Here is a 144,179-nt window from a genome sequence, read left to right as displayed (position 1 = left end):
TTTTGTCTGCAACAGAAAAAACTTAAAGTGCATCAATTTGTCTTGAAATAAAAAATGTGTATCCATATTAAAACTATTAAAAAAAATTCACCGACTTCAACCATATTATACTGAAAAATAAAATTAAATAGATAACACATTCAAATTGATCGGCAACATTTTAAAAAAAAAAGTAACAATTTGTGCTGTTTTTTATAATCAAAATGAGGAAGTCAGGATTGATGGCTACAATTAGCACATTTTGAAGTACACACACACACACAAACACACTATTTGAGAAGAACTAGTATAGACTGTTTTATTTATAAAATTATATTGGATGTTGTTTAATCATTGCTGTTGGTTTGTTTGACTGTAAGTTATCAAAATAACTAAAATAATTATTGATGGATGTTTATATAAGTTTCAGGAAATGTAGGGAATGGGATAAGAAACAACTGATTTGGCCTGATCTCGATCATTTCTACCATATTACCTTATGTTTTCTGTGTGTTTACTTGCGGCTGCGCCTCCACCCACAGAGACAAAGATAGTGGATGACTGACAAGGTTTCTTTCATTTCGCTAAATTTAGCTTAAAAAGTTATGGGCATATTTTTATCTACCTTTCAGAAAATATCAGAAATCACCATCTGGATTCAGGACAAGGTCTGGTGGAGGTCGACGCTGTGAATTTCTAGTTAATGTTAGTTTTTACTAATGGTGATTTGCAGCTTTTTTTCTTATATTTTGGTAATCTTATATGAATGAATGAATGATGAATGAATTATCTTTATTGTCATTGTGCATGTACAGGTACAGGTCCAACGAAATGTAGGTTGCTTCCCTAAGGTGCTTTGCATTTAAAAAAGAAGAAGAAACCACACAATATACAAAAACAACACAATATACACAAATGCAATATGGCCTAAGACCACTCTAAGAGGCAATGTAGAAAAAACGAGACAGTAAAAAGTATAAAGTGACTAGTGAACTGACTAGAGAGGAGTAATGCTGGTTCCCAGTGTGCTGAGGGGGTGGGAGTCAGCATTTCCTACCTCCTATGCTGTGCAGGCATTTTATTTTGGATTAAATATGTAAATAAATATGATAACTATTGTCCAGTTGGCGTGTTATCGCTGATTGCACAGTCCCGGATCGTGATTGACCGGTGGCTTCCTCATGTTGCACATGAGGGAGTTTTTATTTTTTAATTTTTTATTTGTTACATTCCAGCTGCGTTTAGTGCAGTTATGGCCCGGGGGTAGAAACTGTTCTTGAGTATTTGTGCGGGTTCGCATGGTTCTGAAACGTCTGCCGGAAGGCAGCCGATCGAAGTGGCTGTTGCCGGGGTGGGATGGGTCCTTGAGTATGTTGGCTGCCTTCTTCAGGCAGCGGGAGTTGTACAGTTCTTCCAGGGAGGGGAGGGGGCACCCGATGATTTTTTGGGCCGAGTTGACGACCCTCTGGAGAGCTTTCCTCTCTGCTGCTGTGCAGCTGCAGAACCATACGCAGATGCAGTATGTGAGGATGCTCTCCACAGAACAGCGGTAGAAGGACACCAGTAGATCCTGTCTCAGGTGGAGATTCCTGAGTACTCTCAAGAAGTAGAGCCTCTGCTGTGCCCTCTTGACGATAGCCGTGGTGTTGGTCCTCCAGGACAGGTCCTCCTCCAGGTGAACTCCCAGGAAGCGTAGGGATGAGACTCTTTCCACACATCTCCCGTCGATGTACAGGGGCTGTATGGTAGTTTTTCTCCTCCTGCTGTCCAAGATCACTTCCTGGGTCTTGAGCTGGTTCAGCTTCAGGTTGTTCACCCTGCTCAACACTCATATATTTTACACAATAGATAAAAAGTGGTTTTATGATGCTGCAAACTCGTACAATACAGTAGTTTGTGTTGATATTTATATTGACACGATGCTATGCTTTAAGGACAACACATTAAAACAATCTGCAGGCTGTGGCAGCAGTTTGCTTTTTTTTTAAAAAGTCTGAACTGTCTCGTGTTCTGCATTTTTGGAATAATGAGATGTTTGTAAACCCTCATTCTGTGTGAAACATTTACACTATCCCAATTTTCACAACAAATACATGATTTTAAAAGTAGATAACATGGGAAATGTGTCCCCTTACACTTTCTTGCCTCTTTAGCTGTACTGGTGCATCCAAGCAAGACACCTACTAATGACAGCAATTCTGACATTTTCCAATCATATAAAGGACATGTTAATTTTCTGATTATCAACTAAATACAACCACAGAGTGACCAGGTTTGTACCTGTGGAGAATTTTTAATAAAGCATGCACGCAGTTGTAAAGACTCAGTCAGGAGTGTAGGTCACACTCTCGGTTACACAGCATGTTGCGGTGTGGTGGGGGCTGTTGCTATGGCAACTTTAGTGGTTCAACCTGCAGTTCTGTTGTGCCAATATCATTTGAAGGTAGGGACATCTGAACGGTGCTGTCGTTTGGTGGATTGCTGCCCATCCAATACCTGCCAAGAAAAAGCACAATCACAGGCACAAAATTGATGCGCCGTTAAAATTGAAATGTACTATTTGCGCCCCGTGGAAATAAAATAGATAAATGCACGATGTAATAATTTTTACAATTAGGGAACATGTCCTGCACATTGATCTAATTAAATATGTAATAAATACAATTAAAACACTTTATTTTAACTACTTTGAACACTGGAAATGTGATGCCTGTCCCCAATTTAAGTTAGACTTCATCATGTAAAATATTTATACATGTAAATAATATATTCGAAAACATTTTTTTTTTTTTTTTTTTTACAAATTTGTGTTGCACCTTATCTCAACTATACTTTAAGTACATTTTCTGACAAAAAAAACTATTTATTTAAAATTTGCACCCAAGTCTTGTCCCTGGGTTTTCACATCAGCCATCAGAAAATGTGAAATATTAAAAAAAGTCTCATGGTCCACAGCAAGTTGCATCATTCAACAGTAAGGCCAAAAGTAATTGGTTGACTCATTTATTTTTCTGTATATTCGATGATATTTCAACCATGAAATAAAAAATATCAACACAGTCTGTGATGTTGTTGATGCATTTATTTTGGGCTACGGTATGTGTCAATATGCCATCAACATAAGGCCAGTATGTCATGTGCTGATTCTACGCAACTACAGAAAACCCCCAATAACATTCCTGTTTGTTCAGTCTGGTTACTCAAATGAGTCATCTTTAGCTCAGGAACCTTGGCAAGAAAACAAATGAAGTTGCCTGTGATACTGATACAACAATACACATTTTGAGTAATCAAGGATTTTTGGATCCAAAAAACGTTATACCAGCGCACAAAGTACATGAGATGGCACAAAATGTAGTGTATATATCTAATGGGTGGAATGGCCCTGATACTGAAATACAATACAAGCAAAAATTGTATCTGTAAAGGTAATTGCCTCCCTGCTTGGCACTCAGCATCAAGGTTTGAAATTGGGGGTTAAATCACTAAAATGATTCCCGGGCGTGGCCACCGCTGCTGCTCACTGCTCTTCTCACCTCCCAGGGGGTGGAACAAGGGGATGGATCAAAGGCAGAGGGTAATTTCACCACACCTAGTGTGTTTGTGACTATCAGTGGTACTTTAACTTTTAATACAGCTGAATTTTGATGTAACTGCAGTTTCATGGCAGGAATTTGGCCAGGCTAATAGGGTAACTAAAATATTTGAAACACTTCTCAGTACAATGCAGCACAACTTGTTTGATAATGCTGTTGTACTGGATTCATTAAAACACAAGTCTCCAACAGGTCACCTTATTATGTTTTAGCTCACCAAAGGGTCAAATTGTATTTTTTTTTAAAAATACTGGGCCTGATCTACTAAACGTTTGCGTTTGTTAAACTTGATAGCAGGGTGCACCTTTTAGTGCGCAAAACAAGTGTGTTTCAATGCAGATACACTGCAAGATTACCTCTAAAATGCCCATAAAAAGTGGTACATATCTGCTGCATGTTTCAAAACACAGCAAAACGCTCCAGGTAGCAGCATGATACCATGGATGTGCAGTAAATGGTAAGTAGGGCGGTCTGCATCAGTTGTTAATTGTACACAATGTCTCAGTAGATCACATGCAACAATTAAATATTAAATATGCATTAGCACAGAACCGTACTTCTCAAACTCTTTTCACCAAGTACCACCTCAGAAAACACTTGGCTCTCCAAGTACCACCATAATGACCAACATTAAAATACAGTAGCGTAGTAGGCCTAAGTATTCAGTTAAAACAAGGCAGCGGTTTTATTTAACAAGTATATTTAATAGTTTTGGACACTAACATTACACACAGTTTGAAGAGTAACACTGTGTTTGAATATTTAATTGATTCTTTGACGTACCACTATATGGAGCCACCGTTTGAGAACCCCTGACATAGAACAAAGAGAGCAGAGTCTACCAGGTCAAATTCATTGCATGTTAAACATACTTGTCCAATAAAGCTGATTTGATTGCTTAGAGCAGGGATTTTTAAACTGGTGTACATGTACCACTAGTGGTACACCAAATAATCACTTAAGTGTTTAGTATCTTGTTTTCCTATATTCAAACACAGTGTTACTGTTCAAACTATGTGTAATGTTACAGTGGCCAAAAATATTAAATATACTTGTTAAATGAAACTTCTTGTTTTTAATGAAAACTTAGGCCAAATACGCTGCTGTATTTTAATGTTGGTCCATATGGTGGTACTTGGAAAGCAAAGTGTCTTCTGAGGTGGTACTATGTGGAAAAAAAAGTTTGCGAAACCACCGGATTAGAGTGTTTAGGTGTACCTAATGTTGTGGTCATGTACAAGGACTGGTGAAAGGATTTCCTTCATCCACGTGATCTCACGCTTAACGTTTGTTCAACCGTTGTTAACAGGATTTCCTCCACTCAGCCCATTTGCCTCACTAGTAGCACACTCATTTTCTTAAATGTCCACACTTTTCAACTTTAAGTATGAATGCAACTTAAACACATCTTGCAAACATTTTATTCAAGGACCCATCAAGGTTTATCACGCATGTGCGAATTTAGATCAAAGATTGGTGGTATTTATGACACAGAGCATTCCAGTTATACAGAATGTACGGTCACCGATGACTTGTCCGAACATGCCGGGTCAAACCCAAGCAAGGTTCTTGATTTGTTGATAAAAAGTCTCGCCTTCAGAGGCAGTCCAGTCATGCTCAGTCAGGTCATTGCTGCATGTTAGAGTGAGACACAGCATCGAGAAGGAAAAGTCAACAAGCAACATCCATCCATTCATCCATTTTCTACCGTTTGTCCCTTTCGGGGTCGCGGGGGGTGCTGGAGCCCATTAGAAAGTCTAAATTGTGTGAATGTAAGTGTAAACAGTTGTTTGTCCATATACGCCCTGTGATTGGCTAGCGACTAGTCAGCCAATCACAGGGCGTATATGGACAATATGATTGTTCACAATCATTATGAAAGACATGACGACTGATGGATTTTTTAAAAATGCATTCTAACTTGTAAACAAAAGTCCATTTACAGCGGAGCCAATAGGAGCTCCTCTATTTCGCCCATAAAATCCAATAAATAACCATTCAAAAACATCCGACAATACTCCATTTACATTTCGTGACTTGAATGTTAACCAAGTGTTAGTGATATTGTTATTATAAGTGCTAACGCAGACAAACTATTTTTAGCGGTGCCGTGATCACTACCGTGAGTCCCTATGTTTACATCATAGAGTTGTCTGCTGCTTCCTCGCTTCCCTGCTCCTTGGAAGTTTATTGTAGGTCATAAATCATGCCTTTCACCTCGACAGAAAAAGTCTGAGTAGGTATTCCGACAAGTTGGGACAGTTTGACAGCTATGTAGGACCTGGAACTGGTGAGGACCGCCCCCCACCCCGTTTCTTCATGAGGATTATGAGGCATTTTTCATCTAAACGAGATTATATGAACATCCCAGCATTCGGCATCCTAATGACAGCAGACGTTGCACAGTAAGTGATGTTTTATTATGTTTGTTGGCTCTCAAAGTCTGCAGTAAGTAATAATCAGTGATGTTGTTAAAAAGGCAAACTGTCAGGGACTCGCATGGAGACAGGAAGACGACGTGCAGGTAAGAGTATTTTAATTATATTTAACACAAGAGGTGCAGCAGGGACGTGCACGAAAACATTGCAGCCTACAGCAAACTGAGTAAGTAACATTTCAGAAAGAAACACTCCTAGAGCCATGACTGGAGGGCGAGGCAGGCATAAATAGCAGCCTGATTGGCAACTGCAACCAGGTGTGCCAGACTGCCAATCAGGTACATGTGAGGTAACAAGCGCTCAGGGAGACATGCAGGAAGTGGAACTACAATAAGAGCGCTGACAGGAAATTACTAAAAAAACATAACCAGATGTGAAGTGACAGATCGTCACACAAACATTGTGATGCTTTATCTTAATTAATGTGTATGCTTAAAATGATCAAAATACATAAATATTAAATGTTATAAAAAATTAGCCTGCTACTACATTGCATATACAATATACTTACATCATGTACTGTATATAAAACCTCAATGGAGGTAGTTGGATGTGTTTTTTAAGGGCAAGTTTGTAAGCAAACTTTTGATCGCATTTAATATTTAGAATGCAAAAAAAATAACATCCATCGTCATGTCTTTCATAATTATTGTGAACGATAGGCAACATTCCAAAATAAAGTGCAGTTTCCCTTTAAATACACCCCCAGAAATGAATACTCCTCAAGAAAAGGCAACCTACAGTATGAAGGGGATTCATACGGCCCCATTCGTCGCGGTTTACCTGACACGTGAAACGTGACGAATTGGGTTGGTGCACTTTTCACTTTAATGTTGAATATCTTAAAATGTGGGTTTTTTTTGGCAATTCCAACTTTGACCACTGCGTCAGTTGCTATGTGGAATGGCACTTTCCATCATTTTCAGCAGACTGCATTACAAAATGATTAACCCCCCCCACCGTCCTCTCACGTGAGATCCACCCAGGAATGGGGCGATATGAATCCCTTTCCTTCTGTACAGTATGTATCATGATTTACTGGGATCTTCACATGGGTCAGAATTTTCTCCAGGATCCTATTCTTTTCAAACACTTACCCACTCAAGCATGCAATGACTTGTGTACAGGTGGATACAAAGGTTGATTTTGTACTTTCTGTAATTGCTCTGCCTGTCACTACATGGTATATCCTTCAAAACACAAGTAAAATGTATTGTGGCCCAAAACTGATATTGTGACTTTCTCTGTAAGTATAGAGCAGGGGTCGGCAACCCAAAACGTTGAAGGAGCCATATTTGACCAAAAATACAAAAAACAAATCTGTCAGGAACCGCAAAAAATGTAAAATCTTATAATGAAGGCAACACATCATATAAGTGTCTATATTAGCTATAATAGCCTACTATCAACATTTTGACTATGTGCCGCAGGCTGAAGCAAATCTTTGTTGACAGAAATGTTGAAATGTAATATTTGTTCTACACATTTTTACAACATTAGAAACCATTAGTAAATCAGAGGCTACTCAGAAGGTGAGATAACTCCTGGAAATGACTGGCTTTTAATGATCAAAGATATAGAAGCGTGTGTCCAAGTTAAGGCTGTCTTCTTTTATTAGATTTATTACAATCTTTTGCAAGCCAGGTAATGTTTGCTGTGGTCTGGAACAACATGGCACACAAACAAAATGAAATGCAGCCAATATTACATACAGATAATGTGTCATGAGACATGCAAAACTAAATTATATACAAAGAGGATAAAAGTAAAGGATATTAAATGAGCTCAAATATACCTACAAATGAGGCATAATGATGCAATATGTACATACAGCTAGGCTAAATAGCATGTTAGCATTGATTAGCTTGTGCATTCACGCACAGCATGAACCTTTTGGTGGACAAAATGAGACAAAGAAGGAGTGGCAGATTTTGCATGTAAACAAACTGTTGCGTCACAGGCCACACTATGGTGAGTTCAAGAACCGCCGAAATTAGTAGGACAAAACGATGTTCACCAAATACTCTCATCAGTGAAGCATACACACAAACATACTAAACAGTGGGCTTTCGGACAATTGGTAAGGTTTGTGTCATGTGTGTCCTCAAACAAAAAATTACGAAAACAAAAAAATTATTTTTCCACCATATTTTTCCATTTTTAATCCTTTTTAAAAAAAAATGCTCCAGGAAGCCACTATAATGGCACTAAATAGCCACATGCAGGCTGGAAAGCCGCGGGTTGCTGACCCCCGGTATAGAGCCTGCACACAGAGCACACACTGCACAAGCTACATACATATAGACCTTGACAAGCATGGCCAAGGCCTGTACGTGGATAGCGTTACTTCTTGCACAAGCTCCAGGAATACTTTAGAATAGAATAGAACATCGGTACTTTGGCTTATGTCTATAATCGCTTCTGTGATGGAGCTTGTAACCTAAAATACTCTTATCTCACAACAACGTTCCCCAATAAAATGAACTGAAATTCCATTATTCCCTTTTTGGGGCCCAAAAAAACTCCACTATTTCAACATGTAACCTGCTTTTTAATAAGAAAAACAAACATCTAGATAAGGAATATTGCATCAAAAACAACGACAGTACTTTTATGAAGTAATGTCATAATAGTTTACAGCATTCACCTTAAAGGCCTACTGAAATGAAATTTTCTTATTTAAACAGGGATAGCAGATCCATTCTATGTGTCATAATTGATCATTTTGCGATATTGTCATATTTTTGCTGAAAGGATTTAGTAGAGAACATCGACGATAAAGTTCGCAACTTTTGGTCGCTGATAAAAAAGCCTTACCTGTACCGGAAGTAGCGTGACGTCACAGGTTGTGGAGCTCCTCACATCTGCACATTGTTTACAATCATGGACACCAGCAGCGAGAGCGATTCGGACCGAGAAAGCGACGATTACCCCATTAATTTGAGCGAGGATGAAAGATTTGTGGATGAGGAAAGTGAGAGTGAATGACTAGAGGGCAGTGGAAGCGATTCAGATAGGGAAGATGCTGTGAGAGGCGGGTGGGATCTGATATTCAGCTGGGAATGACTAAAACAGTAAATAAACACAAGACATATATATACTCTATTAGCCACAAGACAACCAGGCTTATATTTAATATGCCACAAATTAATCCGCATAACAAACACCTCCCCCCTTCCGTCCATATAACCTGCCAATACAACTCAAACACCCGCACAACACACTCAATCCCACAGCCCAAAGTACCGTTCACCTCCGCAAAGTTCATACAGCACATATATTTCCCCAAAGTTACGTATGTGACATGCACATAGCGGCACGCACGTACGGGCAAGCGATCAAATGTTTGGAAGCCACAGCTGCGTACTCACGGTAGCGCGTATCCAACTCAAAGTCCTCCTGGTTGTGTTGCTGCAGCCGGCTGCTAATACACCGCTTCCCACCTACAGCTTTCTTCTTTGCTGTCTTCATTGTTCATTAAACAAATTGCAAAAGATTCACCAACACAGATGTCCAGAATACTGTGGAATTTTGCGATGAAAACAGACGACTTAATAGCTGGCCACAATGGTGTCCCAAAATGTCCGCTACAATCCGTGACGTCACGCGCAAACGTCATCATACCAAGACGTTTTCAGCAGGATATTTTGCGGGAAATTTAAAATTGCACTTTACTAATCTAACCTGGCCGTATTGGCATGTGTTGCAATGTTAAGATTTCATCATTGATGTAAAAACTATCAGACTGTGTGGTCGGTAGTAGTGGGTTTCAGTAGGCCTTTAAATATAATCTGCACTTCTCTTGGAATTTTGCCCAATATCCACAATCCTTAAGTGCGAAAAGAACACATGTCTTTCCATTTCCTGTGCATTGCAAATATTGAAACACTGCTGTTAAGAGGCTATTAACAGAGCAGGGGATTTCCTATAAATCCCTCTAAAACTGTTCAAAAACCTCTAATTAATCCAACTTGTATCTCCTTCAAACTGCCCCTACTCATCACAAAAAAGTTACTCCATATATTCATGGATAAATGTCTGTCGTTTAGAAAATATTTTAATGTTCGAATCCTGGAAGTAGATTATTTGTGGTAGCCCCTTGGTCCTCTTCCTTCAACAAATCCAAAAAGATATTGTAGCATTTCCTTGCTGGCAAGAAGACTCATTGTGTTAAATCGTAAAGCAACGGAATTAGAGATATTCTTTATTTCCTCCTATTGTAGAAGATCAGGCTGACATTGGATGGTTGTTCTACAACATTTAAAGAATTATGGGGTGCTTTCTTCAAATATGTTAAAGGGACTGATCTCCAATTCAACCTGAACTAGAATGTCATGTTGACTGTTGTCTGCAGCTTTATGCTAAAAGATTTACGTGGCCTTATTTGACTGATGCATTTTTTAAAAATCTAATTATTTAATTCTTTTTTTGTGTGTCTTGTTTGGCAGTTAAAAATAAATAAACATTTGATATGTGACCAGGTGTGACATTTGCAACACTAAATAGTGGTTGGAAGGCTCGTAACCCAAATTTTGGCTCACAACCTAAACTACGGTGCAAACTTAATCTATAAAATTTAATTGGTTCTTGAAAAAAGTACACAATTTAGTAAAAGCTTGTACACTTTGAACACAGTATAAAGCTCAATACAAGTTTGTACAAAACCCAAAACCAGTGAAGTTGGCACGTTGTGTAATTCGTAAATACAAACAGAATACAATGATTTGCAAATCCTTTTCAACCTATATTCAATTAAAATAGACTGCAAAGACAAGATATTTAATGTTCGAACTGAGAAACAACTTTTTTTTTTTGCTAATAATTATTAACTTAGAATTTAATGGCAGCAACACATGGCAAAAAAGTTGGCAACGGGGCATTTTTACCACTGTGTTACATGGCATTTCCTTTTAACAACACTCAGTAAACGTTTGGGAACTGAGGAGACACATTTTGGAATCTTTTCTGGTGGAATTATTTCCCATTCTTGCTTGATGTACAGCTTAAGTTGTTTAACAGTCCGGGGGTCTCCGTTGTGGTATTTTAGGTATTTTGCGCCGCACATTTTCAATGGGAGACAGGTCTGGACTACAGGCAGGCCAGTCTAGTACCTGCACTCTTTCACTATGAAGCCACGCTGTTGGCTTGGCATTGTCTTGCTGAAATAAGCAGGGGCGTCCATGATATCGTTGCTTGGATGGCAACATATGTTGCTCCAAAACCTGTATGTACCTTTCAACATTAATGGCGCCTTCACAGATGTGTAAGTTGCCCATGTCTTGGGCACTAATACACCCCCATACCATCACATATGTTGGCTTTTCAACTTTGCGTCAATCCGGATGGTTCTTTTCCTCTTTGTTCCGGACACGACGTCCGCAGTTTCCAAAAACAATTTGAAATGTGGACTCGTCAGACCACAGAACCACTTTGCATCAGTCCATCTTAGATGAGTTCGGGCCTAGCGAAGCCGGCGGCGTTTCTGGATGTTATTGATAAATGGCTTTTGTTTTGGATAGTGGAGTTTTAACTTGCACTTACAGATGTAGCGACAAACTGTAGTTACTAACAGTGGTTTTCTGAAGTGTTCCAGAGCCCATGTGGTGATATCCTTTACACACTGATGTCGCTATTTAATGCAGTACCGCCTGAGGCATCGAAAGTCTGTAATCTCATCGCTTACGTGCAGTGATTTCTCCAGATTCTCTGAACCTTTTGATGATATTACGGACTGTAGATGGTGAAATCCCTAAATTCCTTGCAATAGCTCGTTGAGAAATGTTGTTCTTAAACTGTTGGACAATTTTCTCAAGCATTTGTTCACAAAGTGGTGACCCTCACCCTATCCTTGTTTGTGAATGACTGAGCATTTCATGGAAGCTGCTTTTATACCCAATCATGGCACCCACCTGTTCCCAATTCGCCTGTTCACCTGTGGGATGTTCAAAATAAGTGTTTGATGAGCATTCCTAAACTTTCTCAGTCTTTTTTGCCACTTGTGCTAGCTTTTTTGAAACATGTTGCAGGCATCAAATTCCAAATGAGCTAATATTTGCAAAAAATAACAACGTTTTCCAGTTCGAACGTTAAGTATCTTGACTTTGCAGTCTATTCAATTGAATGTAGGTTGAAAAGGATTTGCAAATCATTGTATTTTGTTTTAATTTACCATTTACACAACGTGCCAAATTCGCTGGTTTTGGGGTTTGTATATCAAACAAACATACTGTAAGAAAGGGTTCAATTTTATATCTAAAGACAAAGCCAAAACAACAGATAAACTGTCCTTCTCATTTGCAGTCGTTCTGCTGACGCACACACATTGTAACTAGCCCTGCGGTGCACTCACAGTTTGTGATCACATCACTCCTTAACTTAAAAAGCCAGATCGCTACAAAAAATGACGTGTGAAGCCTCGCTTCCACATGACTGCTTCGGGACGCGGTTCAGATTTTGCCGGGAGATGCGACAACACAAACCATCAAAGCTCCATTGAAAATGTTGGCTTTTGAGAGACGTGGTCAGTTCGAAATCTGACTAGTGAATAAAAATATTGTTTTTAAATGCCAATAGAATCAAAGAATAATGGTGCATCATATTAAATTGGACTTTTTCCAGACTGTGTACTCCTCTGTCAGCAATCCTTGGAGCATAATGGTTTGCGTTTACGCCTTTTAATGCCACATGACGTGGGTTGAATTCTCGGCAATGTCAGGTACCGAATGTGTTAAGCACTGTAAACATTACATTTATTAAGGTAACACATTCTGTATTTCTTTTTTAAACAGCCACCAGAAATAAATAGCAGGATGATTAACCCTTGTGTGGTGTTCATATTGTTGTTACTCAGCCAGTGTTTGTGGGTCTGATGGACCCGTTGCATTTTGTGGCTTTTAATGCCTCACAATCAAACACTTTTATGTTAAAATACTGACTTATCCCAAAAAACATCTGTAATGAAGTGCTTTGAGAGGCTGGTAAAGGAATACATTGTCTCCAGACTTCCCCCCACATTCGACCCATACCAGTTTGCTTATCGCCCTAACCGCTCCACAGAGGACGCCATCTCCTCTGCACTCCACCTGAGCTTAGCACATCTGGAAGGAAAGGACACACGTGTGGATGTTGTTTCTGGACTTCAACTCGGCATTCAACACCATCATCCCGCAGCACTTGGTGAGCAAACTGGCCCCACTTGGATTCAGAACCCCCCTATGCAACTGGCTGCTTGACTTCCTCACAGACAGACCCCAGTCTGTGAGAGTGGGCAACAACACCTCCAGTGCCATCTCCCTGAGCACCGGCTCCCCCCAGGGCTGCGTCCTGAGTCCGCTGCTGTTCAGGTTGATGACCCATGACTGCTGCGCCAGGTCCACTACCAACCACATTGTGAAGAACACAACAGTGGTGGGCCTCATCCGTGACAACAACGACATGGACTACAGGGAGGAGGTGAAACATCTGGTTGACTGGTGCAGAACCAACAACCTGGTCCTGAACGTCGACAAGACCAAGGAGATCATCGTCGACTTCAGAAGTCACCAGTCCAGCCACGCTCCACTCTTCATCAACGGCACAGCGGTGGAGATGGTAAGCAGCACCAAGTTCCTGGAGGTGCAGATAACTGACAATATGACCTGGTCCCTACACACCGGAGCTCTTGTAAAAAGAGCTCAGCAGCGCATGCACTTTTAGCGTGGGATGAAAAGAGCACAGCTCCCTCCCCCCGTTCTCACCACATTCTACAGAGGCACTATAGAGAGCCTACTGACCAACAGCATCTCTGTCTGGACTGGAGCCTGCAGTGCCTCAGACTGGAAGTCTCTGCAGAGAGTGGTGAGGACGGCGGAAAAGATCATCAGGACTCCTCTTCCTCCTATCCAGGAGATTGCAAAAAGCCGCTGCCTGACCAGGGCTCAGAAAATCTGCAGAGACTCCTCCCACCCCCACCAAGGACTGTTTTCACTGCTGGACTCTAGAAAGAAGTCTGCAGCCTCCGTAGCAGAACCTCCAGGTTCTGTAACAGCTTCTTCCCTCAGGCCATAAGACTCTTGAACGCATCATAATAATCCCCTCAACTCCCCCCAAAAATGGATGAACTCGCTGGAATATAAAGACAATATAACCTACATCCATAAATGTAGATGCATATGCAAAAGTGCAATATATTTATCTTTACAGTAATCGATTTATTTATATCTGCACCTTATTGCTTTTTTATCCTGCACTGCCAACCAGCTAATGCAACGAAATGTCGTTCCTATCTGTACTGTAAAGTTCAAATTTGAACGACAATAAAAAGTAAGTCTAAGTCTAAGTCTAAGACCCACAAACACTGGCTGAGCAACAACAACTCGAACGTTGCATGGAAATGTCTCTGCCAGTTTCTGCATCCCACAGAGATTCTTCTTTTGTGTTTCTGCACCTGCGCTTCCCACACAAGGTTGCAACATTGTTTGTCAACACTGTCTGCGCTCATTTTGTCGCACATTTGACCCTCTGATGTTCTGTGTACCTACACTCTGTCCTCCTCCTGTCTAGGCCTGTTGTGTGTGTGTGTGTGTGTGTGTGTGTGTGTGTGTGTGTGTGTGTGTGTGTGTGTGTGTGTGTGTGTGTGTGTGTGTGTGTGTGTGTGTGTGTGTGTGTGTGTGTGTGTGTGTGTGTGTGTGTGTGTGTGTGGTACACAGAACATACATTTCCACACTTCTATTAGCCCCGGGTCCAGTGGACCCCGGACATCTTACATGTAATAGAAATGTGTAGGGGGGGTGTATGGTGTGTGTTCATTAAAAATGTATGCTGATATATGTTCTTCACAGAAAATGAGCCAAAGCCAGTGAGTCTCAGTTTGAAAAATGTATTAATTGTATCATTTTTCTTTTAATAAAAATCGAAAACGGGTCCCACAGACCCAAACACCACACAAGGGTTAAGAGGATTCGTCCAAAAAAAAAATAACATCACTAAATATCTCCTGTTCTGTACATTATTGTCTAAGTTACATTGTATTGTAAACTTCCTCTTCAAGCCAAAATGACATTTACTAGGGGTGTGGGAAAAAATCGATTCGAATTTGAATCGTGATTCTCACGTTGTGCGATTCCGAATCGATTATTATTTTTTTTAAATCGATTTAAAATTTATTTTTAATTTAAGTTTTTTTTTTTTTTTAATTAATCAATCCAACAAAACAATACACAGCAATACCATAACAATGCAATCCAATTCCAAAACCAAACCCGACCCAGCAACACTCAGAACTGCAATAAACAGAGCAATTGAGAGGAGACACAAACACGACACAGAACAAACCAAAAGTAGTGAAACAAAAATGAATATTATCAACAACAGTATCAGTATTAGTTACAATTTAAACATAGCAGTGATTAAAAATCCCTCATTGACATTAACATTAGACATTTATAAAAATAAAAAAAGAACAATAGTGTCACAGTGGCTTAAACTTGCATCGCATCTCATAAGCTTGACAACACACTGTGTCCAATATTTTCATAAAGATAAAATAAGTCATATTTTTGGTTCATTTAATAGTTACAACAAATTTAAATTATTGCAATCAGTTGATAAAACATTCTCCTTTACAATTATAAAAGCTTTTTGCAAAAATCTACTACTCTGCTTGCATGTCAGCAGACTGGGGTAGATCCTGCTGAAATCCTATGTATTGAATGAATAGAGAATCCTTTTGAATCGGGAAAATATCGTTTTTGAATCGAGAATCGTGTTGAATTGAAAAAATAATCAATTTTGAATCGAATCGTGACCCCAAGAATCGATATTGAATCGAATCATGGGACACCCAAAGATTGACAGCCCTAACATTTACCCAAAACATTATACAACCTGCCATCTCATATAATACTACCATGTTGGTAAAATACAAACACGCATTACCGTATTTTACGGACTATAAGGCACACTTAAAATCATGTTTTTTTCTCAAAACTCAGTGAGCCTTATAGTCCGGTGTGCCTAATGTAAAGAATATATTTGGTTGAGCTCACCTACCTCGAAGCTATTTTATTTGGTACATGGTGTAATGATAAGTGTGACCAGTAGATGGGAGTCAAACATAAGAGATAAGTGTAGGCTGCACTATGATGGGTCTCAAGCAAACAACACCAACATTTTAAATGTTCCATTGAAAATATAGAACATTACACACGGCGCTCAAAAATCTATCAAAATGTTTTAGTACGACTTTGGTAAGCTATGAAGCCACACCGCTTGAAGGATTGTCAGCACATTAAACATACAAGTACTGTTATGGTGTGTGTATAGGGTAAGACATATTATCTTCCGTTTTGTTTCGCAATATTATGCAATAGCAACTTTTCTTACCTTCTGGTACCTGCTGATCTGTATTTGAGATCTGCATACATCGTGAAAATTTGTGAACGTCCGCGCCGACGCCGTAGTCGATAAGCTTCTTCTTTTCGTCTTATCTTCTTGTTATGGGACATTCATCCTCCGCTGTTGCCATTTCTAATATAAAGTAGTGTAAAGTTCTTACTAATATCTGTCAGTAAACTCACCATGAAAGCGCTAAAACATACCGGTGTAGTGAGTTGACATTATTCACCCAAGGAACTTTAGTTATTAGAGAGTTCCCGTCTGACGGTTTTTCACCGGACACATTTCCATGAGGAGATGCTGCTGCGTTATTGATATAAGTAATGTCATTAAAACAGTTGACTCCATCTTTTGACACTTCTACCACTCCCGTCCTTGCACGCTACACCGCTACAACAAAGATGACGGGGAGAAGACGCTGCCGAAGGTGAGCCACGTAAATAAGATCGTAGGTAAAAATGGCGCATCCGGAAGCGACTGTCAGAAAGCGGCTTGAATATGATCTGTAAAACATAATATATGCAACATTTTGACCGAAGAACCACCATTACATGTTATGTAGACCACAAGGATGTGTTTTCAATTTAGAAAAAAATAATAATATATGACTCTTTTAATGCGCCCTATAATCCGGTGTGCCTAATATATGAAAAAAGATCAAAAATAGACCATTCGTCGGCAGTGCGCCTTATAATCCGGTTCGCCCTATGGTCCGGAAAATACGGTACATTAAAAACATAGTTTATTATACATATGTGTTCATTTATGTTGCGAAACCATTTTGGTCATAAATTTATTGGAATTCATAGTCATTTCCAAGCGCCACAAAGGATGCAAAAATTAAATGCATCAAACATTGTGTGTTTAAGATACAGCTGTGTGAAATGATACATTTGGCCAGCATTTGGCCAAAGCATGCATGAAGCTTTGAGAAATTCTCTAACCAATGGCTTAGGTGGTTCAAAAGCCTCATCCGGGGTTCATCTGAACATCACTACAGAAAACGCACTCAAAAGAAGTGGACAAACAACAGCATATAAAAGCCACTGGATTAGGTAAATGTCTGCAGTGGCCAGGTGATCAAGGGTGATGGGTCAAATGCAGAGAATAATATCGCCACACCTAGTGTGTGTGTGACAATCATTGGTACTTTAACTTTAAACTTTTTAGAGGCCAAAAGGAGAGATGATCACAGGGAGCAGCCAAGTGCGTGGAAACATCTTTGGTTAAGAGTGAACTATCAAACAATCGACCGGCAAAGACTGTGACTGGTGGCACGGTTTAGGATCGAAGACCAAATTGCTAATTGGCTGCAGTTGTGAGTGAGTGGCTCTGCCCCGGAACCCCAAAACCAGGTACTGCAAAAGAAAGCAGATAGGCGAATGCAGAGCAGAAAAACACCACCGTTTTTTGTTACCACAGATGAAATCATGTTCAACTCTGTGTAATGTTAAGGATACATAATCTGGAATAATGGTTTGGTTACCCTGCTCCACAGCCACTGTGGTTATGGACATAAAATATGACCTGTGCTTGTCACATTGTGCACATTTAGTTCACCGGAGGGAAAAAGGCACGTTTTATGAAAGGAATGCTGAGGAGGTACCATTTCTTGGCCATTGAACAGACTCCCGACCACGAGGACGTCTGAAGGGAGACTGTGTGTGTCCTCACTGACTAGCTGTCATGGAAATTTTTCTTTGCTGTATTGTCAGTGTCAGCAGTCTCGTTTTTAATTTAGAGCTCAGTCTTTGCCGATATACAAATGGTTAGTAAGATAAAGTCGGAAAACACACCTAGAAATTATGCTGATGTTAGTTCAAAGTGTTAAGTAAACACATCAAAAAGTTAATTTGCAAAGAAGTTAAACATGATTTTTTAAGTTCAGCTCATCATAAATGTGTCTGCTTTGCCTAAAAAGAACAGTGATCAAATATTATGGACATTCCACGACACACAGGTGATGTCTAAATAGGTTCTTCCATGGTGACCTCTTTTAAAAGTGATTCATCAATCTCCTCCAATGTTACATATTGACTTTCTGTTCATCTTTTAGTTTGTGTCAATGATCTTCCAGATACAGAAACTAGGGAAGACATTGTTTTGGCAGGGAAGCCAACTTAGCCCGGTGAATCATTAGTTTTTAGCACCAGAAAAAAAAGTTTATTTTATTGACAAATAATGTAAAATTTAATTTACAAGAAATAATGACAACAATGACGGTGCAAGCATCTTTGTTTTGGTGTTTGTGTCTAACCAGGTTCATATCGTAACTGTTGCTAAGGAAATGGCTGTCATGGTTTCAGTTTAATCTCCTGCATAAAACAGAAGTAAATATTGTATGAATGAAGTCAGAAGGAAATGTGAGTTTTTTTGTAATGCAATCAGAATTTCACGTAGTAAATCTAACCAGATATGTTTAAATCCATTATTCTCTTGTGGATATTAGTCAAGGTTAAAGGAAGTTGGGAGGTCAGGGAGTTGGAACCATATTGTTCTCAGTGTCTTTCTTTCCCCAGCATGTTAACTTATAGCTGATAAGAACATGACCAATAGCTACAGTTCTTTTGGGGTATTTTCTGTCATTCGTCACACTTCCTGTGTTTCACTGGAAGGTGTGCCATTTATAGTCATTATGCACATGTTCAAACATGTCAAAATGTATAAAAGCTTTAAAGCTGTTCATAGTTACAAGTCGGCACTGCTCATAGACTATAATTATTGTGGTCTCATATTTTGAAAATCTATGAGTAAAACTGGTTGAACTGTGTGGCTGATAAAGAAACGAAAATAACTTAATCTAAACTAAAAGGCACATAATATTCCTGAGAGTTTGACGATTCTTGTGACTTTTTAAATTATGACAAGTAAGAACCATACAGAGATAAGAAATTGATACAAGGTCCCAAATGCTTCGGGCAAACTTTGGATCAGACTAAAATTAACTTGTCACACATTCCAGTTGCCCTTTGTACCACAGGGTATATAATATCATGTTTATAATAATACATATTTACAGTATTTCCAATATATTTATTTGGTACCACATTATAATGCATCTGGTCTGCCAGAGAATAAGAAGACAGAGCAGGAGCAAACTAGGGTTTTTGTTGCTTTATTCATAGTAATCAAACCTCTCTAGATATTATTTTTTCCAAAGAGTGACAAGCAACAAATATAATGAAGAGATGTTGCAAGAAATTTAAGTATAATCATAGATCAACTTTCAAACTTCATCCATTGAAATGAATTGAATAGAATTTCAAAATACCACCATTTTAACACGTCACATGCCTTGTAGAAATAATATCCAACTTTTGGATTAAAAAAAACAAGAAAGCTTAGAAGGGAGTTGTGTTTATTGCTGCAGTGATAGGAAACAATGACTGACTAGAAGCTCTTCTTAGAGGGTCATGGCACAGAACACCAATCTAACTAAACATCATTACAAAATGTACATACACTCAAAGAGGGACTATTACTAAATGGGGAAGACATACAAAAGGCAACTTGGCACAACAAATACAAACAGCTGAGCGGTCAACTAACAATTACAATATATAATGCACAGTGAAGCATGATGCGAACAGGGAAGTGCTCCCCGGCAAAGCTACATATTGTATCAAAAACAATACAACAGAATGTACTTTTTGTAAGTGAAAATTACAAATTTTGTTTATAAAGTGTTTTTTGCAGATAAAATCCCAAAGCGCTGTACAAAACATAGGTAAAGTAAAACAAGAATTCAGCTAAAACAACAGGGGCAACACCATAAAAAGGATACAAAGTGGATTAGAAATTATAGTTAAAGGTGCTTTAACTAAAAGCTTTACTAAAAAGAGAAGTCTTCAAATGTTTCTTGAAAGTGTCAACACAGTCAAGATCACAGAGGGACTGGTGCAAGTTGTTCCAGAGTCTGGGAGCTGTAGTCTGGAATGCCAGGTCTCCACGTGTTTTAAAATGTTTTTTTGGGGATCTTTAGGAGACCCTGGTCTGAAGACCGGAGGATGCGCCCTGAACTGTAGGGGCATAACAAATCAGTGATGTACTGAGGAGCCCCACCTTGCAACGCATGGAAAGGCAGGACTACATTCTTAGACTTTCTGTGGAATTTGACTGGAAGCCAATAAAGATTGGATAAAATGGAGGTAATGTGGGCTGTTCTGGGTGCTCCGGTCAAAAGTCTGGCAGTCACATTTTGTACCGTCTGAAGTCTCTTAAGTGTTGAAAAGAGTGAAAAGAGAATTGCAATAGTCAATACGAGACGAAATTAACACGTGAATGATCATGTCGAGATCCAATTCTGACAGCAAATTTCTCACTATAGAAATATTTCTGAGGTGATAAAAACAGTTTTTGGTCAGTTGACGACAGTGACCCTCCAAAGACATTCACTGATCGATCACAACCCAAAGGTTTCTGAGGCTGCTTTTAACAGATGCACCCAGAGCACCAAGGGAGTTCTTGACCAGAGGGATCTTTTTATCGGGAGCAATTATCAGAGTTTTACGTTTTGTTAGAATCTATCTGGAGTAAATGTGAGGACAACCAGTTTTTGATACAGGATACACATTCCAAGAACTCAGATACAAAGTATCTGAATCATTGAAGGAGCATAACAGTTGAATATTATCTGCATAGAAATGATAAGAAACATTTTTAAAACTACCGATCAACCTACCAAGCGGCATCTGATACAACAAAAATAAAAGAGGCCCATAACAGAACCCTTGGCCACACCACATGACAGGTTGGCCACATTGGACATTACGTTATTAAAAGCAACATTAACAGTTCTTCCATTTATATAATAAGTAAACCACTGGAAAACAGCACCAGAAAACCCCATCCCGGATTTGAGTCGATCTATCAGTATACTGTGATCCACAGGATCAAAGGCACATGTCAAATCGAGTAAAATCAAAACTGTGTAGCGACCAGAGTCAGCGGCCATCATCACGTCACTGGAAACTTTCAAAAGAGCAGTTTCAGTGGAGTTAAATGACCTAAAGCCAGAATGGTATTTATCATCAAAATCATACTGTTCCAAAAATTAGGTCAGCTGCTTAGCTGCCATTTGTTCCATGATTTTTGACATAAAGGGAAGTTTTGATATGGGCCGGATCAAAACTAGCTTTTATAAAGAATGGGATTCATGTTCAAAAAAGCTGACAATTTTTGTTTCATCTGACCACAGAACTTCCTCCAGAAGGTCTTATCTTTGTCCACGTGATGTCAAATGAAACAAAAATGTAGCTGTTTGGCCACAATACCCAGCAATATGTTTGGAGGAGAAAAGGTGAGGCCTTTAATCCCAGGAGCACAATTCCTACCGTCAAGCAGGGTGGTGGTAGTACAAACGTATTATGCTCTGGGCCTGTTTTTCTGCCAATGGAACTGGTGCTTTACAGAGAGTAAATGGGACAATGAAAAAGGAGGATTACCTCCAAATTCTTCGGGACAACCTAAAATCATCAGCCCGGAGGTTGGGTCTTGGGTGCAGTTGGGTGTTCCAACAGGACAATGAACCCAAACACATGTCAAAAGGGTTAAAGGAATGGCTAAATCGGGCTAGAATTAAGGTTTTAGAATGGCCTTCCCAAAGTCATGACTTAAACTTGTGGACAATGCTGAAGAAACAAGTCCATGTCAGAAAACCAACAAATTTAGTTGAACTGCACCAATTTTGTCGAGAGGAGTGGTCAAAAATTCAAGCAGAAGCTTGCCAGAAGCTTGTGGATGGCTACCAAAAGCGCCTTATTGCAGTGAAACTTGCCAAGGGACATGTAACCAAATATTAACATTGCTGTATGTATACTTTTGACCCAGCAGATTTGGTCACATTTTCAGTAGACCCATAATAAATTCATAAAATAACCAAACTTCATGAAGTTTTTTGTGACAAACAAGTATGTGCTCCAATCCCTCGATCACAAAAAAATACGAACTGTAGAAATGATTGGAAACTCAAGACAGCCGTGACATTATGTTCTTTACAAGTGTATGTCAACTTTTGATCGCGACTGTATATTGCGATTTAGATTTTAGGCCCCGTTGCCATTTCCCAAAATGTTGCCACAAAGTAAGGCGCATAGAATAGTCCAAAGTGTCTTAGTCTGGTAATATGCAGAATTAAGGCTCCTATCGACAATCCTGCTACCGGATTGATTGTATAATAAATGTCCCGATACTCTTGTCCATCGGTAGTCCTAACATCTCCTGAAAGAAGAGTGTGTCTGTGAAATGGATGTGACCCGCTCCCATTGGTGCCACCAGGCTCACACTGAAGACGTGCTACAGTAGGCAAGAAAATGGGATGAATTCAAAATGAAGTGAGGAGCGAACAAAAGACCAGCTGGGCACACTCAAACAGTCGCCGTCTGAAAAGAGGAAGGAGGGAGCGATCACCTTCATTTATTCCAAACGGTGCCGGCAGAGAGAGGTGGAGCGAATGTGGGAGAGGCAAGAGGGGTGTGTGCTCTCAGGAAGCGCTCTTCCTCTTCTTGCGTGGGTGACGACAGCTGCTGTGCATTCTAGACCAAATAGAAAAGTTTGCAAAGTCTGAGTTCTCTGCAGCTGCCAACACACACTCGCACACACACACACTCACACACACATCAGTTTCCTTTCACACAAGAAGCTCTCTCATGGCTGAAGAAAGGAGGGATCAGACACACCTTAACCTTCCATCCATCTCCAGACAAGGTTTACCCAAGATGTGGACTCTTCTCTTGGGGGTCACCTTAGGACTCCTGGCCTCCTGCAGGTCAGAGCAACTTCAAGGTGAGGAGACCATGCCTTCGTCCGGCGCCCTTTGTTTGAGATCATGTGTCCATTTTGCCAGCACACAGCTAAATCTTTAGTCAAAATGAAAGTCTGCTGAATGAATGAATGAATGAATGAATGAATGAATGAAAGGATGCCGGCGAGCACAAGCGTGTGTGTGTGTGTGTGTGTGTGTGTGTGGGCTACAAACCGGTACAGACAGCCTCATGTCTGGCAGTCTCCCGACAGACACAAAGAAAATGCTTTTTTGCTGAGTCTGCGTCTAACACGCCCATGTGCCAGGCAGCAAAATTGTTCAATTCACCATAGATGTCAAATGTAGCTTTCATATAAGCTTTGTTATCCTCATGCAGAAATATTTGGGGGGTTTTTTTGTGTTTTTTTTCAAGCATTACTCCCACCCGCCAATGTCACTCTACTTCTCTATGACATGTGCTCTTGCACTGAGGTTTTGACTGCATTGGTTGCCCCGAGCGATACGTGTCTGTAGGCAAAGTTGCTGCGGAATCAAACAGGCTGGGTCCCGGAGGAGGTGGTTGTCAAGCACAGACGCCACAGCGCTGAGCAGCGAACTCTCCAAGGAGCACTTATTTGAAGGAAAATGAGAGGTTGCTCCTAGACAGTTTGCTTTAACGAGACTTGCAAGCTTTTGTGTCTCATCTCCACCCAGGGACACGGTCTTTTGAACATCATGGCTGTGGGCACAAGTACTGTATATCATGATGGTCAGGAGCAAGGATGCTGTTGTCAAGTAATCTCCAAATTCATAAAAACTAGCAATGTCTGTAGATCCACTGATGTTTAGCAGCATCATTTCATGTGCTTTTTCATGGATCTAATGCATTATATTAGGGATGTGCCGATCGATCGGTATCGGATCATTTTCTTGAAAAAGTGTGTGGTATCACCATTACAGATTACTGTATTTTTCGGACTATAAGGCGCTTTTAAAATCCTTTCATTTTCTCAAAACTCGACAGTGCGCCTTATAACCCGGTGTGCCAAATGTACGGAATAATTTTGGTTGTGCTTACCGACCTCAAAGCTATTTTATGAATGATAAGTGTGACCAGTAGATGGCAGTCACACATAAGAGATATGTGTACAATGCCATATGATGGCAGTCACACATAAGAGATACGTGTAGACTGCAATATGACTCAAGTAAACAACACCAAAATTGTATATGTTCCATTGAAAATATAGAACATTACACACGGCGCTCAAAAATCCATCAAAATGTTTTAGTACGACTTTGGTAAGCTATGAAGCAGCACCGCTTGATGGATTGTACTGTGCTTCAACATAAGAGTGTTATTATGGTGTGTATAAGGTAAAACATATTATTTGGCGTTTTGTTTCGCAATATTATGCAAAAGCAACTTTTCTTACCTTCTAGTACCTGTTGATGTGTAGTTGGGATCTGCATAAGTCCTGAAAATTTGCGCGCGTCCGCCTTTGTAGTCCGTGGAGACCGCATTGGTCGATAAGCTTCTTCTTTTCCGTCTGTCTTCTTGTTATGAGACATTCATCCTCCGCTGTTGCCATTTCTTATATAAAGTAGTGTAAAGTTCTTACTTTAATCTGTCAGTAAACTCGCCATGAAAGCACTAAAACATACCGGTATAGTGAGTTTACATTATTCACCCAAGGAACTTTAGTTATTAGAGAGTTTTAGTATTAGAGACGTTTTTTCACTGAACACATTTCCGGTGTTGTTATTGCTTATTGATTTAAGTAAAGTCTGAATGTCATTAAAACAGTTAGCTCCATCTTTTGACACTTCTTCCACTCCCGTCCTTGCACGCTACACCGCTACAACAAAGATGATGAAGAAAAGACGCTGTCGAAGGTGAGCCACGTAAATAAGACCGCCCACAAAACGGCGCATCCTGAAGCGACGGTCAGAAAGCGACTTGAAGATGATCTGTGAAACATAATCTATGCAACATTTTGACCAAAGAACCACCATTACATGTTATGTAGACCACAAGGAAGTGTTTTAAATTTAGAAAATAAATAAATAAATATGACCCCTTTAATGCACTTTATAATCCGGTGCGGTGCACGTTTTGTATGAAAATAAACCTGACTAGACGCGCTCATCGGCAGTGCGCCTTATAATCCGGTGCGCCCTATGGTCCGGAAAAAACGGTACTGCCTCTCAATACCGATCAAAAACCAGCTATCTCCTCTGGCTAATTTATTTGTAGTCACCTGGCTGACAGGCTAGTAGATAGGGATGCAACAATAAACGCTAATAATAACTGCTATAAAACTCCCAACGGTTAGTATTACCGTTTTAAGTAAAAATTCTTGAAAAACTGTGAATGATAACTGTACTTTGATAAACTCACGAACCGGCTGGTGCCAGCTAGCTATCTTAAATACCAACTTGAAAACAAGAGACATTAACGTCTTCCTCTATTTAAAATGTAATACCCCAATCCATGAGCAAATAAACCATTCAATTGTGCACACTGAACCTACAAGCTGTGCTCTTTTAGAACAGAGTGATCGTTCTTTACTCTAAGAAATACAAGACGGAGGTGTTTTTACTGTGCGTTCAAGGACTGGACACCACAGTGCCGACCAGGAATAATTATTAATAGTAATAGATTCTATTTGGTTAGCACCTTTGATTTAAATAAATCTTAAACTTGGAGACATTCTCTTTGTATGTTTTACACTCGAAAGATGTGTTGCTAAATGTGTATACACTACATTACCCAGAAGGCCTAGCGCTTTAGACAGAAACAGGAAGTAGGGCTAAAATATGCGGTGGACAAGAATTGTGGCGTTTGATAAAAAAGGTGTTGGTCCCGCTTCGCCAATGCAATACAATTATTATTATTTTGATTAAACAGTTTGTGAATATGCGTGAATTGTTGCAAGTGAGACATTGTGAAGTCCTGGGCGGACTGATTATATAAGAATAATTGTGAAGGGAGAAGTCCGACCCCCCACACTGCAAAAAGTCAGTGTTCAAAACCAAGAAAAAAAAAAAAAAAAATTAGGGGTATTTTATTTGAACTAAGCAAAATTATCTGCCAATAGAACAAGAAAATTTGGCTTGTCAAGACTTTCCAAAACAAGTAAAATTATCTAACCTCAATGAACCCAAAAATACCTTAAAATAAGTATATTCTCACTAATAACAGGTGCACTTTTCTTGGTAGAAAAAAAAGAGACCTTTTTGTTCAATATGTTGAAAAGTATTCTTAAATTAAGTAAATGCTAGTGCCATTATCTTGACATAATGATATGCGCTCGGCATCATGATTTTCTTTTCATGCTTGAAGTAAGAAATTATTACTTTAAAAAAGTAGTTTTATACTTGTGAGTGTTGATGACACAGCTTTGCATCAGTTAATATTCTAGTTTCAAGCATGTTTTACTCAATATAGGTCATAAAATCTCAGCTACAAGCTGTAATATCTTACTGAGATAATTTAGGACCAAAACACTTAAAACAAGTAAAACACTCTAACATAAAATGTGCTTAGTGAGAATAATTATCTTATCAGACAGAAAATAAGCAAATTTCACCCTTATTTGAGATATTTAATCTTACTTAGATTTCAGTTTTTGCAGTGCAGTATCAAATCAAATCAAATCAACTTTATTTATAAAGCACATTTAAAATTTACCACAGGGGTAGCCAAAGTGCTGTACAATGGGCAGGTTAAACGATAACACAGGAGAAACAAGCAAGCACAACACAACACAAACAGAGCACGATAATAAATAAATAAATAAATAAATAAAACATAAAAACAGGTTGACAGCAGGTGCATTGTGGGATTTAAAAACAAGAAGAGAGGAGGCCTGTCTAACACTCAAACACTCAGTACTTAGCTTTCTAGAAATGTGGCTCCAAGAACAATTTAGTTAAAAAGCCCTGTCCTGGTTAGTTTTTGATTTTTTTTTCTCCAGAGTTAGCTTGTTGATGAATTTGGTGACTTCCAAACACATTTTCACAATAGCAAGACATTTCAAGCTGATAAATGCAAGTTTTGGGGTATAAAAGGAGGGCACTTCAGGCACAGTCCATGCAATTAAACATGCAAATATATCATATAATGTTTAATATGTGCGACAAGCTTAGACTCGCATGGAGAAGCAGATGGCAAGAACTAGACTTTGTCCAATGTTGGATTCTGAGCTAACAGGTTTAGGGCCGTGCTGTTTACTCACAACAACCTCTGGTGCACCTGCGTCCACATGTGTACTATTTCAAGTAATACATATTTAAGAGTGTTGATGTATAGATTATGATACAGCAATTGTATTGGATCATATTCATTCTTGCAAGTTTTGTCCACCGCATTGTGTGTAGGGCTGCAACAATATATACATCATATCAATTCATTTGTTTAGAAAAAAAGCTTAGAATTATATGTTGTTGCTTTGATTAACCATTTGAATGTAACAAATAAAAATAGATAAAATCCGGACCGCATGGATTGCCCGCAACATAGTTTCCACATGGCCACTGCAATAGTGGTGGTGTGTCACTGAATAGTGGAGATTTTACTGACAGATTTGGAGATTTTTTTTATTGATGCACACTAGGGTTGTACAGTATATTGGTATTAGTATAGTACCGCGATACTAATGAATCATATTCAGTACCGTACCGCCTCTGAAAAGTGCTGGTCGTCATGTCTTGTCATTGCTGGTTTATGAGCAGATGAGCATGTTCGGTAGTGCACAATCACGGAGTACTTACAAGCAGTGTGTAGACAGAAAAGGGAGAACAGACGAATTTTGGCTTAAAACTGACGATAAAGGTGAAGTTATAACACTGGAACGCCCACCGGAAGAGATGTTTAAGACATGGCTAGCTAGCTAGAGGCTAACGTCCTGCCCCAGTCGGCAGTGTTTTAGCTACTTCTAAATCACTAATCCTCGCCTCCATGGCGATATATAAAGTAAGTTTCTTACAAGTATCATCCCTGCAGGGCGAGGAATAGCTAAATATGTTTCACTACACACCGTAGCTCACCGGCGTCAAAATGTAAACAAAAGCCATTGGTGGATCTACTGTACACCTAACATCCACTGTAATGATACCAAGTACAGGAACGTATCTAGTCGACACTACTATGATTATGATATTTTTTGGCATCACAACATCTTCTTTTGTTTTTTTTTAATGTATATTATGTTTATAAACTCAGGAAATATGTTCCTGGACACATGAGGACTTTGAATATGACCAATGTATGATCCTGTAACAACTTGGTATCGGATTGATACCCAAATTTGTGGTATCATCCAAAACTAATGTAAATCATCCAAACAACAGAAGAATAAGTGATTATTACATTTTAACAGAAGTGTAGATAGAACATGTTAAAAGAGAAAGTAAGCAGTTATTAACAGTAAATGAACAAGTAGATTAATAATTCATTTCATACCACTTTTCCTTAATAACTTTGACAAAATAATAGAATGAAACATGACATAATATGTTACTGCATATGTCAGCAGCTAAATTAGGAGTCTTTGTTTGTTTACTTTCTACTAAAAGACAAGTTGTCTAGTATGTTCACTATTTTATTTAAGGACTAAATTGCAATAAGAAACATATGTTTAATGAACCCTAAGATGTGTTGTTAAAATAAAGCCAACAATGCAATTTTTTGTGGTCTCCTTTATTTAGAAAAGTATCGAAAAGTACCGAAAAGTATCTAAATAATGTTGGTACTGTTGTGATCAGATGTTATTACAGGTATGACCGCTAAGGGGCAGTACTGGTTAGTATGCTGCGTACCACATAAAGTGGTAGAACAAGAATGCATAAAAGACACATGTATGTTGTTGAGAACATGGAGCATTAAAAGTTAAGTCACTTGCTATCAACAGCCTCATCCTTCAAACACGAACATGACAGGTACCGGTACCAAAATATTGGTATCGTGACAACACTAATGCACACATTAAAAGTGCAATTCCAATGTTGATGATGTGCATATATTAGAAGAATAAATGAAGGGTATGGCAAGCGGAATTTATTCTTCCTACAATATGCAAAGAGGCTACAGAATGTGTTTTATCAAATTACTCAATGAATCGGACAAACTAATTGGTAGATTGCTCACTTACTAAAATAATCGATAGATGCAGCCCTTAATTTTCAAACTGAATTCAAAATGTCTCCAAAAGTCTAATTAAATTCTATGAATATGACTTTGAATTGGATTTGAATTGAAGTTGCAAAAAGGAAGTATACAATCCATTTGAATTTAAGGAAGTAGAAATGCAATCCCAGAATCATGCTTCAAAGTAAGTAGCCTATATTCCAACTGACTTTCACAGATTTATAAATGTAATTACATTAAATGTTCTTTATTGAAATGCTCATTCATTGACTCGGTCCGTGTCTCATCAAACACTACTTATGATACTATCACTCCAATTTCATGATGTGTCCTTGTGTAGACTGTAACTACCGGTATTTATCATTAACACATTATATGTGTATGAAATAGGTGGAAATACCAGTCCTTCTTGTGACCTTCAGTGGATGCTGTGTGTGTGTGTGTGTGTTTGTGTGTGTGTGTGTGTGTGTGTGTGTGTGCAGCAAACGTATTTGCACACAGATCTCACATTTCACCTCTTTGTTGTGAGTGGCAGGACATGGCTGCTGACAGAGCGGTTTCACCGAGGTGTGATGATGAGAGATAGTGGAGCGCTGTTGGAGTGACGCTAACGTCACAAGGTCTGGTTCTTTACCATAGAAAACCGATGTTGGCGTGAACAAGAATGTGTCTGTTTGAGCATGACATTCCTCCTCAGACTCTAATTCGGATGTTATCGATAGAATGCGAGCTAAAAAGAGAATACTCGTGTTGTTCAGATAAAAACAACAATGTGTTGTGTTAATCTCAACATGTAGGTACTTGGCATACCGGTTGTCTCCAGAACTGAGATAATCACACCATGTTTGTGTTTCTCTGTTCGTTATCGTTAGTGTTTGTGACTTTGTATGCGTGGGCTAATTTGTTTGCAGAAAATCACTGAAAGAGTGCAGACCTCTCCCAATATTAAAGAATCCTTCTAAGAAATCCTGAATCGAGACGGATCACTTGTTTTATCCTCTTTTACACATTTCCTTAAAGGAGAACTGCACTTTTTTGGGGAATTTTCCCCATGTTTCACAATCATTATGAGCAACTTTCCGTCTAAGGTGCGCGCCTGTGCAATTGCACACTACTCAAGCGTCCTCTGCGCACGGCAAATCTATGCCACGCACAAAATCAAATAAAAAAATAAGCGCATAACAATTTTCGACACACGGACACGACAGAGAAAACAGTTTTCGTCATCATTGTTCAAATATTGTAACATCTGTCGAGACGCTTTGAGGACATGAATTCCATCCATCACTTTACTGAGCAAAACTCTTTATTGTCGGCCATAAACACATCACCAAAACATTAGTAAAAAAAATTATATCTAGCAAAAGTTCTCATTTTCTGCAGTACAAACCAGACCAAAAGCAACTTCGTTATATCAACAGCAGCCGCTCGCTCTTTCTCACTTGCGCCAACACATGCACATATGGCACTTAGCCAGTGATGCGTTTACAGCCACACAAAAAGTCGGACAACTCCAACACCACACATAAAGTGTCATTCCAGGTCGTTACACTATGATTTACCAATCAAATGTGTGCTTATTCTAGTGTCATTTATTAGGAATCTTAATTTATAAATATTAATCATGAAATGCTGTTAGTATATTAAATAAATACCAATAAAAATATATTTTTTTACAAACAGGAAGTTGCAGAAATGTACACATGATCCCCTGCTTACATCTCATTGTGCAACATGTGAATGTTTTAATGGGAACTAAATGCAATGTCTGAAAGGGGTACAAATTATTTCCAAAGCAGGACCTCCACCCAGACAAACAATACAAGTACACAGTTCATGAAAAACAATATTTTTTGTTATTGTCATTGTAAGTGGGCCTAAACACTTACATTAGAAATGGAAATGACTGCTGTCATTTGATTATAATAATAAGAGAATGTTGTCTGTCTATCTGTGTTGGCCCTGCGATGAGGTGTACCCCGCCTTCTGCCCGAATGCAGCTGAGATAGGCTCCAGCACACCCCGCGACCCCGAAAGGGACAAGCGGTAGAAAATGGATGGATGAATGGAGATTGAACTTGTTATTTAGTCAGGTTTGGGACAGATGTGCTGCTGGTGTAGCCATAGTGTGCACGTCTGATGTTGCTCACATGGGCTCCAATGAATGCTCAGGGAGTTTTTGCGTTTGCTCACACACATGAAAAATTAGAGGGAACATTGATTATGAGAGACAAGAACACACACGTCTTATTTTTTTACGATTATAAAGATGATTAAAGAAAGCTTTCAAAATCCGGCTTATGGGAGTCACCGTTGTAGCCTTCAAGCCCTCTAGAACAACTTCAAAACCCTACAACGTTGTATATACACACTGCAAGACTTCATATAATGTAGTGACAGACAAGTTCATAACAATATGTAATATGTACAATATTTACCGTATTTTGGTCATTTTATGCATGACCAGAATTCTTTCCTCAGTGCATTTATTTAATAATAATAATTAGCTTTATTGTCTCAGAGGAGAATTTTGTCTTGGACATCAAGACACAGCCTTTTACATACACTACCGTTCAAAAGTTTGGGGTCAGCCAAACAATTTTGTGGAATAGCCTTCATTTCTAAGAACAAGAATAGACTGTCGAGTTTCAGATGAAAGTTCTCTTTTTCTGGCCATTTTGAGCGTTTAATTGACCCCACAAATGTGATGCTCCAGAAACTCAATCTGCTCAAAGGAAGGTCAGTTTTGTAGCTTCTGTAACGAGCTAAACTGTTTTCAGATGTGTGAACATGATTGCACAAGGGTTTTCTAATCATCAATTAGCCTTCTGAGCCAATGAGCAAACACATTGTACCATTAGAACACTGGAGTGATAGTAGCTGGAAATGGGCCTCTATACACCTATGTAGATATTGCACCAAAAACCAGACATTTGCAGCTAGAATAGTCATTTACCACATTAGCAATGTATAGAGTGTATTTCTTTAAAGTTAAGACTAGTTTAAAGTTATCTTCATTGAAAAGTACAGTGCTTTTCCTTAAAAAATAAGGACATTTCAATGTGACCCCAAACTTTTGAACGGTAGTGTACATACATACATACATACAGTTCATCCGACAATACAGTGACAACAGTGCGCAGGTATATCAGTTAGTTATGAGATCACACATTACACTCCCCCCGTATTGCACACCTCCGGTATTGCACTATCCCAATATTGCACTCCTTACTATTGCATCCGGTTATTACAGTAGTTTTCTCTTGTTAAGTGCTTTGATTGCCAGTGGGACAAAGGAAAATCTATACCTGTTGAGTTTGTATGTTGCTGTTCTGTACCATTTGGCATCAACACAATTTCACTATGAAGTATATGGTGTGTGTCACGGGTGATTTTAAGACCCTGCTCCCTCACGGTCTTTGCGTTTCCATAGCAGCGCACTTCCGACTTCTGGCAACAAATGTGTGTTCCTACTTCCAGAAACAAACGCGAGTGTGTTGTAATCATGGCAGACTTAGTAACAGACAACAAAGACGACTATTTTCGGACAAATTAGGAATCACAACCATATATTTTTGAAGCTGAATATACTGAGGATTAACTGCTACTTTTTGAAGCGAATACGAAGAGAGGGTGAAACGATGGAGCAGACGGAAGACGAGAGAGTGAGGTCGGCGTGACTTGGCAGTGTTAATGTGGAACTAAATGGCAAAATGTATGCTTACCCAAAATCAACTGGAAAAAACTTCCCCCGGCCAGCTGGACCAAACAGACAAGTATCCATCGAAGGAGTCACTATAATATTGATCATGATACATGCATCAAGTCATGTTTGTTATTACAACTACAGTACATATGCTGTCTGGCTAGCTGTGTACAAACAAAACGTGAAATGTGGGCAAATACTTTATAGATACTGTAATATGATTGATTATGTTATTCGGTCAGTACAGATTGAAGTTTTATCGCATTTTGTTGTGCATTACAAACTCAAAAGTCATTCAGCTGCTGATGCAAAAGTTAGCTTACCTCGTGCCGTAGCTAGCTTACGGCTAATACCATAGCATGCCGTCGCAAGACAATGTGTTACTACGCTAGAAAAAGAGCTCCTCAGTGTTCGCTCTTCAATAACAATGTCGCTACAGCTTGGTTATTTTACAGGTTACAGAACCTAAATTAAGTTTTGTTGGCGGTTTTTGGATGTATTTTTAAAGTGATTTATTGTCAGAATGCACTGCTCCCATTAGCTGCATTGCCAGTGACCAATAACGAGACAATTTTTACAAGTTAGAATCCAAAAACCACCAAAACTTTTTGTCTACTTGTCTTTCATTAGAATAGTGAACAATAGGTCAAATTCAAAACAAAGTGCTCCTCTCCTTTAAAGTTGAATCAAAATCAGCCTATAACTTTGTGAGCTAGCAGATAGAAAATAAACAGAGTGAACCCTCTTGCCAGTCATCCACTCTCTTTGTCTCTGTGAGTGGAGGCGTGGCCCTTAGAGAAGTTGAGTCTCATAACGCAAACTTAAGGTAATGTCGATACTATTTGCATCACCTGAGAATCTAATCACTTGTTCCTTATTTAACCTGCTCAGTGGCCTTGTGGTTAGAGTGTCCGCCCTGGGATCGGTAGGTCGTGAGTTCAAACCCCGGCCAAGTCATACCAAAGACTATAAGGGGCGGTATAGCTCGGTTGGTAGAGTGGCCGTGCCAGCAACTTGAGGGTTCCAGGTTCGATCCCCGCTTCTGCCATCCTAATCACTGCCGTTGTGTCCTTGGGCAAGACACTTTACCCACCTGCTCCCAGTGCCACCCACACTGGTTTAAAAATGTAACTTAGATATTGGGTTTCACAATGTAAAGTGCTTTGAGTCACTAGAGCAGGGGTGGGCAATTAATTTTTACCGGGGGCCGCATGAGCAACCCGAGCACTGCTGGAGGGCCACATCGACAATATTTCAATTAAATTTTGCTCAATATTATTTTTGATATATACCGTAAGATAAATAATAATAATAATTAATAATAATAGTAATACTTCAACATAGTGTATGTAACAGCATTCCATGACTAATATAAATAAATTAACATTAATAATAAATGACAGTAAAATAAGCACACGTATGACTGAGGAGTCATAGTGTAACTTTGTGTGATGTTTGAGTTGTCCGACTTTTTGTGTGGCCATAAACGCACCAGTGGTTTAGTGCTATGCGTGTTGGTGACAGATGACAAGTTGGTTTTGGCCTGGTTTGTACGGCAGAAAATGACTAGTTTTTCCAGATAGAAGTGTTTTACTTATGTTTTTGGTGTGGTTATGGCCGAATATAAACAGTTTTGCTCAATAAAGTGATCGATATAATTCCTGGCCTCGAAGCATCTCGATAGACGTTACAATAATTGAACGGTGTTCAATTGAACGGTGTTAACGAACACCGTTAGGGCCGCTTGTTGTCACTGTCACTCAAAGTTGCATTGCAAAATTACATAGAATAAATATGTTTATTTTGTTTAGAATTCAGATGGGATTTGATTTGGTGCGCGGCATATATTTGCTGCGCGCAGCAGACGCTTGAGCAGTGCGCAATTGCGCAGGCACGCACCTTAGAGGGAACGTTGCTTGGCAGTCCATGTCTTGTTGGAAACACGCCATTCTTCATCAACTTTTCTCTTTTTAGCGTCTCGGGTGTAAACCGTGCATCACTCGTCGCTGCATGTGCACCTTCACTCACAGGTTACACACTGACACACGCCCATAAATAATAATTTTCAAAATAAAAGCAGCACAGTTGTATTGCGCGCACGACATAGATGTTTTTTCAACTTTATTTTGTAATTAATGATTGCAGCTGTTCACATTCACTCATAATCACGCACACGCATACGTCCACACGGAAGTAATACAAATAACGATTTTCAAAACAAAAGCAGCACCGTTGTATTGCACACTCGACATAGATACTTTTTAAAATGTATTTTGTAATTTATAATTGGCCTCACGCGGGCCGGACAGGGACGCACAAAGGGCCGGATGCGGCCCGCGGGCCGCAGAATGCCCAGGTCTGCACTAGAGAAAGGCGTTATATAAATATAATTAATTAATTCACTATAAAAATGGAACCCATTACCTCTCTGCTTGGCACTCAGCATCAAGGGTCGGAATTGGGGGTTAAATCACCAAATTGATTCCCGAGCGCGGCCACCGCTGCTGCTCACTGCTCCCCTCACCTCCCAGGGGGTGGAACAAGGGGACGGGTCAAAGGCAGAGGGTAATTTCACCACACCTAGTGTGTGTGTGACTATCAGTGGTACTTTAACTTTTATGCCATTTCTGACATAACTTTTGAGCTATGTTGTTCACAAACAAATCCCGGCAAACACCATAATAATAGGAACAGTTAGGGAGAAAGTGAAGTAAAAGTTCAGTTTTATTCCTGTTAAAGATGTCTTTCTTTTAGGCTGTAGACATCCATAATTTGCAGTCTCCTTGGTTCCATCTCCATGAGGCGACACTAAAAGCTTTGGAGCAGTCACTGCCTCAAGATGTTAGGCTTTGGGGCTCCACAAAGACCCCGGTGACTTCCCCCTCCGCATACAAATGCATCCCCTTTTTTGCCGTTTTTTTTGCACTCTTTGAACCTCCTGGCGAGTTTTGCAAGGCCCGCAGATACCGTGTTGTGTTTTTTCGCTCGCACTTTTGGGGGAAACCGCGCCATGTGGCACCATGTGTTAAGGTCCTGTCAGGTGTGATTGTGGGTGGATGTGTGAAAGGGCTACAGAAACTGCCACACGTCGCAGAAACACTCTTGGCATTAGCGCTTGTGGCCCAACTTCCCCTAACCGCAGCGGCCTCAACCGCTGCTTCCACTGCAGTGAGGCAATTTACTCAATAGGTGACAGATTAACTGGCAAGTAAATCTTATACAATGAATATATATAAACATTACTAATTACAATTATACAATTGTCCTAATCATGAAGTTGTTTGCTTTCACAGTTTTTCCATGTTATTTTTTTTATATGCATACATGTTGAAATACGAGAAACAAATTTATGACACAACCAGTAGAATGTGTACAGTTAGTTCCTCAACAACGTACTTCCTTTTTAACCCTGAAGCGGTAGAACAACTGGTCTTTTGTTTCATAGCATGTGACTTTATGTGAGCACATGGAGCAGAATGACCAGCAATGAATGAATGAATACACGATACAACATCCTTCAAACATACAGTAACATTTTGTTTTTTTTCTCTATAGGCCAGAGTATTTCTCCTCAGAACCTCAAATATAAGAGTGACATACAGTGAAGTGGGCCTTCCTTGGGGACTTAATCCACCTCTTTATACCACGAAATATAACAAGGCGTGGCATTTTGCAAATTGGGATGAAAAGCATTATCAGTAAAGCAAAATAAAGATAATTAATCCATCGTCGCTGATAGGGTTGGAATTGGGGGTTAAATCACCAAAAATAATTCCCGGGCGCGGCCACTGCTGCTGCTCACTGCTCCCCTCACCTCTCAGGGGGTGATCAAGGGTGATGGGTCAAATGCAGAGGATCATTTCACCACACCTAGTGTGTGTGTGGCCATCATTGGTACTTTATAAACCTGTGTTACACTCCTGCAAGTGTGAACGCTTCTTGTAGATTTGGTGCTCGTACTCCCCAAAAACCTGATTATCATCCTCTCCAAATCGATGCAGACTATTTGTGGAACAGTTTTGCGCTGTTAAACCAATTGAAGGAGAGAAAAATGCTGAGTTTGCATGCAAGCTGGCCCTGTGAAGGGTATCTGAAGTCTGATTGGTTAAAAAAAACTGGCATCGGGCTTGCACTCAGGATTTTGAAGGCCCTGGGCAGAAAACATTGACATGGTAACATATCACAACTGAAGTCTGACCCCCAAAAAATATGAAGATAATAGAGTTGGAAATAAATTATTACACTTTCATGGAGACTTGTCCAGGGTGCACCCCGCCTTCCGCCCGAATGCAGCTGAGATAGGCTCCAGCACCCCCCGCGACCCCAAAAGGGACAAGCGTTAGAAAATGGATGGATGGATGGCACTTTCATGGAACAAATACAACAATTTAAGTTGTAATTGTAGGTCAGTGCTTCTAAAATAGTCTTTGCTGGCCCTGACGTCCTGCTAATGTGACATTTTTGTTAATTTCTTTGATCAGCTGTTGGTTGAACCAATTAAACGGTTACCGTATTTTCCGGACTATAAGGCGCACTTGAAATAATTTTTTTCTCCCTCAAAACTCGACAGTGCACCTTATAACCTGATGCGCCTAATGTACGGAATAATTCTGGTTTTGCTTACCGACCTCGAAGCAATTTTATTTGGTACATGGTGTAATGATAAGTGTGACCAGTAGATGGCAGTCAAACATAAGAGATACGTGTAGACTGCACTATGATGGCAATATGACTCAAGTAAACAACACCAACATTTTATATGTTCCATTGAAAATATAGAACATTACACACGGCGCTAAAAAATCTATAAAAAATGTTTTAGTACGACTTTGGTAAGCTATGAAGCCGCACCGCTTGATGTGCTTCAACAAACAAGTATTATTATGGTGTGTGTATAAGGTAAGACATATTATCTGGTGTTTTGTTTTGCAATATTATCGAAAAGCAACTTTTCTTAACTTCTGGTACCTGCTGATATGTATTTGGGATCTGCATAAATCCCGAAAAATTGCGCACGTCCGCCTTTGTATTCCATGACGACACCGTAGTCAATAAGCTTCTTCTTTTTCTCTACCTTCTTGTTAAGTGACATTCATCCTCCGATGTTGCCATTTCTAATATGATGTAGTGTAAAGTTCTTATTTATATCAGTCAGTAAACTCGCCATGAAAGCGCTAAAACATACCGGTGTAGTGAGTTTACATTATTAACTCACGTAACTTTAGTTATTAGAGAGTTCCGTTTGGACGGCTTTTCACGGGACACATTTCCGGTGTTTTTGTTTCCGGATGAGGAGATGCTGCTCCGTTATGATGTAAGTAAAGTCTGAATGTCATTAAAACAGTTAGCTCCAGCTTTTGACATTTCTTCCACATCCGTCCTTGCACGCTACACCGCTACAACAAAGATGACGGGGAGAAGACGCTGGCGAAGGTGAGCCACATAAATAAGACCGCCCACAAAACGGTGCATCCGGAAGCGACTGTCAGAAAGCGGTTTGATAATGATCTGTAAAACATAATCTATGCAACATTTTTACCAAAGAAGCACCATTACATGTTGTGTAGACCACAAGGAAGTGTTTTCATTTTAGAAAAAAAAAATAATAATACGACTCCTTTAATGCGCCCTATTATCCGGTGCACCTAATATATGAAAAAAGATAAAAAATAGACCATTCATCGGCAGTGCGCCTTATAATCCGGTGCGCCCTATGGTCCGGAAAATACGGTATTCTTTAGACAATAGTAATGAAAAATAGAGATGTCAATAAAATGGAATTCCAGAATGTTTTGAACTCCTCGGCTTTTCATGCCATTGCTGTATTGACCCGTATAATTGTGACCAATAAGTTTCGCAAATAGCTTATACTCTTACATTTAAGTAGTGCCATTTACTACACAATACATAATAATTAGAGGTGTCAAACTTAATCACGATTAATCGCATTGTTCATAGTTAACTCAAAATTAATCGCGATTCATCACATATATATATATATATATATATATATATAATTATTCATTATTAATAAGTGTACCCCGATCATTTTCAAGTTTTAACACCATGAACGGACAATTGATTTGCTTTAAAAAGATGTGTTTTAAACATGACACTTTTTTAAACAGCTCAACACAAATAGGACAAACATGATTTAATGATACTGAAAAAAAATGCCTACTGTGTGTTGGTGTTTTGCCAAATTTTGTAGAAATACAGAATTTAAATTCCTGCTTTAGGAGCACTTGCATTCAGAGGAGGAGCTACAACATGTTTAAATAACAGTTTCACACATAAATAACACAAAATGTCGATTGTAATGATCATGTTTTCATTGTCAAGGATGTTTTTGTAATATCCATCCATCCATTTTCTACCGCTTGTCCCTTTTGAGGAAACGGGGGCTGGAGCCTATCGCAGCTTTAATCTGTGATATTTCTACCTGAATAAATGCTTCTGATATTCTGTACATGACATGTTGTACAAGTTAATGGTCTTCTTATTGCTGCATGACAATGTTTTCACTTTCTCTATTAATTAATAAAATGTAATATTCAGCCTACTAATCATTTTGTAAATGAAGACTCAACCAAAACATGTTATAAAACAACTTACACAATATTTCAGACAGACAGAATAGTTTTTTTCAAAAGTATTAAACTACAAATGAAAGTGAAGCAAACACTTTACATTAACATTACAAATCAGTATTAGGAACTAAGCTGAATATGTTTATGATAACTATTGATAGTTAAAATGCAAAGCTAATGTATTCTTATACAGTAGGCTTTTACCTGGAGCAGACGTAGAGGATGATGATGTCGCTGTTATCTTCACCAAATGTTAACGCCATTTCTTCCCCGTGTGTTGGCTGCAGCTGAGTCGTTATAGGTGCCAAATGCAGGAGTTGCAGCCGTGCATCTAACTTGGCTGCACTCTTCAGCCTTGAGAAAAATCCTGTGTATAACCAGGTGCTTCCTTAGATTGGAAGTAGTCCCACCACTTGCCTTGATGTTTACGTCACAAATATCGCAAATCTGCATCGGAAACGCATTTGGAAAAGACGAGGCACACTTTGGAGTGTTTTCAATTTGGCATGGTTGGGTTGTTTTCCTCTCAAGTGCTAGTAAGTAATCGCCACTCGCAAGTGCTAATTCACACAGACGTGACGTCACGCGCAACCCAGGCGCCGAAACATGGCACCGCTGGATCTTACGGGAATCGGTCGGCGCCCGGTAGTACCGGCTGGTTTCGGTCGGTGCCCACCCCTAGTGACAAAGCATGATTGTTGTGTAAGACATTTTCATTTTGTAAATGCAGTTAGACCGGATGTAACGCTTTAATTTTGAAGCCGGAAAAGTGTGTAACTGGTTTGAGAAAGTGTCTTGACATGTTTTGTTGTCAGATCGACTGTTTGCAATAAAGAAAGTCTCCTTTCGACATTCTGCTGACCGTCTTTCATTTGGGTTAAGCTTCTATGCCATCTTACTTACTTAATAATCAGTCACAGTAACAATCTAAATGTTATGTTATCACTGCACCTTAACCGTAATCTGAACACGGAAGTGAAGCACCACCCACCTGAACTACGCACCCAGCAGGCGTTTGCTGCAGGGATGTCGCCTCTTCTCACAGCGAAAAAGAGTCCTTTCTTGTTGGGAGAACAACTTGCCATGGCTTTGAACCTGATATTTCCAAAATGGTAGACGACATGCCATCGTCCATTTCTGCTCGTCTGTGGCTCATCAGTAACAAGTGAACTGCAGCCAAGTTACCCCCACTACGGCACTCCCCGAGGGTCCAAATTCCCTGTTAAAAAAAATGGTACCGTTATTGAAGTGTATAGTTAACGCTTTATTATCACATTAACTTTGACAGCCCTAATAATAGTACATACATATTTAATTAATTCCAAAAAGTCCTTGATGTTATCATGGAGTTGTAGAAGTGTAAATAAAATAATTATTAATATATATGACAAATTGAACATGTTCCCTGTGAGGTTTACTAACTTGTGTTATGAGCTGGTGAGTCTATAATGCTTTCCCAACTGTTGACTGGCTACTTTAAAGTATAAATATTGTCCATAATAACATGTTTGCTGAAATATGAGGGGCATTCTCAGTTTGGTGAAATTCTGTATCTGTCCTTGTCCTTTTTCAAAGACTCAATACTTTTTTTTTTTATTTGCTGAGCTGAGCAATCAAAAGCAGTACTAACATGATGTACTGGTTGCTATGGTAGCAGAGTTTCTAAAACTCCAAACAACCTGAGTACAGATCATTTTACACTGCGTGACTGCTAGTGGAATTTGTGCAGGAAAGCAGCAATGTAGTGTGTTAATAAGAAATGACCAGAATACAGAAAACATCAATGTATGCAAAAAAACAAAAACGATTAGGGGACCTATGATGAATTTGGTGTTTTCTGACTTACAAATGTTGTTCCAATGTTGGATACTAATGTTAAACAATGTCAAAGCGTCAAATCATGAGGTTCATGCATTTTCGATGCCTCTGTTAATGGGGTGTTGTAGTCTGGGTATGTTGTGACGTCACAGCGAGGTGGACATACTTATTTGGGCATCAAGAAAAGCTCTAAGGCCAAGTGGATGAGCTCATCCCTCTCTACTTAACGCCACAAGGAAACACAAACAATACTATATACCGTTATTATCATCTAATCTCGGCATGCGCATAATAACACCGACTTGCGACATGCAGTGCCAAAAATTGTACTAAAAGCAGTTTTTTTATGCAGTTTGTATCAACCGTAGTGTGTGCAGGTGTACCTAATGTTGTGACCGGGTGAATCTATACAAATGCTTATGAAGTTCATTCTCAACCAAAAAAAAGGCGGTGACGGATTTCAAAACATATACTTACACAGTATAAATTTAGACCACAAAGAAGTGTTTTGAATCTAGATTAAAATCCTCATAGGTTAGCTTTAAATTTTGCCATGATATTTTGGTAACATACTGTCGTCAATTTTAACTGCTATTCAGAGAATCATAACAGCATTTATCAGCTTCTCTGTGTTAATGAGGTGATTTTACAAGCTCAGTCTGTTAACAAGGAAGATAAAACGTACACACTGACTGGAGCTTAAAGGCCTGATCTACAAAGATCCAAATACCACACACTAAACTATACAACTGCGTGTACTTTAGTGAGCGTGTAATCTACTAAGACTGGGTGTACAATTGAGAACTGATAGACTGCCTTATTCAGATAAGGTTTTTGCGTGTACTACGCAATTTTCACCATGGAGACGCTTGAACATTTCCTGCAAATTATGTTATCATGCTCCGACCTGTGGCGTTTTGCTAGGCTTTCAAACAAGCAGCAGACATATACCACTTTTTATGGCCATTTTAGAAGCAATCCTGCGGTGCATCTACAACGGAAACCACTTTTTATTTTCTTTCTGATGATGTGCTTATGGAAAAGCCTGGCACTAACTACGACATTGCACTCCAGTCGCAAGAAAATGCATATTGCAGGAAAAAAAATTCCGCGTAGGAGATATGTCATATGTTAAATTATATAGGATGTCGTTGTGGCTTGTGCAGCCCTTTGAGACACTTGTGATTTAGGGCTATATAAGTAAACTTTGATTGATTGAGTGATGATTATATACAGTACAGGCCAAAAGTTTGGACACACCTTCTCATTCAATGTGTTTTCTTTATTTTCATGACTATTTGCATTGTAGATTGTCACTGAAGGCATCAAAACTATGAATGAACACATGTGGAGTTATGTACTTAACGAAAAAAGGTGAAATAACTGAAACCATGTTTTATATTCTAGTTCCTTCAAAATAGCCACCCTTTGCTCTGATTACTTTTTTGCACACTCCTGGCATTCTCTCGATGAGCTTCAAGAGGTAGTCACCTGAAATGGTTTTCACTTCACAGGTGTGCTTGAAGCTCATCGAGAGAATGTCAAGAGTGTGCAAAGCAGTAATCAGAGCAAAGGGTGGCTATTTTGAAGAAACTAGAATATAAAACATGTTTTCAGTTATTTCACCTTTTTTTTTGGTTAAGTACATAACTCCACATGTGTTCATTCATAGTTTTGATGCCTTCAGTGACAATCTACAATGTAAATAGTCATGAAAATAAAGAAAACGCATTGAATGCGGAGAAAGTGTGTCCAAACTTTTGGCCTGTACTGTACATATACTGTATATGTGGGCAGCATGGCTCAGGTAGTAGAGCGGTTGTCTCCCAACCCGAAGGCTGCAGGTTCGATCCTCAGTCCCCCTGTGACCATGTGGAAGTATGTGAATGTGGTTGTAGTGTCAACGTGTCCATTTACCATTAATGTCATTAAAAAAATGCTTTTTTTTTCATTTTTAAAAGACCATATATGTTGACACGTATCGTCTCCTTTCTCGCAGACGTTTGTGTAACTGTGTCAGTTTGCAAAATACTTTTCAGACGTGCTAAATAAAGATGCAAAATAGCGCTCCCAGTTAGTCTTGATAGATCACACTGTGTGTGTTAAATGATTATATTTGCATCTTCTACTTTCACTTGCAACTTCCTTAAGGTGTGATCAATGTGGTCTCATTCTGCTTGCTTCACTTGCTTGAACTATTTTGCATTTTTAATTTTGCAATTAATTTCCCTTCAGCTATTTAGCCTTTTAATTATTCCGACAGTCAAGCGACTATATCCGTGTCTTAGAATAGAGGGGAATAAAAACATGGTCTTAGTGCTCTGTCACGTGTGTGTATCCCTGAGGCCCTGTTCTGTACACACATTATTCTTTTGTTCTTCTCCCCAGCCTAACATTGTCTAATGTCAAACGCAAGCGTAAATCCATGGAACATGTCATGTCTGTATCAAATAAATTCTTTACTTGTTATGCACTGAATGCTTGTGCAATTGTTCTCGTGGTGCATGACAGGGCGCCGTCAGTGACAGCGCCATTCCCGTGATATCATAGACTCATTTATTATGTTGCAAACAAGATAAAACAGAATATGGTTAATGGGTTGCACTGCAAAAACTGAAATCTAAGTAAGATTAAATATCTCAAATAAGGGTGATATTTGCTTATTTTCTGTCTGATAAGATAATTCTTCTCACTAAGCAGATTTTATGTTAGAGTGTTTTACTTGTTTTAAGGGTTTTGGTCCTAAATGATCTCAGTAAGATATTTGATGACCTATATTGAGTAAAACATGCTTGAAACTAGAATGTCAACTGTTGCAAAGCTGTGTCATCAACACTCACAAGTATAAAACTGTTTTTTTAAAGTAATAATTTCTTATTTCAAGCATGAAAAAATGACTTTGACACAATTGTGTCTCATAATTAAAACGGATGACAGCCAAATGGACATTGCTGTTTTATTTTCAATGAAACAATAGAAAATAGGTACTCATATAGTAGTACAGTTGGCACAGTACAGTAAACTGACAGTTAATATTTGAACATTTAACATGTGACATTTCTAACAATTTTGAACAGAAATAGTTCATGCACATTCAGATGAATTCTTCAAAATTACAATTAAAAAGAGCACGCACTTGGCGCGAGGATGTCACGTTATCGATGGAAAAATGCATTTTTAGACCATATGATGTTCCTGAGCGGAACAAGCGGTTGTCTTGTTGCCTTTCCATTAAGAACAATAAATTAGTTTTTAGTATAAGTTTGCTGGTTTCAAGAAATGTAATGCCGAGCGCATATCATTATGTCAAGATAATGGCACTAGCATTTACTTAATTTAAGAATATTTTTCAACATATTGAGCAAAAAGGTCTCTTTTTTTTTTCTACCAAGAAAACTGCACTTGTTATTAGTGAGAATATACTTATTTTAAGGTATTTTTGGGTTCATTGAAGTTAGCTAATTTGACTTGTTTTGGAAAGTCTTGACAAGCCAAATTTTCTTGTTCTATTGGCAGATAATTTTGCTTAGTTCAAATAAAATACCCCTCATTTTTGTATTTTTGTTTCTTGTTTTTGAACACTGACTTTTTGCAGTGTGCTGCTGTCTGTTAAATACAATAACTGTGACTCCTTGTGTTTTTTGCTTCTTTCCCCGTAGTCAATTCTCGCAGCTGCAGCTATGCTGGGGTGTTTCTTGTCGAGGGAGAAGCTCGTCATTTTCTGACCTTTGACAACGCTTTAAAGGTGTGCAAGCAGCAGCAGAGCATCATGGCAACTCACGACCAAGTCAGAGAAGCATTTGATAAAAAAATGGAAACCTGCAGGTACATTCTTTATTTTGCTGCTGATATAAATTGTCTTTACTGGCCAACAAATCAGTAACTAGCCTTTGTGTTTAGTCGTGTGGTTTCGATCTACTGTATGTTCCAATTAACATATTTATACTTCAGGATGTCAACCATCAGGTGTCTCGATCCAACTTTTCAGATTCTGTTTACAATCTATTGGTAATCTTTTCCGTTATTTTGATTAATACTATCGATGATGAAATGTTAGCTCTGTATTCACTTTTATTTATGGATTTGTCCAATCTGTTGTTTACTACTTTTTCAACAATTTTACTGAATTGTGGAAGTAAAAAAAAACAGGTCTATAGTTTGTAAACTGGTGTTTGTCTCCAGTCTTATAATCCAGTAAAACTTTTGCTTATGCTTATTAGTCTTTAATTAAATAAAAAAATGTCCGGCACTTTATGGTCACAATTATTAATTAAGTTAACTCTCATAGCGCAATAAGTTAAATGATCCAGACACGATTGTTTGTGGATACCTTCTCATAAGCCCCTGCCTTGGAAACGTTGTATCTGTAGGTAATATGCAACTATAATGATGTAATACTTGTATATATATACATATGTGGTGTTTTAAACTGCAATATTGTTCAATTAGGGACACTTTTAACGTATGCCTTGCTTGTGTGCTTTAGTTGTGTGTGTTTACTTTTGTAGATAACTTCACTAAATTACCAAATTTGTAAATATTGAAGTACATTTACATGTTAATTGGCTGTCGAGTAAACTCGACTGCTTTTATCGGAGCTTACATCAAAGATTGTAGATGCAAGCCCTTATTAGATATCATCATTTTGCTTGTATTGGCCCGATATCAATATCAGATCGGGACACCCCTACTGTGTACACTGTGTATAGTAGTTCCAAAGTTGTTCGTACAACCAAACAGAGCACGTAACAAAACAAACTTGTCTGTTTGCCTGCGAATCATTCCAGCGGAATCCAGTACCCAAATCCCTCACGTTGGTGACTCAGTCCCTGTGCCACCGTTAGGCCAAATAAAGTTGCAGCACTCTGATAAAGAAGGCGAGAAACACTATTTAAATTGAAGAAAGAACTCGTAACAAAGGTCTCGCTATTCGCTCGTCACCATCTTTCAATCAATCAATCAATGTTTATTTATATAGCCCTAAATCACAAGTGTCTCAAAGGTCTTTGCCAATGAGAATCGGCAATATAACTGAAAGTGATATTCAATGTTCATATATTAATGTTGTTTATGTTTAGTATTTCACATAGTAGTAAAAACTGTAATTAATTTTCTAAAAAAAAATTGTTTTGTGTCAATAATTTTGGGTATCTGAAAAAAAATATTGAATTCTTACGGGAAAAAGTGCTTCGGTTTTTTTGCGTTATCTGATCTTTTGGAACAGATTACTAACAGAAACTGAGATTTCCACTGTACTTTTATCTCCTGAGGGAGCAGATGTTGGCAGAGTAGTGCTCTCCCAAATTGATTACTGTCGAAGAAAATGACAAATGCAATATTTATCTGCTTCTTCTTCTCTCCTTTATTAATTATTAATGATTAATTAAATATTGCTTAATTAATTATTAACTAATGAGGAGGTTATTAATTAATAAGGAATTGCAACCACCTGAGTTAACCATTCATTTTCCGCTACGTAGCCAAGATGGCGATGACTGAGGGTGGTCACACTACCATTTGGGGCGTTTTAAATGCAACATCCATTGTGAAAACTGTGAACTTTCTACAGTCAATTAATTTTCTTCCCCTCTTTAGGTTCAGTCCCAATCAATTGTTTCCTAATTCTTGTTTTAGTGTTAATTTTTTCATTTTTTATTTGTTCTCCCTTCACTTTGGGTTTTGGTCCTCAGACATAAGAATGTGTCATTGTGTTAAAATGTGACCGTTGCACCATTCCCCCCGTGCAGTTAAATTAGTCACAGGCTGTACCACACCACAGCTATGCATAATGCTGTTGCCAAGTTTTTACAAATGTTATACTGCGCTCGTGTTTAATTGTATACAAATAAAACGGTAAGTTACACAACACAAGGGTAGATGACATAGGGGAAAGTAGTACCTCGAGATACGGGTTTCATTGGTGCTGTGACGCAGTTCGCACCTTGAAAAACTTGTATTGCGAAACAGTGTTGCCGATTGAAATGAATTTGGCCTTCCCAAAAGGAGCACAATAGTAACATGTAAGATGCCTTTTAAAAATAAAAATACAATCTAAAATAAGACATTTTGTATGCAATGGAATGTACTACGAACAATTGCAGTAGTTTTATGAAGTAATGTAATAATAATGTACATTATTTACCTTCTAGCTACTTTGCAGTCAAACACACCATCAGCAGCTTTTTCATATTATCATGCATAAATGTCGATCGTTTAGATGTTATTTTAACATTATTGGCTGGCGTTATCGACTCATTTTGCTGCAGACCACACAATTGGTCACGTTGTTAATGGTTTTGTTCCGGTGTATTGGTCAGATCTTACTGGGTTCACTCTGCTATTCGCTATGCCAACTAGCGGTGGAAAGGCTTTTGACCCAAACTTTTGCTCTGAATCTAAAGCATAACAATTAGCTGAGAGACAGCTCACATCCTGAACAACTCCACTAAGACAACTCAGTCATGGAAATAAAAAAAAAAGGAAAAATAGTATGTACAAAGTACATGAGGATCATGATAGCTCAGTGCAGCAGTTTAATTGATTGTGGAGCGGTTAAAATAGTCAAAAATGGAGGGATCTCCTAATATAAAATAAGTTAATTGTACAGTACTGCAATTTAAACCTGAAACATCATAACTCAGCGAATGTGAACATTTTAGCTAGTTATGCATCAAAAAAATAGCCTTACTCTTCAATTCTTCCCCTATAGTTAATCACTTTGTGCAGTAAGAATGTATTGACTGTCGGGTAATTTGATAACAAAAATTATAAAAAAACAAAAAAAACATGTTATGTCCTTTACTGATGTGAAACACTTTGGGCTGAAGTTCATGTATGGAAGATGCACCAAAATAAGTTGTTGCAGTTATAGTATGTTAAAAGGTAGTACATCCTAAAAAGAAAGGGCAGTGTGAGCTGTTGGACATGTCCCATTTCTGCAAAACAACCCATTTTGAACACGGGTGTGGTCCAACAATGCCACATCAGTCAGTGACTTGAAGAGGATGTGGTGAGTTGTCGGGGTGGATGACTATTTTTTGCCAAAGTGAAAAAAAAAAAAAATTACAAATTGCAATTGCATCACTTCTTTCACACAGTCCCCAAGTTTAACTTCATCAGAGACCGAAACATTATGAAAAAAATGAACTGTCCATCTGCCAGTAGGCTACAATGCTTTTGTGCACATTAGCGTAACAATCAGATGCTTTGCAACAATGCCTGCAAGGCTTTTATTTATTCAGGAGATTTGTGTAACTCCACAGATTTAGCCTGCAGGAAAGCAATGACCACTGTGACAACACGGAATGGAAAGCCTGCACGAGTCCAATACAAGACGGCGGCGACTTTATATGGACAAATAGTCCGAGGGCCGGCCCGTGGCATAAACACATGGGGTCACATGCTCATGTCCTGGGCTTTTGAAAAGATTTGAAGATTTTTCTTTCATTTAAATCTAACACTTATAAAATATGACATCATAAAAGTTAAGACAAAATCAATTGTTGGATCAAAGTTAAAAAACTATTTAGTTTGAATCAAGTTAGGAATATGTAACACTACCTACCTACGCCCCCTTGCAAAAAATGCATTCATTCTTTCTGGTAGTGGAAACCCCCAGCATGGAAGACTTCACTGTTCATTCAACACAGATGTCATAACGTCTTTAAAGCTCACATGTACACAACATTTGGTAACCACCATATGGTTGCAGGAGAAATGTATTGATGTAATAAATATAATTGTGGCAGTGTCTGTCAGGTATGTTTAAGTTGTACTTTTGCATCTTTCAGCACATAATTGTGGTGCATTCAAGGAACCTTGATTCAAGTTTAAAACAGAGGCGTCCCGAGTTGTTAAAAACAGGTGAGGCTTAACCCCCTGCAGATACACCGATAATAATAATAACACTTATAATAATGATGATGAATTATATTTATTATCCACTAATGATAGTTATACAAAACACAAAACCAGTGAAGTTGGCACGTTGTGTAAATGGTAAATAAAAACAGAATACAATGATTTGCAAATCCTTTTCAGCCTGTATTCAATTGAATAGACTGCAAAGACAAGCTACTTAACGTTCAAACTGAAAAACGTTGTTGTTTTTTGCAAATATTAGCTCATTTGGAATTTGATGCCTGCAACATGTTTCAAAAAAGCTGGCACACGTGGCAAAAAAGACTGAGAAAGTTGAGGAATGCTCATCAAACACTTATTTGGAACATCCCACAGGTGAACAGGCTAATTGGGAACAGGTGGGTGCCATGATTGGGTATAAAAACAGATTCCATGAAATGCTCAGTCATTCACAAACAAGGATGGGGCGAGGGTCACCACTTTGTGAACAAATGCGTGAGCTAATTGTCCAACGTTTAAGAACAGCAAGACAATGCCAAGCCACGTGTTACAACAGCGTGGCTTCATAGTAAAAGAGTGCGGGTACTAGACTGGCCTGCCTGTAGTTCAGGCCTGTCTCCCATTGAAAATGTGTGGCGCATTATGAAGCCTAAAATACCACAACAGAGACCCCCGGACTGTTGAACAACTTAAGCTGTACATCAAGCAAGAATGGGAAAGAATTCCACCTGAAAAGCTTCAAAAATTGTTATTCTCAGTTCCCAAACGTTTACTGAGTGTTGTTAAAAGGAAAGGCCATGTAACACAGTGATAAAAATGCCCCTGTGCCAACTTTTTTGCAATGTGTTGCTGCCATTAAATTCTAAGTTAATGATTATTTGCAAAAAATAATTCAGTTTCTCAGTTCGAACATTAAATATCTTGTCTTTGCAGTCTATTTAATTGAATATAAGTTGAAAAGGATTTGCATATCATTGTATTCTGATTTTATTCACAAAATACACAACGTGCCAACTTCACTGGTTTTGGGTTTTGTACAGGAATCAGCTAATCTCTACCTTACACTATGAAGTAAAGGGAAACTTGACATAATAATATTAATATTTAACTGAATAATGACAGGTTGTATAAACTAACAAGTTTGTCGGCACTAATAAAAATAAAAAAAACTTTTGAAATGATAAAACAACACCAAATAGTTTACGGCCCTAAAAAAAGCCAAATGACTCCACTGGTTGGAATGTTTGGTTAAATACATTACTGATTACACTATTATGTAAAAATATATATACTGTGGACTATCAGATCATGGAGCGTGCCATCCAGTGTGTTTCCGGGTTATCACATTGGAAAGACTGTTTGGAAGACAATCACATAATCTAGATATGTTAACTCCATCTTTAAAGGCCTACTGAAATGAAATTTTGTTATTTAAACGGGGATAGCAGATCCATTCTATGTGTCATACTTGATCATTTTGCGATATTGCCATATTTTTGCTGAAAGGATTTAGTAGAGAACATCGACGATAAAGTTTGCAACTTTTGGTCGCTGATAAAAAAGCCTTGCCTGTACCGGAAGTAGCGTGACGTCACAGGTTGAAGGGCTCCTCACATTTCCCCATTGCTTACACCAGCAGCGAGAGCGATTTGGACCGAGAAAGCGACAATTACCCCATTAATTTGAGCGAGGATGAAAGATTCGTGGATGGGGAACGTGAGAGTGAAGGACTAGAGTGCAGTACAGGACATATCTTTTTTCGCTCTGACCGTAACTTAGGTACAAGCTGGCTCATTAGATTCCACACTTTCTCCTTTTTCTATTGTGGATCACGGATTTGTATTTTAAACCACCTCGGATACTATATCCTCTTGAAAATGAGAGTCGAGAACGCGAAATGGACATTCACAGTGACTTTTATCTCCACGACAATACATCGGTGAAGCACTTTAGTTACGGAGCTAACGTGATAGCATCGTGCTTAAATGCAGATAGAAACAAAAGACATAAACCCTGACTGGAAGGATAGACAGAAGATCAACAATACTACCAAACTCTGGACCTGTAACCACACGGTTAATGCTGTACCGCCTGGCAAAGCCTAGCAATGCTGTTGCTAACGACGCCATTGAAGCTAATTTAGCTATGGGACCTTGACAGAGCTATGCTAAAAACATTAGCTATCCACCTACGCCAGCCCTCATCTGCTCATCAACACCCGTGCTCACCTGCGTTCCAGCGATCAACGGCGCGACGAAGGACTTCACCCGATCATCGATGCGGTCGGCGGCTAGCGTCGGATAGCGTGTCTGCTATCCAACTCAAAGTCCTCCTGGTTGTGTTGCTGCAGCCAGCCGCTAATACACCGATCCCACCTACAGCTTTCTTCTTTGCAGTCTCCATTGTTCATTAAACAAATTGCAAAAGATTCACCAACAAAGATGTCCAGAATACTGTGGAATTTTGCGATGAAAACAGAGCTGTTTGTATTGGATACAATGTGTCCCAATACTTCCGCTTCAACCATTGACGTCACGCGCAAACGTCCTCATACCTAGATGTTTTCAACCGGAAGTTTTGCAGGAAATTTTAAATTGCACTTCATAAGTTAACCCGGCCGTATTGGCATGTGTTGCAATGTTAAGATTTCATCAGTGATATATAAACTATCAGACTGTGTGGTCGGTAGTAGTGGGTTTCAGTAGGCCTTTAAAAAGTCAAAAAACATTTTTTTTTCCATACAATATATTGTAGACATTACAAGCTACATACATGCTTACATGTGTTTTAAGAATTTAGTTTCAACCAGATAAAGTCAATACTTGTTTTTTTTAGTGCATGTAATTAAACTGAGTGTGTTTATGTGGGGCGGTGATGGAGCGGGAGCTCTTCAGGAGTCTAATAATAAAATAAGTAATATTAAAGACCAAAACGGGACCACAATCAAAATCAAACAAAGCCAAAGGCCAGCATTTTTAAAAGATAATCTACTGTAAAAGTTTTCTTTTATTACTGCATTGAGTAGATTAAAAATGTAATGTATGTGTCCCTCTGTCAAATTCATGTGTGTCCTCTTAGGCATGGCTGGATCAGCAACATGAGCACTGCCATTCTCAGACACACATACCATGAGAACTGTGCACTGAACTCAACTGGTTTCATCATCCACTTTCGCCAGGACCTGAACGAATCATTTGATGCCTACTGCTTCGATGAAACAGGTTTGATTTTAGGCAGATCAACCAAGCTTTTGTAAGAAGAATGCTCAGCATATTAATGATCCGTCGATGTGGCCGTTATCTACTTCTCACTTTTTATCTCTGCTCTTTCCCATTTGCCCGCGTACCAGTGGGACCTGAGAAGAATTGTGATAAGGCGTTTGACAGAAGTCCAGGTGAGCAACGCATGCACCATTTTCAAATAAAGCCGTACCAATGAACATATCTACGGGATACTTTCAAGAATGTGAAAAAAAATGAAACTTTCCAGTCTACTGACTTTACAATCAATCCACTTTATGTTATTTTTTCAAAAGTGAAAAATTGCAGCCAAGTCGCTACCAAATTATCTCATCCTTCTTGTAAACATGTTCTTTTCTTCTTGGTTTCTTCTGTTTTCTCACACTATGTCATATTGTAAATTATATTCGTTGGAAAAGTTGATAAACTTGCGATAGTTTGCAACAAAACAACAAAACAATTTGGTTTTAGAGTTCTCTATGCAGAGTTACAGTCATCACTGTAGTGGCTCAGTCGAAATTAAAGTCTGGAATTGATGGTCAAATGGTCCTTCATTTTACATCCTTCACCGTGTGCCCAATGACCAATGTAAGAGCCAATGAGCAAGCATATAAGATAAATGGTACATAAGATTAAATTGTACTTAAGCATTGAACATGTGTTCATTTAAAACAAATTAAACAACTGCAACAATTTACCTTGTTTCCCTTTCAACTGGTGCTAGAATCCTTTTAACTGTTAGTTTTGTATTTCACCTTTACATACACCTTTACCACAGGGTCGTCCTAACCGTGACATTGAAAAGCAACAACTTCCTTTTCCGTTTTCATTCGTGAGTTCCCTTAACACAATAAAAGCATATCCGCTTGCACAACTTTCAAAATAACAGTCATATATTACATAACAAAACAGAAATACATTTACTAAACAGCATTTAACCGTTGTCCCCACTATGATGTATTCGTTCCAAACGAGTATTGGTAAACAGGATACGATATTGTCAGAAGCTAAAGAATGGACATGATATTCAAACCTTCCAACTGTGAGTTAGTAATGGTAACCACTGCTTTGTCTATTAGTAAAACAAACAGAAATAAAGTAGGACCCCTTTTCTTCGCAGAAAAATGGCCAAAAACCATCAGAGCAAAGTTGGAAAAATGTGTTTGCTATTTAGTAGTATCTCTAATTTTGCAACTTATTTGGTCAAGGTCATTAGGAGGAGTTCGTTAAAGTACGACCCCTTATTTTCGCCCAAAAAAATGGAAGATGAAAACCAAGATGGCCGACTTATTGTTCGTTTTCAGATATGGGTTCCTGAGACTTTTATGTGCGTCCCGTCGTGATAGACATCTCCTGCAATTTTTGTGTCGACACGTGAAACTGGTTGGAGGGGGTAATCATTTCTTCCAATTTTCAAGGTGGTAGAGGCCGTTTTGAAATGTCATTTTCAGGACCCCAAAAATATATATTTTTTTTACCATACTTGACACGCCTGCAAAATATGGGTACTTTTTGTGTATGTTAAGAGCGTCTAAACGTACACAAGAAAAAACACAGCAATTTCAATACGCCCTCTGCTTGCTCCGTTGCTCGGCCCCTAATATTGGTATGAGAATACAGTAATGTGTTTGTGTTTGTTGTTTACAAAATATGTGTGAGCACGATTAAGTCTCACACAGTGTGGGTGAGGTGCCAGCAGAGAACAGGCTCAGACCAAAACTTCTCAACACTTTTATCAATTATAGGGATAGGTACCAATTTCGGTAATTTTATAGGCATCGACTGAATTCCGTCTGTATTACCGGGTATCGATTCATTTAAAATCAAACGGTGCCATACCTCAATACCTTTGCTGCACGTTTCAGATTCAGCATTGGCTCAGGCACTTGGCCGGGAAACTAGTATTCCAGCACTCATAGCGGACTGCCGCTTTGTAATGTTGCAATTTTTCATGCCAACAAAGCAATTATGCTTGATAAAAAGCACTCAAATGTAGAATAAGGCTGCACTTATCAAATTGTGCTAGCTCAATGTTAATCTACATTGGATTTGCCATAGATATATGCTACTGATTAGCATTAGCAATTTAACATGGCAATTTCAACACTTCTTATAACTAAGATGCACGTTACAACAAAACAGCTGATGTGTAATAAGTATAATACTTACAGTATAAACACCTTTTAGTGCGTAATAAAATACTACATTCAACTTGATGGCAAAGACTACTTCCTGACTATACACTGCTGCCATCTAACATCTTGGGATTTCCACTGCCTGCAAAGTCTACTATAATTCTTGCAAATGAGACTGAGAACATATAACAACTGAGCAGCACAGTTATCATTATCACCTCAATGTTAACCATATACATATACTGTATAAAAATATTGCAATATTAAACAAATTAAAACATTGATTAACACATAAACACACACAAAAGTACCAAACATTGGTACAATTGAGTATCACTGTTCAATCAATCAATCAATCAATCAATCAATCAATCAATGTTTACTTACATAGCCCTTAATCACAATTATCTCAAAGGGCTGCACAAACCACAACGACATCCTCGGCTCAGATCCCACATCAGGGCAAAGAAAAAACTCAACCCAATGGGAACAACGAGAAACCCTGGAAGGGACCGCAGATGTGGGGACCCCGTAAGGAGTGGTCACCCGGGTCCCGACTTCATATTGTGAAAGTCCAGTCTGTTGGGAGGCCAGCAGGGGATCCTCTTGAATAGACACAAGTCAGCAGCGCAGAGACACTGTTGAATATTGATTCAAATGTAAAAGGTGCCCATCCCTACTTTCGTCAGAGCAGAAAGCTTTCATAATAAACAGTCATTTAATTTGCATTATGCAATCACTTATTCCATAGATTTCTATAAACATAATTCTTACCATGAACTATTGGAAGTTATGCACCTAAATGAATAATGTATGCTAATAAGGAATGTGTAATGAAGATAATCCACGAGCAAAGACAGTCAAAATATTGACAAAAGAGAAGAAACCATATATAAACCTTTCCTTTCCTTTCTCAGAAAAACCTTCCCCAGAGCCTGGGCTACAGGTGTCCACTGCAAAGTATTTAGAACCCTTTGATGGAGTAAATGAAATGACTTCACCGGGCACCGGAATCACCCCAGAACCAGAGGCGGCTACCACGTCACCTGCAGTGGAGGACAGTTCACTCGAATGGGGACACAATGTCAGTGTCTTCTTTACCCTGTCTCCTTGGGACTCGGATCAGCCCACGGGATCTGGTATGCTGCCAACCTTGTCTGAGGGGGAAACACTGACAACCAGTTCCCCTGGCGGAGAGACCAACCAAACACAGCTCCCTGTGGACAACAAGCAGGGTGACGCCAAAGCAGACCGTAGGTTTCACTCCAATAAAACACCTTGTAATACAAACATATGATTGCCCTTACTTACCCGTGTTGTTCAAGTTACTGTTAGTTTGGAAGAACATTCTAATGATGAGGCCTAAGTTAACTTTCATAGGACACGATGCCCCCTGGTGTTTCACTAAGAACACTCAAGCTCAGCTGATTGAGCAAAGCTGAATGTTTCAAAGGATGGTTTAAATATCAAATCTTAACAAAGACTCATACCAGACTAAACATAGGTTCAGTTTCTTATACTTTACCAACAAATACTGGTACGATTTTTTCTGCAATTCAGACCCACTTTATAGTAACAATAAATGTACATACAGCGGTTATTAACTAGTTGCATGTCGTAAAATGAGAACACAAAGGGTGACGGACTGAATGCCAAATTTTGAAAGTTAAATTTTTGTATTATATTTGCTAGTCATAAATGGCTAGTTCACCATAATTCAACATTATTTTCATCTATCTTTATTATAAGGCTTACTTTTTGCGTTTTTTATGCACCATAAACCTGCACATTTGTTGAAAACTAATTTGAAACTCGATTTGAAATTGAACCCGCACTGAAGGTTTGCGTGTATTCAAACGTGCAAACTCGATAGCGCACGCAAAGCTGATCTACTAAACGCGTGTGCAGAGGATTGCTTCTCTAAAATGAGCAAAGTTAAGAGCACAATCCATTTCGCGTGTCTGTCTTCGTGTATATGCAGAATATTAGAATGCTCACAATACTGAGAGAAGGAGATACAAATACAATCATTTAGCACTCACAGTGTGATTTATCAAAGCTGAAACTGTTTTGCGTTTATATTGGGTATATCTAGAAAGTGTGTGCAAACCTCCGCAAGTATGCACCGAGGCTGTGAGAAAGGAGGCGATCGTGCTGCAAACACAGATGACTGAGAGAGAAAATATTTCATCCTACGTGTGCCTGTGAACATATTTGAACTGTCAAAAATGAAAATAGACACACAGTATGGTCTATTCAGCAATATTATTTTATAACTTTATCGCTGTTGGATGACTTAAAGGCTGATCAAATTCAATTGATACGTTTTGGTGTGGGCAGCACGGTGGAACAGGGTTTAGTGTATGTGCCTCACAATACGAAGGTCCTGGGTTCGATACCGTGGCTCAGGGTCTTTCTCTGTGGAGTTTGCATGTTTTCCCCATGACTGCGTGGGTTCCCTCCGGGTACTCCGGCTTCCTCCCACCTCCAAAGACATGCACCTGGGGATAGGTTGATTGGCAACACTAAATTGGCCCTAGTGTTGTGAATGTGAGTGTGAATGTTGTCTGTCTATCTGTGTTGGCCCTGCGATGAGGTGGCGACTTGTCCAGGGTGTACCCCGCCTTCCGCCCGAATGCAGCTCAGATAGGCTCCAGTACCCCCCGCGACCCCAAAAGGGACAAGCGGTAGAAAAATGAATGGATGGATGGATAGTTTTGGTGTCTGGTAGCGTTGTAATTTTCTCATACATTTTAATATATCTCCTGCATTTTCACCATCAAAATACCGCAGCGCCTCTCAAAGCGAGCTAGAAGTAGGTTCTGTGGTCGAGCTTCAACATAGCCTAGAAAAGAGGGTGTGTATTATGTTTGTGTGCTGCATGTCAACAACATGACAAAACGCCAGAGGTTGGGCCATAGAATGCTCTCAATGTGGAGTGAAATGAGTCCTTTTATTGGTGATAGCCAGTATACACACCAAATCCGTATTTAAATAGGGCGGTCTGCACCGCCATTGCCCTTGTTACACGCCCACTAATAGTACACACCATTTTATAGTTTGCACACACCGTTTAGCATGCAGGATGCAATTTCCATTTTTATATACTGTTCACTAGTGCAGTGTTTTTCAAACTTTTTTTGAGCCAAGGCACATTTTTTTCCATTGAAAAAATACTGAGGCACACCACAAGCAGAAATCATTAAAAAACGAAAGTCATTAGCCGATATTGACAATAAAATGTTGTTCTTGCAATTGTTGGATATGAATTGAAACCATAACCAAGCATGCATCACTCTAGCTCTTGTCTCAAAGTAGGTGTACGGTCACGACCTGTCACATCACGCTGTGACTTATTTTGAGTTTTTTGGTGTTTTCCTGTGTGTAGTGTTTCAGTCCTTGTCTTGCGCTCCTACTTTTGGTGGCTTTTCCTGTTTTCTTGGTATTTTCCTGTTGCAGTTTCATGTCTTCCTTGAGCGCTATTCTCCACACCTGCTTTGTTTTCGCAATCCAGACTATTTAAGTTGTGCGGACGCTTTCCTTCTTTGTGGGGACATTGTTGATTGTCATGTCATGTACGGATGTACTGTGTGGATGCCGTCTCTGCTCCACACACAGTAAGTCTTTGCTGTTGTCCAGCATTTTGTGTTTTGTTTACTTTGCAGCCAGTTCAGTTTTAGTTTTGTTTTGCATAGCCATGCCTAAACTTCAATGCCTTTTCTTAGCGGCACTCGCCTTTTGTTTATTTTTGGTTTAAGCATAAGATACCATATTACCTGCACACTGCTTCCCGCTGTCGTCTGCATATTGTGATCATGACCCGACGTGTTCCCGACATCTACGAAGCAATTATCTACCTGCTGCCACCTACTGATATGGAAGAGTATTACATGGTTACTCTGCCGAGCTCTAGACAGTACAGACACTCAACAACGGCACATTATTTACAGATTATAATTACTTGTGTGCGAACAATATTTTTAACCCAATTAGGTGAAATTACATAATCTACTAAAGCACACCGGACTATATTTCGCGGCACAGTGGTTGAAAAACACTGCACTAGTGCATATAAAAATGACAATCCTTAAAATTTTTTTTTTTTATCTAGAAATAGTTTCTCAATTTGAAAACAATGTAAAAAAAATACAAACACCCTTTTGTGTCTTGTATCACCTAATTTGTCTGCTGTCTTATTGCAGCTGCACAACAACCCCCTAATGACAAGAAAATGATGAATGAGGTTCCACAGGCGGATCAACGGGAGGGCAATGAATCAGGGAGTGAGTAGCCATGATGTGTCACCGACACTTGAACTGTGGATAAAATCAGCCAGTGGTTGTGATTTTTCATCTAACTTTTTGTCTCCCTGCAGACTGGCTGGTCATCCTCTGCGTTATTGTGGCAGTAGCTGCTATCTTCTTTGTGTGTGTGGCTGTTGCTAAAAGGAAGAGGTATTCACGTACAATTCTTTATATTCCAGATAATGGTTCTAAAAAATGAACAGGGTAAAAAAAAAAAGTAGGTTGCCAGGTCCAGCGATGTTCAATATCTCCTGCCGCATTGAAGCCCATTTAAAACTACAGCGCCGCTTCAGCATTAATTGAAAAAGTAAACAAAACACAATAAATGGGCAAAAACTATGGCAATTTTTTATTTTTTTATATATGATGACTTTATGAAAAAGTTCAGCTACAATATAATCATATATTGTATGTTTGTTTTAAAAATATATCCATAAATCTGTTACGATGACGGCGTTTGAAGTGACGCTAAATTAGCAATTATCTCTATTAGCTTTTGAATAGAGGCAGCCGTGATGCTGCTTAAACAAACTAAAACTATTGCAACGTGGGTTTGAGTGTTTATACCAGCACTAACCCACACCTCTGTTACCGATCAAACACGTAAGCGAGTTTGACAGGTCGATTAATCGCAAAAAATAATCGCAGAATCGTCGACTACTAGAATAATCGTTAGTTGCAGCTTTACTTTTTTGCAATATATAAATAATATACGCTAATAAAATGCTTAATCTTTTCTTACTAGATATATTTTTTATTTCCCTTTTGACATTAAAAAGCATGTACTGCATGCAATTGCATATCTTTTCAAATGAAATATTACCAAAATCATAATATTATATTATCATGTATTCCAAAAATATTTCTTTGTTAAAATAAAAATAAATGCTGCACTTAAATATCTGCTTGACTTATGATTTCAAAACAAATTATCAAACAAATTGTAGACTGTAAAATTGACAATAGATTTTACGGATAAATTCCGCTTTTTTTTTTTACCGTAAAATCAACTTTGTTACCATTTTTTTCCATATGCAGTAAGACACTAAAACATTTAAAACAAACAAACAAATACCATTAAAACAAAAAGATTTTATGGTAAAAAAAAACAAAACATTAAAACAACAAGATTTTACGGTAAAAAAAACAAAAACTGGCAGCTCTGTTGCTGGAATTTTAACGCTAAAAACAGTGGTATTGTTTTCCCATTCCATTTATAATTTTTTTTATATGTTGTAAAAAAAAAAACCTCACTGTTTTTACTGTAAAATTCTGGTGACTGAGCTGCCAGTTTTTAAAGTAAAATGTAATTATTTTTTTTGCAGCTTAATATATTGTTAATGTATTATATATAAACATGTATATTCATACGTTAGGTCAATAAAAAACACAGAGGCAATTTCATCCCTACAAGCCTGTTTCACAGGTTTCCCTGCTCTTCAGGGGATTTCAGGGAATATGTATGTGCGTCACGTCATGATAGATGTCTCCTGCAATTTTTGTGTCGACATTCTTCCAATTTTCAAGGTGGCAGAGAGCCAGTTTTGAAATGTCAGTTTCAAAACTGACATTTCCCCCCCAAAAAAAATGTTTTTGACATACCCGACGCGCTTGCAAAATATGGGGATTTTTTGTGTATGTTAAGGGCGTCTAAACGTATACAAGAAAAAACACAGCAATTTCAGGGGATTTCAGCTGAAGAGCAGGGAAACCTGCGAAACAGGCTTGTCGGGATGAAATAGCTTTGTGTTGTTCCCTGGCCTAACGTATATTCCCCTCTACCCCCGGTATCTAGCACTGTATAACAAATAAACCACAGAAACCTCGACCATGTATATTCATATTACTCATTGTTCAAAGCGGCTCTCTGAGGGCAACCATAACTGCGATGTGGCCCTCAATGAAAACGAGTTTGACACCCCTGAGGTAGATAATGCAACATGTGCGTGTGCTTTTCGCAGCTGGTGTGGCAAGAAGCAAACCCTGACGATCACCTCCAAAGAGAGCGAAGGGAACGGAGCAGCGGGAGCCGTAGCATCCAACTCCCAGGCCCAGGAGAGGGAGCAAGAAATGGTGACCCTCATGAGCAAGGAGAAGATCCAGGAGAACGGCAACACAGAGGAGTTCACCGCCATCACGCTAGAGGAGACGGCTGATAAAGAGGTGTGAGGTCGGGCGGTTAAATGGCGTTCTTAATTGCTTTGGTGGTCAACACTGGATGGACACTCGGCGGGTGTTAGCACATAGATATGTGTAATGTAGAATCTTAGCGATGGCATATTGTTTCTCATAATAGTGAGGTGTGGGGGATGGGAAACATGCGTAACTTGGGTGGGAGTGTGTTTGTGTGCCAGTCTTTGTGTACATGTAATGTTTGTTTTCGACAAAAGATTGATTGCTTTTTTTTTTTACATGGAAGTGAGCCAATCAGCCAAAATGTGAGAAAACCCAAACTACGACAATTAAATTGAATGAAAAATCCTGTGTCATATCAAATATGAGCAAAACAATCGTTAACATCTTCTGTATTTGTCCTGACATTTCCACTAGACCAGGGGTGTCAAACGTACGGCCCGCGAACAGGTTTTATCCGGCCCACGGGATGAGTTTGCTAAGCACAAAAATGAGCCGACATTTTTGAATGAAAGAAACCGCTGTTCTAAATGTGTCCACTAGATGTCGCAATGGTAATTTTTTGTATCTTTGTATATTATGCTACATATGCAAAAAAAATAAAAATAAAAACACATGATGTTAGTGCGCCAGTCGAGGACAATGAGCAAACTACATAAATAACAACCTGTAATTGGATTTTGTTATTATTTTTTTTTATCTTGACAGATTGAAAATGAACACCAATGAGTTGACTGATGAACATTATCACATAATTTAGTCAGAAAGTATAAATAACAACAAATAAAGATAGAATACTCTTAACTGCAACATTTAAGTGTAAAAAAAAAAAGCAACAACATTATGATTTGTACATTTTCAGAATGTGCTTACTCTATTTTTAAACAAAGAAAATAATCCGAAGTTGTCTTTATTTTTAAGTTATCGTGCCATGATTTTACCAGTCTGGCCCACATGTGAGTAGATTTTTCTCCATGTGGCCCCCGATCTAAAATGAATTTGACACCCCTGCTCTAAACTATATTGTTTTTTTTTTAAGACAGCTGGGTATGTGCCACTATTTTAATTTATGCCTTTGTATATAATATTGGGAACAGTTTTATTTTGAAATGCCCATGCTGTCATATAATAAAATGATGTGCCGTTTTCTGTTTACTTGTTTTTTGACTGTGGATATAAAATATGAGGGGAAATGTTGTCATCAAAATTCCATGCATCTTTCACTTTTTTTCTTTAAAAATGCAATGTTAACTAAACTTAGCACCTGACATTCACTTACATTTTAAACTCCCTGTTTTTATTACTAACTCAATGGTAAAATATCTCACATTCAATGCTGTGACTTCCTGTTAGATTCAAGTACACAAATGTTGTATTTCCTGTATTTTGAAGGACATGCTTTGGTGTGAACAAGCTTTATTAAAAACCAATAAAGTTTCAAGATTTGTTTCAATAACTTCATTAATATACATTATTCTGTCTCAAAAACACATGACACATACATTGTGTCGAGTTGAATATACTACGAATATTTAGCTGAAATCTTAGACATATTTTTAGTATTTAATTTTCAATAGCTTTGGAAATATAAATGAATTTCCTCTCAAAAACACATGGCACATACATTGTGTCTAGTTAAATATACGGCAATTCTTATTTTGTAATTTTTTTTCCCCCCGCTGCTAAAAAAATATATATTTGTAGTTTTTAAGTTTCATTAGCTTTACTAATATACAATGTATTTGTCTCAAAAACACACACATAGATGTTGTCAAATATACTACATGTTTTATTTTGGAGAAATTTTTTTTTAGCAGACTTTTAGAATAATTTGTAGTTTTTAATTTTCTTTAGCTTCAATAATTCACATTTTATCATCATTACCTTGTCCGCCCAAATGCAGCTGTTGTATGGCTCCAGCCCCCTTTATAGTAGAAAATGAATGGATGGATGTTGTCATCCCAAAAAAACCCATAGGTGGTGTTTAGTTGAAATTACTACAAGTCTATTTTTGGAAAAAAAAAAAAAAAAAAAAATATATATATATATATATATATATATATATATATATATATATATATATATATATATATATATATATATATATATATATATATATATATATATATATATATATATATATATATATATTGCACATTTTTCAGAAATTATAATTTTTTGAATTGTCAGTAGCTTTATAATTATGCATTTTGTTGTCTCAAAAACATACTCACGTACATTGTGTCTAGTTAAATATACTACAAGTATGTTGCATATTTTTCAGAAATATTTTTAGTATTTCACTTTCAATATCTTTATTAATATACATATATCGTCTCAAAAATATGACACGGGGATGTGTCTAGTTGAATAAATTACAAGTCTTGTTTCAGAGTAAAAAACAATTGCTGATTATTCTGAAATATTTGTTGTTTTTAGTTTACTCTATTTTCTGGACCATAGGGCGCACCGGATTATAGGGCGCAGTGCCGATGAGCGGGTCTATTCAGGTCTAATGCGCCTTTTTTGTAAGGCGCATTAAAGGGGTCATATTATGATTTTTTTTTTTCTAAATGTAAAACACTTCCCTGTGGTCTACATAACATGTAATGGTGGTTCTTTGGTCAAAATGTTGCATGTATTATGTTTTAAAGATCATCTTCAAGCCGCTTTCTGACAGTCGCCTCAGGATGAGCCTTTTTGTGGGCGGTCTTATTTACGTGGCTCACCTTCGTCAGCGTCTTCTCCCCGTCATCTTTGTTGTAGCGGTGTAGCGTGCAAGGACGGGGGTGGAAGAAGTGTCAAAAGATGGAGCTAACTGTTTTATTGACATTCAGACCTTACTTAAATCAACAACGGAGCAGCATCTCCTCATCTGTGGCTCACTACTGCAACAACGCCGGAAATGTGTCCCGTGAAAGACCGTCCGACCGGAACTCTCTAATAACTAAAGTTCAGTGGCTGAATTGTCCCATAACAAGACGATAGAGAAAAAGAAGAAGCTTATCGACTACGTCATTGGCACGGACTACAGTGGCAGAGGTGCGCAAATATTCAGGACTTATGCAGATCTCAAATACACATCAGCAGGTACCAGAAGGTAAGAAAAGTTGGTGTTACTTTACATTGTGAAACAAAACGCCAGATAATATGTTTGCTAAAGGGTGCCATTTTGCGGTCCTTATACACACACCATAGTAATACTTGTATCTCTGACTATGGTAGCTGTAATGGGCCGACAATCCGTCAAGCGGTGCGGCTTCAAAGTCGTACTAAAACATTTTGACAGATTTTTGAGTGCTGTGTGTAATGTTCTTTATTTTCAATGGAACATTTAAAGTTTTAGTGTCATATTGCAGTCTTATTTGTGACTACCATCTACTGGTCACATTTATCATTACACCATGTACCAAACAAAATTGCTTCGAAGTCGGTAAGCACAAACAGATATTCCGTACATTAGGTTATAAGGCGCACTGTCGATTTTTGAGAAAATGAAAGGATTTTAAGTGCGCCTTATAGTCCGAAAACTACAGTAGTTAGTTTAATTAATGTACATTTTACTCGTCTCAAGAACACTCATTACGTAGAGTAGATTGTGTCTAATTGAATGTACTATAACAAGTCTTGTTTTTGAAAAAAAAAATATTCAGCTGATTTTTCAGAAATGTTAGTAGCTTTTATTTTCAATAACGTCATTAATGTACATTTCATTGTTTGAAGACACATATGCCGATTAGATGGTGTCTAATTGAATATACTACAAGTCCTATTTTGGAAACAAATATTTTGCTGATGTTGTAGTTCAACATTTTTGACGCTCAAGAAGATATAACGGGTGCAGAAAAACATGTAAAGCGACTTTGGGTACTTAGAAAAGCGCTATATAAATCCCAGGTATTATTATTATTATTATTATAACAATTGTAACAATATCAGTCACAAACAATCAGTCTTTTTATGACCAAAGTGCTTGAAAGAAAAACAAAAACAAAGGTAAGAAAACAGCGACCAAGGTTAGTTATGAATCAACATTTATTAGTTATATTTGTATATGTACACCAAAGGTACAACACATTTAGATATGTAGAAACAGATTTTTTTCAACATCGAGGAAAGAAGTTGTGTGTTTTTATTTTTATATATTTTTCTCGGTACTTTCTGCCTTTACATCGAAATCAGAGCGAGATAAAAGCTTCACTAGGAAGGGAAGGCCTCGAAAAGTAAGATCAGGAAGGCAAGTTCTTCTCGACAGGTGGGTTATTATCAAGGGGTTGCTTTCAAAAAAGACACGTTTCAATAGAAAAGGACACAAGTTACTGGCTCTTGATGCAAATATTGTTTCCGTAAGTATCTGGTGGGTTTCTGTGCATATTGTGCATTGCGTAGAATGTGGAAGAAGGCAAGCGGGTAAAGGCAGGAAACTACTGGATATGTTGTATGTTGAAGGCATGACAGAGTCGCACTATACTGTATGTGTACTGTATGTTACAGTATACACAACCTTTATACTGTATGTTATATACTGTGAGTACACTGTATCTCATATACTGGATCTATACTGTATGTTGCATGTGTGGCGATAACGCGGATGAGAGCGGTCTGGAGATAACGCTACTATCCAAGCACCAGGTCAAATACTTGTGTCCTCCTGAGAACTAGCGTCCTCGACGGTAGACATTTGTTTTACTACGTTTCTTTCATCAAAGTCACACAATGCAAACACAAATGTCCACTCCAGAGGACACTTGCTCTCAGATGGTTGTGTTGCATAGCGTCCTCTACAGTGGACATTTGTTTTTTTCCGCTATATTTCTTCTGTCAGAGTTTGACTTTCTGAAAGGAAATAGATATGGCTATATTTCTCTTGTGATTTTGGAGAGAAATAGCTCTGTTATGCAAAACCCAAAAGTCCACTGCAGTGGACGCTTGTTTTTAGGCGGTTATAGTTATAATGCATATGTCCTTCTGAAAGATAATGCCGTCTAGTGGCCAATGTTTGCTAAATTTATTTTGAATTTTGGAAAGAAATATAAATAAAACACAATTGTCCACTGCGGAGGAGGCTTGCTTATGATGCATATATCCTCCTGAGAACTAGCATCCTCTGCAGTGGACATTTGTTTTTTAGCAATATTTATTTTGTCAGAGTTAAACATTTCAAAAAGAAATGGCTCTGTTAGGCAAAATACAAATGTCCACTGTGGCGCACGCTAGGTTATGATGCATATGTCCTTCTGAGAACCAGCGTGCTCTACAGTAGATGTTGTCCTGTTACATTTCTTATGTCAGATCTTTAATTTTTGAAAAAAAATAGCTCTGTTATGGCAAACACAAATGTCCACTATAGTGGACATTCATTTTTTTGCTGTAATTCTTTTGTCAGGGTTAGACATGTAAAGAAATAGCTCCGTTGTGCGAAACACAAATGTCCACTACAGTGGATGCTTGCTTTCAGGAGGTTACAATGCAAATATCCTTCTGAAAAACCAGCGTCCTATGTAGTGGACATTTGTTTTTGTGGCTAATTTATTTTGTGTGCTGGACATTTTGTTAAGAAATAGGTCTGTTGTGCGAAATTCGAATGTACACTGCAGTGGACGTTTGCTCTCAGGAAGTCAAGATGCATATATCCTCTTGAGAGCGAGTGTCCACTATCGTGGACAATTGTTTTTTTTTCGCTGTATTTCTTTTGTGTGCTGGAAATTTCGTAAACAAATAGGTCTGTTATGCGAAATACAACTGTCCACTGCAGTGGACGTTTACGCTCAGGCAGTCAAGATGCATATACATCCTCTTGAGAGTCAGTGTCCACTGCAGTGGACAATTGTTTTTTCGCTATATTTCTTTTGTGTTAGAAATTTCGTAAAGACATAGGTCAGTTATGCGAAATACGACTGTCCACTGCAGTGGACGCTTTCTCTCAGGAAGTTATGATACATATATCCTCTTGAGAGCCAGCGTCCACGACAGTGGACATTTGTTTTTTTTGCTATATTTCTTTTGTGTGCTGGAAGTTTCGTCAAGAAATAGGTCTGTTATGCGAAATACGAATGTCCACTGCAGTGGACGTTTGCTCTCAGGAAGTCAAGATGCATATATCCTCTTGAGAGCTAGTGTCCACTACAGTGGACAATTGTTTTTTCACTATATTCATTTTGTGTGTTAGAAATTTCGTCAAGACGTAGGTCTGTAAAGTGAAATACGAATGTCCACTGCAGTGGACGTTTGTTCTCAGGAAGTTATGAGGCATATATCCTCTTGAGAACCAGCGTCCACTAAAGTGGACATTTGTTTTTTTTCGCTATATTTCTTTTGTGTGCTGGAAATTTCGTCAATAAATAGGTCTGTTATGCAAAATTCGAATGTCCACTGCAGTGGACGCTTGCTCTCAGGAAGTTATGATGCATTTATCCTCTTGAGCACCAGCATCCACTATAGTGGACATTTGTTTTTTCCGCTATATTCATTTTGTGTGCTGAAAGTTTCGTCAAGAAATAGGTCTGTTATGCGAAATTCGAATGTGCACTGCAGTGGACGTTTGCTCTCAGGAAGTCAAGATGCATATATCCTCTTGAGAGTCAGCGTCCACTACAGTGGACAATTGTTTTTTCGCTATATTTCTTTTGTGTGTTAGAAATTTCCTAAAGACATGGGTCTTTTATGCGAAATACGAATGTCCACTGCAATGTACGCTCGCTCTCAGGAAGTTATGATGCATATACCCTCTTTAGAGTCAGCGTCCACTACAGTGGACATTTTTTTTGTTGTTGCTATATTTCTTTTGTGTGCTGGAAATTTCGTCAAGAAATAGGTCTGTTATGCGAAATACGACTGTCCACTGCAGTGGACGCTTGCCTTCAGGAAGTTATGATGCATATCTTGAGCGCCAGCATCCACTACAGTGGACCTTTTTTTTTCCGCCGCTATATTGTTGTTGTCATAGTTACACAGTTCTGAAAAAAAAACAGCCTATGCAAAACAGAAATGTCCACTGCAGAGGACACTGGCGCTCAGGAAGATGCCGTATATGAGCGAAGGCAAATCTTCATCATGGGACAGACACTATGATTCACCTGAGGAACGTTGCTCAACACTAGAAAGTGGTATTTGTAAATATGACATGTGTTCCTTCCCTCTAGCCTACATACAGGGCAAATTTGTACCTTCTTCTCAACAACGTTTCTCACATTTCCCATAAGTCACGTTCAACAAACCAGGAAGGCTTCCTCCTTCTCTCTCTTTCTCCTCGTTCTCACCATCTTGTTGCCCCCCCAGCCCCCCCCTCCCTCCCCCCCATGCAAATGTTTGTGCTTCAGGCTATTTTGTATTGCCACGGAACAGAACATTTATATATTTATGTATATACAATGATATGAATGCACACTGCAGATCATCATTGAACAAACATTCAAAAGGCTTACATTAGATACAAAAAAAAAAGAAGATATTTATACTGTATATTGTTGAGTGACAGAGAAGTAAAGCAGCTAGTTAACCATTATTAGAGAATACAAAAAAAGAACAAACAAGCAATTTAATACACAATTTCCTGCAGTTTGTCTAAGCTAATTCTACTTGGGACATACAGTAGATGATACATTTTTCCTAGAGGATTACATTTAAAATGTAACTATATTCTATATACCATTTCAACAATCCCCAGAAGGGACAAAGAGATGAAATCAAATAACAACAAAATACTGTTGACTACAATATATACACAAAAGTGCAAGGAGGCACTTCAAATATCATGCTTTTTAAGATAGTGGTGCAAAAAAAAAAAAAAAGAGTTTTGTTTCATTTTACTCATGCTTTTTAAAAATAGTGAGTTTGAACTCTCATCCTGATGCTGTCCATGGTCCTGATGGCCAGGACCGTGCTCTTCGGCAACCTTCAATCAATGACCGCGTGTGTGTCACTTAGTTACGAGGACTGAGTGCTCACTTTGAGAGCTGCACTCCACGTTTATGTTCTATTCTCGTCCACGCAAACATCGTCAAGGCCAAGTCGTCGTCAAACACAAGTGAAGAGACAAGGATACGAAGACACAGAAATCACTCATACGGACTGGTCCATTTGCGACGTAGTTTGTACTAAAGGAGTATGTTTTATTATTATTATAATTATTTATTTTATTGTTATTGTCAAGTGAATGCGTTCCTTGTTCGGCTATGAGTGGATTCTTGGACATGGGCGCACAGCTGCAGCATCTAGGGTTTGTAGAAACAGTCTTGAGCTCTGGCGGCTGAAAATAGGCAATGTTTGCCTTTGTACACGTGGCGAAACGAGACTCTTCCAAAAGCTGAGTATAAATATCCGTAATCCGTCTGTGTTTGTGCTTGTTAAAAATACCACCCGGCAGCCAAATGGTGCTAACTTTATACTCTTATCTGGGTCCCATCAGAACTTAAAGTAACCTTTAGGTGATGCACACGAGTCCACCCCCCGGATGTTGTAAACATTTGCTCTTTTTTGTTCAGGTGTGTACCAAAAGTCATATATTTTTTTCATCAAATATTCATAATGTTGTGCTGAGGATGTACAAGTTAGGTCTGTTGTGAACATTAATTCCTTGCCAAGGAGTAAACATAAAGGCATGCATCAGTTACCAGTGACAATTCTTGACAGGCTAAACTGGGGCCCAAATGATACATTAATTGTATTTTGTTCACACTTTTTCATTGATGTCAAACCATTTTTTTATCCTTTTTTTATTTTTTATTTTTTTAAATCAAACTGGAATTTAATTTGTGTACAAATTCATGGCAGATAAATTGTTAGCACAACCAACACATTTAGCATAACGTTGCACAATCCTGACAGTACTAAGACTATGCGCCACAGAAGACAACTGTTAAATTTGACATAATATTATTTTCAATGACAGAGCAGGAAGAGGCTATAGGAATACGTTTCAAGTAACATTTCATATGAAGCGCCCTGTCTTATACTGATTGCGACTTTAGATAGGCCTTTTTCATGAAAAACAGGGCCCTCGTGGATCGTGGGGGCCCTGCGCAAATAAGTGCATCATATTTTTGTGCCAAGTCAATTGTGCCAAAATGGATTTACACCTGTCAGTTTGATTAGTGTCATTTCTCTTGACGTTACATCATTGTGGGCAGTGAAAAGCTTTCTTGTAAATAGTGAGACTTTGTAGGAAAAACTGATTGTATTTGTGTAAATGTGGCAGTTTGGAGACTTTATGAGTCTATTTTACCTGCCTGTTTGGTCCCAGTAACTCACTTGTTCGTGTTACCAACTCTCTCCGAATACACACACACACACACACACACACACACACACACACACACACACACACACACACACACACACACACGTTCACACACAGTCACACACCGACACACATAGAAGTCGAATACAGGAGAAAAATGTCCCTTTTTCGAGAGTAAAGTAAACGAAACAAGAACACATTGTGCTTAAATGTTCCACCGTGAATATTCTCATGTGAGGCTCAGCATGACTCAATTTTGTGGCTTCCCCAGGAATTCTGGGTAATGTTAGGTGAAATGTAGCCAGGTGCATTCCGAGAACAAGAGTGAGGATGTTGCCAGGTGTGCTTGTGATGGTACTAAAAAAAGGAAGAAAAGGAAGGAAGCGGTCGCCATGACAACCTCCATTAAATCCCCATTCCTCTGAGATGCTTTGAGGTTTGTGCTTGGTAGAAAAGCAGAAGTGGAATCTATTGCTAGCAGTAGTGTATAATAAGGTTTGTTTTGTTCTTTTCCTTTCTTCCCTCCCTCAGTCTTGAAGTGTGTTGTGCAAGAGTCTGCTATTAAGGACATAATTGTGCTGTTATCATTTCACGGTTAAGTGAATTAGTGATATACTGTAGATATATAAGTCAGAGAAACAGTTACAAAAACATCTTAAAGGGACTAATAAAAATGAAAACTAGACTACATAATAAACAATTAGTAGGTCTGTTCACGTGACGTTTTTTTTTTCTTCCATTCACTCCTATTTTTCACCATATAGGAAAGCTTGAGGAGCCCAGGGGCAGGGGGATGACTTTGCTGCCATTATTCATGTTTCCATGGTTCCTCCTCAACAAGCGTGCACTCCGCTGCAGAGCCGTTTGTGGCCGAGGTTACCTGCAAGCAGTTAGCAGGTGAATCTAAACAGCACATTTCAAAGTAAAACACAACAATATATACTACATATCATACATATATGTACACATACACATATATTTTTACATTAGAGTTCCTTCCTTCATCCGGGGAACTCTGCACCCAGGTTTCCAATGCTCATTGGCAGTTAATTTGATTTAACTGAATCAATTATAATTAACTATAGTGGACTTTTTTAATTTATAATTTTTTTTTTCAAATACATGGCTTTAAAGTCATAATAAACAATGCTTGAAAGTTCTTCAATTCAGTAACTGTCAAAATATTAACTCGTGGTTGCGTGGATTTTTACTTTTTTGGGGGTGTTTAGCTTATTCTAACAGTGAAAATACACGCAATACAAATTTGACATGTCGCCACTTGTTAACCCCGTTAAGTTGTTGTTTTTGCAGTGGTCAAGGTATTGTTATACTTTCATGTTGGAATTAATTTAATAAAATGAGATGTCTGAACATTACACTTTTGGGATTAAATGTGTGGCATAGTGTAGTATTTTTATTTTATTTTTTGATTAATAATAGTTGCTAAGTCAAACATCCATCTTATTTTAGTAGCTTGTTTTAGACATGTTAAAAACAAATTAAGATAAATAATGAAAAAAGGGTATCTTAGACCCAAATCATAATGAAAAACGTTCCGATGTTACCTAAAATTGCTTGTTCTGTACATTAAATGAAGGTTTAAAAATTGTAAATTGTACAGTAAAACCAGTTATTTATATACCCTCTAAGGTTCAACTGCAATTATGAGATTGCAACAAAACATACCAGCCAGATTCAGGTAACTGCATTAATTATATAATATATTGTCGAACCTCGTCTTTGGCATGCACTATTTTTCAGATAATTGCATTTTCGATGTTAAATTATAGCATACGACTGCAAAAAAAATCCACCATAGGGCCACAAAAAGTTGTGGGTGCGAGCTAGTTCTCTAATTAAGAAGGTGGAAAGCAGTATTGGATTTGAGAAAGAACTCAGAGAAAAGTACAAAAGTGGCGTTCGCTTGTCTTAAACCCCCACCCGCCCTTATCCCTCACCGCTCATCACCGTCTTTGCCAAAAAAAAGTATTCAATGAAGGTTAAAGTAATGCAAAATGTTTATCTACGTTTTTCCGTCGTTATTCTTGTATTTTTCTTATATTCTGTATTGTTTTCTGCATGTGAAACTATAATTTTTCTCGGGCTTAACGTATTAACACATGCGATTAAACACCAAAAATGATCACGTTAATCAAGTGTAAATGCAGAATAATCACAGTTTATTTTAGATGCACATTCTGCTCCTTCACTGAGTTACTTGAAATGCGGCGCAGGTTGTTGTACGGTCAGTGATCAGGTTGGCAGCAAATTTCCCCTTTGAAATAAACCCAGACACGACTTTAAATAAAAATGTTTACAAATTTAAGGAAATTTGCATTCAGGTAAGTATTCAAAAATAATTATGTTCAAAATGTACAACTGCATAACAATGAAACTCTTTTACCAACGGACATGGTGAAAACATTCATTTGCATGTGTGTCAAAATAATTGTTTTTTTTTTTTAAGGTGAATTTATAATTATGGATAAAAGTAATTTACTGCAATTAATCGTGATGAATCCAAATACAACATTGTGATTAGTCTGATTTTTAAAAAAATATTAATTTGACAGCACAAAATTATTCTCTACAAAATGTTAATGGTATAATTTCTTCTTGAACAGGTTAATTCATTTTTAAATGATTTATCCAGACTAACTTTTTTCTTAAGAAAAAGAAAATGCTTTTAGTTATGTACAATCCGGTTATGGTTGAACCTTTCGAAACTGATTAATAACATAAAACGCTGCATTCATGTGTTAAGGGCAGTGGTTTTGATATATTGTAATGTATTAATAATAATGATAAATAGTAGGGGTGCTCAAAAAATCTATTTATATTTGAATCTGAATTTTTATTTATAACAATTCTGAATTGATTGACAATTTTATAGAACCAACCAAAAAAAACTAACAGTTTTAAGAATCCATTTTTAAAAATAGTTTTTTTTTTTGGGCCATCTGCAGCTAAGAGGAGCATTTTTTTTAACCTGTAACATTTTTTGAAAAGTTTTTATTATAATTTTTATACCAAATAATATATTGCCAGAATGGTTTGAATCGAGAATCAATTCTGAATCGAATCGTCTCCCCAAGAATCATGAGTTGTTGTAAGATTGCCATCCCTAATAGGTAGTAAAAATGTAACACAGTAATGTACTGTACTTTGGAAAAGTAATAGGAGCAACACTATGGTGAAATACTGCAGCCCCAGGAGGACCACTGATGAACATGTTATAGTAGTCGTTTGAGTAGTCATTGACCTGGGAACAGACCAAACATTTACAATGACCAAAAACTGAAAATCTATTAACAACAAAACAAAAAAAAGACCAAACAACATGTTTGCATGCAAAACATGACACAAAAAAATTATACAAACTACTGAATGAATGCATTGTTATGTTGAAGCTATTGTGCAGGCATTCCAAAGCAATAGTAAACAGGAAATAGCAAGCTTTTGTGCCGCATTAATATGCATGTGCCTGCTGATAAATGGAGCTTTAAAAAGGTGGCTGTAACTTACCACTGAACAGATTGCATGTGCCAGCGTTACTAAGCAACACATTCCTTCCTTTAAAAAATGGATGGTGTGTACGCATGTATCACGGAACATGCATGCATATTGTCATGGAACCGTAAATGCATACAATGTACGTGTATTTGTTTATATGCGGCACAATCTTCACAAATAGCTTCTGTGAAAAACACCAATCCCCCGTGTGGAAATGTGCTTTATGTGTCCTGGGAAAAAGATGAGCCGCTAATTATCTGCAGCTGTCTCCATCTTTGGATTTCAAATGACTGCAAAAGGTGACCCATTGGATATCTGTTAATAATTCAAATAAGCTATAATTAGGCGACTAGCAGAGCACATGAGTGAGTGAACCCAGGGAAAAAATGTCTGCAGGAACTGAGACGAATTAGAGGAATTATTAGGACATAAATGGACAGGTACAGTAGAATTTTGATCGATTGGAATAATTCCCATTTGCACTAGTGTACGGTGTAATGAGGATTATCTTGCAAGCCTGCGTTCTAGACATCAGATGAAGCTGAAAAAAAGCTCAAATGTGTCCCTAAGTTCCGTACATTAGAATGTGTGCCTTTCATATCAACACAAAAGCTGCTTTTCCAGAAGAATGACAAACATGCATTGAGCTCATGCCTCATTCCCATCAAGTTAGTGTGAAAGAGTCAAGCAGGGCGAGCGTGCGACTGCAAAGGTGATTAAATACTAGTCTCTAGATCTGTAAGCATTAATTGTACCTTGCATTCATCTACTACAACAGAAGGGTTAGCATTTGCGGTAGGCGTTAAGACGCACTGGTTGGAATTGTTTTCGTGGTGGTTCTTCATGTCGTCGTAATAAGACTGGGTCTTCGTCATCATTTCGATGTCGTCCGATTTAGCCGCCTGCGCGTCCAGCTCGTCAAGCTCCGCCTTGGACATGTGGTACACGATGCCTGCACCGTACGAGTCTCCAACCACATTCACAGAGGTCCTGAACCGGTCCCTGGAAAGAAATAATTCGGAATATATAAAGAAGCGGTTATTTTATTAACTGTGGAAGCAATAGAAATGTCCTTTCCAGAGTTTAATATATATTTAAGACAGAGTTAGGACTCAATGGGGGGGATTAATGAGTATAACAAGAATCAAAGCATAGTCAAGCAACTCTATAAGTCTGTGTCCTTGCTAGTTAAATAAAAATGTATATCAATTAGTAATTGTCTGCAAATGTGTTTTTTAATACATCGAAGTTGGCAAATAAATATAAAAAAATAAATTAAAACACGGTCACAAAGCACTCTATTATGTATTAATGTAAGTAGCAAATGTTGTTCATATATGATAGCGTAATTTACAGACGCCTGCACTTATTACAATGCAGTGGCTAATTTATGGATTTTTCCGGGTTCACGAGCTTTACATGCTGCAAATAAATTTCCTCCCCATCACATCAGACCAATGAAATTGCCAAACGGGTCACGGTGGACCAATGAAAATGTTCACAGTAAATCAAACAACACGCTCACACAATCTTTCAGTCAGCCGTTTAGCGTGTTATGGACTCACCTTCATCTTGGAGGAGAAACAGCAAAATACACAAAAAGGAAACAAAAAACAAAACAAAAAAACACAAGCCCCAGGTAGTGATTGGAAAACTCGATTCTATTGAGTCAAACACCTAAAAGAATCGGGTACTCAATTCGCTCTGGTCCCTCACCGAACCTCGATGATTGATACCACTGACTAGTCACACAGAAGTTAATGCTGTAATATTGACTTCATAAAATTGTGGAGAAAAAAAACGATGAATCCTACCTGGGGCCACTAAGATCCAAATAGCAACTGCTTGCATGTACTATTAGTGGGCGTGTTGTGGGTGATCTACTGAGACTGTGTTTACAATTGATAACAAAGTAGCAAATGTGGTGCAGACCATCCTCTAAATGAGGACTTTGCGTGTATACCGGCTGTCACCATGGAGACACTTCACATTCAAGACACCATAAGCTCCAACAATCCAAACTGTGCTGTTTCATTATGTTGTTGAATATGCAGCACACAAACATAATATGAACCACATTTTCTGGGTGATATAGAAGTGCGATATAGACAACAACATTTATTTTAGTGCTCTAGAAGGTGCCGGTGTTGTGATGGAGCGTCTGAAATGATCCAAACCCAAGAAAATGCACGTAAACTAGTTATTTTACGTAGCTGATATATTATGTAATAATACATCACTTATATAACAAAAAACAAACGTCGACACATACTAAAACGCATCAACGTAATGTGTTTTAATCCGATTTTAATCATCTAGCTGCAGCTATAAAATTATAAACTGACATTGTTGAACAGACAGTTTAAGCATGTGGACACGCACACAGATGTAGGATTCTTTATCTGTCGTCTGTCTTTGCAGCACAATTGCCTCTTGTTTACCCCCATTTGGGCGTAACTGTGCTAAATATAGAGGCAAATCAGCGGCCGCAGAACAGATTTAGTCTTGATCAATCACATTGCCAGTGCCAAACGACTATTATTGCATCTCCTCCTCCCAGTAGTGTGGATGTTCTGATAATCAGCATGTTTTTTTTTACAAATACAGGAAGACAGACACTTTAAATGGGTTCTGCTCTCTAGTGTACTAATTTAAGAGATGCAATGCTCTCTGCACAAGCTAAGTAGATGAAGCTTTTCTTTAATATACGCAAACCTTTAGGAGATTAGACCCTTGGTGTGGATTAACTGCCTTTTTTTTTTTTACAGTAGATTTGCTTTTCAAGTTGTGTTTTAAACAACCCATTCCTGAGTCTTTCTCTGTTCGTTCATGACTTGACCATCTCTCTCTAAAACACCACTCACAGAACTGAAAGTGAAACTCACAGCAGCCAGTCAACAGCAACCAGCAGACTGATGTCCTGGGTTGGCAGCCCCACAGCAGTCAGGATCAAGAGCATGGTCACCAGTCCGGCACTGGGAATACTGGCAGCTCCAACACTGGCGAGTGTAGCTGTGAGACTACATGGAGAAAGTAAAATGAGTACAACTCATGATCAAAGGTTATTGGCATCCCTAGATCTGCTGATCTGAACCACATGTGAATCCTCAGCACTGTCCTTGTGTGAAGTGTAAAAGCTGCAAGGCACCAGAGTGGGTGCTTGACCACATACATAAGTGTCTCTCGCCTACGAGAGATGAGATCGCCCATTCAAGAATGTGATCATGAAAGGTGATCCAGCCTTGACTCGATCTGTTGATCCAATAACAGTTATAGTGGAAATGTGGTTGCTGCGATAATAAATAAATGATAAATGGGTTATACTTGTATAGCGCTTTTCTACCTTCAAGGTACTCAAAGCGCTTTGACACTATTTCCACATTCACCCATTCACTCGCACATTCACACACTGATGGCGGGAGCTGCCATGCAAGGCGCTAACCAGCACCCATCAGGAGCAAGGGTGAAGTGTCTTGCCCAAGGACACAACGGACGTGACTACGATGGTAGAAGGTGGGGATTGAACCCCAGTAACCAGCCCCCTCCGATTGCTGGCACAGCCACTCTACCAACTTCGCCACGCCGTTCCCGATCCATTTGTGTCATGTATAATTTTATAGTTTGGGGTTTAATTTCATCTTCCAGCTTGTTTCTGTGTATATCTGTCAATAGTTCATATACTGTAGTTGGATTTGCTTGGTTTGCCTGACGCATGTCACAGCTAACCAGCTCGCTCCGTACCCGATTCTGTTCAAACCTTGTTTATCATAAATGCTGTGTAAAATAATCCCTGTAATAACAAATACAGTCTTTTTATTTGGATTTTGATCCCTGTATATCTAATTTTAAATAACTCAATATTTGTGGATCTTAATTTTTTCCCCGGTTATGGTTTCCTTCCCAAACCATACCCGTGAGAGTTATTACAGCCAAATCTAACTGGTTTGACTAGAAAACATATGCAGAAGGTAATGTCACCACACTGTGTGTGTGTGTGTGTGACTATCAGTGGTACTTTAACTTTAACTTTATAAATTGGGTCAATTTGAACACACACTAAAGTCTCTTAAAAGGCGACCTTAGTTTAAAGTTAAAATTAAAGTGCCAATGATTGACACACACACACTAAGTGTGGCAAAATTATTCCCTGCATTTGACCCATTACCCTTGATCACCCCCTGGGAGGTGAGGGGAGCAGTGGGCAGCAGCGGTGGTCACGCCCGGGAATCATTTTGGTGATTTAACCCCCAATTCCAACCCTTGATGCTGAGTGCCAAACAGGGAAGTAATGGGTCCCATTTTTATAGTCTTTGGTATGACTCGGCCGGGGTTTGAACTCACGACCTACCAATCTCAGGGTGGACACTGTAGTATGAAGATCTGTAATATTTGTAGGAAACACTGTTTGTTTACAATTATACCAACTAAGGATGTGTTGATCGATCGGCCAGCGATTGGTATTTGCTGATGCCTGTGAAAAATGCCTTTCACCATCGATCACAAGAAACGATCCCTGGACTGTGGCTGATATTTCACAGCCTGCTGCCTGTGAGCAGTGCGGTATCGCCCTCGCCTTTTTCCCCACACTGCACATACGTGTGGCGGTGGCAAATCAAAACAAACATGTGTTGTCCCGATACCAATATTTTGGTACCGGTACTAAAATTATTTCGATATATTTCGATACTTTTCTAAATAAAAGGGACCACAAAAAATTGCATCATTGGCTTTATTTTAACAACAAATCTTACGGTACATTAAACACATGTTTCTTATCGCAAGTTTGTCCTTAAATAAAATAGTGAACATACAAGACAACTTGTCTTTTAGTAGTAAGTAAACAAACAAAGGCTCCTAATTAGTCTGCTGACATATGCAGTAACATATTGTGTCATTTTCCATTGTATTATTTTGTCAACATTATTAAGGACAAGTGGTAGAACATTAATTATTAATCTACTTGTTCATTTACTGTTAATATCTGCTTCCTTTTTTTTTTTAACATGTTCTATCTACACTTCAGTTAAAATGTAATAGTCACTTATTTTTCTGTTGTTTGATACTTTACATTAGTTTTGGATGATACCACAACTGTGGTTATTAATCTGATACCAAGTAGTTACAGGATCATACATTGGTCATATTCAAAGTCCTTATTTGTCCAGGGACATATTTCCTGAGTTTATAAACAATATAAATAAAAATAAAAACTAAAAAAGATTTTGTGATACTAAACAATATCGATGTAATCATAGTAGTATCGACTAAACACGCTCATGTACTTAGTATCATTACTGTAGATGTTAGGTGTAGATCCACAATGGCGTTTGTTTACATTGTGTGCCATCAGTGGTGGAAAACACTGTGTTTCGCCGACATCTCTCTCACCTACGTCTATTTCACAGACGTAGTTTGGCCAGTCCTTCACCAGGCAGTGCACTCTCACATTAAAGATCTCCTTAAAGATGGTGTCTCATCCTCTGTAAGTTTCTTATGGAGCTCAGATGTCAGTCCTATGTCCATGTTGAGTCTTACAGCTCATTGGTTTGATTCAGATTTCCACCTTCACAAAGCGGTTCTGCATGCGTAGGAGTTTTCTGTCTCCCACACTGCCGTAGCTAAAGCACTTACAATGTTATTATGTTCCAAAGGTGGCATATTCCAAATGACAAGGTGCACCTGATCCTGAGAGACAATGTCCGGAACATGGTGAAAGGTATATGACAGATGCTTGGGGTGTATGGCATACACCCTGCAGCTGGCCCTCCATGATGCAGTGCTGTCGCAGCACACTATAAGTGACATTATTGCCACAGGGAGATGCAATTTTGGGCACTTTAAGCATTCTCCTTTAGCATATGCAAGACTTCAGGTTAAGAGTTTTTCAGTTGTACTTTTGACTGAATTAATAACTACATTTCCATGAACTAAATTAGTCTGATTTCTCAAATAGTTCGGTGTTTTGTATTTTTACACCTAGATGTAAAGTCCCAGTGTCCATGCACTGTCTCTAAAGCAGGGGTGTCAAAATCAAGGCCCCGTGAATGAATTATCTATGGCCACCGGGATGATATTTGATTAGTATTAGAACCGGCCTGCAGGCCACAGCCGCCTGCTGCTGTTTTGCACGCACCAATACTCCATCAGTGTAGGAATTTTCCCAAGGACCCCATCAAGTCATAAAAATGGGGTCCCACAGTAGATTGTTGGGGTCCCACTTTTTTGTCACCATCTTGAAAACAAATGACAAATGTATGCTTTATCCTGTTATATCTCACATTTTATATTGTGTTTTGGAAAAAGGTTGTCATAAACGTTACTTAATTCATTAAAAAAAAAAAAATACAAAAGAAAACACATTTTTACGCATATGTAAATGTATTCAGTTACAAAACATTCATTCACTTTCTTCTTTCCTTCATGGATTTAAGCTTTACCGCTGCCGGTATTTTTTTCTATATTTTTATTGTAATATTTTCAGAATGTGTTTTTTCTATTTTTGACCAAAGTAAGACAAAGAAAACAGTCTGAAGTTGTCTTTATTTTTTTGTTTTAATGCCATGATTTTAATAGTCCGGCCCGCATGCGTACAGATTTTCTTCCATGCGGCCCCTGAGCTAAAATGAGTTTGACACCCCTGTCGTGTGCCTCTCGTACACTAGGGGGCGCTTATTTCCTTTTAGTGCAGATAAATGCATTGCTTTTCCGGTTGACCTATGACGTCACACCAGTCATCTGTGACTCCTCTCAAATCGAAAGTTTAGCTCCGTTGTATCTGATGTCCGCTGTAATATTGTAACATATTACAAATATTACGTCTCTAATGGCTATGATGATGTTAAATAGCAGACAGCATCAACATTTGTTCTTATATTGGGTTACAAACATGACACTACTACCAAGAAGGTCTCAGACCAGATGCAGGTCCAATGCAAAGAAAGGAATGTTTTTGAAGGAATTTTTGGACGGAGAATAATGGATACAAAACTTTCGAATGTCAGCAAAGCCATGACTCACAATACGTGATGAACAGTGTTACTACATTGGCTTCATCTACATGAGCATTTCTTGCAATATTTGGGATTATAAAAGGTTGGTTTGAAATTGGGGCCTATAATTCGATCTTTTCCTCACTCTAATGAGGTACCAATTTTCAATACTTTTGTGGTGTTCAAATGTGTCGTAAAAAAACAAAAACACTTTTTTTTTTATTGAAGATTTAACAGTGAGCTGTGCTTTCCAGTTGTCATCTTGTTTTCTTACACTTCTGTATCTCATTTGCAAGTACTGTCCTGTATTACATAGTAGACTTTGCATGCAGTTGCAATTCCCAGACCTTAGATGGCAGTAGTGTGGAGACTATGATGTGTTGCCTTAGCCGGGGAATAGTCTTAGCTATCAAGTTGAATGTGCTAGTATTTTCTTCTGCTGCGCCCTACAAAGTGTGTATACTGTAAACATTATATTTATTTCACACCAGCTGTTTGATTGTAACATGCGTCTTGGTGTGGTTTTGATAACCAAATTTGGAGCTGTTGAAATTGCCCAGTAAAATCGCTAATGCTAATTAGTAGCATGGGTGTGGCAAATTCAATGTAAATTAGCATTGAGCGAGCATACTTTTAAAAGTGGAGCCTTACTGTACTTTTGAGCCTTTTTCTTGCTTTGTTGGCGTGGGAAATTGTAACATGACATGGAGGCAGTCTGCCAGTCTGAGTGCTTGACTGCTTGTTTCCTAGCCAAGTGCTTGAGCCGGTGCTGAGTTTGAAACCAGATGTGAAGTTACGTGCAACAAAGGTAAGAAATATGGCACCGTTTGATTTTACGTAAATCTGTACCTGGTAGTACCAACGAACTTCAGTTGGTACATATAAAAGTACCGAAATCGGTAACCATACCCAATGAAAGTGAAGTGAAGTGAATTATATTTATATAGCGCTTTTTCTATAGTGACCCAATATCTAAGTTACATTTAAACCAGTGTGGGTGGCACTGGTAGCAGGTGGGTAAAGTGTCTTGCCCAAGGACACAACGGCAGTGACTAGGAGGGCGGAAGCGGGGATCGAACCTGGAACCCTCAAGTTGCTGGCACGGCCACTCTACTAACCGAGCTATAGACACACTTTATATACCACAATGTGTACTTTCTGACCTGACAGTGACAATCTGACCAGGGTCCAGGTGGATACCATTCATCTGGGCAATAAAGATGGCAGCCACGGCCTCGTACAAAGCAGTTCCGTCCATGTTGATGGTGGCACCGACCGGAAGAACGAAACGAGTGACTCTTTTGTCAATTCCCAAATTCTCCTCCAGACAGCGGAAAGTGACAGGCAGTGTGCCGGCACTGGGGAGGAAAAAACAGTATTTGTTGAATATTAAAATAATTCAATGGATCCAGCTATTTATGCTCGATAATGCTGACCTGGAGGCAGTTCCCAGGGCAGTGATCCAGGCCTGGAAGATACCCAAGAAGAATTTGAAAGGATTCTTCCTGACAATGGCGAAATAGATGCTGGGCAGGAAGATAACTCCATGGATGAGGAGGCCAACGATCACAGTGACCATGTACATGCCCAGTTGTCTGCCCACCACCTCCAAGTCTTTGATGGAGATGATCTTACCACAGATCAGGCAGGCAATACCAAAGGGGGAATACCTGGGGAAAACAACAGGGCTTAGATGCTGATTGAATGATCATCTTAATGTATATGTTAGCACCATTTTTATTTATTGTTAATTTTTATTTATTATATGTATTTATTCTATTTTTGCATTTTATGTATAGTAGTACCTCAACTTAAAAGTGTCCCAACTTAAGAGTGTTTGAGATAAGAGCTGTCTCTCAGGTCAGAGCTAGGCAACAATTTTGACTCGGGGGCCACGTTGAGAGAAAAAATGTGTCTGGGGGGCCAATGTGTAAGTGTGTATAAATTATATGTACACATTTAGCTGTAAAAATCTGCTGTACAGTATGTGTGTTTGGGTCCCTTTTTTTCAGGAACACTAATACCAAAAGTCACAATGTCCGATTTCTGAAAACGTTATGACAGACCACCTAAAAATGGAATTTTACAGTTTTTTACTGAATGAGACACTCAAAATGTACATTAAAATAAAGACAGTGAGATTTACAATATTACCTATGAACTAGGGCTGTGAATCTTTGGGTGTCCCACGATTCGATTCAAAATCGATTCTTGGGGTCACGATTCGATTCAAAATCAATTTTTTTTTTCAACTCAACACGATTCTCGATTCAAAAACGATTTTTTAAATTTTTTTTTTAATTTAATTTATTTTTTAATGAAAACAATACACAACAATACCATAATAATGCAATACAATTTCAAAACCAAACCCGACCCAGCAACATTCAGAATAGCAATAAACAGAGCAATTGAGAGCAATTGAACAAAAGTAGTGAGACAAAAATGAATATTATCAACAACAGTATCAATATTAGTAACAATTTCAACATAGCAGTGATTGAAAATCCCTCATTGATATTATCATTACAAACATTAATTTAAAAAAAAATTACAAAAAATGAACAATAGTGTCACAGTGGCTTACACTTGCATCACATCTCATAAACTAAATGTCTAATGATAATGTCAATGAGGGATTTTTAATCACTGCTATGTTGAAATTGTAACTAATATTGATACTGTTGTTGATAATATTCATTTTTGTTTCACCACTTTTGGTTTGTTCTGTGTCGTGTTTGTGTCTCCTCTCAATTGCTCTGTTTATTGCAGTTCTGAGTGTTGCTGGGTCGGGTTTGGCTTTGGAATTGCATTGTTATGGTATTGCTGTGTATTGTTTTGTTAGATTGATTAATTAAAAAATTAAAACATTTTAAAAAATAAAATTTTTAATAAATAATAAAAATAAGAAATAAATCGAGAATCGATTCTGAATCGCACAATGTGAGAATCGTGATTCGAAATCGAATCTATTTTTTTCCCACACCCCTACTATGAACAATAAATCACTGAATATTAGCAACATATGAACGTCGCTCCTCTTTTACCAGCTCCTTTATTATTGTGTATCTTTTACAACCAAGCAAAACACAACAAAAATTTAAAAAAGAGCAACATTTGAATGCAAATTTTAATAATCACCTACAATAGGATAGTATCACGTAAAAATCCCCTTTTGCATCTGTTTCTGACACACGTGTTTCAGGCTGGCTGCTCTGAAAACAAGCCCCACCCATTCTGGTTTGTTCCTCGTCTGAGCTGCTGTGACGTAGATTACAATAATAACTCGTATAACACTCAAAAGCGCAGATTTCGACCACTGAAATACTTTCTATAGTTCAAGACTTAAGGTAATTTAAAAACATCACTGCACATCATAATGGCGGCGACAGTTTTTGATGTTAAAGGTTTAAATAAATGATGTAGAATGTCCGGCTAGCTGTATTGAAAATCTTAACGGGCCTCATGTGGCCCGCGGGCCGTATTTTGCCCAGATCTGCTTTAGGTTGTAAGCAAAAATGTGAGTTCCAAGCATCCCCGCCATTAGTTGGTGTAGCCACGATGTATACTACCAAACCCCGGCAGCCAACAACACACAGCACAAGTAGTATTTTGTGATACTAACCACATGATCAGGATGACAAGTTTCATCACGATCTCATTGAGGATGTTGAAAAACTCAATCATCAGTCTGGCCCTTTCGCCCATCTTGCCCATACAGATGCCAAAAGCAATAAAGAAACCAATCAAACCTGCAAGAGGGAACAAAAAAATCACAAAACTGTCAGACTTGACAATTTAAGTCCTAAATCCTAACTCTTACTGTCAGCACCTTTTCAAAACTGAATACAAACCCAGAACATTCATGCCACTCTTGAACTGCAGGGACTTTTTGACGACGAACTGAGGCTCCTTGGTAATATTTGCCAACAAGCCCTCCATGGAGGTGGCGTTGACATTCTCCTCAACAACCACTTCCACCTTCTTTGTCACCGTTTGGATCTAAGAGGAGAAGTCAATAGTGAAGTGAAGTGAAGTGAAGTGAATTATATTTATTAAGCACTTATCTTCTAGCTAGTGCTTTACATAGTGAAACCCATATTGGCACTGGGAGCAGGTGGGTAAAGTGTCTTGCCCAAGGACAGAACGACGGTGACTCGGATGGCAGAAGTGAGAATCGAACCTGGAACCCAGCCGCGCCCCAAATGATTTTGGATGTCAGATCTGGATTCCGTAGAAGTTATGTTCTTCTCATGCTACAATGCCTACTGATATGTATTCTCAAATTATCATATTTTTTAAATAATATGGTAAAAATTCCTGGTACCTGGGAATCGATACCGGAACTAAACGGTAGCAACTTAGGATTTTTCTGTGTATGTTTATGTGTTAATAATTGTTGATTTGTTTAAAAATACATTATACATTTGTTTTAATAAAACATTTAACAGTGAGCTGATAATGATAACTGTGCTGTAAATTAGTCATATCTTGATTTCTTACACTTCTACGTCTCATTTGCAAGTATCATATTCTATCCAAGACGTAGCAGTAGTATATGTTGCCTAGTCAGGGAGTAGTCTTTGCCATTTTTTCTTATTCTGGCCTTCTTGTAATTTTTCCTAAAGCACTTTGAATTGATTTGTGTACGTATTGTGCTCAATAACAAACTTGCCTTGCCTAGTCTTTTGTTGTGTCTTAGAAAACAGTAATTATTTTAAAAACAGTAAGTCTTTTACTTATTACACACCTGTTGTTTGATTGTAACGTGCATCTTAGTGGTAGTATTCATTACCTAACTTGCAGGTGTTGAAATTGCCAATGCTAATAAATAGCATGTACATAGCAAATCTAAAGTAAATTAGCATTGAGCGAGCGCATTTTGCAAAGTGGAGCCTTACTTTACGCTCGAGTGTTTTCTATCAATCATACTTGCTTTGTTGGCATGGGAAACTGAGAGTCCGATCTGAGTGCTGCCTGAGTGCTTGTTTGCACACCAAGGGGCTGATTCATTAAAATCCAAATACCATGTGCTAAACAGCATGTGGAAAAAAAATTAAATTAGCGTGTAGTATGAGTGGGTGTGTTGCGTGAGATCTACTAAGACTGCGTGTGCAATTGAAAAGTGGTGCAGACTGCCTTATTTAAATGAGGATTTTGCATGCATACAGGCTTTTACCACAAACACACTTGATTACTTTCTGCACATTCATGTTTTTAATGCTCCTACATGTGTGCGATGTGTTGAACCAGCACAATCTGTAACACCTTTAATGAATCGCAATCGAGACAACAGAAACATATGCAAACTAACACTTAATTCTGTGCACAATGCTGTGGATCGCATTGGTTTGTCTGGAATGACTCAAACGCAAGAAAATGCACAATGAAATACTTATTTTCATGTAGGAGATATTTTATAGTAATATATTTCCTAAAAAAACCAAAACAAATGGCTTTAAAAACAAAAAATGCCACTAGACACCAAAACACATAAATTAAATTAATTGCAATTAGCTCCATAAGTAATGCAACAGCTATACAATTATAAAAGGAAATTGCTGAATGGACGATACGTCTAATATTTTTATTTCTGACCGTGCAAAAAGTTGACACACACATGTAGGACCGATCCTGCAGCCGTGTGTGGAACTGTGAGTTTGCACGTCCTTCTGACACGTGCTAAATAAAATGCTAAATAGTGCTCGCAAAACAGTGATGAGTGTTGATAAATCACAATAAAAATAATTGCATTTTCCCCTCCCAGTATTGTTGGGAGCGTTTTGATGATCAGCATACATTTTGCATATTAATGAAGACAGAGAAGCAAAGTTCGATTGCGCGCCTTATTCTGCTCACTTATCAGACGCAATCGATGTTTTAATTACGATTTAGTATAAGCAACCCTTTAGTAAATCAGGTGCCAAATGTTTAAGCTTCAACCGGACGTGATGTAGTCACATGCAACAAAAGTATCGAAGCATGGCACCTTTTGAATTTATGTATACCAGGTAGTACCGACAGAATTTGGTCTGTTCTTGTAAAAGTACCAATTTTGGTACCGATCCCCAGTTTTATAGTGCTGTTTTTGGCAAAACAATTTTCATTTTAGACTATTGGACTGCTTGTTATGACATTTTATGTTATTCAGACATCCTGCAAATATGTAAATTTTGGGACCGTTCTGATGGTGTCCAATAAATCACAATATGAAAAATACAAAAATAATTGTAGCAATTCTAATCTACATCTTGCTTGAATTCATATCAGTTGTGAATATGCATTACAACGTATCATTTCTGTTTGTGCTATTTAGGACAAAAAAAGTCAAAAAAGAGATACTACAAGAATACTATACTGTAGTTTCCCTGGTATTTTTGCATTTACATTGTTCCAGATTTATCTTAAATACATGTTTAACGTATTGTGTGCTTTATTTCGCTCATAATACACACTTGTGCCTCAAATTTGTGTTCCACCGTACTGTCGTCCTACCTGTTGAAAGCAAGCCTGCACCAGATTCTCTGGGAACAGGTTCCTGATCAAATCAAAGAAGGCATCCAAGCTGGACACGTCGTCGTTTTTCTCGCCCTCTCCCAGGTTCTCCTTCAGTTTGGGATTGCCAGGGTGGATGACTAACACCAGGATGACTCCCAAGACGGCGGCAATGATAGTGGTGGACATGTAGTAGACCATCGCCCTGGTGCCCAGACGCCCACTGGATTTTGCATCCAAACCTGCTAGACCTGTAGCCAGGGGACAATAGAGTGTATTCCTCGCTGATCATGGCTAAAATGTGAATGTTAGCTAAATTACATATCTTAAAATTACACAATTAAAAATAAAACATTAGAATTACAGTACCTTATGGCATTTCCAAACCATTATAACTATAACGGCGTCAATATATATATATATAAAAAATATTAAAAGAATTAGGACAGTGCCCATTAATTAACATACTGTTTCATTGCACTTTAATGTAAATATAGTGGAATTAGCACATGCCTAAATATAATTTGTGGTTAAAGCAGAAATGACAGACAACATAAGAAATGAGATAAGTCTACAGGTTGTGATGGGTGCAAGGATACTGAAGCACCAATGCATTATGAAATACAAGGAGTGAAAGTCTGCCCTTCGAAGCCTGGATGTGTGTGTCACTTTAAGGAAACACATGTGACCGATACAGCTGATGTGTCGTTTGACTGCGAAGTACCAAACTGTGTTTATCAGCAAGTACTTATTTCCAATCCAATCTAATCCGATCCACTCCCCTTTATTTCTATAGCACTATTAACAACAAAACTGTCTGCAGAGTGCCGCACATAAAAAAGAAACAATAAAAAGTATTATCTGAGGGCACCACAGACTGTGGATGCTTTTAAAAAAGGCTTAAAAATCCTTTAAAAAAAAAGAAAACAAAAAGCCTGTTTTTAGATATATGGATAATAGTTCTAGCTATTAGGCTGTTCTAGTTTTTTTTTAAATTTATTTTGATTATCTTTTTATTTTTATTTTTTTTAATACACTGTAGCACTTTGAGGTTGTTTACTCAATGTAAAGTGATTTTTACAAATACAATCTATTATTATTATTATTACTATTATTATTATTATTATTATTATTATTATTATTTAAAAGGAAACAAGTATAAAAAATAAAAATAATTTAAAAAAAATAGAATAGAATAATAAAAGACATCAATAAAATAGAATAAAACAATAAAAACATATCAATATAATAGAATAAAACAATAAAAGATACATAGGACCAAAATATTTAAAAGCCAGAGAATAAAAGTGGATTTTAAGACGAGACTTAAAACATTTTACAATGGGAGCCATTCTGACATGAGTGGGCAGAACATTCCAAAGTTTAGAGCGAGTTAGATCATAAATTTGGATGAGGCCCGTGATGTACTTTGGTCCATTCAAAGCTTTAAAAAAATGCCGAAAAATGTTAAAATCAATTCTAAAACGAACAGGAAGCCAAGGCAGAGAAGTGAGAATCGGGGTGATGTGCTCCCGCTTTTTTGGTTCCCGTTTTGGTTTCGCTCACCAGCGACAGCTTTAACTAAATGAAGTCGGAGGAGTGGCGAGCCACATTCCATTGTTTTTGTCACTACCAGCGATTTAAATGGAACCAAGAAAAAAAACTGAAATAATAAAATTCAATAAATGGAACGTAAGAAAAAAGAAAACCACAAAGTGTGTGATCATATTAATCTTATAGCGCCAAATAAAGTAAATATTTTTCTTGTTTACTATTACATATTCCTTCCTGTGCATCATTATTTGTTTAAAAATATATATAGTTAAAATGTTTTGTTTTGTTTGTTTTATTTTATTTTATTATTATTTTTGTTCATGGTCTGTGCTTATGGTATGCTTTTAATGTGTAATGTTTTGTGATTTATGTATTCTTTTGTATCATGACCTGCTGAATATTTACTGTATTAACCTGCCTTGGGACAACGGATGAAAATGTGCTATTGTGCTAACTCCGGCATATTTACATTGTTGCTCTATGTTGATGAATATGCATTGTCCTAATTCAAATAAATAAATACAAAAACATTTAAATGTAGGGACTGTTTGAATCCATCAGGCGGCATATGACCATTATGAAACACCAGCACAGTATCAGCGCAGTGTCAATACAGCTAGTGAGTGTGTCACACACTCACTGCGGCTTCATCATCCATCACTATCTACAGGTACAGAGTTTATCCTCCTGAGAACCAGCGTGCTCTGCAGGGGGCAACTGTGTTTTGCTAACAAGGCTACGTTTTTTTCCAAAATGTGTAACTTTGACAAAAATAATGTCCACTGCAGAGGACACTGGTTCTCAGGAGGATATGACAGCTGACACAACAGTCCAACACTTGACAGTATATATCAAGGGTGTCAAATGTAAGGCCCGAGGGCCGGATCAGGCCCGCCAACAGGTTTTATCCCGCCAAGAATAAAAATGAATATGAAATTTGGAATGAAAGAAACAGCTGTTCTAAATGTGTCCACTGGATGTCGCAATAGCAATTCTTTGTATCTTTGTAGATGATGCTACATATGTACAAAATAAACCACATGATGTTAGTACATCAGTTGAGGAAAATGAGCAAACTACATAAACAACATACCGTAAGTTGATTTTGATATAATTTTTTGGTAACACTTTAGTATGGGGAACATATTCTAAGTAACACAGACATCATTTTGAGTTATTTGGACACTAGGGGAACATATTCTAAGTAACAAAGACTTAAGGGTTAGGGTTAGGGTTATTGTAGTTTTGTGTTTTGTTATGTAAGAACAGGCCATATTCATTATGTGGTATCAAAGGGAGAATCATATACAACAACTTCCTTAATTAGTATTAATAAGCAATAATTCTGAGATTATTGAGGGAAGTCTCTTAATTAATGGCTTACTTGTTGTATATTAAGGCCATGCAGAATAAGGCATTAATAAGTACTTAATAATGACTAATTAAAAGCCAATATGTTACCAATTTACATGTTAATAAGCAACAAATTAATGGTGAATATATGTTCTCCATACTAAAGTGTTACCATTTTTTTTTTTATCTTGAGTGAAAATTAACACCAATGAGTTGAACATTATCACATCATTTATTCAGAAAATATAAATACTGACAAATAAATTATTAACCGCAACATGTAAGTGTAAAAAAAAAACCCAACAACATTATGATTTGTACATTTTCAAAATGTGCTTGTTCTATTTTTAATCAAAGAAAACAATCTGAAGCTGTCTTTATTTTTAAGTTATCGTGCCGCGATTTTACCAGTCTGGCCCCCTTGGGAGTAGATTTTTCTCCATGTGGCCCCCCATCTAAAATGAGTTTGACACCCCGGGTTTATATAGTCATCATGGACACATTTTGCACCAAAACCAATGGATGCACGTACATTATTACTAATAATAATGACAAAGAAGCAGGATTTCCCATAAGGCTCCTTTATAAAAATAACACCTGAAAAGGCAACACTTTCCTGCGCACCATGTCTAGATGTACCTAATTACTGTACGTTTCCTGTGAGTTTGCATGCATTGCGTTCGAGTAGTGTAGTAACGGGAATATCAAATAACAATATATAAAAGTACCTGTGATTAAACTGGAGATGATAAGAGGCAGAATCAACATCTTCAACATCCTCATGAGGATATCTCCAGGAAAGGCGATCACCATGACAATGTCCGGGTGAATTGGGGAGGCAACACGAAGCAACATCCCTGCCACCGCTCCCAAGATCACACCTGAAGTCAGGATACAAAGAGAGTAGAAGTGAACGGCTTCAAAAAAACTACAAGAAAAAAACAAATGTGTTTATTGTAAGTTATAATTGAGTTACCATTCAATTAGAACTCAAGTAATTCTCAAATGTTTTATTTCAAAAAGTGTTGCTACAGTATGAAGTCACACCAGAAGTGACAAGGACTGACGTGCACACAATAGAGGCTCAAAGAAATGCGTTGACAGGCGGCAGTTAAACCAGTGACATTTTTGTGTTTTTTGCAGCGCTGAGGGGGATGGACAATGTTTTTGACTGACTGGCGCTTATAATAGGACACAAGGTAACCATAGCTGGGGTGTTATAACAACACATTGTTTTCAGTGTGGACGTGGAATTTAAAAGCAGTTGTTTTTTGAGGGTATAAAATGCAGGGTTTGTATGGGTGCTTAAAAACCTTGAAAATGCTTGGATTTTTACGTTGTGTTTTCAAGTTTTGAAAAATGCTTGAATTTTTGGGTGAAGTGTTTGTGAATGCTTGGAAATGTTCATCATATTTCTCGGCAGTCGGACTTAATAGGCTAATTATAAAATGGGAACAAATAAAATAAGTTTGCTTAAAAATGAAAGCTGCACGCTTGATCTGTTGGCTTTGCACGAGCCCTTACATTAGGTTGTTGTCATGCCAGAGCCGTATATACGGCTCCGTGTCGCCCCCAAGAGGACGGTGGTGCATCGGTCCATCATGCCGGGAGGTTGTCGTTTTAATGAACATTGGATGGAAAATGACGAATACAAACTTTGGATAAAACGTGGACCAAATCCACGCGTAGCCTGCTGCAAAGTATGCAAAAAGGAAATCCAACATGGTTCCATGTATTTTTTGCTCCATTATTTTGGTTGTCTCAGTTAAAGCAAACAAGTTACATTTTGTTGTTTTGGTTAATTGCATTAAAATGGTTACATTATTGTACTTGTTTGTACTGTGAAGGTCATGTAATGTATAATTTGTAACCTTTTTCAAAACTTAGAGCTGAGTTAATATGAATGATTTTGTAGTTTTTACACAACATGGTTGTATGCATTTCTTGCTCTATTATTTTCGTTGTCTACTTAACTTGTCAGGCTACCTCAGTGAAAGCAAAAAAAGTTAACTTTTGTCTTTTTGTTAATTTGTTATCATAGCCACAGTTATAAGGCTAGGTATGCTTAATGACAGGTGACTGAGGTGTTGAGAAACAAACAAAATATTGTCCTTTAATTTATTATCCTTATATTAATGTGGAACAGTTTTGTTAATAAATGAGTGAAATTGACATTTTGAGGGTGCATGTATTTATATATCACATTATGCAGTTTACAAGCACAAATACGGTGTGAATCAATCCATGCTGTTCGATGTCATTGAGTGCGTAAGTAAGAAAAAGAACAAGAAATTTGAAAAACAACACAAATGGAGACACGTTTGCAAGCACCAATGACATTGAATAGTTTACAGAAACACTGCTTCATTTTCTATGCCCCATTCAGTTAATGATAACTGCTGGTTCAATGTTAGACTTAGGTTTTAGCAGATTTTCCGTATTTTTCCTACAGACAGCATTTGGTGACCTCAAACAATAAGGCTATGTATTGATTCACACTGGTTTTTGCCTTTTGAAGGGTACTGGAAAAACTGGAAAATTGATCTTGAAAGTCCTTAAAAAGTGCTTGAATTTGGCCATGGAAAAGGTGTACGAACCCTGAAAATGAAAGCAGGGGTGCATTTAGTTATTTAGTCAAACCTAGTCAGTGGGGCCCTCCACATAAGAAAAACAACATTTTTATTTACACATTAAAACTTGTGGAGCTGGGCAGTACATATCAGTGATTCCAATGCTTTTTCTGTAATTGATACCAAGTTAGGAACATTCATCAACATTCAATAAAATCTTAGCCTTTTTTCAAAGATCATTATTTTGTCAGCGCGGTTGGACAGGATGTGACGAATAGCGCTATTATTGTGAAGGCCAAAAGTCTGTGACTGGTGGGAAAAAGAGAGCTCTTGACGTTTGTGTGAACGAAACAAGACTGTTGACTTCCTGAGTTTCTTTACCTGTCGAGCTTACACTACATCTGAGCAGACACACGGTTACAATAGTTTAGCATTTGGAGCGATTCAACACTCACATATTTGTGATGAAAAAGCATTATTCTCCTTTTTCATCATGCACTGACAGGAGTTGCTGGGTAAATTATATGCATCCGGAAAGTATATACATCGCTTCACATGTTACATTCTTATTCCAAAATTGAATATATTCATTTTTTCCCTCAAAATTTTACAGACAATACCCTAAAATGAAAATATGAATTTTTCTTTTTTTATGTAATTTTTTTTGCTATATTTTTTTTTAAAATACACACGTGCATAAGTATTCACAGCCTTTGCTCAGTACGTTGTTGATGCACATTTGGCAGCAATTACAGCCTTAAGCACACCTATCTTTTGTCAGTTTTTCCCATTCTTCTTTGCCCATTCTTCTTTGCAGCTCCTTTCACGCTCCATCAGATTGAACGGGAACCAGGATGTCTCTGTACATTGCTGCATTCATCTTTGTCTAGTCAGGGAGGTGATCAAGAAGCCGATGGTCACTCTGTTATAGCTATAGCATTTCTCTGTGGACAAAGAAAAACTTTCCGATCTGGTCTGATGAGATAAAGATTGAAATCTTTGGCGTGAATGCCAGGCGTCATGTTTGGAGGAAACCAGGCATTGCTTATCACCAGACCAAGACCATCCCAACCGTGAAGCATGATGTTGGCAGCATCATGCTGTGGGGATGTTTTTCAGCGGCAGGAACTGAGAGACAAGTTAGGATAGAGGGAAAGATGATTGCAGCAATGCACAGAGACATCCTGGAGGAAAACCCATGCTTCCCTTTCAACCCGATAGAGCTTGAGAGGTGCTGCAAAGAGGAATTGGCGAAACTGCCCAAAGATGGGTGTGCCAAGCTTGTGGCATCATACTCAAAAAGAATTGAGGCTGTAATTGCTGGCAAAGGTGCATCAACAAAGTATTGAGCAAAGGCTGTGAATACATGTGATTTTTTTTTTTTTTTTTTTAATACATTAGCAAAATTACAAAAACATTTCCACATTGTCTTTAACGGGTATTGTGTGTGGAATTTTGAGGACAAAAATGAATTCATTCAATTTTGGAATAAGGCTGTAACATAACAAAATGTGGAAAAAGTCAAGCGCTGTGAATCATTTCGGGATGTACTGTATATTCTGTCACTGACAAAAAGGTTGACACATTGGGTGGTTTTAATAAAAACTGTTTGCGTTCTTCTCACATTCTCCTGTTTTTCACTTGTATTGGGTAACTTTGCTTCATCTTTATAAAAAAGCTTCATATTTTGCCAACAGGTTTGTTTTGGTCTGTCTTCAGGAATCAAGTCTGCACTTGTGCAATTAGCATGGAATAGTGACAGTGGAGATGTTAAAAACCTGTCATGGTTGACTAAAGGGGACCTGTGATGAATTTTGTCTTTTCTTTGTTACAATCTGGGAACGCCTCCAGAATCGATTTACACCCAAGCATATCCGGCATGTTTAGTATTATCTATACCAAAAGGAAGTGGTTTAAAAGTCATCATAGGTCCCCTTTAAATATTTTAATGTATTTTGAAAAGCACAAATTAAACCAAAAAAAAACAAAAAAACCTATTATTTAATTAATAAATCTTTTAGGAGATGCTTTGGGGCCCCAGGAAATTGTCGATTTGCCTAATGGTAAGTCCAACTTTGGGTGAAAAGCAAGAAAACAGACATATTGGTGCCTAATATTATAAACTGCAAATTATTTACCACTCGCCATGATTTTAAATTGTTATCTAGAAATGTCCCTAGTTTTAAGATCGAGTTACCTATTTTTAGTCATTCACTAATCTTAATTTTAGCATGAATAATTATATTTTTCGATTCTAGTTTAAAAATATGACAACATTGAATAAAATATTTTCTGGACCATAGGGCACACCCGATTTTAAGGCGCACTGCCGATGAATGGTCTATTTTTGATCTGTTTTCATATATTAAGTGCACCGGATTATAAGGCGCACTAAAGGAGTCATATTATTATTTTTTTTTCTAAATTGAGAACACTTCCTTGTGGTCTACATAACATGTAATGGTGGTTCTTTGGTCAAAATGCTGCATAGATTATGTTTTACAGATCATCTTCAAGCCGCTTTCTGACAGTCGCTTCAGGATGCGCCGTTTTGTGGGCGGTCTTATTTACGTGGCTCACCTTCGGCAGCATCTTCTCCCCGACATCTTTGTTGTAGCGGTGTAGCGTTCAAGGATGGGAGTGGAAGAAGTGTCAAAAGATGGAAACTCTAATAACTAAAGTTTTCACGCTTTCATGGCGAGTGTACTGACAGATATACCGTATTTTCCGCACCATAAGCCGCCCCGTGTTGTAAGCCGCACCTTCAATGAATGGCATATTTCAAAACTTTGTTTACCTATTAGCTGCCCCGTGTTATTAGCCGCACCTACGCTACGCTAAAGGGAATGCCAAAAAAACAGTCAGATAGGTCAGTCAAACTTTAATAATATATTACAAACCAGCGTTCTAACAACTCTGTTCACTCCCAAAATGTAACGTGCAAATGTGCAATCACAAAAATAGTAACACTCAAAATAGTGCAGAGCAATAGCAACATCAATAACTCAACGTTGCTCATACGTTAGTGTCACACAACACACAATATAAACATTTAAAGCTCACTTTCTGAAGTTATTACTCATCCACAAATCCCTCGAATTCTTCTTCTTCGGTGTGCTTCACTTGTTTTTTGACACCATCTGTGATGTGGACGCGCATGCAGTCGTAGATCAACAGGAACGGAGCTGCGTGAAAAAAGTCACCCCGGTCCCTTCGCTCATCTTTTCTTCATCCATCCATCCCTTCGAGTTAGCTTTTATGATGACGCCGGCTGGAAAGTTCTCTTTTGGCAAGGTCTTCCTTTTGAATATCACCGTGGGTGGAAGTTTCTGGCCGTTAGCATGGCAAGCTAACGGATATTCACCGTACGTGTTCCCAATGTATCCACAGTGCGGTTCACAGGAATATCAAAAGTCAGTGGAACCTTGTACGTGTGTCTCTTGGTAGGAGACATGTTGTGGTCTTTACAGAAACACACAAATGAAATGAAACGTAATATCTGCACGCTTCTTCTTCTACGGGGGCGGGTGCTCACCTTGGCGGTTGCTTACCGTAGAAGAAGAAGCGCTTCCTCTTCTACGGGGAAAAAAGATGGCGGCTGTTTACCGTAGTTGTGAGACCTAAACTTTATGAAAATAAATATTAATATTAATCCATATATAAGGCGCACCGGGTTATTAGCCGCACTGTCAGCTTTTGAGAAAAAAAATGTTTTTTAGGTGCGGCTTATGGTGCGGAAAAGACGGTAAGTAAGAACTTTGCACTACTTTATATTAGAAATGGCAACAGCGGAGGATGAATGTCCCATAACAAGAAGATAGAGAAAAAGAAGAATCATATCGACTACGCAGTCGGCGTGGACACGCGTAATTTTTCAGGATTTATGCAGATCCCAAATACAGATCAGCAGGTACCAGAAGGTAAGAAAAGTTGCTTTTGCATAATATTGCGAAACAAAAATATGTCTTACCTTATACACACACCATAATAATACTCCTACGTTGAAGCACAGTACACTTCTTCAAGCAGTGCTGCTTCATAGCTTACCAAAGTCGTATTAAAACATTTTGATAGATTTTTGAGCGTCATGTATAATGTTCCATATTTTCAATGGAACATTTAAAATGTTGGTGTTGTTTACTTGAGACAAATTGCAGTCTACACGTATCTCTTATGTGTGACTGCCATCTACTGGTCACACTTATCATTACACCACATAAAATAGCTTTGAGGTGGGTAAGCTGAACCAAACTTATTCCTTACATTAGGCGCACTGTCGAGTTTTGAGAAAAATAAAGGATTTTAAGTGCGCCTTATAATCTGGAAAATACGGTAATATGTTTTGGTTTCCCCCCATATAGAAAATCTTGTTCAAATAATCTAAAACATCTCAAGGATGCTTAATTTAAGAATTGCAAGTTGAATAATGCTTGTTTTCAGAAAAAAATACTTATTTCTAGCTAAAAATCCTGCTAATTTCTAGATATACAAACCTAATTTCGGATGTCTTATCAAGTAAACGTCCATGCAACTAGTTAATTTAACTCTTTCCCACCTCTATTATGACTGCTCTTTGTTGCAGTGTACATTATGTCATAATCATCATTTTACCTGTTTTACCTGTTTTCTGACCGACAAAGAGTGATATTTGTAAGTCCCCCACCCTGTTGGCTCAGATGGTTTGGCTTCTGTCTGCCCATCTCCGCCAGCTTCCTCCTCGCACTTCCTCCCCTTCAACCTCGGCTGCCAGAGATCACACAACCCAAGAGGTTGTTTATAACGCGCGCTGGAATGAAAAACGCCCCCATTTTTTTGTAAGCATGCCCATCCATCCATCCTCCAGCAGCATCCTGTGGATTCTTGACATGCAAGTGTTTTTTCCCTCTATGGCCCGTTTGCAAGTTCTTCCATTCAGGCTCTTTCGCGGCCGGTGACAGATGATCAATGATGCTGCTGGCTCTCTCGATTCGTGAGAGGCCTTCCAAGTAGGGTGAGATGTACACATGCTCACACATGCCAACTAGTGCACAAATACGCATGTTCAGGGTTCGTACTCCTTTTCCATGGCCAAATACAAGCACTTTTTAAGGACTTTCAAGATCAATTTTCCAGTTTTTCCAGTACCCTTCAAAAAGCGAAAAAAAACAGTGTGAATCAATCTATAGCCTTGTTGTTTGAGGTCACCAAATGCTGTCTGTAGGAAAAATAGGGAAAATCTGCTAAAACCTAAGCCTGGCATTGAACCAGCAGTTATTAACTGAATGTGGCATAGAAAATGAAGCAGTGTTTCTGTAGACTATTCAATGTCATTGGTGCTTGCAAACGTGTCTCCATTTGTGTTGTTTTTCAAATTTCTTGTTCTTTTTCTTACTTACAGCACTCAATGACATCGAACAGCACGGCTTGATTCACACCGTATTTGTGCTTGTAAACTGCATAATGTGATATAAATACACACACCCTCAAAATATCAATTTCACTCATTTATTAACAAAACTGTTACACATTAATATAAGAATAATAAAATAAAGGAAAATATTTTGTTCGTTTCACAACACCTCAGTCACCTGTCATTAAGCATGTCTAGCCTTATAACTGTGGCTATGATAACAAATCGATTTTTAGTTGAGGGAAGTTCTTAACATTATAATTTATCATTGACAAACGCTCGCTTTTTTTCTTTCAGAGCTCGTAATAACTGTCCGTAATTAACATGTAATCTAGCGCTGATCTCACAGTTTAGGTCTAGCATGTACCAACAGGTTAGAACACAAAATTTGTAGGGCTAGTAATCTCTGTGGCTTACCTTTCATATGACTCAAGAGAACCAACTCTCCCATTGCTAAAAGCTGGATTTGCTTTTTGCTGTCATGATCCGTGGTCCGGATCATGTTTTGTTTAGTTATGTTCTGTTAGTTTTGGACTTCTTTAGTTCCCGTCTGCGCTTCACCTGTCTCTGATTAGTGCCCGCCCGCTCACCTGCTTCCCGAGCACTAATCAGAGGCATTATTTAAGCCTGCCATGGCCGGTCAGTCGGCCTGGCGACATTACTCTGTTCTTGCTATGTGCTACTCTGATGTTGCTGTTCATGCCATTGATTCATGCTCTGCCAAGTAAGTTTTGTTTCATGTTTATAGTTTCTGCCCATGTGTTAGTTTTGTTACCTGCGCCAAGTTTTGGTCCTCCGCTGTGGGCACCTTTTGTTTGTAACCTTTTTTGCGTAGAAATTAAATCATGATCCTACCTTCTACCGATGTCTGGTCCAGTCCGTTTGCATTCTGGGAAAACAATTCTCGCAGTAAGCTGCGTAAAAGTCCACGCCATGACATTTGCATACTTTGCAGCAGGCTACGCATGGATTTGGTCCATGTTTTATCCAAAGTTTGTATTTGTAATTTTCCATCCAATGTTCATTAAAATGACAACCTCCCGGCATGATGGACCGATGCACCACTGTCCTCTTGGGGGCGACACAGAATTGTATTTACGGCTCTGGCATGACAACAACCTAATGTAAGGGCACGTGCAAAGCCAACAGATCAAGTGTGTAGCTTTCATTTTTAAGGAAACGTATTATATTTTTTTTCCATTTTATAATCAGCCGATTGAGTCAGACTGCCGAGAAATATGATGAACATTTCTCAGCATTTACACGCACTTCACCCAAAATTCAAGCAGTTTTCAAACATTGAAAACACAACATTAAAATCCAAGCATTGTCAAGGTTTTTAAGCACCCGTACGAACCCTGCATGTTATACCCATGTTTGCATATATGGGGACAGAGGCGCCAGACACTGCGATGCAAATGTGGCTGCAGGTCAAACATTCTTTTCTCCCTGTCGAGAAAAATCCCTCTGTTATGCAGCGAACTTGCTGTATTCACAATCATTCTTATGCACCGCCAGAGATTGTTTGTGTGACTGGATGGGTGCTGCCGAGCGCTTCTAATCACAACAGGTGGCGAGGAGGGGAGGAAGGTCAGGACATTTCACTGTCTGGTATGTCCAAACTGTGCAGATGGCTGCACCTATTATTTACAAGCTTATCAGGGAGGTCTTTAGCCAACAAAAAGAACGGAGAGAAAGATGCACTCCTGGAAAAAAAAAAAAAGGTACTGACCAAGGACGGTGAGAGTGAGCAGAAGGTTCTTGAACAACTTGGAGCACAGTCTGGCACATTTGGACTGAGGCCGAGCCTCGATGGGCTCCAGGTGACTCTCGTGCATCCTCACCTCCACTTGTTTAGGCATATTGTTGGCACTGAGACACACACAGAGAGAGAATCGGTTAGGAAAACCACATCACTTAATACAAGTAGCCTTAACTTGCCCCTAAAAGGTGGCACTCATAAAAAATTAAAACAACTTCTTATAGTGCAACATATTTCAAACGAAAGGGAATATATTTAGAGAGAAAGCAGCTACTGTTAGCCATCCAAGTGTGATGGCGAGCTGTCATTCCGACATTATCGTTTATGGTTGCTATGGCAGCCAGCAGATGGAAGCTGACGACAATCTGCTGCCTGTAACGGTAAAGCCTTTTGAGACGGTTTTAATAGGAGCAGATTTTTTTTTTTTATGTTCTCAAGTGTGGCATTTTGGAAGTCACAGGACATTTTAAAGCATGATCCATGACATAAACAACAATCTTCCTGTCGAGCATGCATCCTATGGCGAGGAACCTCAAGCCCCTGCGAGCAGTGTTCTGTTGCTATAGCAACAATATACAGTGGAACCTCGATTTACAAAGTTAATCGGTTCCTGAACAGGGCTTGTAAGTAGAAAAGTTTGTATATTGAAGCAAATTTCTCCATAAGAAACGATGACAATATGAGTAATGGGTTCCGGCCTCAACAAAAGCAGACATTTAGGTAAAGGTTTGTACACTTTGAACACAATTTAAAGGCCTACTGAAACCCACTACTCCCGACCACGCAGTCTGACAGTTTATACATCAATGGTGAAATCTTAACATTGCAACACATGCCAATACGGCCGGGTTAACTTATAAAGTGCAATTTTAAATTTCCCGGGAAACTTACGGTTGAAAACCTCTAGGCATGATGACGTTTGCGCGTGACGTCAATGGTTGAAGCGGAAGTATTCGGACACCATTGTATCCAATACAAACAGCTCTGTTTTCATCGCAAAATTCCACAGTATTCTGGACATCTGTGTTGGTGAATCTTTTGCAATGTGTTTAATGAACAATGGAGACTGCAAAGAAGAAAGCTGTAGGTGGGATCGGTGTATTAGCGGCTGGCTGCAGCAACACAACCAGGAGGACTTTGAGTTGGATAGCAGACGCGCTATCCGACACTAGCCGCCGACCGCATCGATGATCGGGTGAAGTACTTCGTCGCGCCGTCGATCGCTGGAACGCAGGTGAGCACGGGTGTTGATGAGCAGATGAGGGCTGGCTTAGGTGGATAGCTAATGTTTTTAGCATAGCTCTGACGAGGTCCCATAGCTAAGTTAGCTTCAATGGCGTCGTTAGCAACAGCATTGCTAGGCTTCGACAGGCGGCACAGCATTAACTGTGTGGTTACAGGTCCAGTGTTTGGTTCGGTGTCTCCTGATAGCAGTATTGTTGATCTTCTGTATATCCTTCCAGTCAGGGGCTTATTTATTTTGTTTCCATCTGCATTTAAGCACAATGCTATCACGTTAGCTCCGTAGCTAAAGTGCTTCACCGATGTATTGTCGTGGAGATAAAAGTCACTGTGAATGTCCATTTTGCGTTCTCGACTCTCATTTTCAAGAGGATATAGTATCCGAAGTGGTTTAAAATACAAATCCGTGATCCACAATAGAAAAAGGAGAAAGGTACAAGGGCTCATTGGATTCCACACTAAGTTACGGTCAGAGCGAAAAAAGATAAGTCCGGCACTGCACTCTAGTCCTTCACTCACACGTTCCTCATCCACTAATCTTTCATCCTCGCTCAAATTAATGGGGTAATCGTCGCTTTCTCGGTCCGAATCGCTCTCGCTGCTGGTGTTAACAATGGGGAAATGTGAGGAGCCCTTCAACCTGCGACGTCACGCTACTTCCGGTACAGGCAAGGCTTTTTTTTATCAGCGACCAAAAGTTGCAAACTTTATCATCGATGTTCTTTACTAAATCCTTTCAGCAAAAATATGGCAATATCGCGAAATGATCGAGTATGACACATAGAATGGATCTGCTATCCCCGTTTAAATAAGAAATTTTCATTTTAGTAGGCCTTTAAAACACTATACGGTACTGTGTATCAAACAAACATAACAAAGGAATCAATGTTCTACTTAATAACAAAGCCAAAAAAACCCAAATAGCTACACTTTGTGAATTATATTTATATAGCACTTTTCTCTCATGACTCAAAGCGCTTTATCTAAATTACAGGTATTGTTTAAACCAGTGTGGGTGGCACTGGGAGCAAGTGGGTGAAGTGTCTTGCCCAAGGACACAACAGCTGTGAAGAAGATGGCAGAAGTGGGGATCAAACCTAGAACCCTCATGTTGCTGGCACGGCCGCTCTATCTACCGAGCTGCGCTGCCCCTTGCTAACGTTCCTCCTTATATGCAACCACCTTGCCGACACACACACACACACACACACACACACACAAACACACACACACACACACATACTGGTTATAATTTGGAATGGGGACCAAGTTTTTGATCATCACTTGTGGGGAGCACCCTTTCTGCAGGTTGTGGAGGCATAAAACATTTTTAGGTAAAATGGCCACTGCCCAGTTAGTTCATACACGTCTTTAAATCTCTGGATTGATGAAGTAATGTGCTGATCATTCTTACTGGGGACCCTGGGGAAAAAATAGTTAATATGATTCATGGGGACCAAATGTAAATAAGTTTGCATAATTCACACAAATGTGTACGTGACTACTGAGGACCATTTAAAAAAAAAAAAAAAAAGTTCAAATTAAATATGACATGATCCTCAGAATACAGCACTACAGCTGTCCTCTTATAGGACGTTTCTCCACTTAAATGTACCAGCTACAGCCCGATAAGGGGGCTGCTGTGCAAATGTCTCACACTCAAACTAACCAGTAAACATGTTTTATGGGCCAAAGCTTAAACATCACTTAGGCATCTTCTGAATGGATCTAACTATCAATTAAAAAGGTTTCCCTTTAGGGGACCTGTTTTTTTGTCCCCATACCGTCAGAGGTCCCTTAAAGGTGATTGTGTAAACGGAGCGATGTCCCCATAAGTAAGCATTGCCAGAACACACACACACACACACACACACACACACACACGCACACACACACACACACACACACACACACACACACACACACACACACACACACACACACACACACACACACACACACACACACTGTCACTAGCCCTGTGGTGCACTAACAGTTTGAACTCACAAAACCCCTCAACTGTCCCATTTAGTTTGCAACAGTGATTAGGAATAAAAAAATAAAATCCACTTTAATTTGTCGGTTACTCTTGGCATGGATCGAAAGAGAGAAGGGGAGGGGGATATAGCAACGCTGTGGATACTTTCTGAATGTTTCCAAGCACACATGTCATGTCAATTGCTTTCTTTGGACTCGTATTGAGCTAGCAAAATTAGAAAAATGCTGTAAAAAGGCCAAAAACATTTGAAAAAGAACCCCAAAGTAGTATTTAGCACAGTAGCTAACGACAGCCCTGCTCCTGACTGAATGAGCACAGAGGATCGATCTTCCCACCCACATTGGATGTGCTGCCGGGCACAAAACAATAGGTGGATGAAATATTCGAACACTGAGTCAAGGTTTGTACATTAATGCATATTTTTCGGCCTGTGGTTTGTAAACCGAAACACTTGTACAATGAGGTGTTAGTTCATCGAGGTTCCACTGCAGTTTGTTCATAGTATTTTTTTCATACCAAGAAACATAAGATATTGTGCTATTTTCGGTCAAGGTTTTCAGTGTTCAGGCAATCACGAGACAAAAACTACACAAATGTGATGGAAGAAGACAAGTATTCAATTTCCACCGATGATTGCACGACAGCATCACCGGAATCATACAAAACCTCAAATACAATGGCAGAACGAGGCGGATTAGTCACACAGCCTTATTAATTAAATTAAAACTCATTACCGGAGGCATTTATTATTAGCTCTTCCACCACGTGCACGTGAGAAGACAGCCAGCTGTGTCAGCAACCAGTCACTGAGGCAGGTGTGCAACCATGTTCAGTTTATATGAACATGACACTTGTTTGATGCAAGACGTCCATTGCAATGGCAGCAGTGATGGATTGCAGTGAAAAAAACACAAAATGAGGCGGTTCTGAACTTTGACCTCAATCCTGGGGGTTCAAGGCTCACAAGTCTCATTATTATTATTGTGTATACGCCGTATCTTAATTTCTGTGAAATGAATCACGCCGCAGTCAAACGCTTCTTTTCAATAGTGACTGCGAAAAAACGTATTTGCAATCAAAGGTCTTTTTATGGTGCTGATGCTAATAATTGCATATTATTACGCACACACTCAAGTTCCTCCAGCTTTGTGTACTGCTGTAGGATCGACTATAGGAAGACCACCTGGGAAGCTTCCAGGCACACAGATGGAGCGTTCCCCATCTCCTCGAATTAACTTCAAAGTGAAGTGTGAAATACAGAAAGAGCATGCAAACAGCAAAATTCCACGCTGTATGTTTATTTCCTCATATACTTCATACAAAGCTTGCTGAATTAGTGAAAGTACTGAACAAAAAAAAAAAGAGTTAAAAAACTAGCAGTACAGCAGCACATAGGAGTGATGATGGCAGTTAATTGCACGCTCTAGACCTCTCCCCCCCCCGCCCCGTTTCATTATTTTTAGCAGGCAGCAGATGTTAAACGTCATAGAGGTCGGATATTATTCTGTCATGCTCGTCTCATTAGCGCGTCTCTCACCAAGACACGTGCCAGTGTGGACAGAAGAAAGAACATCAGGTTTTTATTTGTATCTTTTGTCTCAGAAATGATATGAATGTATACAATTTCTCATTTTTGTGGCAAAAAAGTCCAATTAACAAAATTCTGTAATGCTTGATGGAAAAAGGACCCAAACCACTATACTCTGAAAATTCAAAATATTGAAATTTACAAATCTGGTACATTTTCAAACATCTACAATCACGCACAAACAACAATAACCATTTTTTTTTTAACAACAATAACTTTATTCAACCCTCAGGGGTCAAAGGCTGACCTTGAGGTTTGCTGTATTTTGATCATATGGTAATTATTGTTTTGATTTTACATGATTTTTCCTAAAAGGGTTGACCATGTTAAATAATATTCCCCAAAGAACAAATTATTAAATATAAATCAAATATCTGTTTACTAAACATGTTTACTACCTTTGAAATACAGTTTTAAAACATTATTAGAGCTGCGTGAGGCTGAGCCAACCAGTTGCTAGGATACTGAACAGAGGTTCTTTAATTGATTTGGTCTCATCTCGTGGTCAATATTACTTTAATATTGACATGTGTGGTTCATTTAGCCGTTTTAATGCTTGGAATGCTTAATTTAGGGAATTTTTTTGGGGAATATTCTAAAAAATTAAAATCTGCAATAGAGTGAAGTGGCGAGGGGTGACTGTACCCAAAGCCATACAGGACATACAAGTCCTTCATTTTTAAATGGGCAAAAAAGTTTTAGATTATTGTTTTTTTTCTTTTTTTGCTCAAATCTGGATATCGTCTTAAGCCAAAAATATTTATTTAATTATCTCCAAAGTCAAAAAGGACATCATTTGATAAAAAGGCCTTTAAAAGTGTCAATCATTAAAAAAAAAAAACATGACATGTTTGATATTTTTGATTAGGACGAAAGTTTCTTAAAAATATTTGAGCAAAAAAGTAGCAAGAACATATAAATCCACATTTTTTACGCCTTACCAGCGCTTTTATGTCCTGTTTGGCTTTAAAAAATAATTTCAATTAGAATGTCCCCAGACAGTTAAAAAAACAACACTAAAAACCGGCATATTAATATGCAGAGTAAAATGATGAATGATGAGGCGTGGCTCGATTGGTAGAACATCCATGTCAGCAACTTGATGGTTCCAGGTTTGATTCCCATTTTCACCATTCTAGTTACTGCTGTTGTGTCTTTGGGCAAGACATTTAAAATTGTTGATGTGAACCGTAAGCTTTATTTATAAATAGTTGATTTATATAGGCTAGTAAGGTAACCGTAAGCTGTAAATCCATGTTGGTGTTTGGTCATTTGATGCTGATGCCGTGGTGTGACAAGTTCAGCAAATCCCTTACTTCAGTGGTCCCCAACCACCGGTCCGGGGACCGATACCCGGTAGCATTTGCTACCAGGCGGCAAAGAAACATTAAATAATTTATAAACGACTGCATTTTCTCCAACTTAACTTTCACCTCTCCCACGAGACACACCAATAAGTTTGTTTAAAGATGTACACTAAAACTCCTAATATGAAGTTTCCATTTGTTATATTTGTTATAACTTTCTGACATGATACAATGCACATTAATGAACATATAAAACATAAATGTGACAGATTGTAGCCAAAGGTTGATTTCCATCTGCAGTGTAACCTGCTGGGGATTTCATTGCAAAGAAACAAGTCCAGGGCTCCCACTAATTCAGCGTTATAGTGAGTTGTATTTTTCATGCACTTATTTTTGCAGTATTTATCTGGTACAAGTGGAAAGCTGGTCCCTGAAAATAATGCCTACATTTAACTGATCCGTGGCACAAAAAATGTTGGGGACCACTGCTGTACATGAAAAATCAAGTTATTCCGTTATTACAGTTTATACGACATCTTAAAAGTTTATTTAAGTTAAAACAAAGACATTCCAGAACTTTAGCTTGATTTAGACTCTGTCATCCTGTCTTCTTCTACGTTTTTTAACCTGCAAGCCCAAATTCACGGAAAACTACTTCCAGGTTAACTTCTTGTATCAAATGGATTCTTAAAAAATAATTTTACAAGCCCAATTGTGCACAAAATCGGGAAAAAACATTTATAATTGTTTTTTTCAAAACAAATGGTAGTTATTTTGTTTTTACAATTATGGTTTTATTTTGAAAAATAAATGAACAAATGATACACAAATTGTTTAGTATTAAATCTGCTTCTTCCTAGTCATTTATGGGTGTGTTATTGTTGTGATTAAGTCAAGCATGTTCCAAATAAACTAAACAATAACCAAGACAGTAGAAATCATTATGGTTATGCTTATCCAATTAATCCATTTGTTTAATTAATAGTTGCAGCCCTTCATACATTACATGTTAGGCCATAAATCACAGGTGCCAAACTGTTGGCCCGGGGGTCATATTTGGCCCACCATATTATATAATTTGGCCGTCCATGTTATTTATGTGGCCTGCGAAAGGCTGGAATTAATAAAGTACTTTCTGGTTAAATATATTTGATCTTTCAATTCTGACAAAAAATATGTACTGCATGAAATTGCATTAGTTCTGCAAATTAAAATAATCTGATAATGCAACAAATGTTCCAAGCATTGTTCTGATGGTTATCTGAAATAAATACTTAAAAATTTGCTTTTCACCTTCACTTACGATTTCAAAGCAAGTTACCCATCAATCAGCTACAAAAATACACAATAATCAAAAAACAGTTGCCTATGCAAGTTGTGTAAATAGACTATTATATATATATATATATATATATATATATATATATATATATATATATATATATATATATATATATATATATATATATATATATATATATATATATATATATATATATATATATATATATATTAGGGATGTAACAGTGAATGGTATAATGAAAAACCGCGGTAAAGTTCCAGACGGTTAGTAATTCCGTTACATTTTTTAATTACCAAAAACATTTAAATTATTATTGCATTTTAGGCAACACTGCTTACTTCCAGGAAACAGAGCCACAGCAGCGCTGAAGAATACCTCTCTCTTTCAAAATGTAAAAATAGAAATAATGGCATTGTGTAGTGAGATAAAGCTGACATACTGATACTGTTATTGAACAAAAAAACAAATATGTGTCTTTAAATATATGGATAACGTTTAATCTATAGCCTTTTTATTAGACATTACAAATAACATGATGGCATCGCGTTCAAGTCCCATCCCAGCTGTTTTACCTGACATAATCAATAATCATGGTTTCAATATTGATACAAATAATCTTAATTATTATTTTGGCCATAATCGTGCAGCCCTATGTATAAAACAAGACCTCATATATGAACATTATTTCTATTTATATGGAAAAAAAGTGTGGTTACGTCTTATGGCCATCAGGTGCCATCTAAATTCTTACATTGGTTTTTATTTTTGTATCTCTCATGTCTATAAATCTATCTTGCACAATTTTTACATGTATTTTATTTTTATTTATGTTATTTTTTTTCTGCCATAGTACTTTGTTTATAATGCTTTTGTTGCTTTCATATGCACATTCAATTTCTACTTGAGGTCCATGAAACAGTGTTTTTTATCTACAATAATGTTTCGGCTAAAAAGGAAATCATTTTGAATGTGTTTTTAGCGTTTTTTTAAATTAAAATTTGGTTAAAAGATTTCAGTATAAATACTTTTAGAAAATTCTGAAGACATTTAAAAGTTATATAGTTGAGATTTCTGTGGTTTATCCGTTATACCAGACCTGGGCATTCTGCGGCCCGCGGGCCGCATCCGGCCCTTTGTGCGTCCCTGTCCGGCCCGCGTGAGGCCAATTATAAATTACAAAATACATTTTAAAAAGTATCTATGTCGAGTGTGCATTACAACGGTGCTGCTTTTGTTTTGAAAATCGTTATTTGTATTACTTCCGTGTGGACGTATGCGTGTGCGTGATTGTGAGTGAATGTGAACAGCTGCAATTACAAAATAAAGTTGAAAAAACATCTATGTCGTGCGCGCAATACAACTGTGCTGCTTTTATTTTGAAAAGTATTATTTATGGGCGTGTGTCCGTGTGTAACCTGCGAGTGAAGGTGCACATGCAGCGACAAGTGATGCACGGTTTACACCCGAGACGCTAAAAAGAGAAAAGTTGATGAGGAATGCCGTGTTTCCAACAAGACATGGACTGCAAAGCAACGTTCCCTCTAAGGTGCGTGCCTGCGCAATTGCGCACTGCTCAAGCGTCCGCTGCGCGCAGCAAGTATATGCCGCGCACCAAATCAAATCCCATCTGAATTCTAAACAAAATAAACATATTTATTCTATGGAATTTTGCAATGCAACTTTGAGTGACAGTGACAACAAGCGGCCCTAATGGTGTTCGTCAACACAGTTCAATTGAACACCGTTCAATTATTGTAACGTCTATCGAGATGCTTCGAGGACAGGAATTATATCGATCACTTTATTGAGCAAAACTGTTTATATTCGGACATAACCACACCAAAAACATGAGTAAAACAATTCTATCTCGAAAAACTAGTCATTTTCTGCCGTACAAACCAGGCCAAAACCAACTTGTCATCTGTCACCAACACGCATAGCACTAAACCACTGGTGCGTTTATGGCCACACAAAAAGTCGGACAACTCAAACACCACACAAAGATACACTATGACTCCTCAGTCATACGTGTGCTTATTTTACTGTCATTTATTATTATCCATACATCCATCCATTTTCTACCGCTTATTCCCTTCGGGGTCGCGGGGGGCGCTGGAGCCTATCTCAGCTGCAATCGGGCGGAAGGCGGGGTACACCCTGGACAAGTCGCCACCTCATCGCAGCATTTATTATTAATGTTAATTTATTTATATTAGTCATGGAATGCTGTTACACACACTATGTTGAAGTATTACTATTATTATTAATTATTGTTATTATTATTATTATTATTATTTATCTTACGGTATATATCAAAAATAATATTGAGCAAAATTTAATTGAAATATTGCTCATGCGGCCCCCTGTAAAAATTAATTGCCCACCCCTGCGTTATACAGTGCTCAATACCGGGGTAAAGCGGAATACACGTTAGGTCAGGAAAAAAACACAGAGGCTATTTCATCCCTACAAGCCTGTTTTGCAGGTTTCTCTCAAAACAGGCTTGTAGGGATGAAATAGCCTCTGTGTTTTTTTCTGACCTAATGGAGATAGGCTCCAGAACCCCCTGCGACGTATATATATATATATATATATATATATATATATATATATATATATATATATATATATATATATATATATATATATATATATATATATATATATATATATATATATATATATATATATATATATATATATATATATATATATATATATATATAGATATATATATTTTATTTATTTTATTTTTTATTCTTTTTAATTTATTTATTGATTTTTTTATTTATTTTTTATTTTTTATTTATTTATTTAAAAAAAATATATATATATTCACCATTACAACTGTCCCACTGAGGGTAGCCAGAATTGTGATGCGGCTCTCAATAAAAATAAGTTTGACATCCCTGCCATTAATGGTTTTGGCAAAAGAACATTATTTTGAGTTTCAAGCATAACGAAAGTTGAAACGAAATTCAACTTCATTACAACTTCTGTCATGCTTGAAATGAAATGAAAACAAATTACAGTTATTTGTGTATAACTCTGAGACAACCATCAACAACAATTTGAGGAATTAGATAAACAAATGCACACAGTAACTAAATCAGTGGTCTTGTAATGCAGTTTGACACACACAAACACACGCACACAAACACACGCACACACACACACACACACACACCCACACACACACAAGCACACACACAGCTGGGAACGTGGCAGTTCTTCAAAGGCTTTAAGTTTAAAATTAATGCCAGATATGTCCGAACTTACTTCATTTCATGTGGAGTTGAGGTAAGAGTTGAGGTCGCGTACCTTGACCAGGATCACTTCTTCAAACTTTGGTCATCAATAGTGCATCAGTTTCAGTAACATTGCCGCTCCTCCATTAAGAAAAAGTAAATATAGATCTAGCAGCAGATAATATGTTCCTAAGACGCTCGGAATCTGCTGCGGGGGTTCTCAGCTGTCCATCAAGTCTTCCTGAGCATCCACAGAGGAGACGTCCACTCGGACCAGACCACTGACCAAGTCACTGATGGGGCCACCTGCATTGCCCCATCCTGAAGTCCACCCCCCCCCCCCCCCCTCAGCCCTCCGAGCTCAGCCCCCACCGTCTGACTCCACTACCAACAACCTCATAATAATAAACCCAGATAAATACAAATATGTGGAGGGAGGAGTTCATATCTGAGCTTACGAGTACAATCCCTATAGGACCCCATGTAGTAATCCCCACTTCATGATGCCTGCTAATGGCACAATATGCAGACCTTTTACTGTAAATGCCGATTTAACATCAGCCATGTCTGCGTCCTGATGGACAGCAGATGTTACGGTTCTCTGTGATTACGCAACTCTATATGGCGTCTCCCTGGTGATACACGCCATACCAACGCTTCTGGTACAGGAAGGCCAACCATGAATTTGTGTCTTTGGTAGACTCCACTCAAAAGAAGACTTGTGCTGGAACATGCATGAGAGAACAAATGACCATCGTGATTCATGCAAGGACGGAGTCACGCTGATCCCCCCCCCCCCCTCCGTCTCCCAGCAGCATGGGACTTCACATCGCATTCAGCAGTATCACATTATTCTAATTAGGGAAATGTGTTGGAACGCTATTTCCTCCCCAAATAAACGCCACAAAAGCGGGTGGAATGTCATCTTTGTCAGCACAGGTTGTGTCATGAGAAATCACCGACATGTCATGCACGCTCTAAAAAAAAGGTAACTATTTTTTTTTATATCTGTGAGTTAGGAAGGGGTTACACGGGGGCGCTGCGGTCCCACCACCTCTGAGGGGCCGGAGAGGGGCCAACGCGCTCTTGGCCGCTACCATGTGAAGCGCTCTGTTTCCTCTCGCTTCCTTCTGAGCGGCTTTGTTTCACGTGCAAACAGTGGAAGTGGCCCCAACTTGCCCGGCCAAGCACTGCGTCCAAACTGGCAGTGGTGAGAAAACTGGGGTGTGGGGGTATGGGGGGGGGGGGTCGAATTCGAGGATAAGAATATAGCGAGAGGGGAGGGCGATGGGCACGCTGGTTCTTTCAGGCCACTGATGTCATGCCTGTGCCCACCGTGGGAGAGCGGCGGAGGGACCAAGACGCCCCTTTCTCCACCAAATCGTTTTTTTTTTTTTGCTGTAATGAATGAATCTTTCAGAAGCCGCGGCTCATTGTGAGCCGTAATCGACGGCGATTATCCCGATTTTATGCTGCCTTTCCCCAGTGTGAGGAGGCTCCCTGAGTGCTGGCTTTGAGGGCCGCTGCCATGCAGCCAGGACCACAAGGGGTTGTCGTGGCAACACTCTGCAGTTTAGCGAGAAGGGGATGAAGAGAAAGGAGAAAGCTCCCTGCCACACAAATACCCACATTAGCATACACCCACAGGGCTAAAGGATGGGGTACAGCTTGACTGAGTCGCAAACACATAAGAAAATAGTAATTTAAGGACATATTAAGGAGCTGTTTAAAAATCCAAGAAGGTAATTTAGTTGCAGTTCTGTCCTTTGTCTCTGAGTCCAGAACAAACAACGACGTTGTAATTAGATAGCAACTAATATGTTTGCATTGCTGTCAGATGCGTTAAAAAAAAAATCAAGAACCCAGAAGAAGAGATGATTCCCATTGTTGTCTCAGGGGCCCAATGCCAGTTCTCATGACTGGAGGATCACATATTCTGTGAGGTAAAGACAACTGGAGCCCGGCCAGGCTCCGGATATATCAGGCCCCACTAGGCCTCACAGCTACTTTGCCATGTAGTGGGAAGAAATGGGGCTCACGCATACTGGCTGCTAGGAGATGTGACAAAAAAAAAAAAAAAGGGCCCTCAGCAAACACTTCAGGCTCTGGCAGCGCATAGGAAGTGTGGAGATAAATTCCCGCATCTGAAGAAAGGGAAGCTTTTTCAGTCTGCACCCTTTTGATTACACTTTATACCCCAAGATGGTGGTCCACGTGACAGCATCCAGTAAACATGAGCCATGCAAGCTGTACAGTCATGCAATCTGCTTTATTCCGTCTGCAGCCGAGTTTTGGACTTCAACATTTGGAGGATTTGGCCAGATTTACACTGACTAACCATTCATCCATCCATCCATTTTCTACCGCTTGTCCCTTACGGGGTCGCGGGGGGCGCTGGAGCCTATCTCAGCTGCACGCGGGCGGAAGGCGGGGTACACCACATCAAAAGCAAAATACAGTAAGAAGCATTAATATTAATTCACAAGTATATTTTATTATTGTAGTTGTTTACAGCCCTGCAAAACAACACATTATTTTGAAATATGTCTATAATTATATATAAATATGTACTGCAACTCCGAAAGGGACAAGAGTTAGAAATGGATGGATGAACAACTAGCTCAGTGGCCTTGTGGTTAGAATGTCCGCCCTGAAATTGGTAAATTGTGAGTTCATACCAAAGACTATAAAAATGGGACCTCCCTGCACTCAGCATCAAGGGTTGGAATTGGGGATTAAATCACAAAAGTATTCCCGTGCGCGGCCACCGCTGCTGCTCACTGCTCCCCTCACCTCCCAGGGGGTGAAAATGGGGATGGGTCAAATGCAGAGGATAATTTCATCGCAACTAGTGTGTGTGTGACTATCAGTGATACTTTAACTTAACCTTTAATTGCTTGAACCAAACATTTAGCTAAACACGTACACACAGTATATATGTGTATATGTATGTATATTTGAAAAAAACATGCTGTATCGTTAATATCAATTAGTTAAACGATAAATGATAATTAACTCTGTAACTTTGCTGTCATCGATACATTATTAATGTTCGTTTTTGTTTGTTTTCCCTCGTATCTCGCTTTCAAACAGGGTGCAAGAGGGTTCACTCTGTGCATCGGTTGCAGCACCTGAGTGATCCACAATCTTTGTCTCTGTGGGTGGAGGCGAGAGCGCCAGCTTACAAACACAGGATACACGGACTGTGCCTCGCTAGACGCTAGTGAGAAGCACCGCAAGATGACAAAAATAGGAGTTAAAAAGATGAATGCAGAACCATGTTCAATATTTATTACAGTGCAATTTTTTGATAGCGGAGACTGGGAGTGAACTTTGATTTTTATTGTTTGTTTAGTTATCTAGGATAATTAAAAGTTATTGATCTTTCAATTACATTGGTAAAACAACAAACTAATGAGAAATCAAAGTGTGTTGTGTTTAAAATGAATACTTGCATTATTATTATTATTACTATTATTATTATTATTATTATTATTATTATTATTATTATTATTATTATTATTATTATTATTATTATTGTATATTGTGATTACATTAGTGCTTAGTTTGGTCTCAAAATAAGGGTGACAATAATTTGTGGACAATATATCATCCAGCAAAGTGTATTATCAACCCAGACCTAATCATATCTTACTCATATAAAAGAAGAACACTGTGCTTACAGTAAGACACATCCAAATAACATGCGCTAAACAGCATGTGTAAACTATAAACTTGTGTGTACTATTTGTGACCGTGTTGCGTGTGATCTACTAAGACTGTGTGTACAATTGATAAAAAGTGGAAAAGTGGTGTAGACCGCCGTAGTTAAATGTGTTTTACCTGTACTACTGGCTGCGGCCATGGGAACCCTCATTTTGCTCCAAAGTTATTATGCTCTCCAACCTGTGTGCGATGTTGTTGAACAGGCAGCAAATGTCTATAATATGGAGCACCTTTTCTGCAATATGGAATAGCAATACATAGATAACAGAAACTATTTTTAGCGCGCTGACGCTCTGCGGGGAGGCGGAGGGCCGTCACAATGAGGATTCTCTGTTCACCGTCTGTCTTTGCAGTGCAATCACTTCACATAGATTTCCACCGTGCTAAATATCGACGCAAAATAGCGCCCCCACAACAGTTTCAGACTTGATAAATCATATTGTGTGTCCTGAATAATTATGTTTTCAAATATTTCTCCCAGTAATGTGGGGTTTCTGATGATTAGCCTATATTCTGCATGTTCAAGAAAATGGAGACAAACACAAAATACATTTTTTGATCACTTAAACGTTCAGTAGATCATCTTTGCATGCGCTATTAAGTTTGCAACTGTTTTAATACATACAAACCTTAACTAGACCAGGCCGAAAATGTTCCGTATGTCTGCATTCTATTCTCCCTATATAATATTTTTCACTTTAGCATTTCTCTTCTCCCTTGAGCTTCATGGCGATAAAAAATAGTCCATATAATATATAGGCACATCCTGCCACACCAAGGGTGTAAGCTGTACCACAATTTGTCTTTTTCTGGTTATTTTTCCTTACTTTCTTCTCCAGTGAGGAGGGAAGAATTCAGTACCATGGTCAGTGACCAACTAGACCTGAAGGAGCAGCTCACCTCCCAACTACTAGGACCTCTTAAGTAGAAAGACTTACAGTAAAACCTTATCAAGAAAATTATAGTTTTCATTGGGACTGTCAAAGTAAACACGTTGAATTATTAAAAAAATAATAATTTTAATAACACCCAATTGGGATTTTAGATACAACTGTCAGCAAGTTTTGAACAAAAAAAAGACCTGTATTCGAGTAAATCAATTAAAAATTGTTCCTGTATGACATTCTGAATTAGAGTTTATTTATGTGAAAGGACAATGCACATTAATGAGCACAACACAAGATGTGTAAATATGACGGATAATAATAAGGATGCTAATTTCCATCCGCAGTCCCTAAACTAAAAACAGATCAACACAACAGCACAATAAATTACACAGCACAATACAATATATTAAAAATAAATGAAAACACAAGCATATAGCAGCAGTTTTTAAAATAGGGTAAAAATGTTAGCATGTTTGTTTTGCTTGAAACTATGCTTTTAGTTATACCTTATAAGTGTGTAGCTCTTCCTGATTAAAATTGGATTTAAGTGAAAGAGTGACCCAGTGCTTAAGTGCCTGGGTAATAAGGTATACAAGAAAACAGTTATCAATTACATCAATTACATCAATTACATGTGATAATACAACGCATCCAGTGGATTTCAAAATTCATTATTAGTGCAGTTATGATTTTCAAGTAACCAGTTTTAGATGCTTATTGAAAAAAGTAAGAGTTTGTATGTCTCGTGGTATCGTGTTCCATAAGTGTGACACGCGATATGAAAAAACTGACTGACTGGGAACAGTCACCTCTAGGTCCTGATCTAGTCGCTCGATTAAAGTTTGTCTTTCTAAATTATTTTGGTGGATGTGGTGCTAGTCCATGGAGAATCTTGTAAAAACAAAGGAAGCATCCGCATTATTATTACTTTTATTTTCTCAACTCAGCAATTCATGTTTCTTTAAGATGTTACAATTACGGTGTGTGTGTTGGCTTTTTTGTCTAAGACTTTTAGAGCTTGCTTGTACGTAATTTCAACAGACTTTAATGTGGACTTGCATGCCGATGCACAAGTAGGTAATATGTGGTGCGATCATTGCATATACCTTTGCAGGGTTAAGTGTTAACTTATTCGAATGTATCTAAAATTCGGCAGGTTGTATTTTATTCTATTCACTGTTTTTTTTTACTTGTTGTTTAAAACTTTGCTGTGAATCAATGATCATTCCTAGTACAACTTCAAGCATTTTGTGCAATTTACATACACATCAGGAATTATGTCAGCATTTGCCTTATTCGAAAAAAACAGGCAAATAGTTTTTGACACATTAGGATGCAGATGAGAAAGGTTCAACCAGTTTGATACTTTGGACATAGCTGCTGATAGATCATGTGCCGATTGGCATTTAGTTTTTGCATGCACATACACAACAGCATCATCAGATAATATCTGGAAAGTTGCGTTTGACGGACAGGTATTTGTCCTAATGTACAGTCTAAACAACAATAGTCCCAAAACCAAACCTTGAGGAACACCAAGAGTATTGTCAGAAGTTGTAGATGTAGTATTGTGTACTCTAACTTGCTGTTTCCTCTCCACAATATATGATTATATGCATTGCAATGTATTTACCCACAATTTAAAATGAGATTGCTTAATTAATAAAATTCGGTGATTCACAGTCTTCTTCAAGTGAAGAAAAACAGCTCTTATAACACCACTGGTATCGATTTTAGACTTTAAATTTTCCACAAAGAAACAAATTGCCCTCTCAGTAGGATTTTTGTATCTGAAAACATACTACATTGGGTTTTAAGATTGCATTTATGTCAAAATATTGTGGCCTTTTTTAAAGTTAATATAAAATATGCATGCAAGTAATTTACTGCGATTAATCGCAATTAATCGAAATGTAAAATATTGAGAAAAATATCATTTGACAGCCTTATATTTCATATATTTACATTATTACTCAGGTTTCAGCCACAAATCCAATTGTGGGACTAAACATAATAAACATTGACTTCCAAATTAGCATTGCTGTGTTGCTAGCTGTAGTCGAGTAGTTTTATGAATAATGATAATAATTATATTGTACAGGAGGACGGACTTCTTCCTGTATGCGGCTTCATCATCAAATGCACCATCAGCAGCTTTCCCATATTTTAATGGAAACATGTCCTTCATTTAAAACAATATTTAAATGCCCTTAGCCAGCGTTTCCACAGCCTTTGCCGGTGCTACGCTGTTTCATCAGTTCCACTACATGCATTCCTCAATCATATTTTTCAATGATTTATTTCTTCAATTCAATACATTTTTCAGCACTGTCCTTTGTTTGTCTCACTCGCGTTAGACACCGGATGTTTGGCAGATCTCACGGGGTTCATTGGGACTTTTGTGACACCAAATAGGCAGTTAAACCATATTTTCCAGTGGGAAGTCTCGTTTCCTAAATAAAAATCATAAGGTAGGGCACTCGTAAGCCAAGGTACTTCTGTGCAAAATCGCCTCTATTTTACTCATTTTTACCATCCACGCCCCCCAGTCAGTGCATCCTGGCGACACATGACTGCACAATACTTCTCTGTCAATCAGCCGCCTGCGAGGTTTGCCTTTGTGTTCGTAATGAGGCAGTCATTAGAGAGCGAGCCTTCGGGAATCCTGAGGCTCATGTCGTAGTCTGCATACTGTAGTTCTCTTCGATGTGACCGGTTCAAGTCCAATTACGCACCTAACGGCCTATTACGCTGGAGAGGGTAGACTGGCCTGTATCCTTTCCATTCAGCTCGGTAAAGCAGCGGAGATACTTGAGTTTGATTAAATGTAATCCAGCACTGGGCCTCTTCACCACTCGAGCCGCAGTAAATGTCAATTATTGTCCCCGCATACCTTTACTGCATGTGTCTTGTTTTCCTCTTCCTAAGTGCGACATTCCTTTGTGGTCTTGATATAGGATGAGCTTCAAAAACTATGTCACTGTCCTTTTTCCCAGATCTTACTACCATCCATCTCCGAAAGCTGCACGGATGAAAGAAGGCCATCCATATTCATGGATTCTATCTCTCTGTGCGGGTTTGTGCACCTTTAGCAGGTCTCCTCGTCTCTCATCTTTCTCTTAGACTTTTCATGCGAATACAAAGCAGCGCTGTAATCATTAGAAAAAGGCACATCTGTTTAACGGATCTAGAGATATGGCAGCACACGGCTCTTGATGGCTTCGGCCCGATTCCCCACAGGAGCTCATTAAATCGCCTAGTAAGGCAGGACCACCCCACCCCCCCAACTATAGGCAGCGATATTTCTCGCTGCATAGCTGCGAGGGGAAAGGCAGAAGATGAGGTGTATAGCAGACAGAAAGGTGGAGGGGGGCATGCAGGAATGCCATATAAAGATAGATGTGCGGCCATGCATGGAGGAGGGCGACTACTAGAAGGGGGTAGCGCAGAAGGTGTGGCTTCTAAAGGTGGGGATGGAGACAAAGGACGGACGTGAAGAAGAGTACAGATTAAAGCAATCAGTGGAAGTGTCTCACATGCACAGTTCATCAAGGCGTTCCATGTTTTCTATTGGCTACGCTGACAGCTGTGTTGTGTAGCTCCGCCTGCTATACGGGATTATTGCACAAATCACGTTTCATACATCGATAGACTCACCTGCCACTATCCAAAATAGACTCACACGGACCGTCTCCTGCACATTGGCTGGCAGACGCGCACCTTTGTCTTTGCACTATCGCCCGCTGTCATAAATCTCTGTCGGCCGTGGTCCTGAGGCAGGGGTGAGGGGTCTCTCAGCATTTGCCAATAAGAGGACTAAGGAGGATGGATGTTCTCCCACTAATTAAACACTGGAAGTCTGTTGGGACTGAGCATCGCCTGCAGCGGTACCAATGCCAGGTTCTCCTCACACCACCCCACTGTGTTGACGGAAAGGGCATTCCTACACACACACACATACACACACACACACACACACACACACACACACACACACACACACACACACACACACACACACACACACACACACACACACACACACACACACACACACACACACGTACACACAGTTTCTTGTATTTTGTACCTTCTTGAGACCTCCGAAAAATGCCTACCTCTTTAGGACCACCCTTTCTAGATATATAACGATTTGTATTTACAACATTAATAATACTATGGAAATATAAAATATGTAAGCTTTTAGTTATTATTTTTTTAATTAATTTTTTTGTTTGTAATTGGTTTTTAATCTTCATTATTTACTTCACGTTATTACAGTATGTCTCTATATACATATTTATTTATTTATTTTTAATACATTTTGGCCAAAGGGGGCGCATTTCAATTTCTTACACTCACTTGTTTTTACATATGTTGGCCAGAGGGGGAGCACTTCCAATTTGTACACACACTTGTTTTCTATTCGGGCTCCAGTACTCTGGAATGCCCCCCCGGTAACAGTCAGAAATGCTACCTCAGTAGAAGCATTTAAGTCCCATCTTAAAACTCATTTGTATACTCTAGCCTTTAAATAGGCCCCCTTTTTAGACCAGTTGATCTGCCATTTCTTTTCTTCTCTCCTCTGCTCCCCTCTCCCTTGGGGAGGGGGAGTTGCACAGGTCCGGTGGCCATGGATGAAGTGCTGGCTGTCCAGAGTCGGTTGGGGACATCTCTGCGCTGCTGACCCGTCTCCGCTCTGGACGGTTTCCTGCTGGCCCCACTGTGGACTGGACTCTCGCTGATGTGTTGGATCCACTGTGGACTGTACTTTCACAATATTATGCCAGACCCAATCGACATCCATTGCTTGCGGTCTCCCCTAGAGGGGGGGGGGGGGGGGAGTTACCCACATATGCGGTCCTCTCCAAGGTTTCTCATAGTCATTCACATCGACGTCCCACTGGGGTGAGTTTTTCCTTGCCCTTGTGTGGGCTCTGTACCGAGGATGTCGTTGTGGCTTGTGCAGCCCTTTGAGACTCTCGTGATTTAGGGCTATGTAAATAAACATTGATTGATTGATTGATTGATTGTTATTTCATATGTTGAACAGAGGGGGTGCACTTTTAAAACCGACACAAAGTCAATTTGAAAAATCCCTCCTTTTTGGGACCACCCTAATGTTGATAGATTTCACCACCAGGGAGGCAAATGAGACATTCTCTATTAAATGCAATGGTTTTCCGTATTGGGACCATGATTTATGTCCTAACTTGTTCACCGGTCCTCATATGGAAGGTACTTTTCCTTGTTGACGTCTCAAAAAGGGTAAAAATACAAGAACACACACGCACGCACACACACACGCACACACACACACACACACACACACACACACACACACACACACACACACACACACACACACACACACACACACACACACACACACACACACACACACACACACACACACCTCATTACATCAGTTAGCTAAACCAGACAACTACACACACACACAAAGGTGAAAAAGTGCACTATTCCACAAACCAGTAGCCATGGGGTGTAGCTCACATACTGCTTCCTTCAACGTGACAAACTATCTCATGATCATGAGCACGTTTGCTGTAAAAAAGACACCATTTAACCAGGGGAGGGCTATTTAACGGGCTGTTCAGCTGGAGTTCAGTTCAAAACTTAGGAAACAAAAATTTTTGAAGCAAATTCCTAAAAAACACCAGCGCGCTCCTGTGGTATGGAACAACTTGAACACAATGGCAGATCCTTACGTTGACATTTTAACAGCACACTTGGTTCCTCAAGGCAGCCCTTTAAGTCCTCTCTTTTTTGGTCATGCTTTGTTTGCATGCCCGTTTCTCATGTTAAGTGGTGAATAAGACAGTAGATGCACTTTATCTTTGACTGCTGCCTCATCAATAACACATCTCCGCACATCTCATCCTCAGCACCTATGCCTTTGATGTGAGCAATATCAAACAACAACACCAGGAAATAGACGACAGTACTTGCACCACTCAATGCTTAAGACACAGTAGCTAACAATTAAGTGGACCAACTTTTGGCAGAACAACCAATGCCTGTGTTTTTAACACATCAAAGCCCAATTCCAACCGAGAGGAATAACACGGGAGAATTCTCCAAACACCGGCAAGTACAACACACTCCAGCCTACTATTTTCAGCAAGACCAGTGTTAATGTGGATATTATTTCAATGTTGAGAGAGCTCTCATAATGTGAACAATCCTATGCTTTAAAGGGGACCTATTATGCAAAACATACTTTTCTTACATATTGGTACCTGTTTTTGTGTATTTGGGAACTGCATCAGTACCGAACATTTTAAATCAATCTGGCGGAGATATTTATAAAACAATCTTGCCTTCTTTAATACTTCCTCCGAACGTGCTCAACGAGTGACGTCAGCTGATTTGACCTGAGCAGCTTAATCTAAAGAGTTTTGTGCGAGCCTGTCAGTCTAGTCTGACATTACACTCAATACATCCCTTTTTTTTCTCAGTCCTCTTGTTGTGGGGCAGACTGGCTCGTACATGCACACGCATCCTCCGCTGTTGCCAATTCTAATACAACGTAGCGTATAGTTCGAACTTATATCTGTCAGTAGACTCGATATGGAAGCGCAACAAACTTCAACATGGCTGACGAAGAGAGGATGCAGTTGAAGTGGAGGCACATAAATAAGACAGACAAAACGGTGCATCCTGAAGAGATGGTTAGAAACGAAAATGGTCTGTAATGGTCCATGCGAAACTTTGAACAAAGAACCACAATTACATGTTACACTATATTGACAAAAGTATTTGGCCACCTGCTTTGACTCACATATGAACTTGAAGTGCCATCCCATTCCTAATATGATGTCTGTCCACCTTTTGCAGCTATTACAGCTTCAACTATTCTGGGAAGGCTGTCCACAAGGTTGTGGAGTGTGTTTATAGGAATTTTTGACCATTCTTCCAAAAGCGCATTGGTGAGGTCACACACTGATGTTGGTCGAGAAGGCCTGTCTCTCATCCCAAAGGTGTTCTATCGGTTCAGGTCTGGACTCTGTGCAGAGCAATCACGTTAATCCACACCAGACTCTGTCATCCATGTCTTTATGGACCTTGCTTGTTGGAAGAGGAAGTTCCCACAAGGTTGGGAGCATGGAATTGTCCAAAATGTTTTGGTATCCTGGAGCATTCAAAGTTATTTTCACTGGAACTAAGGGGCCAAGCCCAACTCCTGAAAAACAATCCCACACCATAATTCCTCCTCCACCAAATTTCACACTCAGCACAATGCAGTCCAAAATGTACCGTTCTCCTGGCAACCTCCAAACCCAGACTCGTCCATCAAATTGCCAGATGAAAAAGCGTGATTCCTCACTCCAGAGAATGCATCTTCACTGCTCTAGAGTCCAGTGGCGACGTGCTTCACACCACTGCATCCCACGCTTTGCACTGGACTTGTTGATGTACGACTTAGATGCAGCTGCTCTGCCATGGAAACCCATTTAAATGAAGCTCTCTGCGTACTGTGCGTGGGCTAATTGGAAGGTCACATGAAGTTTGGAGCTCTGTAGCAACTCACTGTGCAGAAAGTCGGCGACCTCTTTGCACTATGCGCTTCAGCATCCGCTGACCCCTCTCTGTCAGTTCACGTGGCCTACCACTTCGTGGCTGAGTTGTTGTTGTTCCCAAACTCTTCCATTTTCTTATTATAAAACAAATAGTTGACTTTGGAATATTTAATATATAAGAATATATACATTTCATGGCTGGGTTTGTTGCACAGGTAGCATCCTATGTCAGTTCCACGCTGGAAATCACTGAGCCCCTGAGAGCGGCCCGTTCTTTCACAAATGTTTGTAAAAAAAAGTCTCCATGCCTAAGTGCTTGATTTTATACACCTGTGGCTGGGCCAAGTGATTAGGACACCTGATTCTGATCATTTGGATGGATGGCCAAATACTTTTGGCAATATAGTGTATGTAAACCAAAAGGAATTTTTTTAAATGTAGAAAAAAAAAATCATAATTTGACCCATTTAACTATGAAAATATTCCATTAATGAATAAGATTCGTAGTTCACAAAAAATAATTTACTAATTAGACGCTATAAAGAAGTGGTTTACGAGGAATCACTGTCGACGACATTAAAATGCATTCTTGGCAAAAACTCAGCAGCGTGTGCCAATGTTTGTGGAGTCAAGTAGGTTTTCCCAAATGTGATGTAATACAGCAGTTTTATATGAATTATATGATACACAGACTAATAAATCGCTTTGTTACCGTGCTTCTTTTTTTTACTACTGCCAGTATTCTTTTTAACCGACAACCAGCTATATTCTAAGAGGGTTACCCTCTTCACTATGAATGCAGCCTATACCAAATTAACATGTTTTCACTGTTTCACTGATCTCTAGCTTGGCCAAATCCACAGAGCTCACTCATCTTAGCGTGCTCAGAGGATGACAAAGCCGCCTCTCTGCAGAAATGGAAGCTTACAAGATACATTTGCTCAAAATACAGCTTGACTCCTGTTATATGACAAACGCGGATTTTCTTGTAAGTCAAAATGCAAAGAGGGATCCTTGACAATTCATAAGCTGCTTTGAAAAAAAACCTACATTGAGTGGTCTGAAAATTAAATTTAGCTCCCTATTACATTTCCATGTTAATTAAAGTGTATTCGCTGTGATTAGATACTACATGGATACAATACTGAAGCATCAATGTGTCATGCATGTGTCCGATACAACTACTGTGTCATTTGAAGCGTCATTATGAAATCGGTGCAGTATGGATGAAGGTAGTGAATGTGCCATACACTCACTGACGCGTCATTTACTTATCAGTACGTTGCATGTCTACAAAATAATAATATAATTAGTTTGTGGGGTCTAATTTCTAACTTGATTGCATGGAAATAATTTTTGTTAGGATTTTGACTTTTTTTGTCAGCAATTGTACTTTCATGGCTATTGTGTAATCCTGTTGTATGTAAATAATGTGGAGCTGTTGTTTTATGTTGAATGTGGTGTTATTGTCATGTATGACAATAACGCCGCCTTATTGTTGTACATGTATCAAAGCGTTTTTTACATTTTAGACCCTGGGAAGAATGGCTATTACTATTGCGGCAGCTAATGGGGATTTTAATAAACAAACTATAAACTGAATTTGCAGATCAAATGTAGTGACTTTTTTCCAATGGAGCAGATCGCAGATGACCATTAAGGAACACAAACAAGGTATCAGTGCAGTGTCGATACAGGACGTGATTTACCCATAAATGATAAATGATAAATGGGTTATACTTGTATAGCGCTTTTCTACCTTCAAGGTACTCAAAGCGCTTTGACAGTATTTCCACATTCACCCATTCACACACACATTCACACACTGATGGCGGGAGCTGCCATGCAAGGCGCTAACCAGCACCCATCAGGAGCAAGGGTGAAGTGTCTTGCCCAAGGACACAACGGACGTGACTAGGATGGTAGAAGGTGGGGATTGAACCCCAGTAACCAGCAACCCTCCGATTGCTGGCACGGCCACTCTACCAACTTTGCCACGCCGTCCCTCATGAGATTAACAATGTCATTTTTATTTTTATTATGGTCTGTATTTGGTTTCTAAATTGATTTCATGCAAATAATCCGTACCTTTTTGTTAGTGCTTTGACTTTTTTTTTGTCAACAATTGTAATTGTATGGCTATTGTGTGATCCTATCACGTGTAAAGGAAGAATGGCTACTAATATTGCAGGAGCTATTAGGGATTTTAATAAACAAACACAAAAAAAAACTCATTATAAAACGCATTTGGTCAATTATAGTAACTTTTAAATTCAGCAGAAGACCTTGAAAAGAGAAACTGGAATTTGTGACATATCATGTCATTACAAACCATAACCAGGGACGTGCACATGATTATAGAGGGACAGGGGCTCAAAGTCAGAAAAGGGCAGACATTTTTTTTTTGGTCCTTTACACAATATGGAAATTAATGTAAAATTAAATGTGCTAATAGGAAGCTAACTACTTAGCTGTGTGTCCTTTGTAGGTAAAAGTGATTGGCATGTCTTTTGTGTCAACAAATTATTGTCATAATGAGTTAATTCACATTATCATAGGCTTGGAAGACATGAAAAGCAACAAAACACTGGTTTATTATTAGGCTATTTATTGTTAAAGATAATCACTTTAATATTGAACATTGAACAGTGCAACATGAACTTTGAAAAAAAATACAACAATAAATACCCAAATGGAAAAAACTTCAATGTGAAAATCTGTCCTTCTTCCCTTAACTTGATGAAAACACCATCAAGTTGTAACTTATGGTCTTTCTCACTTAATGCTCAGACTAAACAACTGAAACGCAATACAGGGCCAAAAATATGGACCAGGGGCCAGTAGAGGGCTGTAGGATGGAGGCCACCCATACCCAAATATGCTCCTCAATGTAAATTCAGGGCTTCCATGAAATGCTGTGGAATCATCAATTTTAGCCATGCATTAAGAGGTCTGCTACCCTTAGCTGTTTCCTGGCGCTCCTTCTCCTTCCTTTTCTGTACCCTTTCTTTTTTTGGCATTGTGCTGCAGGCATAATCAACATGAATCAAGTTTAAATACAGATGGTAATATTCCTAACAGATAACCTACATCTTATATCCCCAGAATGCTGAAATTATTATTATTATTATTATTATTAATAATAATACAATTAATTATTATTATCATTATTATTATTCTAATTATTGTTATTATTATCATTATTATCATTATTATTATTATTATTATTTTGTTAATCCACACAGTAATAGCAAAGTCACAATAAACTTTATATCTAAACCTCTACTGTGAGAGAAATGTGATCCGCCGTAAACACAGTGCATTTTATTTTGAAAATTAACCCGGTGTTTTATTTTGTACACTACTTCCTGTCCCGCACGCTCCGCTCTGCTCTGTGCGGAGTGTATGTGCCGTGCTCAATTGATGCGCCGTGCTCCGACGTCCGGCAAAAACAGAAGCTGACACATTGAATAATAGAATAATACAGCGTTTTTCTGAAATATTACCCATATTAGATGCTGAATAAGTGGACGGCGACTAGACCATAACTCACAGGTTCAAGTTGCTCCACTGTCACGTCTCAGGGGCGCAGTTGGCTCTCTCTCCTCACTTACTCACTCACTCGCCCTCTCTCTCTCTCTCTCTCTCTCTGGCCGAAGCGGCAGGCTCAAACAACCCCGTATTACAAGAAAACGTGGAGTTTTTTTGGTTTTTTTTTACATCCCTGACAGGAATGTATTAATTTTGTTTAAAGAAAAAAACAACAACAACACACACACAGGCAGAGGGCACTTTTTAAGACGAGGCAAAAAAGGGCAGGGGCTCAAGCACCCATTGGGCCCTATGTGTGCACGTGCCTGACCATAACCATAGCCATTATGAAACAATAACGCAATAATAGTGCAGTCAGTGTTGATACAGGTAGTGAGTGTGCCATACAATCACAGATACACAGATAGCTAGATAGCTAGATAGATAGATAGATAGATAGATAGATAGATAGATAGATAGATAGATAGATAGATAGATAGATAGATAGATAGATAGATAGATAGATAGATAGATAGATAGATAGATAGATATATGCTAGGTTAGGAAAAAAAACTAGGCTATTTCATCCCTACAAGCCTGTTTCGCAGGTTTCTCTGCTCTTCAGGGGTTTCTCTGAAGAGCAGAGAAACCTACGGAACAGAGAAACCCCTGAAGAGCAGACAAACCTGCCTGGATGAAATAGTCTCTGTGTTTTTTCCTGACCTAACGTATATTCCGCTCTACCCCGGTATTGAGCACTGCATAACGGATAAACCACAGAAACCTCAACTATAGATAGATAGATAGATAGATAGATAGATAGATAGATAGATAGATAGATAGATAGATAGATAGATGGATAGATAGATAGATAGATAGATAGATAGATGGATAGATGCAAGTCCTAATTAAGCAGTGTATAAAGTGGTGAGCCAGAAGCTGCAAACAAAACCCTCTCTGTGTTGGTCAGCCATTGATGCAGAGCACTCTTGGAACACGCCATCCCTACTAGAATAATGGGCCACTTTACAGGCCTCCAAGTTAGTTCACAGAATATCAAGCTGGGAAACCGCAAGCATAGGGTTCATGGGGAGGAGGGGTAATTTAATTGTTTCCTCGGTTTTTTGTTTTCGCAAACTCCACCATTCCACCCCTAACCCCTCCTGCCCCCACCTCTCTTTCCCCCTTTTGGTTCTGAAAAGGGGTTCCGACAAACAGGCAATGAAGGGGATTGTTGTGTGTTCCCGATGCACAAGTGGGTGAGGTAAACAAAACTAGACAGTACGCTCTATCAGCTGTGCTTTTGGGGATGGGATAGGCTAAGCTTTGGGGAGCAGCTCACAAGGCGGAGGCTGATTGGTTAAGGATCTCGGGGTGCAGGGGTGATGGGGCAGAGGAATGGGTGACGGTCAAGGGAGACTGTTTTAAAGGGGGTTATTCTGGAGGAAGTGGGTGCCGGGTTTGTTCCCTTGGAGTGTGGTCATTGTGCTCGCCGCTGAAGTTCTCATGAAGGAGAGACTCCCTAAAATGTGATGGAACTCTCTCTCCCGCGTCTGAGCAGACAAGTGGCAGCTCGCTTTGCTCCCACAGCTCAAAGACATTTACATGCTCAAGAGGAACATTAATGCCTGCCGATGCACCCGGAGTGAACAAAGAAGCACACAGGCCTTCGTCAGAGGCCCGTAGCGCACTTAATTGAGGATTTGTGAACAAGCAAAAAGGGCTAAAGGGAAGGGATGTTGCAATGACGAATTGTAGGACAATTTCAACAATTATTATTTTTTTGATGATCTAATCCAGGCATGTCAATTTTGTTTTCATAGAGGGCCACATCGCAGTTATTGTTGCTCTCAGAGGGCCGCTTCTAATAGTAAATAGTGTATCAATATAAATGTATACCTGTACAATATATGTTTATAATTGCCTATGCATTTGATTATTAGAATATATTTTACGTATACTGTTAAAAAAAATCCACAGGCTAGAATGAAGGTTTTATAATGGCCTTCTCAAAGTCCTGACTTAAACGTGTGGACAATGCTGAGGAATCAAGTCCATGTCAGAAAACCAACAAATTTAACTGATCTGCACCGATTTTGACAAGAGGAGTGGTCAAAAATTCAACCAGAAGTTTGTGGATGGCTACCAAAAGTGCCTTATTGCAGTGAAACTTGCCAAGGGACATGTAACCATATATTAACATTGCTGTATGTATACTTTTGACCCAGCAGATTTGGTCACATTTTCAGTAGACCCATGATAAATTCATAAAAGAACCAAACTTCATGAATGTTTTTTGTGACCAACAAGTATGTGCTCCAATCACTCTATCACAAAAACATAATAGTTGTAGAAATTATTGAAAACTCAAGACAGCCATGACATTATGTTCTTTACAAGTGTATGTCAACTTTTGATCGCGACTGTATATATATATATATATATATATATATATATATATATATATATATATATATATATATATATATATATATATATATATATATATATATATATATATATACCTGTATATATATATATATATATATATATATATATATATATATATATATATATATATATATATATATATATATATATATATATATATATATATATATTAAAAAAAAAATATATATATATATATATATTTTATTTTTTATTTTTTATACAATAAAATTCATGCAACAGAGCTGCCAGTTTTCTGTTTTTATAGTGTGTTAATGTATATGGAAAAACAGTATGAAAGTTTTTTGTACCATGAAAAAATGTCAGCTCAATCCCCAGAATTGTACTTTAAAATCTATTATTACAGTGTACAATTTGATGGGTAACTTACAATGAAATGATCAGTCGAGCAGATATTAAAGTATTTATTTTTATTTTAACAAAAAATGTTTTGAAATGTACAGGAATGTAATACTGTATTTTGCTGCATTATTAGATACAATTAAAGTTTAAAATATATGAATTTGCATGCAGTACATGTTATTTTTAATGATCACAATGGAAAGGCCAAATACCTTTAGTAAGAAAAGATAAAGTACTTTATTAACTCATATTATTTAGATGCTTTCACGGGCCACATAAAATGAGGCAGCGGGGAAGGTCTGGCCCCCGGGCCTTGAGTTTGACACCTGTGATCTAATCCTACTTTTCTTCTGAATCCACCATTATGTAGATACTAAAATGCCACAATGCCTTCATCAAAAGAAAACATTGACTTTTATTGTTACTGAACTTCCTCAGTGTAATTAATGTCCATTCTAAAACTTCGAGTGTCTTTGGAATAAATAACTATTCCCACCTGAATGTGTCCTTCCGTATCTTTTCACTTTGTTGGGATGAGGTCTTCTATTTTTTTTTTTTTTTAAACAAATCAATTACTGAGCTTTAATTATAATTCCTGCTTTGCACACAAAGGGTTGATTGTTCTCAGTGGCTTGGAGAAAAAACAAAAAACAAAATGGGACGCCCCACAGGCCCCTGTCCATTTTAGCCCCCCAATCCTCTTTAACATTCACTGTCAGTGCAATTCCGTGACTCCCACTGCTGACCTGAATTCTGATGGAGCAGGTGCCAAAAAGACGTGGGTGGTGGTCACTGATCAGTGGTGAAAGGATATGTCCCGTTGATCAACGTAAACACGTGTTAACTACCACCCAGGGTCTCAATTATGTGTTTAGGAGGAACTATCAAGACCAATATTGATCATTCGGATTTACATTTATAGATGTATGGATATTATTTAGTAGGGATGTGAACTAAGGATGGGTACCTTTCACATTTGAATCGAAACAGTACCAATTCCAGGCATCTGGGAATCAATACCAGTACTCAACAGTACTAATATTTGATGTGTTTAAGTGTTAATAAAGGTACATTTGTTGAATAATATAATCTTTTTTTAACATCCAGCAGTGAGCTGATAATGATAACTGTGCTGTTCATTTCTTACACTTTGAGTAGTATTATATATTAGACTTTGCATGCAGTTGCAATTCCAAGACATTGGATGGCAGTAGTGTGTAGGCTACGGCAGAGCCGTAGGCAACTCTGCTTCAGACGATCTCCTAAATTGGGGGTCAGCAACCCGCAGCTCTATAGTGCCGCCCTAGTGGCATTTTTGAAAAAAGATTGAAAATGGAAAAAGATGGGGGTATTTTTTTTTGGTTTGTTTTAGTATGTTTTTTGTTTGAGGACAAACATGACACGAACCTTGTTAGAAAGCCCACTGTTTATTATTTGTGTGTGTGTGTTTAATCATATTTATTTTTTATATTGTTTCTGTATTGGTTTTCTATTCATTTATTCTTTGTTTTTATTCAGTCATTGGTGTAGCATAATATTGTTTTTAATATTGTTTTTAATATCGTTTTTAATATTGTTTTTAATTTTGTTTTTAATATTGTTTTTAACATGGCTGTGCAGCACTTTGGAAACATTCTTGTTGTGTAAATGTGCTATATAAATAAAGTGGATTGGATTGATGCTTCCCTGATGAGAGTATTTGGTGAACATCGTTTTGTCCTACTAATTTTGGTGGTTCTTGAACTCACCATAGTGTGGACTGTGACTCAACAGTTTGTTTACATATACAATTTTCCACTACCTTGTTTCATTTTGTCCACCAAACGTTTTATGCTGTGCTTGATGTTATTGACTTGTTGTAGTGCTAATCAGGCATATTTGATCAGTGCATGACTGCAAGCTAATCAATGCTAACATGCTATTTAGGGTAGCTGTATGTACATATTGCATCATTATGCCTCAATTGTAGGTGTATTTGAGCTCATTTAATATCCTTTACTTTTATCCTCTTTGTGTACAATTTAGTTTTGCATGTCTCATGACACATTATCTGTATGTAATATCGGCTGCATTTGTTTGTGTGCCATGTTGTTCCAGACCACAGCTAACATTACCTAGCTTGCCAAATATTGTAATATATCTATTACAATAAGACAGCCTGCCTTTTCCTTTAACTTGGACACACACATCTATACACTTGATCATTAAAAGCCAGTAATTTCCAGGAGTTAACTCACCTTCTGAGTAGCCTCCGATTTACTTATGATTTCTAATGTTGGAAAAATGTGTAGAATAAATATTAAATTTCAACATTTTTGTCAACGAAGAATTGCTTCAGCCTGCGACAAATAGTCATTTGATAGTAGGCTAATATAGCTATTATAGACACTTACGTCATGTGTTACTACATAACACTTATATAAGTCTTTTAATGTCATTTTGATAGTAGGCTAATATAGCTAATATAGACACTTACGTCATGTGTTACATAACACTTACAGTATATAAGACTTTTATTGTCATTTTGATAGTAGGCTAATATAGCTAACATAGAGAGTTACATCATGTGTTGCCTTCATTATAAGACTTTTATAAGGATTTAAATGTTTTGCGGCTCCAGACAGATTTGTTTTTTTGTATTTTTGGTCCAATGCGACTCTTTCAACGTTTTGGGTTGCCGACCCCAGTCCTAAATGATTGGTCAAAAGCCCCTCACATGACGACAGGATGCCATGTTGGACATCAGTTTGGAGGCACCGCTAAGCAACACCGCACATCCTCAGTAGATATTTATTTTAACTGAATACGTTTTTGTCACTCTTGTGCGATATGGGGATGTTCCACTCGCATTTGCATTGCATCGAAGAAAATTATGGAAAGTAAAGATTAACCGGGAAGGCTAGACTGCCAATGAATGACAGCAATATTTTAACGAGGACTTTGGCAAAATGAGGGTAATACGTTTTATTTGGTTGTTCTGTGTTTGCTGTTGTTTTTTTTACATTTATTGCACCGGCAGTAGCATGTTTTGATAAGCCCGCTGGATATTAAAATCTGCATGAATATATGCAGCAAAGTACAAAACCCAAAACCAGTGAAGTTGGCACATTGTGCATTTCGTGAATAAAAAGAGAATACAATGATTTGCAAATCCTTTTTAACTTATATTCAATTGAATAGACTGCAACGACAAGATATTTATTCTGTTTTTATGTACGATTTACACAACGTGCCAACTTCATTGGTTTTGGGTTGTGTACATTAAATATGGCCCCAAAATTATACTTTGATGAAATAAAAGCATGTTTTTCTGTATGTTTATGAGCTGAGGTATGTTTAGAAGTATATTTAGATTTATTATTTTGGTTCATTTCGTCAGGGGACAGAAAACGTCAGAACGACTGTAATTGCATGCATCCCGGCGAAGCCGCACACGTCCTTGGTGTCCTTTTGTTTTACTCTCTCTATACAGAGCGCTGGACTCCTGTGTGTTGCTCAGTCAAGGAGTAGTCTTTTCCATTAAGCTAAATGTAGTCTTTTGTTGCGCCCTAAAAAGTGTTCATACTGTAAGTATTGTACTTATTACCCACTGGGTGTTTGATTTAATTGTCCATCCATCCAGACAGACCAGTACAGTGATTAAATCACTGTCGACGCTGCACTGATACATCTACAATCTCGCATTCCATTCTTTCTTCACTTCCCGAAATACTCAACCTCCTCCACTTGAGGCAGAACTTCACTCCAAACCCAGGGGGTGCAGTCTACCCTTTTCCGACCGAGAACCATGACCTCAGATTTGGAGGTGCTGATACTCATCCTAGCAGCTTTACACACACTGCAAACCGCCTCAGTGAATGCTGAAGGTCCCACTTTGATGATGCCAACAGGACCACATCATCTGCAAAAAGCAGAGATGCAATCCTTTGGCCATGAAACTGGAAACACTCAACACAATGACTGCGCCTAGAAATTCTGTCAACAAAGATAATATGCAGGACCAGTGAAAAATGGCAGCCATAGAAGTGTCCAACATCTCCTGTGAACATATCTGACTTACTATCTGCAATGCAAACCAGACTATTGCTCCGATTGTTCATGGCCCGTAGCAACAGGCTCCTGTAGCCCCGTCTACAGGACACTGCAAGGGACACGATTGAATTCCTTATCCAAATCCACAATACATTTGCAGACTGGTTGAGCAAACTCCCAAGACCCCTTCAGTATCCTAGCGAGGGTAAAAAGCTGGTCCTGTGTTCCACGACCAGGACGAAAACTGCATTGTTCCTTCTGAAGCTGAGGCTTGACTAACGGCTTGACTCTTCTCTCCAACGCCCTGCAATAAACTTTCCCCAGGAGGCTGAGGAGTGTGATCCCTCTATAATTGGAACACACCCTTCGATCCAACTTCTTAAAAAGGGGGACCACCACCCCGATCTGCCAATCCAGAAGTACCGCCCCAAACTTTCGTGCCATGTTAAACAGTCAGCCACGGCAATCCCACAACATCTTAGCCTTGAGGTTTTCGGGGTGATAGTCATTGAGGTTGGGGCCTTGCCACAGGGCAGTTTTTGATTACATCAACAACATTGGCTCCAGTGATGAACATGTTCGTGTTTGTGACCTCAGACTTGGCCTCCTCCATAGAGGGTATGTCTGTCGGATTGAGAAGATCCTCAAAGTATTCTTTCCACCGCCCAACTATATCCACAAAAGTGTTCAGCAGGTTCCGCCCCCACTATACAAAGTGTGGACAGGGCACTGCTTCCCCCTCCTGATGCGTCGGATGATTTGACACAAACTTTTTGAGGCCGACCAAATATCCTGTTTAGGGACCATAGGTACCACAGTTGAGAAACAGACATTTTTCAATAGCTCTCTAGGGGGCGCTTGCGGCCCAACAATGATCCCAGGCCCTATGCTCAAGTAACACTGACCCACAGTATAGGCAGCTTGGCTGAGTCCGTTCTGAGTTGTGCCGAGTCTGCAACTTGACGTGATATCACATGCAACAAAATCAGATTTTACCAAAATCAGTACCCGGTAGTATTAACGGTGCCTATAAAAGTACCTAATTCACACATCCCTACTTAGAACAACCACTCACGATTTTTTTCTGATTCTTTAGGTGACGATGTGATCCAGTATCAATTCCCCCCGATTCAACACAATTCTCACAATATATTGTTTGGTATACAAATTATAATAAAACCTTTTCAAAACAGGTTACAGGTCACAAAAGCTCCTCTTGGCTGCTGACGTATATGCGCAGCAAGTAAGTGCGGAGACAGTCCAAAAAATTTATTTTTAATAAATGATACTTTAAAAAAAATTATGGGTAAATAAATCAAATCTTTTTTTTCAGCGTCCTTATTATTTTGTAAAAAAGTGAGAAGTCCGTCCTGTCACTATGATGGGATGGGGGCTATTACAAATTCAATGGTTCACATAGCTGATGTCTGTGTATCTTCTACTGGATCCTATCATTGCCTCATTCACTACTACATTGTGTTGAATGGTCAAGACTTCATTCTACCTTTTGCAATAAATCAGCTGTGTTATGCTTACATGAAGTTGATTGGATGTGGTGACAACATTGCGTTTCTATATCGAACATTTCCCAGTTTGATGCTATGACAAAAGTAAACGTCTTCTATTGTTACATACATGTCATGTGGCGGTAGTCTCATAGCAAAACTACAGAAATGCCTGAACCACGACAAGTAGAGATCTATCGTTCCGCCGCCCAGCAGCAGCCTCTGGTGAATGCATGTGTTGTCCTGCTCCTGTGTAGTCAAACAGAAGTGAAAGGAGCCAGGCTCTTTGTTTGGTCAGCCCATGGGAAAGACCTCACTCTGTGAAGCCCTCTGAGAACTAAAACACTGATTCTGTAGGCAAGACTACGCACAAGCGGAAAAAAGGGCATTTACCCCACTTACTCCAAGATTCATACCACGGGCCACTGGTGATGAATTCCAAGAACAAAAAAAGCCCAGATCAATGAATTAAAAATAGAAATGCCATGATATTAAAGCAAAAGAGAGAACAAACTGATAAGTGCAAACGTGAGAAAATGATTAAAACAAGTATAGACACGCATTAGTGAAAGGAGGAGCTGGTTGGCAACCCGTGTGTGTTCCCAGGAGGATTACACAAGCAGCGGAGGCAACACAATGACAGTAGGAACTCCATGAATGAAAAATATATTTTCTATGTGGAAGAGGAATTCTGTTGTCTATTTCACGTGATTTATTTTTGTAACTTTTGTTTCATTTCTGGAATTTTAGCGTTTTGCTTGGCCCTCCCCGAATCAGAATTTTACATTTGCTTGGGGAGAAACATTTTTTTTAACATGCAGTACCGGGGTCCAACAGAAAGGAAGCAGCTGCGTAAAGAAGCCTGCATGCAAAATGCCTGAGTCTCCCCTGAAGAAGAAGAAACACTTTAGTAGCTCATACACATGCATGGGAAGACTGTAAACATTGATATTAAGATTTTTTTTTTTTTAAAAACAAGAACTACTCAGATTGACAAAAACACCTGATGTGATGTACCGGGTGATAGTGAATCTTACAGTGGAACCTTGATTACAAACTCCTCATTGTACAAACTTTAGATTTACGAACCGCAGACCGAAAATAAAAATGTTTCATCCACCTATTGTATGCCTGCAATCCGGCCATTTTGTGCCCGGAAGCACATGTAAGTGCTTTCCGGTGCCTAATCAGTCAGCAGAAAAGTGCTGTTGGTATCTCCTGTGAGACGTTATGTGTTTTTTAGCCTTTTTGCAGCATTTTTCTTGTTTTGCCAGCTCAATGCCTGTCCAAAGAAAGCAATGGACAAGCGATGTGTGGTTTGAAAGACTCAGGCAGTATACACATCGTTGCCGACACCCCACAGCCCCACCCTTCCCCTGCATGTAAAGATTAACCGACAAGGTAGGGAATTAATAATTGTAGTAACCTTGGTGTTAAAGTTCAGAAATAGGTTTTATGATTTCAAACTGTGAAAGCACGAGGGAAAAAAATCAAATTTGCGATTATTAATTATTTAAATTCTAAATCAATTAATACCGTCTCCGTGTGTATGTCATACGCCAGCAGCTAAGAGGAGTTTTTGTAACCTGTTATTTGCTCTACAGTACAATAATGTTCGTATTGAAAAATAAATTGTGACAATCGTTTTAAATTGAGAATTGTGTTGGTCTGAGAATCTATTTGGAATCAATCACCCCAAGAATCGGAATGGAATTACGATTCCTGTGAATTCCGATTCACATCCCTAGAGTGCACCACAGGACTAGTGACAGTGTGTGTGTGTCTCGACAGGGTGGATGTATATAAGGAGGACAGCTTTGGCTTTTTTTTTTATGAATAGAAAGTTGATGCATCACCCTCTTGTTATGTTTGTTATTATGTTTGTTACACTTTATATTGTGTACAAACTTTTACTAAAATATGACATTTTGTTTAGGCTGTAACACATTGTTTTCTTATAGAGAGATTTGCTTCAATATACAAACTTTTCTATGTACAAACCCAGTTCAAGAAAAATTTGAGTTCGGAAATCGAGGCTACACTGTATTTAAAAAGTGATCAACGTTACTCTGCTCGTTAGCAAAATGTTAACTTATACAATCAGTAAAGTTATTGTACATAGAAAGTGAACTATTGCCTTTACATGGTTACAAGGGGAAATTTAAAAAATGCTTAGATTTTGCTTCATTAAAGCATATTTATTTGTAAGTGTAGTCCAGTGCTTTTTGTCTGTTTTAAGGGGGTCAGAATTTGAAAGTTGAGATGTCGGATCATAAAAAAAGCACCAATTTTTTTGCACATGCTAAAATGAATCCACCACTTATCTTCTTAAATCCGAAATCCTGGCTTCAGCTTCACATAAGAAGTTGTCCCATGAGAAGCAGGTAACATATGTGGAACTTTCAGGCTGCTTGTGCTGCTCTTCCATGTCTCCACGACCACACGTAGCCGCTCTGATTGCTAATTCTACTTTTAGCCCTTTTATCATAAGCACCTTGAATATATATACAGTCGTGGTCAAAAGTAAGAAGTATACATACAGCAATGTTAATATTTGGTTACATGTCCCTTGGCAAGTTCCACTGCAATAAGGCGCTTTTGGCTTATGGTTGCATTTTTGACCACTCCTCTTGACAAAATTGGTGCAGTTTAGCTAAATATGTTGATTATCTGACATGGACTTGTTTCTTCAGCATTGTCCACATGTTTGGGAAGGCCATTTTAAAATCTTAATTCTAGCCTGATTTAGCTTTTCCTTTGCCACTTTTGACATGTGTTTGGGGTCATTGTCCTGTCGGAACACCCAACTGCGCCCAAGACCCAACCTCCGGGCTGATGATTTTAGGTTGTCCTGAAGAATTTGGAGGTAATCCTCCTTTTTCATTCTCCCATTTACTCTCTGTAAAGCACCAATTCTATTGGTAGCAAAACAGGCCCAGAGCATAATACTACCACCACCTTGCTTGACAGTAGGATGGTGTTCCTGGGATTAAAGGCCTCACCTTTTCTCGTCCAAACATATTGCTGGGTATTGTGGCCAAACAGCTCAATTTTTGTTTCATCTGACCACAGAACTTTCCTCCAGAATGTCTTATCTTTGTCCATATATATGTACAGTACACACTAGGGTTGTACAGTATACCGGTAATAGTATAGTACCGCGATACTAATGAATCATATTCGGTACTATACAGCCTCTGAAAAGTACCAGTACTAATTAGGAGTCTTTGTTTGCTTACTTACTAATAAAATACAAGTTGTCTTATATGTTCACTATTTCATTTAAGGACAAACTTGCAATAAGAAACATATGTTTAATGTACTGTATGATTTTTTTGTTCAAATAAAACCAATAATGCAATTTTTTGTGGTCCCCTTTATTTAGAAAAGTATCAAAAAGTACCAAAAAGTATCAAAATATTTTTGGTACCGGCAATGGTACCAAAATATTGGTATCGGGACAACAATAGTACACACACACACATATATATATATATGGTAAATTAAAATGGTAAATTGCTTTTCTACCTTCAAGGTACTCAAAGCGCTTTGACACTTTTTCCACATTCACCCATTCACACACTGATGGCGGGAGCTGCCAAGCAAGGCCCTAACCACGACCCATCAGGAGAAAGGGTGAAGTGTCTTGCTCTGGGACAGAACAGACATGACTAGGATTGCGGATCAAACCGGAAACTCTCAGGTTCCTGGTACGGCCGATCTACCACACGAACCCATCCATCCATCCATTTTCTACCACTTCTCCCTAACCACGCCGTCCCAATATATACATTATTATATTAATAATATATATATATATATATATATATATATATATATATATATATATATATATATATATATATATATATATATATATATATATATATATATATATATATATATATATATATATATATATATATATATATATATATATATATATATAATTCTAACGTTTGCACTCTTTGTGCGTCACTCCCACTTAGTCACCCACTCTACCTCGCACCTTTGCCGGTGTTACATCTCACTTTATCTGGCAATAACAGGAGCCTTCGCACGTTACATTTTTTGGGGGGGGTTATGCTATTATTTTTGACAAACTAGCGTGAATCCAACAGTTGGCTTGCTTTTAGAATAAGCAAAAGATCACTGATTGAAAATCAAGCCCTGATTCAAAATCTATTTTCTTCTACCGCTGAGGTGTTTAATTTTTTTCTACTGATATTACTCACCTCCATTAAATTTTAACCATCAACCATGACCCCTCCCCCTGTGTGCTTATGTCCTAGAACAGCCTTGACATAAAAACACACTAAAACCCCCCGCCGCCCCCCCCCCCCCCCCCCCACACACACACACACACACACACATTTATGTAAACATACAAGGTACCCTGAGCAATGTCTACCCTAATTAAAGCCTGGTCTTCCCAGATGGCTGGCATTAACGACGTGGATGGTCGGAAGGGTTGACATGTTTTATTGCATCTCCATTAATGGTTCGGTTTGAAAAAGGAAAAAAAAATGAATAAAGCATATGTTATGAGCATTAGTACAAAACACACACACAAATGCTGCAGCTGCATTGTCTAAATATAATTGTAATTCATTTACATAAGACATCTGTAATGATTCTGTACGTTTGCATTTATTCGTGTGTGTCTTTCTATGATGTGACACGAAATCACGAATTAAGGCACATTGAAGTGCAAATTATTGGTATTTGTGTGTGCAATATAGGCCATTATGAACACATAGAGATCCAAGACATTGCTTTTGTATATAAAATGAGTCACCCTGCCTTTCAGCATGTGCTGTGGCCGTCTGTGCTCATTCATGTAAGGCAGCAAATGCCACAGTACAGTAGTTTAGAGAGTATATAGCCTCAGGGAAAAGGACAAAACGCATTATCTGCATGGACACTTTTCAATACGAATTCTCCCAGCAATTACACTGAACGCCAGCTCCCCGCCCCCCAACCCCTTCAGATCCCACCCCCTCCGACAAAATGGCCGGGGTCCAGCCAGTTTGTCTCACCGAGACCACCGGCGGAAGATCTCCCGCTTGTTGATAACCCAACAGCCACACCGATTTCCTCTACAGGTCACATCCGTCACTGGGCCGTCGACAGAAGCATCCACTCACACACCCTGAACACGTTTTCTCAATTGACGTGCTGGAGGCGATAAACTGATGGTGCCAAGAGAGTTGGTTTCCATGGCGACATTGGCGGTGCTGTTCGGAAACTGTTGTGTGTGTGTGTGTGTGTGTGTCTTTGTGTGTTTTAAAATGAGAAGAGGGAATGAGCTGCAACCATTGGTTCAAAAGGTGGGTGGTGATAGCAAGGTGGTGTTGCTTGTTCCTCCTTCCGTACATTATTAAAACAATTATATCGCCCACACGAAAAGCAAACACATAATGTGCATTTTCAGTTTTTTTGTTGTTGTTTTTTTTAATCGCTTATTGCATACGTTTACCAAAGGAAACCATACTTTTTACCACTTTGAGTGCATGACTCCAACTTGTTTGTTTCGTCTAAGTCAGTGGTTCTCAAAGTTTTTTCGCCAAGTACCACTTCAGAAAACACTTGGCTCTCTAAGTACCAGCATAATGACCAACATTTAAATACAGTAGCGGAGTAGGTCTAAATATTCACTAAAAACAAGGCAGAGGTTTTATTTAACAAGTACATTTAATATGTTTGGCCACTGAAACATTACACACAGTTGAATATACTTAATTAGGTGATACTTTTGGCATACCACTAGAGGAGCCCGCGTACCATAGTTTGAGGTAAATGGTCAAACGTATCAATCTGTTAACTTCCTGGTTCTATACCCCTTTTCCATTTCATAGCAATTTCTTATACTTTTACCAGTTCCTTTCCTGTTCTCGATGTTTAACGCAAATTAAATAAATAAACAAATACACAGATAATCAATAAAGTTAAGTTAAGTACCACTGATGGTCACACACACACTAGGTGTGGTGACCCATCCCCTTGATCCACCCCCTGGGAGGTCAGGGGAGCAGTGAGCAGCAGCAGTGGCTGCGCTCGGGAATCATTTTGGTGATTTAACCCCCAATTCCAACCCTTGATGCTGAGTGCCAAACAGGGAGGTAATGGGTCCCATATTTATAGTCGTTGGTACGACTCGGCCGGGGTTTGAACTCACAACCTACCGATCTCAGGGCGGACACTCTAACCATAGTTCTTGTGAATTAAAGGTAGAGCTGTCAAATCAGATTAATCACTCTTTTGAATTTGGATTAATCATGCTTAATCACAGACTAGTACTCACTTGCATGATTTAAATGAACTTAAAATCAACCTCAACATTTGGACACAAATGCAATTTTATCGCCGAATGTCATTTAGAAATACTTTTTTAATGTTTTATGGCTACTTGAGTGCGTTTATTTGCTCAAGACTTGGTATACAGTTCTATTTAGGGTGCAATTTGAAGTGAAATTTGCCGGCGAGCACACCTGTTGGAGTCTCCTCACTCATCTTTGCACTGACATATGCATTGACCTGATCACTGACCGTCCAACAACCCGTACTGCCATTTAGGTAAACATCCACAGCTAAGCTAAAAGAGCATCCATCCATCCATGTTCTACCGCTTGTCCCTCTCGGGTGCTGGAGCCTATCTCAGCTGGGCTCGGGCGGAAGGCGGGGTAACACCCTGGACAAGCCGCCACCTCATCGCAGGGCCAACACAGATAAACAGACAACATTCACACTCACATTCACACATTCGGGCCAAAATAGTGTTGGCTAAATATGGCTTAAAAATTTCAGTTGAAAAACTTCAAATTAAAGCTTATTTTTTTCTTAAAAAACACTTTGAGGTTTTGTGGCTACCTACTGTTTATTCTTACAGTACATCAAGCGAATGTGTTGAGTACAGTAACGTGTACATTGATGCGATGTTATGCCATGTGACAGGACATAAAGGTTAACTCGCATCAATCATCTGCAATAAATTGCTTGCAATTCTACATGCATGTCTGATCAGATCAAATTAATGACATCCAACGAGTCAAAGTCGCTCTGATGGAATGTGCACTTCTGTGTTTCCATTTGCTGCACACACACACACGAAAAGTGAAAAAAAAGAAGGTGCAATTAAATATTACTTTTTTTTTTTGTAAAGAAAAAACACATTAGCCATTTTTAAAAAGAGATTAAAAAAAAACAAAAAAAAACAGCATCTTACCTTTATTCCAAACCTCAAATGATAAAGTTTTCGGTGCAGCCCCTTAGCAGGGTCTTGTTGCATCCGCGTCACAGAGGCTGAAGCAGCACAGAGACACTGCGGTCCAGCACAGGAGCGTTTGACGGAGCTCTCACAGAGGGGGTTGGTCTCAGTAGAATCCGAGGAGCTGTGCAGCTTAACGAGCCTACGGAATGATGAGCTCTGCCTCACCTCAACACTCGGTGCTTGACTCCCCCACAGGACCCCCGCCCCTCCTCTTTTTGTCCTCACAATGGCGATGAAACCTCCTGTTGGCGGAAGATGCAGCCTATACCTGATCTCCCCTCTCTCTCCCTCTTTCACAGGCACATTCCCACACACTCATTTGCATCCCATTGAAAAAAGTTCACACACACCTCAACATTTTCAATTATGACATCATTCACACCCTCTAGTATTTACTCAATTTTGCCCAACCCTACCCTGGTCTGTGCCATATATGTACAGTGGAACTTCGATTTACGAACCGAATTGGTTCTTGGACGTGGTTCACAGACCGAAAGGTTTGTATAGTGAAGCAGAGTTCCACACAGACCAAGCTGCAGAAAAAAACATTTAAGGATGGGGGAGGTTGGGGGGATTGTACAGTTTTTAGCTCTGCCAAAAATTGATTCCCGTCGCGGGAGCGTGCACGCTTCTTAAAACTGCACTGCTGGGGCTTCGTCTGTCCACAACAGTGACCAGAGGGGACTGCAACATACTAGACTAGACTTGACTTACTTTTATTGTCATTCAAATTTGAACATTACAGTACAGATAAGAACAACATGTTGTTGCATTAGCTGGTTGTAGTGCAGGATAAAAAAAGCAATAAGGTGCAGATATAAATAAAAAGATTACTGTACAGATAAATATATTGCACTTTTGCATATGCATCCACATTTATGGATGTATTTTATATTGTCTTTATAGTCCAGCGAGTTAATCTGTTTTGGGGGGGAATTAGGGGGATTATTATGATGCGTTCAAGAGTCTTTTGGCCTGAGGGAAGAAGCTGTTACAGAACCTGGAGGTTCTGCTACGGAGGCTGTAGAACCTTTTTCTAGAGTCCAGCAGCTAAAAAAATCCTTGGTAGGTTTGGGAGGAGTCTCTGCAGATTTTCTGAGCCCTGGTCAGGCAGCGGCTTTTTGCGATTTCCTGGATGGGAGGAAGAGGATTCCTGATGCTCTTTTCCACCCTCCTCACCAATCTCTGCAGAGACTTCCAGTCTGAGGCACTGCAGGGTCCAGTCCAGACAGATATGCAGTTAGTCAGTAGGCTCTCTATAGTGCCTCTGTAGAATGTGGTGAGAATGGGGGGAGGGAGCTGTGCTCTTTTCATCCGACGCAAAAAGTGCGTGCGGTGCTGAGCTCTTTTTACAAAAGCTCTGGTGTGTAGGGACCAGGGCATATTGTCAGTTATCTGCACACCCAGGAACTTGGTGCTGCTTACGATCTCCACTGCTGTGCCGTTGATGAAGAGTGGAGTGTGGCTGGACGGGTGCCTCTTGAAGTCAACGATGATGAAGATAAGGATGATAAAGATGACAAAGGCGCATGACTAAATTTGGCCAAATGGTGGGGTCTATCAGAGGCATACAGTCATGGAACAGGCTGCCAGCCCATGTCAGAAACGGTGACACCTATTTAACATTTAAAACAGCACTGAAGCAGTGGTTGAAAACTAATCAGACATGCACGCACAATTAGATTATTCACTTGTTTTTTTGTTGTTTATTTGATTTTTTTTGTCCATGCTCTGTGCTTATGTTATGCTTGTAATGTGCAATGTCTTGTGATTTATGTATCCTTTTGTATCATGACCTGTTGAATGTTTACTGTATTAACCTGCCTTAGGACAGCGGATGAAAATGAGCTATTGTGCTAACTCCGGCATATTTACTTTGTTGCTCTATGTTGATGAATATGCATTATCCTAATTCAAATAAATAAAAAACTAAACGAAAAAAAAACTGAGACAAACACTTATATCTGTGGTTATTTTAAGGATATGTGTTGGAAATTATTGAAGCCTTTATCGTATCCAAAAAAAATGAAAAAGTTGGCCATTTGTATGAATGTGATTGTAAAGGACTGTTATTGATCTGATGTTGATGTACTAAAACCTCTTTTTTTGGTTTAAAAGCTACATACTGTTCTTTGTTCATGCACATAATACATGATAGTAAAGTGTTTGGATGTATTCATTAAATCAATGTATTCTTGGTTACCAAAAAGGGATTTAAAGTAATATTGTGATATTGACACATCTCATCTATGCATCATTTT

The 144,179-nt window shown here is 38.7% G+C and overlaps 2 protein-coding genes across 5 annotated transcripts; one reads left to right on the top strand and one right to left on the bottom strand.

Annotated features, from left to right (window-relative positions):
- Positions 1-22,816: 22,816 nt before the first annotated feature.
- Positions 22,817-61,677, top strand: cd44b (CD44 molecule (Indian blood group) b). Its single transcript, XM_062035643.1, has 8 exons — positions 22,817-23,170; positions 45,054-45,219; positions 52,333-52,475; positions 52,604-52,648; positions 55,546-55,881; positions 58,831-58,911; positions 59,004-59,082; positions 60,894-61,677. Exons 1-8 carry the CDS (start codon positions 23,035-23,037, stop codon positions 61,099-61,101), a joined length of 1,194 nt encoding a protein of 397 aa, XP_061891627.1. The 5' UTR covers positions 22,817-23,034; the 3' UTR covers positions 61,102-61,677.
- Positions 61,678-68,508: 6,831 nt separating this feature from the next.
- Positions 68,509-142,108, bottom strand: slc1a2b (solute carrier family 1 member 2b). Of its 4 annotated transcripts, none has more exons than XM_062035802.1 (11): positions 141,874-142,108; positions 99,899-100,038; positions 90,936-91,088; positions 87,301-87,551; positions 84,660-84,807; positions 84,431-84,557; positions 82,242-82,475; positions 81,969-82,163; positions 76,702-76,836; positions 74,572-74,818; positions 68,509-71,183 (listed from the first exon to the last, which is right to left on the bottom strand). In XM_062035802.1, the coding sequence occupies exons 2-11, from the start codon at positions 100,026-100,028 to the stop codon at positions 71,112-71,114; spliced, it is 1,692 nt and encodes a 563-aa protein (XP_061891786.1). In that variant the 5' UTR covers positions 100,029-100,038; positions 141,874-142,108; the 3' UTR covers positions 68,509-71,111. The 4 variants fall into 4 exon arrangements, with proteins under 4 accessions (XP_061891786.1, XP_061891785.1, XP_061891787.1 ...); XM_062035801.1 differs by lacking the exon at positions 141,874-142,108 and adding an exon at positions 110,647-110,864; XM_062035803.1 differs by lacking the exon at positions 141,874-142,108 and adding an exon at positions 110,689-110,864.
- Between the last annotated feature and the right edge of the window lie 2,071 nt (positions 142,109-144,179).

The sequence above is a fragment of the Entelurus aequoreus genome, linkage group LG24, assembly GCF_033978785.1.
Source record: "Entelurus aequoreus isolate RoL-2023_Sb linkage group LG24, RoL_Eaeq_v1.1, whole genome shotgun sequence".
NCBI classification, from domain to species: domain Eukaryota; kingdom Metazoa; phylum Chordata; class Actinopteri; order Syngnathiformes; family Syngnathidae; genus Entelurus; species Entelurus aequoreus.
This window is presented reverse-complemented; position numbering and strand designations above follow the sequence as displayed.

Bases quoted from the DNA above. Each gene is read 5' to 3' on its own strand.
- cd44b (XM_062035643.1), top strand. From the start codon at position 23,035: ATGGCTGAAGAAAGGAGGGATCAGACACACCTTAACCTTCCATCCATC. The intron at 23,171-45,053 runs GTGAGGAGACCA...CTTTCCCCGTAG, and splicing joins CAGGTCAGAGCAACTTCAAG to TCAATTCTCGCAGCTGCAGC. The intron at 45,220-52,332 runs GTACATTCTTTA...GTGTCCTCTTAG, and splicing joins AAAAAAATGGAAACCTGCAG to GCATGGCTGGATCAGCAACA.
- slc1a2b (XM_062035801.1), bottom strand. The intron at 84,558-84,659 runs GTTTGTATTCAG...TCCCTCTTGCAG, and splicing joins GAGTGGCATGAATGTTCTGG to GTTTGATTGGTTTCTTTATT. The intron at 76,837-81,968 runs GTCAGAAAGTAC...TTCTCCATGTAG, and splicing joins GGTCAGATTGTCACTGTCAG to TCTCACAGCTACACTCGCCA.